General features: G+C 46.4%; 3 protein-coding genes across 23 annotated transcripts; 2 read left to right on the top strand and 1 right to left on the bottom strand.

Annotated features, from left to right (window-relative positions):
* Positions 1-14,052: 14,052 nt before the first annotated feature.
* Positions 14,053-14,796, top strand: Calml6 (calmodulin like 6). Its single transcript, XM_028891434.2, is given in 3 exon segments — positions 14,053-14,100; positions 14,307-14,481; positions 14,642-14,796. Coding segments are annotated over 3 exon segments (378 nt in total).
* Positions 14,797-15,419: 623 nt separating this feature from the next.
* On the bottom strand, positions 15,420-96,042 carry LOC114708231 (transmembrane protein 52). Of its 21 annotated transcripts, none has more exons than XM_037203262.1 (42): positions 83,885-84,815; positions 78,464-78,549; positions 76,735-76,819; positions 76,453-76,596; positions 75,189-75,287; positions 74,607-74,711; positions 71,381-71,554; positions 70,717-70,827; positions 70,060-70,162; positions 69,421-69,578; positions 67,732-67,933; positions 65,502-65,660; positions 64,881-65,054; positions 64,204-64,322; positions 60,897-60,963; positions 60,493-60,582; positions 56,543-56,707; positions 55,226-55,358; positions 51,031-51,107; positions 50,130-50,252; positions 41,894-42,015; positions 37,452-37,580; positions 34,569-34,656; positions 33,560-33,733; positions 32,990-33,123; positions 27,635-27,911; positions 26,308-26,406; positions 24,505-24,641; positions 23,681-23,815; positions 23,432-23,541; positions 23,105-23,160; positions 22,877-22,996; positions 22,458-22,613; positions 21,297-21,426; positions 20,969-21,123; positions 20,614-20,746; positions 20,173-20,321; positions 19,811-19,945; positions 16,877-16,920; positions 16,699-16,758; positions 16,096-16,274; positions 15,420-16,002 (listed from the first exon to the last, which is right to left on the bottom strand). In XM_037203262.1, the coding sequence occupies exons 2-42, from the start codon at positions 78,528-78,530 to the stop codon at positions 15,743-15,745; spliced, it is 5,337 nt and encodes a 1,778-aa protein (XP_037059157.1). In that variant the 5' UTR covers positions 78,531-78,549; positions 83,885-84,815; the 3' UTR covers positions 15,420-15,742. The 21 variants fall into 21 exon arrangements, 20 of the variants coding, with proteins under 20 accessions (XP_037059157.1, XP_037059158.1, XP_037059160.1 ...); XM_037203263.1 differs by lacking the exon at positions 83,885-84,815 and adding an exon at positions 95,813-96,042 and having other exon boundaries at positions 15,709-16,002; XM_037203265.1 differs by having other exon boundaries at positions 15,709-16,002; positions 16,699-16,740.
* Positions 96,043-96,122: 80 nt separating this feature from the next.
* Gabrd (gamma-aminobutyric acid type A receptor subunit delta) lies at positions 96,123-109,013 on the top strand. Its single transcript, XM_028891428.2, has 9 exons — positions 96,123-96,305; positions 103,628-103,740; positions 104,034-104,101; positions 104,191-104,411; positions 105,935-106,017; positions 106,576-106,713; positions 107,326-107,481; positions 107,716-107,927; positions 108,276-109,013. Exons 1-9 carry the CDS (start codon positions 96,238-96,240, stop codon positions 108,564-108,566), a joined length of 1,350 nt encoding a protein of 449 aa, XP_028747261.1. The 5' UTR covers positions 96,123-96,237; the 3' UTR covers positions 108,567-109,013.
* The last annotated feature ends 12,023 nt before the right edge of the window (positions 109,014-121,036 follow it).

The raw sequence follows: 121,036 nt of genomic DNA, 5'->3' as shown, positions 1-121,036 counted from the left end.
GCACATTAAATACTTTGATCATTTATTAGGTGACTGATCACTAACTTGCATGTCTTAATTATTTTTAATGGTTTACAACAAGTAAGTAGCTTGTTTGTTTGTTTTTTCAAGACAGGGTTTCTCTGGGTAGCCTTGGATGTCCTGGAACTCACTATGTATACCAGGCTAGTCTTGAATTCACAGAGATCGGCCTGCCTCTGCCTCCTGAGTGCTGTGACTAAAGGTGTGTACCACCACCTGGCAAGTTAGTACTCTTTCTTTCTTTCTTTCTTTCTTTTTTTTTTTTTTTTAATAGTTTTTTCGAGACAGGGTTTCTCTGTATAGTTTTGGTGCCTGTCCTGGATCTCACTCTGTAGCCCAGGCTGGCCTCGAACTCACCTCCCAAGTGCTGGGATTAAAGGCATGTGCCACCACTGCCCGGCAAGTTAGTAGCTTTTAAAGCTTAGGATTTTTAGCTTTATTCCTGTTAAGTTTGAGCCTTAAAAATTTGAATCAAAGATTTAGTTGAAGATTTTTAGCATCAAAATAAAACTTTAAACCATAAATGCAGTCTATGGAGAGACTGGGAACCTTACTCTCTTGGTCCTTTTATACTGCAGTTTCTTATACAGCTCACTTTATCAAAATAGCTAAAGCTTAATAAAGTTAGCAAAGATAAAGAGGACAGACATATAAATTCAAATCCGTTACTGTTAACCTGAGTAGACCTTGAGAATTTATAAATTTTATTTATCATATGCATGGTGTTCTTTATTTAAATTTTCTAAAAGCCTGGTGTTGAACACAGTTAGCAAAGACATAAGTGGTTAGACATACATCTCTAAGTCAGTTTCTGTTCATCTGAGCATATCTTTATAATCTTAGTAATTTATAAACCTTAATCAAACATACTTTATCAAACATATGTTGTTTCTTATCTATAAATTTTTTTTGAAGCCTGGTGTTGAACAGTTAGCAAAGATATAAGTAGTTAGATGTAAATTTCTAAGCCAGTTTTTATTAATTTGAGTAGACATTTATAATCTTAGGAATTTATCATACAAAAATTCATACTAGCCGGGCGGTGGTGGCGCACGCCTTTAATCCCAGCACTTGGGAGGCAGAGCCAGGCGGATCTCTGTGAGTTCGAGGCCAGCCTGGGCTACCAAGTGAGTCCCAGGAAAGGCGCAAAGCTACACAGAGAAACCCTGTCTCGAAAAAAAAAAACCAAAAAAAAAAAAAATTCATACTAATTCAAAATATTTTGGAGACCTGCTCTTGTTTCCTAGTCTAAAAAAGGGATAAAATGATAAGCAGGGAAATCAGTAGGACTAAGAAGTTTTTTCGCCTTTCCTGGAACTCACTTGGTAGCCCAGGCTGGCCTCGAACTCACAGAGATCCGCCTGCCTCTGCCTCCCGAGTGCTGGGATTAAAGGCGTGCGCCACCACCGCCCAGCTTGGACTAAGGAGTTTTATGATGGTTGCATTAGTTGGTTTGTACCATGTGGTCATCTTAATCGAGGTGATAGTGAAGTTACGTTGCATGTACTCTTTTAGCCTTTGTAAAAATGACTACCAGCCACATGATTGCTTCCACCCTGAAGAGGTAATCAGCCAAGATGGATGTAAGGCACATAGTTGCTACTCAAAAACATCTATTTTTCTAGTAAATCTATTTTTTTTAACCCAAGAGTTGAATCCAAGTTACATATACAGTAAGTAGGTCTATTTTCCAAAGAGTTGAATCACAAAAAGCAAATTGAGTGTAATAGGGCCTCAGACCTTAGAGGGCCCCTCAGACCTCAGCACAACTGACTTCATGATGGAAGTGCCATTCAGGCTGTAAAATTCAGCGCACAGCACCACCTGCCAGAAATGTAAACAAAGGCCTGATCCATCAAAGTCCATAGTTATGGGAGAGTCTCTAGATGTACTAACCTTGTTTTTTGGTTTCTGTAGTTCTGCTTCTGACTAACTGTTCTTGTTAACTGAAGTATGTCAGCCCACAACATGGTTTTTGTGCTTAAAAGCTCACCCTGAGGAAGGCTCAGGGCTACTACAGTGAGATCCCGGAACACTTTCTATTGGCTTAAACCATGTCCAAATAGTCTTCTCTGGTAAATACCCCACAACATTAAGATTCAACCTTTTGTTATAAGTTTTTGTTGTTGTTGTTGTTGTTGTTGTTGTTGTTGTTTTGGAGCTGAGGATCGAACCCAGGGCCTTGTGCTTGCTAGGCAAGCGCTCTTGTTACAAGTTTTAAACTAAAATTTTGTTACAGATTTTACAGATTCTTTTTTTTTTAAAAAAAAAAAAAAGATTTATTTTATTTAACATGTACACAGTGTTCTGTCCGCATGTATCCCTGCAGGCCAGAAGAGGGCGCCAAATCTCATTACAGATGGTTGTGAAGCCACCATGTGGTTGCTGGGAATTGAACTGAGGACCTCTGGAAGAACAGCCAGTGCTCTTAACCTCTGAGCCATCTCTTCAGCCCCTGATTTTACAGATTCTTTAACCACACCCATATGAATTTACAAAATCCTGAGATAAAGAGTGTTTACACAATAGTCTCAAAAGATTTCTTTTTTCTTTTTTTAATTATGTATACAGCATATATGACAGCAGGCCAAAAGAGGGCACCAGATTTCATTACAGATGTTTGTGAGCCACCATGTGGTTGCTGGGAATTGAACTGAGGACCTCTGGAAGAGCAATCAGTGCTCTTAACCGGTGAGCCATCTCTCTAGCCCCTCAAAAGATTTCTTTAAGCCGGGCAGTGGTGGTGCACACCTTTAATCTCAGCACTCAGAAGGCAGAGGCAGGCGGATCTCTGTGAGTTCAAGGCCAGCCTGGGCTACAGAGCAAGTTCCAGGAAAGGTGCAAAGCTACACAGAGAAACCCTGTCTCGGAAAAATAAAAATAAAAAAAATAAACACTTAAAAAAAAGATTTCTTTAGCGTAGAGTTCAGAGAAATCCTAGAGATAAAAGATTTGTAGAGGGGAGAGTAGGAAAAGCTTAGAGATGAGACTTTTGGGAGTGTAGAGCATGGGAAATTAAGATGTAAGAGATTTTGGAATCATTTGTGCAGTGACAGGAGTTGTTACTGTGTGAGAGAATATAGAAATTGAGTGTGCCGAGTTTTGACCATTTATTGAGCTGTATTGAGGCCAAGTCATTTATAGTAAGACACAGAGGAGTCTGAAGAGGAACTTGAGTCTCTGAGTCTGAGGAGGAAAGAAGGAAGGGTTGCAAAATGAAGGAGCGTTCCCATAGGCTCCAGGAGGGAGCTGAGCAACAGAGAACAGGGTAGCAGTGAGGAATAAGAGTTGAAAGCAAGAATTCTAGGGAGGATTGTATTATCTTAGAGGCCTTGGAGAGCATAGAGAAGAGACAGAGCAGGTAGCTTGGGGACAGCGGGGGTGGGGTGGGGAGAAGGGAGGAAATGGCAGTAAAGGCCATGAGGGTGGGCATAGAGAAGCTGAGGACATAGCATGTAGCTCCTATTCAGTTGGAGCCTCCGGCTCATCCCTGCATGGTCTGAGAAGCCCATTCCCCCTCTCTCTTCAAACTTCACCCACTCAGAGGATCTCAAAACAAAGGAAAGGCACTAAAGCCCAGTTCTGTATTCTTGGTGACTATTGCAGCTTCCTCCCCTGATGCTGCCATCCATCCAAGTACTTGTCTAAGTGGTCAGCTTTTGACCATACTTGGGCATAAACCCAGCTTGTGGTGAACACATCATCACCACTTGCCTACAATCTATAAAACCTCCCCGCCTTAGCTCAGGCACATGACTTCTCTGGCCTCCATCTCTGAGACTAGTAAACCCACCTGGGAGTTGCCTTACTCAATAAACCTGTTGCTATATTTTTTCAATTCAGCTTGATACGGCTTACTACATTGGTGGAGAAACTTATTATGTGGGGCAGAAAACATCAGCTCCTAGCAGAAGAGAGGACAGGGTTGCAACATATAGGCCCAGTAGAGCATAAGAAAAGATAGAGCAGGTAGTTCCAAGGGGGAGGAGGCAAAGGAAAGAGTCACAGATAGGAACTCTGACTGAGGAAGGATTCTGATATCATAGAGGCCCAGGAGGGTGTAGAGAAAGCTGTGGGACTGCACCTCTTAGGGGAGTCCAGGAAGCTCCAGGAAGGAGCTGAGAGAACAAATGGAGAAGACGGGGCAAGAGTTGTACAAGAATTTAAATCTGGGGCGTCCCCAAGTGGACTGAAAGACTTGTCAGAGAGAAGTCCCAAATCACAGAGAAGAGGCCTCCCTTTCCACATGACAGGGGTCCAGCAGGGTGAGAGGAGCTTTCTGGCACATTGGTGTGGCTTTTTGTCATTAAGAGTAGACAAAGCAGGCAGCTTCAGGGTGACACTTACCCAGTAGAGGAGAGACAAGTGGTTAGAGCAGGTAGAGGAGAGGACAGCTGAAGAGGTAGACTAGGAGAGTTTTTTGGGGAAGGGAGGGTTCCAATAGAGGGAGAAGAATAAGCGCCTTAGTAGAGAGACGCCCATGTGGGCACCCTGGAGGGTGTATCAGGCTTCTTAGTAGAGAGATGCCTATATGGTGGACACCCAGGAGAGTGTAGTAGACACCAGGATCCAGAGAGAGGGCACTTACTGAATGGGTGAGAAGAGACAGATGGTAATAGCAGGTGGAGGGAGGAAGTGACTGAAGGGGTGGCCTCTAGACTTTGGAGTCAAATGTGGTGGGTAGCAGAAGCCAGTAGAAACAAATGACCCATACGCACCCGATGAGAGTCAAATCAGCAGCTTGGTTTGGTTAGGCGAGGCCAAGCCTTTGGGAGGAGGCTCATATATGACTCTCCTGGGTTTTGAGCATCAGATGGATAAAAGTGAGGACACAGCCACTCTTAGGTATGGTTGGGGAGAAGGGTTGTATTGTAGATAGCCAGAGATATCCGGAAGGGTCCAGACTGAACAGGACCACGAGAGGAAGGGAGGGCATGAGAGAGGAAGAGAAGAGAGTGGGAAGAAAGAGCAAGCAAACCAAGAACAGCCTTGGACCAAGAGGAGAACCAAGACAGAGCATGGCCAAAGTTGTAGGTTTGTATAGGAAAGAGAAACGGGGGGAGGGAACTGAAGCTCAGACCCAGGCTGGAGAGGTTTAGGGTAGGAGGCAGAGGGAGAAGTGCTGGGCGAGCCTTGTCCTGGGTGTCCTGGGACTTGACACACATTACATGAACTCTAGCCATCTAATAAATAGTACTGGACTCCTTAACTTATTTTATTTATTTATTTTTTTTAGATTTATTTATTTATTTATTATGTATACAGTGTTCTGACTGCAGGCCAGAAGAGGGCACCAGATCTCATTATGGATGGTTGTGAGCCACCATGTGGTTGCTGGGAATTGAACTCAGGACCTCTGGAAGAGCAGCCAGTGCTCTTAACCTCTGAGCCATCTCTCCAGCCCCTTAACTTATTTTATATGTTTTTGGGGCTTTCCTTTTTAGCACCCTTTTTTACATGCTGAACTCTTCCAGGAAGACGTTGAGATGAAGACTCCGTTTGTCTGCGGGAATTTATGGAAGATAGGGAAGCTAGAGATCACAAAAAGGAGGGAAGGATAGGGCTGAATGGTGGTTGGGGTAGTTCCAGTTATCAGTGTGACACACCCAGAATCACCTGAGAAGTCTCAATGAGCGACTGTCTGCATTTTGTTGGGTTATAAGCACACCTGTGGGAATCTGCTTAATTAATTGATGTGGGAAGATCCAGTACACTGTGGGTAGCGCCGTTCAGTAGTTAGGAGCCCTGAGAATGGAGAATAGAGCTGAGTACAAACAAGCAAATGACTGTGTGTGTATTCATCTTCTGCTCTTGACGGTTGGTGTGATGTGACTAGCTCTCTCACGCTGGCTTTTCCACAGTGATGGAGTGTGATCTGGAATTGTGAGCTAAATAATCCCTTTTCTTCCTTAAATTGCTTTTTGTCAGGATATTTTACCTCAACAGCAGAAATGAAACCAGGGCACTGGTCTCTGTTTTTGAAAGCACTTGGGCCGGGAGTACTGGGTGTTTGGTTGGAACCTCCAGCTTGCTCCTGCATGATCTATAAAAACCCATTCCTATTTCTCTCTCTCTCTAAACCCTGTCCACTCAGAGAATCTCTGAACAAAGGGAAGGCACCAAAAAGTCCAGTTCTGCATTCTTGGCTGCTGTGGTAGCTGCTCCCCTGAAGTTGCCAGCAGCCAAAGTGGTCAGCTTTTTAACCATAATTGGGCATAAACTCAGCTTGTGGTGAATACATCACCACCCCTCACCTACAAGCTATATAAGCTCTCTGCTTTAGTTTGGACATGTGGCTTCTCTGGCTTCAATTTCAGGGACTGGAGAACCCACTTGGGAGTTGCTTTGATCAAATAAACCTGTTCTTACACTTTTTCAAATTGGCTTGATGTGGCTTACTGTGTGGATGGAGAAACAACCTATTACTGGACTCTTCATGTTGTATACATATTCTCCCAACCCTCTGGTACCCTGGCCATGTGCTTGTTCTATCCAGAGAATGCACAGCATGTTCTACAGTAGGGAATGTCTCAAAGTTCCTGGAACACAATGATCCTGAACCTTTCCGGCTCTAGGGAGCCTGGTCCTTGCCTGTGTGGCCTTCTGGATTAGAGACAGGATTTGTATAAGCACATATACATGCATACGTCTCTCTCATACACAAAAGTTGGGTAAAGACAGCAATTGAATTTAAAGAAGTGAATCATGTGATTATGGAAGCTGGAGAACCAGGGAAGATCTGATGTATTCTTGGCCTTCATCTGCAGATAGAATTGCTTTTTATTTTCCTTCAGGAACTCTGGTCTTTTTTCTCAAGGTCTTAAGCAGAATGGACCAGGCCCAACTGCATGTTGGCAGTTACCTGTTTTCCTCAAATTCTACCCATTCAACTATTAATCTTATCTAAAAAGTACCTTTGCATACCGTCATGTTCCTTAAAAAAGCAAAGAAGCAGAAACAATCAAAGGTCCACTGATGTAAGAGCCAAAATATGGTCTCTGCATACAATGAATGCTGTAATCTACAGAAGGAAATTCTGTTTTGAGGACAATATACCAGGTGAGGGTGGCAGGGTTGCCCAATGGGTAACTCTCGACATCCTAACAACTTGAGTTTGATCTCTGGAACCTACACAGTGGAAGGAGAGAACTAACCCCTAAAGTTGTTCTCTGATCTCTGCATATGCACGGCGGTACACATGTGACCACACACGGAGAAGACAGCCCAGATGCTATTCTAGGTTTTTCTCTCTTCTTTAGTGACCAGAAGATATAATGATGGAAAATGAAGATTTATTATCTGTCCCTAGATGCACAAGGCACACAGAGATCAGCCAGCATGAAAAGGAGAAAGAAGATGAGGATCTGACTATCTGTTAGGCTAGGATGAGCGTAGAGTCACAGCCGGAAGGAAAGCTGTGTTGGAGGCCAGGGGAGCAGTGGGAGTGCTGTCTTGGCTCTGACTTGGTCTCCAGGGATGGAAAGTTTGAGTGTAAATCATGAAGTCACCAAAATTTCAGGACTTCAGAGCTGTAGCCAAGCTCTGTCAGAAGAGAGCAGTCTGGGATGCCGAAAGCCGAGTCTACTCTTCACAGTTGTGAGCCATCGTCTGTTGTGGGATATTTGTACACTGTGTGAAAACGTATTGCTGTGACTGGTGTAATAAAAAGCTGAATGGCCAACAGCTAGGAGGAGGTAGTAAGTGGAACTTCCAGGCACAGAGGGAGGAAGTAGGAAGAGATAATCAAGGCACAGGGAGATGCCAATGAGACATGGAGGGAGTTGGACATACAGAACAAAAGAAAGGTAAAAGCCATGAGGCAAAATGTAGATTAATATAAATTATAAGAGCTAGTGGGACAAGTCTAAGCTAAGGGCCAAGCTTTCATAATTAAGAAGTCTCCATGTTGTTATTTGGGAACTGGCTAACAGGACAGAGAAAGAGTCTTTATCAATGGTGCCCAACATAGCGCTTGAATATCCAAACATAGGGCTTGAGAAAGTTAAGAAAAGTTCTGGACAAAGAGATGGATGTAGCTTCCTAGTCCTGCAGTCTCTCAGGTGGGCTGGTGCTTGGCAGCATACAGAGGCGTGGTTACTGGCTGCTGCCTGCAGGTTGGAGCCAGCTGCCAGCACCATTCACCAGTGTCATGCACTAAGCTGAGCCACGCCGGCACTTTGTCTCATGCTATCACAGAACACTGCAGATGCTCAGTAAAGACAGATCCAGACGGGATAAAAACCTCTGGACAGGTAGAGTATGCTTAAAAATGTGCTTAGATGCTAAAGAAAATGGATATAGACAGTTATAGAAAAAATAAATATTTTTAAAATTTTAAAAAGAGAATAAAGTAATATAAAAAAATAAGCCATGTAAGGATAGAAAATATTATAACACAGGGAGTTTGGACCTTATATGGTGCTTTGTTAATTTTGAATTTTTGAATGCTAGTGAACAGAGAACGACAGTTGCTGAGAGATTGTGGAAGGACTGCTGAATTATACAAGCCTAGCTGCTTTAGGAATGTCTTGGCTTCAGAATGGAAGTTGGGCAATGTGTTGCACTGGAGGAGCAGTTATGCCTTTGTTTCCACAGGAAACAAAAAGTTATGGTTCTCTTCAAAATTAATAAACATCAGATTTGATCAGGGGAGACCTTCTGAGGATCTTGACTGCAGACACAGGGAAAGACTACAGGACCGGTGATGTACATGCTGATCCCTCAACATGAGAACAAACAGCTCTGAGACTGGAGGAGACATGATAAATCTTGTTGGCTACAGAGTCCTCATGACTTATTATTACATGCCATCCTTTCATACGGCACGGATAGAGATTTGGTTATACATTCCAAACGGACTTATAAAGTTGACAGATGTCTTTTACCTGCTCAAACATAAAACAAAAAATCATCTTTACTGACTTGTATACACCACACATTCCATACTTGTGTTATGCAGATATATATGTTACCTTTAAAAGTTGGTATGTTTAAGGAAAAAAAAAAAAAAAAGAAAGAACCAGACGCCAATAAAAACAAGTAGCTCAGGTGATCCAGCCTCTCAAAATGCCTCTATTTCAGTTTCCCCAAAATTCTGCATCCAGAACATCTTCAAAGCTGTTAGCTAAGATGGTCTAGTCTCACAGACTACTCTCAACAGGACTTCAGATAAGCCCTGCACATTCCCATCACAGAGACTGGACAACAGGACTTGACAATTATCCCAATTTTCTCAGTGTCCTTTAAAGATGTCATTGCCCCCAGAGAGCAAGAAACAGTCTAGAGAACACAATGCCCACATTCCCAAAAGGTGGGGTGGGTGGTTTTGGTCATTTGGTTGATTATGAATGTTTGTCATCATTTAGGGAAGTTGTTATTGGTAATGGTCAGGAAAAAAAACTAAACAAAGGAGATTAGATTCAAGGATCTATTTCTGAAGGGAAAAAGGGGGATATAGCATAGAAATGATGTGATAAAAGGGTGGATTGTTGGAGCATACTTTTGACCAACCACTAGTCTCAAATATTTTACACTGTATGGATTTTTGTATATTGATACATATTTAAGGTTATTTTTGTAATATTGTATATATGTTTCTACTCTTACTTAAGGTATTGTACCTATGCAGCTCATTTAAAAATGTAATGTAAGCTGGGCAGTGGTGGTGCACACTTTTAATCCCAACACTGGGGAGACAGAGGCAAGCAGATCTCTGTGAGGCCAGCCTGGCTTACAGAGCGAGTTCCAGGATAGTCAGGGCTACACAGACAAACCTTGTCTCAAAGACCAAAGAAAAAACAAAAACAAATATATAATGTAAAGTTCTATTCCTTGAAAGCTATTTAGGATAATTAAGAAATACAGGTTAGTAATTAATCATCTAAAATAATCAACTTTATAGTCATGTTAGGTATGTTTTCAAGTTCATACAGAGATCTATTTTTAGATATGGTCTTCAAATACTTCAGAAACCTACATAATGTGGCATTTAAGGTGTTTTAATAACATAAGGCTTTTCTTTTTTTTTTTCTCTAAATGTCTTTTTATGGTGGTTTGCCTGTATGTATGACTGTGTGAGGGTGTCGGATCCTCTGGATCTGAACTGAATTTACAAACAGCTGTGAGCTGCTATGTGGGTACTGGGAATTGAATCTGGGTTCTCTGGAAGAGCAGCCAGTGCTTTTAACTGCTAAGCCATCTCTCCAGCCTCAACATAAGGCTTTTTATGAAAGTGAGATGCATCTGCTCCTAGTAACACCAATCTCTTTCAAAAAAGGATGATGGGCATTGAATAACCTCCATATGGAGTTTGCTTTTAATGTGGCAAAGTTAGCCACTGGGCAAGAAACTGTCTCTTGCCTCAACTTCTGACAGTATGCTGTCCAAATTGGACAAGCTGGACACAAAGGAAGGTGACTGCCAAACTTTGCCAAAACAAGATAGGGCAGTTCTCCAAAATTCCTACTTCACAGAAAAGTCTGTCAGATATTCTAGGCCTGTAGGCTAAAAATGGATGCCCCAACATTGCAGAGGAACCTTGGGTGACTGTCCAGGAAGCCAGCTGCTTCTGTCATTTCTATAGTTTTGGAAGTTGCTTGCTCTGCACTTCCTGTTTACTTAGGTAGTATTATATCCTTCCTGGGTCTCTGATGGGGTTGAAGATGAGATAGTTATAGTTACAGTTTTCCTTGTTACCAAATTCAGAAAAGAAACTTATATAAGAGATGTAAAATATGCAGGTTGAGAGACATAAAAGCTTAAGTTGTTTATCTAAGAAAACGTTTTGAGGTCTAAAAAGATAGTTTTGGGTTGGTATTACAAGTTAGGATAAAAAGTAAATTAGGTCCAAAACTTTGGACTTACCAAGATAGGATAGATAATGGAACATTTTCTCTTAATTTGCCAAATACAGATAGACTGGACATTGTAAATGTATTTCTTACTTGATAATTGCCCTTATTGTATATAATTTTACTGTATTAGAGTTAAAACCTTTCCTTTTTACTTTGACAAAAGGGAGAAATGTTGTGGGATATTTATACACTATGTGAAAATGTATTGCTGTGATTGGTATAATCAAAAGCTGAATGGCCAATAGCTAGGCAGGAGGTATAGGTGGGACTTCCAGGTACAGAGAGAGGAAGTAGGAGGAGATAATTGAGGCACAGGGAGATGCTAATGAGACATAGAGTTGGACATAGAACAAAAGAAAGGTAAAAGCCATGAGGCAAATATAGATTAAAATAAATGGGTTAATTTAAGTTATAAGAGCTAGTGGGACAAGCCTAAGCTAAAGCTGAACTTTCATAATTAATAAGTCTCCATGTCATTGTTTGGGAGCTGGCTGGTAGGACAGAGAAAGACTCTTTACAACCGTCAGGTAAGAGATGTGAGGCATGGCTGTCCAGGACTATGAGGACATCTTTTTGTAACCTGCTGCCTCCCCTCTGTGACTCCAGGCTCAGAATCTAGGCAGGATGGCCAGTGTCTAGATGCTGTGGTTTCCCTTACCTTGCACCCTTGGAAGAAGGCGTTCAATACACAGAGAGCCCCCGATCCTGGGGAAAACCAAAGCCAGATCACAGCCAGGATGAAGGTATAGGATGATCCTCCAACCACATCAAAACCAGAGCTGGCCTCTTTCACAGTCCCAGGAGACAGGCCTGCTGCACACTGGAGCCTTCCCATCACCATTAGCACAGACTTTTTGGCCTCAGCAGCTCTCATCCTGCAGCTCTGGGTATTCTGGCAGGCAGATGACTGGGCTGTTGGAGGACGCTGAATGCCCCACATGCTCAGAGCCATCAGACAGGCAAGGGACAGGTAGGCTGAGGTCATGACTAATCTTGGCAGCCAGCCAGCTAGGGATGAGAGGAGCCCCTTAGCCCACAGATCTGAGATCTACAAGTATAAACTTCTAAGTGCTGTGGTCTCTAACCAGTGAGTCTCCTGCTCACTGCCTGGATAGGAGCAAGGAGGACCCCAAACAAGCTCTAAGGGGTCAGCACCACTGCCTGGTGATTTGCTATACTCGGATAAGAGGGGCTGGTGCACATGTGAAACAAACAAACAAACAAAAAAAAAAAAAACCAAAAAACCCCAAGTGTATAAGTGGGCACAGAGTATTTAAGTGTTTCTGTGGTACCTTGCTACTCCCTAGGGAGTTCGCTTTGTTGTTCTGAGTGGAAGGGAGGTCAGGTTTCCCAAGAAACCCCAAAATAGCCCCCAATTGCCTGGAGGAAACCTGCCAGCCTCTTGGTGGCAGCCTGCCCCAGGTTCACCTGCCTGGCCCCAGGTTGTGCCCACGTTCCCTCTCTGAGCGGGGACCGTTAGCCCCTCCTGTGCAGGGTGTTTGGGATCCCTTAGCCAACTTGCTCATTCTGTCTTTGTAGAGTGTTTGCCAAGTGTTAGCAGTGAGATTGGAACTGAGTCCATGAGCATGGGAGACCAGCCAGACAAAGCCAAATGGGGAACTGCAGTGTGATCCTAAGGAGTCAAATATCAGTGTGAAAGCTGAAAGATCAGAGCAGCAGAGCAGAAGCCACTAGAGACTTCTTACCTCTACGAATCCTCCGACTGAAAAAGGGGCCAAGATCCTGTCTCTACCCATCTTATATTCCTGTCTCCATGTCCCGATTGTGCTAGGATTAAAGGCATGAGCCCCCCAAGTGCTGGTATCAGAGGTGTGAGTCACAACCATCTGGCCTCTATGGTTAACTAGTGGCTAGCTCCACCCTCTGATCTCTAGGCAAGCTTTATTTGTCAGAAAACAAACAAAATATCATACAACAGGAAACTAACTGGTTAGTCTGGGCCTTTTGCAAGAAGTTTCATAAGTAAGTGATGGCCACTTTCAATGAAGGTACCTGAAGTAGAACTTTGGTGCTCTTAATCCACTGAGCCATCTCCTCAGCCCTGAACTTAAAAACTTACAGAAAAAATTATTACATGTATTTATTTATTTGTTTGTTTGTGTGTGTGTGTGTGTACATTCATGTGTGTGGGCGTGTAGAGTTTGATCATGAGAAGGGAACAGCCCATGTAGCCCGTCTCTGCCCCTCTGTTCCTGGCCCTTAGCACTCATCTTCAGGGCTAGGGGATTCCCAGGCTAAGAAGGTTCAGGAAAGGGCCCCTGTAGGGAAGGACTGAGCCTATCCTGTTATAGGGCCGGCAGGATTTCCTACCCCTAAAAGGCTTTTGGAATCTGTCCTGGAGGCCCTGGGTAGTTGAGCATAGCTAAGACCTGGCTGGGCCACTGTTCTGCATGCTCTACCCAAAGCAGCTTGGAATCACTGCAGTGTCTTCTTGATCAGCCACACACATAATAAGGTGGTTTCAGCACCCAGAGGAACCTCTGGTGGACTAGCTGGGTGGGGTGGGAATTTGGGCAGGGCCTGCAGGCAGAAATGCACCCAAGGTGTGAGGACCTCTTGGAAGCCTAAAAAGGAGCTCTGGAAGCCTAGAAGAAGCCTTTAGCCATCAACACTTTTGTGGTGTGTAGCCGTTCCAGCTTTGATCTGGAAGTTCCAACCCCCATTGAGGCTTCAGTAACTGACACTGAAGACCTGAGATTTGGATGTACGGGCTCTCTTGGTTCCTGGACCTTGGATGCTGGAGGTAGACCAAGCAGAGTTCTCCAGAGAACACTGCACTACACCTTTCCGAGACCCTATAACCTATTCCTTCACTTGTAAGTTACCCCACAAAATAAACCTCCCTTTTAACTATGTGGAGTTGCCTTAATATTTTAACCAATACACTTTCCTTCTCCAGGGCCAGGGTGGAGCACCCCTTTCTTGAAGGCTTTCATAGGGCCCTGCTGCTTCAAGGATGTGCAAAGGTAAGGGTTGGATGCTGAACTGTGTCTTCCTAGTCCTATGACCTGCTGGTAGGGAAGCCTTTACCTGGGAACCTTTACCATGGCTTCATTGGGTGTCTCCCCATGCCAGTTTCCTGTGTCTTGTGTGCTGTCTCCTTTGGCCCCAGGGTCTGTCACATAGACTTCTTAGTTCCTGATGCTACCTCACAAGGATGGCCTGTGCCCTGGCTCTTGTGTGCCTGCCTGACCACCTTCATCTGGTACTCATGACTGCCCCCACCTCCTGCTTGCTTATTTTTGCCTCTGTCAGAATTTCACTCACCATGAAGCTCATTACATCTGCTTGTTCTTGAACATCTTCTCTTCATTAGGGCCTCCCTTTAAATTATGTTCCCTGAAGCCAAGTAGATACTAGGTTACTTCCTAACCTCTCCTGGACAGGAAGAACTTGTAAGTGTCCTTACAGACTGATTGCTTGTCAGCTGAGTAGATTAAGAAATACAAGGGGATCTTTGAGATGTTTGATGAGGAGGGCAATGGAGACGTGAAGATCGGAGAGTGGGAGCAGCTCATGAGCCTGCTGGGAATCAACTTCACCAAGAGTGATCTGGCCTCCTTGGGCAAGGATGTGGACAGAGGCAGTAAGTCAGGGCTGGCAGGGTGTGTGGGGTGTGTGTGAAATCTTGGGCCATGGTCACCTGTGCATACGAATGGGGAGAGGAGAAGCATCTAGAAAGGAAAGGTAGAAGTGGGCCTAGCCTAGCTCTAACTTGATTCTTGGGTCAGTAAAATTATTTGCAGACAAAGGGTTCTTTAACCATGATAGCTTCCTGGTGCTGTTGTGGATTTACTATGAGAAAGCCCACAACCAGGAGGGCAAGCTAAGGGCAGCTTACATAGACTGGAACATACTCAAGGAGGGCCTTGGGCCTTGGGGTGGGGTGGTACCTGAGTAAATGGGGAGTTCATAAAGATACCAGCAGATGGCAGCTGAGTGTGAGACCTTGGTAGACAGGTGTTCATGAATGTGTGTGAGACCCCCAGTAAAACAGAGGCTGAGACAAGGAGATTGACAAAGATGGAACCACTGACTATGAAGGTGAGCAATGGACGAGCCTGGGAACCAAGCCTCAGGCCAGGGAAGGCTGCTAGCCTGCCCGTCTACCCCCAGAGTTTATAGCCAGATGACAGGAGAGTCCTTCAAGTTGTCCAGTAATATAGCTGCTGTGACTGTGGGAGGTCTGCCCAGGAAATCTACTGCCCACTGCCACCCTCCTTGTCCACAGCTCTGCATCAAATAAATGTTCCAGCCAGACTCTACTGTTTTTCACTGTCCCAACCTGGCGGGGAAGGCAGTAAGGGGTTGGTCCTGGAGAAGGATGTGCGGGACAGTCCTGGACACACAATTTAGACCATTTCTCTCTGACCTTGGCCTTTCTCATTGTCCAGTTCTGGGTTCTGAACACCAGCAGGAAAAGTAAATGGACTCCCACTAACCCTGTCTGTCCACACTGGGGTGGCTACCTAAGGCCTCCTGGACACGCTGGGGGCACTAGAGCCCTTTCCACAAAGGCAGAGACCATGTTCACATAAACTTTATTCTCTCTTCAAAGGGCTGACATGCCAGTGGGGCCTCAGCTCTCAAGGTTCAGGCTCCTCTGGGCTGAGGGTCTGCTGGGCCCCAAATAGGTGGGAGGGGTAAGGAGGAGGGGCCAATACAGGGCAGACTGGCTGGCCGGGCATTGCATAGCAATGAGGCCAAGTCTGCAGCAATGTGCTGGATGGCTGGCCTTCCCTGGGGAGGGACGGCACAGGTGGGGTCCTTGGTTCTGAGTGCCAGATCCAGGTTACGGTTTAACGGCTCCACAAGAAAGAACTCCTGCCCTTTTCAAAGGGGCACAGTTAGGGCTGCTGGGTGCTGGGGCCTGGCTCTTGGGGCCCTGGAGTAGTCTCTAGCCCCAAGGCCTCGGGCAGAGAGTTGGGTTTCTGAGAGGGAGCCACTGCTTCCTCTCTGGCTTTTGTCATCTTCACAGCCTCATCATAGGAGGGTGGCAGCTCAGAGGCATACAGGCTGTAGGTGGGAGGGACCACTGAGTCAGGGTCTGGCTCCCCGAAGAACAGGGGCAACCGAATTCCCAGTGGGTACTGCACGGAACTGTAGGCTGCAGGAAACAAGAGTGGGTTTGTGGGGACGGCTTGGCACTCACCCCCGTGTCCACCCCCCCATGCTGGCTAGTGGGTCCCCAGACACTCACAGGTCACAGTGCTGTGTGCAGGGCTGTCACTGTCCACAGGGATGACTGTCAGGTCACAGGGCTGCCATGCGGGTCGCATGCGTGTCTGGGTGTGCAGCTGCTTCCTGAGGCAGCAGAACCGTACACAACTGGCTGTGACCCCACACAGAAGCATCAGGAGTATGGCAAGCAGGATAAGCCTGGCAGAGAAGAGTGGGGATCTGCCACGCACCTGTACCCTGGGGCCAGTCATGCCCAACCACCAAGACAGGATAACAAGACAGGGGAAAAGAAAGCAAGACAAGTCTCTCCGTGCCAGAACTTCTTGGGCTAGATGAAGGCCTGAAGAGCAGCCTGCCCTGGCTGGCTCTCTAGGGCTGGCCAGAGGTGTCCTTGGGTTTATTCCCAGGACACACTGTCCCCAGCCAACTGCACAATCCTTGTGCCTTCTGCCGACTATAATCAGGTCTTGCTTCCAAGGCTGCCTGGAGCTCAAGAGCTCGTTAAACAAACAGCGTCCAGGGAGTTGGGGGCAGTAGATGGAAAGGGTCTGGCCGGCCTAGCCGAGGTCTACCTTCAGAGGAACCGTGGGACAAGAGGCTTGGCACCTCGGCTTCCACTTACCCCACATGCCATAAGCTGCTCCAGCGGGCCTGGGGCGGGCACCTGCGGGGACAGCGGCACCTGGAGCAGGCGGGGTATCTGCTAGCTCACTCCACCGCTCCAGCCTTTCCCAGCACGCGGGCCGAACTCTGTCTCCCTCCCCTGTCCCCTCTCCTCCTCCCCGTCCCCAGCTACTTACTGGTCCGAAGGGTCACAGTTGCTGTCAGCGGAACCCAGCGTCACCTGTGGGGACAAAGGTTAGCCTGAGCGGGGCGGGGCCGAACTCAGGGCCGCCCCACTTGCCATAAACCCGCCGTATGCGCGGCCCAACCCACCTGCGACAGTGGCAGGAGAGGTAGCAGGAGCAAGAGCCCCTGTGTGACTGGCGGCCCGGGGGCCATGTTCCGCAGACACAGCGGAACTCAAGTCCAGCGTCCACTCAGCTTTATGAGGCCCCGCCCCTGGATCTTGTCAGCTGAAGGTCCAGGATCACACCCACCTTGGTAGGCTTCCCTCCTTGCTCCCTGCCCTCCATTTTTCTGTCCCTAGAGGTTACCATCCCGGTTTGAGAAAGAGCACGCGCGCTCGCGCGCTCGCGCACAAACACCCGGTTTAAGAGACCGCGCATGCATGCGCGGACCGACACACACACACACACACACACACTCTGCATCTTCAAGGACCAAGGTCCTCCGGTAGGGGATAGAGCAGGTCTTGCTCTGGGCATGGGACATGGGTTTGTCTTGTATCAGACTGACACCTCACCCAGCCACCCCATCTCCTATGTCCCCATCCCCATTCACAAACCAGGTCTCCTGAAACTTGTGGGCTGCACTGGGTTGTGGCCTCTCAGGACAAGTAGAATCCACCCTCATACTCCACAATCCTCTAGGTAAAAGGGGTGTGACTTTACACCATTAATAAGCTGGGGCTTTAGCTTTCCAAACCACTATTAGAGGACATTTGCTATGCATCCTCCATGTGGACACATCTGGGGAATGGTCGGCCCATTTGGCCTAGAGCCAGCAGCTGGCTCTGGGCTATTGAGGTGCTGCAAACAGACCACTTCCCAGCGCTCCTCCCTCAACCTGGGATTCCTGCTTCTTCTACTGCTGAAGTGGCTGCTTCTTCCTGGAGGAGCTTACCAGTCTAGGTGCTCTGCCCTCCACTGTTGGGACTGTTGGAACACTAGTGTTCAGATTGCAGGGGTGGTCGGCACAGCCAGGCTCATTAAGGACAGGAGGTGCACCTGCCCTCCTTCTGCCTTTATTCACTGTGCTCATACTTGTGTTGATCTCAGGTTTCTCCCTCACTGAAGGAGGCTTCAGGGTTCTGTCTACAGCTGCCCTATGCATTCAGGACCTGTGCTTTGCCTCTCAAGGGCCCTTTCTGTCAGGCTGGTGAACTTGTCCCCTGTCTTGCTTCCCTCCTTTGTTCTGCCTTGGCTATGCTTGGTGTTGGAGGACAAGCACCATAATAGGAGGAAAGAGTGGATGACAAAAGAGCAACCAACCTGAGGCCCAGATCAGAGTCTGGGGTCCAGAAAAGAGAGGCCCTGGGCGGGAGAACCATGTCTGGGTTCAGAAGGAAGTGGCCTGCCTGGGGCCATGCTTTCCCTAGAGCATGTTCTCATGAACCCTAGCCTGGCCTAGTGGACTTGCTGTTGCCACCCATCTGACCTGGAAACATGCCAAGGGTTTTTACTGGTCAGCTCGGGGCAGCAAAGGGCCTGGGCCTGATACCTCCAAGGTCACTGAGCAGAAATCCTATAAAATGCTGCTTTAAGGTCAATGTCACTGGCTCACTTAGGGGCAATGCCAGGCTTCAAGGTTTCAAGGGCCCCAAGTACAGGAGTTAAAGCAGTGTTCAGGAGAGCACCCAGATAGATGTCATCACCCCCACTGCCCTGCCAGGCCTAGGAAGGCTGGGAAGGCTCTCTCGGTAGCCTGTCCCCATTGGGTGGCAAAGTGGGTATGCTGCACCGGCAGGAAGGCAGGCTGGATGGATGCAGTGTTGGAGTGGGAGTATAGTTGAGTGGGTTGGGGCCCAGAAGGCAAAATCCATTCTTTTTAGACAAGTGTAAACTCAAACTCATAAGCTGGGCCCCCTTTGCCCCTGACCCACTTCTTGGTTGGGATCATCTAGGTTCCTGGGACTTGGGAGGAGCTGGGAGGCTTAAGGGACCAACTCTGGACTTTGGAAGCTCTTGTCCTCCTCTTATTCCTCCCTGCACCTTTCTAGGTCTGGACCAGGCTCAACCCTGGCTCTGCACCCCCAGCACCCTGAACTATGAATAACAGATTTGGAGGAATCTTCCAGTGTTTGAGTCAGGGTGAACTCCCTCTAGTTATCCGGCAAGATTCCACCCTCGGGGGGAGGTTCTTTCCAGGCAGGACATTGTTTTATGGGTTGGTGTCTGTGAGAGGGGGTGTGGGTCGGGCTTCCTCCAGGCTGCCCTCCCACCTTACTTTGTGCTTAGCCAGCCCCGGCACCCCCCCTCCCCCCCCCCCCCCCCCCCCCGTCACTGCACACTTGTGCGTTGGTTCTTAGAGTTTATTGATAGACCTGCACTATCTCCTAGGACCTCTAAAGCCTGAGGAGGTGCTGGTGGGTTTGGGATTTGGGGGCTGGAGGTAGTGTATCTAGGAGCAGGCTGTGTGTGGTGAGTTGGATGGATTAGTATTTCTTGGTTTGTGGCGGGGGGGGGGGGGGGGGGGCCCGGGGTTCTTGGATTGCTCTCAGGGCAGCAGGAAGTAGCCATGTCTGTAGGGCTGGGGAACTCTGGCTCTGGGAAGTTTGAACCTGCCCAGCAGGGGATGCCCAGGTCCCAGGCCTAGGGGAACGGGTTGCCTTGGCCCCACAGCCTGGGAAGGGATTCAAGGGTGGATAGGAGAGTCCAAGAGGCTCTGCAGTTTCCTGTGACCTCAGAGCCCAGCCACCACGTAGGCTACAAAGATGACTTTGTAGGTTTCCTTTATATCTCCCCGGAGCTGCAGCAGGGTTGACACCATGAGTGGATGGTCCGGCTGGAAGAAGAAGCTCCTTAGTAAGATTTCCAGACAAATCTGCTTGTTCCCAACGCCCTGCCTACCTCACCACCTCTCCCTGCCCAGCCTGGGGTCCCAGCACCTACATCAAAGTCAGCAGGCGGTACCCAGGAGATACTGATGGTCTTGGTCTGACCACGCTCCACAGAACCCCTGGAAGGCTCGATGGTGAAGCCCTTGTGCTGAAGCCATGGGATACTGTCCAGGATGAACTCCACAGTCTGTGAGATATTGGTACTACTGGAGGTTAGAGGGTCAGGTACTCTCAGGAGGCAGTAGAACTAGCGGAATAAGGGTGCCCAGCTTTACCCACCCCTCAACTCTGACCAGGACTGCCACCCAATATCTGCTGCAAAAATCCTACACAAGGCCAGGAGAAGTCAGGGAGCCCAGGTCAGGGAGGCCAATGAAGTTTCTGGGGTTTAGCTCAAGCTCGGGCTGTAATCACCTTCCTTGGTGATGGCTGGGTGGTCCGGATACAGCCCACTTGCAGCTCTCGGGTGGCAGGTGGGGTTGGCATGTCTGTGTCAAACTGGACATAGTTCAAGGTCACCAGAATAGGCTTCATCTCCTCTGCTTCTGGAGGGGGAGATCTAGCTGAAAAGTGGTTAGATGGAAGGATGTGTCTGGGCGTGAGGTGAGCTGTCCAGGGTCGGGCAGCACAATAGGAAGTGGAGGGTAGCTGGAACCCCAGAGCAATCTCCTTGGTAGAGATTGGTAGGGCATCCTGCCTGGCTCTGGGGCTGATGGGCTAGTAATCTGCTCTTCTCCAGTGGGCCTTGGTATGCCCACTTGCTGGCCTGGGGTACTAGAGGGCCCTCTCACTGCTCCCCGAGGTTACCCCTGCCTCCCCTTTCCCTGAGCCAGAAATCACATGGTAGGGGCTCACCTTCTCTATGTTCTGGGTCGAAGGCAGGGATCACTGTCAGGGACTCCACAGGCACATCCAGTGGGTCTCCTCCCTCCACAAACATCATGTGCTCACGGGCAGCACCCTTCAGGAGGATCTGGTGGGAGACTTTCTGGGGACAAGAAGCATAGCAGCCTGCCCTGAAGCTTGACAATTGGGGACTGAGGCCGGTTCAGGGTGGGGCCTGGAGAACCAGGGATGCTGATCTCTGTCTGACATCCTCCAACATGAGGTACCAGATAATAAAAGCCTCCAGGAAGGGGCAGATAAGGGACACACAGGGATCCTTCCCAAAATGGGGTGAGATCTGTGAGGGCTCAGCTATAAGCTCCACCTTTTCAAAGAGCACCACTTGGAGCAGGTCAGAGAAGTAGAGGCTCTCATGGTCTGGACTGAAGGTTATGGTGAATTCGTGAGTCTTCCCAGGGACCATGAGTCCCTCAACTGGAACAACACTGAATACGCTCTGGCCATTGTGGTTCTGTGTGCCTGCAGGCAGGACAGGGGTTATGATCAACACTACCCGTCCTGCTCCACTGAGCTCATACCCTTCTGCATCCCTTTTTGCTCAGTCTCTTCATGATCTGTCTTGCTGTACTCCATCAGCACATATCTCCTCATGGTTCCGTACCCCTGTGATTCCTGGCAATGTGTTAACTCACCAACAATTTCGGTCCTCTGCTCATGGGAGGTAAGGAACTTTGGTAGCTGCTGCCGGTTCTCAGCCCTTTTTTTGGAGAGGCTCTCCAGCCGCATCCAGAACTTAATGGGAAGTGAGGATTCATTCTGTAGCTGCAAGAGCAAGATGTCACTCAACTAGCATACCCTAAGCTGCCCTATGCCTGTGGTCAGTATCTATGACTAGGTTGTTTGCTGCTGGATCATACCTGATGGGGACCAGGTGACACTATGCTACAAGCCCTTTCTGGTGGTATTGCCAACAGTAACCACAGTCGCAGTGTTTGGGACTGTTGGTACTCAATCACTTGGTCTTTTCCAAGGCTGGCTGGCAGCCTGCTTCCCTGCCCAACTGTGTGGCCAGCTCTGTGCCTGTCAACTGTTCTCCAGAGCTCCTCTTTTTTTTTTTTTAAGATTTATTTATTTATGTATACAGTGTTCTGCTTGCATGTGTCCCTTCAGGCCAGAAGAGGGCACCAGATCTCATTACAGATGGTTGTGAGCCACCATGTGATTGCTGGGAATTGAACTCAGGACCTCTGGAAGAACAGCCAGTGCTCTTAACCTCTGAGCCATCTCTCCAGCCCAAGAGCTCCTCTTAACTGAACCATATCCTCATCTAGTCTCTTCTCCTCCCTCAGTCCTCTCTTTGGATAGCACCCTGTATGGTATTCTACTCCAGGACCCCATCAGAGCAGGTGGACAAGTAGGTTGCTTGAGTCCAAACCTAGGGTAGCTCTCAGGGTGAGACAGGACCATGTTCATGTGAACATGAGGGAGCCCAGGTAACAGCATGGATCTCCTTAGAGGTCTGTCCACTGGGGGACACCTAGTTAGAGGTCCAAAGAAGTAAATAAGTAGCAAAGAAGAAGAGCAATGAAGGCCTGATGTAGGAAGACAAGAAACATCCTTCAGGCCAGCGCTTTGTCAGGTCAGGGGGAGGGTGCTCCCAGTTTTCCTAGAAGTAAAGGCTCTGGGGTCCCTGCTAGGAAGACATTAGAAATGACAGCCTCTCGGGAACAGAATTCAGGAGAGACAATGTGTGCCTCCAGGGGTTCCCCAACCAGCTGGGTACTTCCAAATGCAGAGTTCACTGGCTCCAAAAAAATCTTTTTTAAGGAGGCTGGGACCAGGGCTTAATTCACCTTAAAATTTGTCGAGACAGATTCTCTGGCAAGCACATAGCCCATGTTGAGGATGTTGCCTTCAATGGAGCATGTAATCATGGATGCCACACCTGTGCCCGTAAGGGTGAGGGTGAGAGTGCCTCTCTTGGAGATGATGTCCAGTGTTTCCTGAGCCTAAGGAGATTATGTTCTTTAGCAAAGTGCAGACATGGGAGCTCTACCCATGAGTAGCTGGCTGATAGCACTGTGCTCCTGAGATAGTCTGGAGATCTTTCCTTCCACAGACTTGTTGGCAAGAACTGGGTCAGGACAGGCTGCTTTCAGGCTCCAGCTGATCATCTGGGCCTGAGAACACAGTGGTGTCTGCCTGTGGCCACATCATGGGCCTGCAGTGTGGGGATCTCAGGGCAGTAGCATTGCTTGGGGGCTGCACTCACCAGTATGCTCTCGTGGGGTGAGAAGGATAGCACCAGGGTTTGTGTCTCGCCAGAACATAGCTTTCTGGTAGGGTTTAGCAGAACGAAGGGACCATGGGGGTTCAGCACTGAGAACTCCAACTAAGAACTGAGTATCAAGGATGAAGATGACATTTTGCAGGTTCTGCCACACACCTCACTGCCATCTCCAACCCTGGAAGCTGACTCACTGAGTATGGATAAGGATACATCAAGGTCCTCGGGAGAAATGTTCTGGAGGGTGATCTTCTTTATGCCTCGATGCCCTGAAATGTGGCAGAGAGTCAGGTCACAGTCACAAAGGTCCAAGGAGCATCTATTTCTGCAGCAAGGTCAGGGAGCAGATGGTAACTGGAATGGTCCTGGTACCCAGGGTAGAAGATACGCTGTCGGATTGGGGATTTAACTCAGTGGTAGAGCCCTTGCCTAGCAAGCACAAGGCCCTGGGTTCAATCCTCAGCTAAAAAAAAAAAAAAAAAAAAAAAAAAAAGATACGCTGTCAGGAGTGAGGGCTGTCGGTATAGAATTAGGACTTACCCACAGCAATATCACCAAAGTTAACGACAGTCTTGCCTTCATTAGATGTCACCACAATGGATGGAGCCACTACTGGACACCATAGCTCCAGATATAGAGTGTTATAGGGGCTAGAAGCAGGACAAGGGCAAATAATGGCAGATTAGGGTGACTCTGTGTCCCCTAGGTCTCGGATATGACCAGCAGTAGAGGAGGGACAGTGATTTTATGGCCAATCACACCCCACCCTGTCTCAAGAACCCCACACACCTGAAGCTCAGAGGTTCTGATGCCTTCCTGTCTTTGATGTCACCACTGGCAACGACACAGGGGACTACAAACCTGTCAAACTTCCCCTGGAAGGTTCTGACCAAGGTGGCTTGTGCAGCTTGGTATTCATTGGAACTGGAATGAAGGCAGTAAAGAACATTCATGCATGTTCCTCATGACCTTAGGCTCTGTTCCTAGGATACTCAGAGTGGGACCAGACCTTCCTCATCTTTGATGGTCATGCCTGCTCTCTAGGGCTGTGGGCTCAGGTGGACTCTCCAGGGAAGGTGAAAGTATTAAGAGGCAGAGCTCAGAGCCACTATGGGTCCCAGGTGGTGACCACACCAGTTTTGTCTGGTAGACTAACTTTCCCCACCCTTCTCTGGCTCCTGTAGGGACCTTCTTCCCCACTGCAGACCCTGGTCATCCAGAGAGAGGGAGTAAATGTTTTGGTCACTACAGAACCATATTCCTGGGTCCACAGGGACAGGTCCTGGGCTGGCAAGTGGCCTATCAGACCCATCAGAGCTTTCTTGGGCTCATTTGTTCATTGAGGAGGCTGGAATCAGATCATGGCGTAGTCTGTTCAGAGGGATACCAGGCCCATGGGAATAGCCTCAGAAGAAGAGCCCTGAGTCCAACTATTTCTGAGGCCAGTCATGCAGCAAATACCACTACACAGTCAGTTTGGGATCTGCAGACACACAAGTTAGTGAAGTCGTGCTCCAGGCAATGTATGGGAAAACCTCTACTGAACAAGGTAGGCTTCATCACATCTGGGGAGAGCTGGTGAGATGCAGATTGGGAAGATCCCTCCGTCCTACCTGGCACTGAGCTCCTGCCTCTGCAGCTCTTGGGTATGGGGAGTAGAGGCCCGGGTTGGTCGGTCCCGGTTGTGAACCCGAACCACAGGCAGAGACTGTTTCCACTGTTCCTTCCTTTGGGTTGTTTCCTTTCGGAACTGTAAGCAGGAGCAGATGCTGAGGGGCTACCATTGGGGCTCAGTCCTCTGCACAACAGGTGTTTCACTGCTCCCCTGTCCCAGGCTCTTCTGAGGCCCACTGCTGTGGAATAATCCTCTTGTACACTGTAAAGATGTCACTTGAATTGGTTTAATAAAACACTGATTGGCCAGCAGCCAGGCAGGAAGTATAGGCAGGGCAAGTAGACTAAAGGAATGCTGGGAAGGAGAAGGGCAGAGTCAGGAGTCACCAGCCAGATGCAGAGGAAGTAGGAGATGAATGTGCCATGCTAATAAAGGTACCACCATGTGGCAGAGTGTAAATAAGGAATATGGGTTAACTTAAAATGTAAGAGCTAGTTAGTAATAAGCCTGAGCTACTGGCTGAGAATTTATAATTCATGTGAGCCTCTGTGTGTTTATTTGGGACTGAGCAGTGGGGAAATATCTGTTTATAGCCTAGCCTAGCAGGCTTGGTTTGACTGCTTGCTGAGTGACAGGAACTACCAGTTCAAGTTTGGAGTGAATGGTATCCTCAAAGCAACTGGTTCTCTAAGGGAGTTTGACAACAGGTACACCAGGGGATTAAGAAAGTAAGCAGTGCAGGCAGATAAGCATCCAGGGAAGCCCATGCACAGAGACCCTCCAAGGACAAGTTCATGGCCTGAAATGTCTGAACTTAGAGAGACCAAGCCACAGAGAAGTAAGAAGTTTGCCGAATTGGGGTCATCAGTCTCCTCCAGTCTATGCCTTCCACCTCACTGCCTCATCAGAAGGTGGAAGGAAGGTCAGAGCTCTTCGCTCATGCGTGTAGTATGAGAGGCATGAGGCCATGAGAAGGGTAAGCCTGTAGCCAGTGGCTTCACAACTCCCTAAGTTGGTACAGCATGGAAAGCCTGTACATACTGTTGGGTGAGGCTTGCCTACTGTTTCAAGGCTGCCTTCCAAAGGTGGTTTCTGTGTTATCTCTCATGAGAAGCTATTCTGGGTTTTTATCCCAACCCTGCTTTGGTCAAAACTCCAGCCACCCTTAGGGTCACCCTTGCCTCCTGCTGCCTGGTGGTGCTTCCAGGAAAGGGAGAGGTCTTGCAAGACAACCTTTTACCAGCTTGGAGCACAGTCCCAGAAAAGTCTGCCTTGTACCTCTGTCATATGTAGGACACAGACTGCAGTCCCAGGCGCCAAGGACCATGTGAAAAGAGGCTTTCCTGTCCTGCCTGATTCTGTAGCCACTTTTAAAATAATCACTCAGAGGTTTAATATTAATTACAAACCATTTGGCCTATTGCTTAGGCTTATTACTAACTAGCTCCCACAACTTAAATTAACCCATTTCTATTTATCTGTATTTTGCCACGTGGCTTGTGGCATTGCCTGTTCTCTAGTATGTCTTGCTGCTCTGGCGGCTCCCTGGCAACTGTCTGACTCCCCCGTCTTCTCCCTGTATTTCTGCTTGGATTTCCCACATGGCTCTATCCTGCCTTGCTGTAGGCCAAAGCAGCTTCTTTATTAACCAATGGTAATGAAACATATTCACAGCCTACAGGGTCATCCCACAGCAAGCCCACACATCTGCACCCTCCCTCCGTTTGGTGGCATGCCATTTGCTCCCCTCATGCCGCTACCCTCTGGTCACTATGCACCTCCCCTAAAATACTTCACTTACCAGTTTGGTCTCTGTTTCCTTGTTCAGGATATGAATGGCTTCCTCAAGGATTGTCTCATGTGGCAGTACAGGCTGGAAGGCCACTTGGACCAAACACCTCTGCAGAGAGACACTAGGACTGCCAACCCTCTCCCAGAAGCTCAGAGGGCACAGGTGGCCCTGCTGGTGCACCTCCCTCCTCCCATGGTGGCCTTCATTCTCTCTCTCTCTCAACCTCCCTCCCCTCTTCTTCCCTTCCTTCTCTCTCTCCCCCCGCCACTGTTTTTTTTTTTTTTTTCCCAAGATAGTCTCTCTGTGTAGCCCTGGTTGTCCTGGAACTCTCTCTGTAGACCAGGCTAGCCTTGAACTCACAGAGATCTGCCTACCTTTGTCTCTCAAAAGGCATGTGCCAACAAGCTTGACTGCATTTCTCTAAGGTTGCTTTTTTGATATTTTAACCTAGATGTTCCCTTCCAGGAAGGTTCTCCCTGATCACTGCCCTAGGAAGATGGGGTGGACTTCAGGCCATGTATGTTGGAGGTCTGTTAACTAGAGGTGCTGAGAGCAGGGTCCTGAATAGGTCAGAACCTCACCAGACTAGAGTAAGAAATGAACCTGGGAACATGGAGCCCTTTCCCATCTGCAGCAAATTCCCATGGGACATGTCTCAGGAAAGATTCCACGGTGACTTGCTGACCACATCTCCTTGATGCTCAGGATGTGGGGGTGGGGTTTGTAGGGGTGAAATGATGGGTAAGAGGGGAAGAAAAGTTAGGAGGAGAAGAGTGAACAGGGGAGGGAGAGATGAGAAAAAAGGAGAGAAGACAGAAAAGGAAGAGGAAGGAGAAGGGAAAAAGCAGAGTAGAAGGAAAAATAGAGCTAGACACTGTCATAACTCAGTGGGAGACGACAACCAATATGGAGGGAGTAATTTCTAAATTCAACAGAACATGTTTTAAATAACTTATCCTTTGAATCCTGCTGGTGACCAGACAAAAGGACACTGAACGGAAGTGGGCCACACAGGTGTGCTCCTTAAGGCAGGTATTGTGTGGCTTTCTTTAGCTATCTACTATGAGCCAACACTTGGCTGTTCTGACAGTCTGCACATCTTCCTTCCAGCCCCAGGCAGGCATGTGCTGGATCAGCTTCCTCTCAGAGCTCTCTGCCTCTCAGCTCAGGTGAGGCCAAGGGCACCGTGTCTTCTTTCCCATGCTCCTGAGCCCCTGGCTCATACCCTTGGCCTTGCTGTGGTTCAATACCTGTGGTTAAGATGTACCAAGCCAGGCACCCTAGAGAGTGGCCTGGACGCCTTGCCTCCTAGCCTGTCAGTGGGGCCCGTGCTTACCTTTCCTGGTAACACAGTTCCCACGGATGGTGAGATGGTGATGGGTGAATTAGGGGGCACCAAGAACTCAAAGGATGTTGGTCCCACTGGGGTAGCTTCCTCTGACCCAATTCGAGGCAAGGAGTGGATCAGTTTGTTCATGCTCAGGTGAGAATTGATGACATACAGTGTGGACACAGTGGTGCCATACAAGGCAGTGGCTGAAAACTTGATCTGGTAGTGGGACAGCTCCAGGGGTGGGTGGACACCTACTGCTTGGCAAGACACCTTGAAGCACCTGAAAGCAACCATGTGGGTTATGTTCATTTTGTGCTGTGGCATCTGTGCAGGGCTCCACTCTGCAGCCCTGAGTGGAGGAGACACACAGCTCTCCACATGCCAATTGTGACGGACAGGCCTGTTGAGCTGATGATGCCCCAGGTACCCAATACTTACTCCTGCAGTCCTCACAGTTGTTTATGACCTCATTAACCAATGTGGGGAAAATGTGCAAGCAAAATTATATAAGTGAAATAAAAATCTGTAAGTTACTTTAAAAAGAAGAGTTTCAGGGCTAAGAGATAGCTTAAAGCAGTGGTTCCCAATCTTCCTAATGCAGCGACCCTTTAATACAGTTAGTTCCTCATGTTGTGGTAACCCCCAGCCATAAAATTATTTTTGTTGCTACTTTATAACTGTAATTTTGCTACAGTTATGAATCCTAATATAAATATTTGAAATGAAACCCCTCCCCAAAGGAGTCTCTACCCACAAGTTGAGAACCACTAGCTTAGAGGTTAAGAGCACTGTCTTGGCTGTTCTTGCTGATGACCCAGGTTCGGTTCTCAGTACCCACATGGGGGCTGAAACCACCTGTAACTCCAGTTCAAGGGGAGCAAAGTCCTCTTCTGACCTCTGTAGGCACCTGTGTGGTGATATTTTATTTGTGCTGAAATGTGATTTTATTTGTATGTTAATAAATAAAGTTGCCTGGGGGTCAGAGCTAATAGCAAGCCATTTAGCAGAAGTCTGGCAGTGGGAGCACACGCCCTTAATCCACTCACATGGCAGGCAGAGTCTGTGTGTTCAAGGACATAGACAGCTTGGTGACACACACCTTTAATCCAAGTACCAACCATAGAGACTTGGAGGTCTGTATAGATAGGCAGTGACGAAGAAGTCACGTGGTTGGGTTTAGAACCAATGAGAAGGCAGAACAGAAAGTCAATAAAAAATACAGACACGGCAGGGTGGTGGTGGCACACACCTTTCATCCCAGCACTCCGGAGGCAGAGACAGGTGGATCTCTGTGAGTTCGAGGCCAGCCTAGGCTACCAAGTAAGTTCCAGGACAGGCTTCAAAGCTACACAGAGAAAGCCTATCTCAAAAAACCAAAACAACAAAACAAGAAAACAAAAAAACAAAACAAAAAACCAAAAAAACAGACACACAGGAAGTAGGTCTCTTTCTCAGGGGAAGGACGGCAGCGGCTGGTAAGCTAAAGGCTATTCGCTAGTGCTCTGACCTCTTGGGCTTTTAACTCTGCATTTGGCTCTGTGTTTCTTATTTAATAGGACTGTTTAGAGTTACATCTACACACCTGTATGTATATAGTACATATTCAGACAAGCAAGCAACCCATATATATGTAAATAAATTGTTTTTGTTTTTGTTTTTGTTTTTTGAGACAGGGTTTCTCTATGTAACAGCCCTGTCTATCCTGGAACTTGATTTGTAAACCAGGCTGGCCTTGAACCTGGAGAATCACATGCCTCTGCCTCCCAAGTGCTGGGATTAAAGCCATATGCCACCGCTGCTTGGCTAAAAGTAAAAATTTTAAGAAAAGAAAAATGTAGTAAAAGGAGTTGATTTCAGGCTTATTACATTAAATATTTATTGGCAGTTAAAATCCTCCTTTCTCCATCTCCTGAGTGCTGGAATAACAGGTGTGTTTCACCATGTCTTATTTATGAAGTGAAGGGTATTGAACTTAGGGTTTTGTGCATGCCAGGCAAGCACTCTACCAATTGAGCTATAATTCTAGCTCTAGGTATCTGGTCATTTTAACCACAGGAAGTTTACATTCTGTATTTTCCCAGAACTCTTATGTTCACTCATCAACTTTTATCATTTGTTTTCTGTGCTGAGGATTGAATCTAAGTCCTTGTGCCTGCTAAGAAAGAGCTCAGTTGTTCAGTTTCACCCTGCACTCATTACATATCTTGTTTTAAAAGTTTATTTGCTGTGGAATAATCCTTTTGTACACTGTAAAAATTTGTCACTTGAATTGGTTTAATAAAAAGCTGACTGGCTGATAGTCAGGTAGGAAGTATAGGCAGAATAGCCAAACTAAGGAGGCTGGGATGAAGACGGGCAGAGTCAGTGGTATCACCAGGAGACACAGAGGGAGCAAGACATGCTAGAGGATAGGTAAAGCCATGAGCCACGTAGCAATACATAGATTAACAGAAATAGGTTAATTTAAGTTGTAAGAGCTAGTTAGTTAGTAATAAGCCTGAGCTATTGGCCGAGAGCATTTATAATTAATATTAAGACTCAATGTGTTTATTTGGGAACTGGCGGGTAGGAAAGAAACATCCGCCTACATTTATTTATTTGTTTGTTTGTTTTTTGAGACAGGGTTTCTCTGTGTAGCCCTGGCTGTCCTCGAACTCACTATGTAGACCAGGCTGACCTTGAACCCACAGATCTACCTGCCTCTGCCTCCCAAGTGCTGGGATTAAAGGCATGCATGACAACTGCCCAGCTTTAAAGGTTTATGTTAAATTTATGTGAGTGGACATTTTGCCTGCATGTCTGCCCACCACATGATTACAGTGCATGCAGAGGCCAAAGAGAGCATAAGATGCCCTGGGATTGGAGTTACAGACCATTGTGTGCCGCCATATGGGTGTTGGAAATTGAACCCTGGTCTTCTGGAAAAGCAACTAGTGCTCTTAACTGCTGAGCCATCTCTCCAGCCCCATTACATGTATTTTTAATGCTTTAAGCAAGTACATGGATTATCCTATCAAACTCTCATCTACCACAAAATGTGTTCAGGGGCTGGGGAGATGGCTCAGTTGTCAAGCACTTGTCTTATAAACACATGGACTCAAGTTTGATCCTTAGCACCCTTCTAACAATCTGGGCACAATGACATATATTTATAATCCCAGCATTTGTGAGATGGGAGTGAGAAACAGACAATTCTTTGGAAGTTTGCTAGCTAGCTAGCCTGGCCTACTTGGCAAAGTCCCAAGCCAGCAAGAGGCCTTGTCACAAAGAGATAGTGGAAGGTGCAACGCTAGAGAGAGTGAGGAACAACACCCAAAGACCTTTGACATCCACAGGCACACACATGTATGTCCACACAGACACCCAACTGTGCACACAGATCTACCTACACATATATAAAATATGTTCAAATATTCAAATATGTAAGTTAGAGAGATTATTGTTAATGTTTAATTGAATAAATGCATAAAGAATGATTATGACTAAATACAAAATTTACTGGAATCTTTTATTTTTTATGTAGCCTAGGCTGGCCTATAGCTCACTCACTATATAGCTCAGGATGGCCTCAAACTTGGTCCTTCTGCTTCCGCTTCCTGAATGCTGGAATTACAGGCCTGTGCCACTACCCAAGTTAAAAATTCTAAATATTTTTCTTCAGTTTGTGTATGTACAACGCACGTATATATGTGTCTATAGATATATGTGTCTATATTGTGTGAGTGTGTGCTTGCATGTGCTATAGTACAAGGGTGGAGGTCAGAGGATAACTTTGGAAGTTGGTTCTTACCTTCTACCTTGTTTTGAGATAAGATCTCTCTTTTTTATTTAAAATTTTTCTTTATATTTATTTAGCATGTTTGTGAATGCCAATACTCTCCTACCAGGTTGCCAGGCTTGGTGACAAGTGCCTTACCCACTGATCCATTTTACAAAAAGGTCTCTCTTTTTGTTGCTGTTCACGGCTACATATCAGGCCAGCTGGCCCTTGAGTTTTCCAAGGATTTTACCTTCTCTACCTTGCAGTTTGTCACAGGTGCAGGGCTGTGCTTTGTGTGGGTTCTAGGGACTCACACTCGGATCCTCAGGCTTCCACAGCAGGCACGCTGCCCACTGAGCTGTCCCCACAGCTCTCAAGCCCGGTTTGTTTTGTTTTTGAAACAGGGTCTCACTGTGTAGTCCTGGCTGGCCAGGGATTCACTCTATAGACAGGGCAGCCTCAAACTCACAGAGATCTGCTTGCTGGGGCTGGGATTAAAGGCATGCTCCACTGTACCTGGCTCAAATCTTTAAATTAAAAATTTGCCGGGCAGTGGTGGCGCACGCCTTTAATCCCAGCACTTGGGAGGCAGAGGCAGGCAGATCTCTGTGAGTTCGAGGCCAGCCTGGGCTACAAAGCGAGTTCCAGGACAGGCACAAAGCTACACAGAGAAAGCCTGTCTCGAAAAACCAAAAAAAAAGAAAGAAAGAAAGTGTGTGTGTGTGTGTGTGTGTGTGTGTGTGTGTGTGTGTGTGTATACACTTGTATGCATGCACACATGCTCAATTGTATAATTTTATGTGTACTGTGTGTGTGCAGGAGACCAAGAAGGCCAGAGAAGACATGATTGCCTGGAACTGAAGTTACAGGTGGTTGTGAGCCACCATGTGGATGCTGAGAACTGAACTGATGTCCTCTGAAAGAACAGTAAGTGCCTTTAATTGCTAAGCCATCTCTCTAACTCCTTTTAAATATTAAAATAAGAGGTTTTGTTTTGTTTTGTTTTGAGTTTCTGGGACAGGTTTTATATAGCCCAAGTTGGCCTCAACCACATTACTTGGCCAAAGATAACCTCCACTCTGACTCTCTTGCCTCTGATGTCCACGTGCTGGTATTATAAGTGCTCACAGCACTGCTTCATGTGGTGCTGAGGATCAAATTCAGTGCTTCAAGCATGTGCAGCAAGCATTCTACCAACTGAGTATGCCCAAGATACCAACTTGGAAAGGTAAATACATTGGAATAGCACTAGACCTCCCAACAGAAACCCAGGAAAGCAAGGAATGACATATTTCAAGCCTTGAGAGTGAATAATGTATGAATACTTATACCAAGATACTTTTCACAATGTACTGACATGCACACAGATGCTCATGTTTATAATACTCATATTCACCGACTCATTATTTCCTTATCTCTTCACATACAAGGGTAAACTAGTCCAAAGTAAAAGGTCATATGGACCTAAAATCTATCTATCCCTGGGTCTTGGGCTCCTATTGATCAGCAGTGCTGTCTACCCCATGCCCGAGGTCAGCCTGGTGGGATTTGAGGAAAGGACACCATGGTCACACGTCTCCTCTGCCTAGCAGGCTTACCGGTTTATTTCGGATTTGCAGACCAGCTCAAATCTGTATTCCTTGGCCTTAATGGGTTGGAAGATCACATCAAGTTGCAGAGTTTCCAGTGGCAAGATTGTCCCAAACCCATCATTGGGCTGGATGTCCACATACTGAGGAATGGGAACAGAGTCAAAGTGAAAACCATGCTCTGTAGAGAAGCTGGTAGAAAACTGTGTACCCTGTATGGGGAAGTGATATGTGATCATGCCACTTTAGGAGGACACACAGAGGGTGTGAGAGTATGAAAGATGTGTATGTGTGTGGGTGCTCAACCTTACCAAGTGTGTGGGTGGATAGGGACAGCCTAGAAAGGGCTTATGGCAGTCAGGCCTGGGCATCCTCTTGGCCAGAGAAAGTCTTAGAAGGTGGGGAGGGAGAGTCTGGAGCTTTTTGGGTACCTTACAGTCAGAAACATGAGAGGTCCAGGAGCCCCCAGGAAAGGTTCAACTGGGAGGTTTTACAGGGAAGCAGAGTTGCTGACACCTGGGCCTGGAGAGCAGCTGTTATGTCCTGCTCCACATCCCCAGGGATGACCACAGCAGGTACCTTTGGAAGTCCAACGAACCCAAACTCCTGGGGCAACAGTGAGAGGTTGCTGAGGCTGATTTCTGTCCTGATAGCCTCATAGATGGTACAGTAGCCAAAGTTTATCTCTAAGGGGCTGATTTCCAAGTCTGAGGTGGTGACGATGGCTTGGACAGTGAAGCCCACTGGTTTGATCTAAGGTGCAAACAGCAGAGAACATTCCCAGGCACTGGAAGATTTATGCAAAAGCCCCAAATAATAAAGGCAGTTCTGCTGCCATGTGGCCAACAGTATACTATTTCCAGAACATGAGTTTCTCAGCCAGACCATTCCTCAGTATTTCCTAGTGGACAACTGAGTGTCTGAGCCAGAATTCCATGGTGAATAGAGAAGGAGTGCAAGCAGTAGTCTAAAGCACCAGCCAGGTGTGACAATGTGGCATGTGACTATGTGTGGATATATTGTTTGTAAGCACATACATATGTGGACCCATGTTGATGAGATCATAACATGTCTATCTATGTGTGTATGTGGTGCATTCATCAGTGTATCTGTGTTCAATTGTCTAGGCATATTTCTTTTTTAAAAATAATTTATTTGTATTTTATGTACTTTGGTGTTTTGCCTACATGTATGTCTGTGTGATGGTGTCAAATCCCCCTGGAACAGGAGTTACATACAGACAGTGGGTACAGTGAATTGAACCTGGGTCCTCTGGAAGAGCAACAGTGCTCTTAACACCTGAGCCATCTCTCCAGCCCCATAGGCATATGTGGGTGAGGTATCTAAGCCAGCCTACTCAGATAAGAAGGCTTTTTTTGTTCTTTCATACTATGCAGGGGTTATATAGTTAGGAGGCAAAGCTGCCTGTCAGGCTCCTGGATATCACTGGCTGGGAAGTGAGGATGGGTTTTGAAATCAAGGTTCTACCTCTTTAGGCATTGTCATTGGAGACACAGGGTTTACCTCCCACAGCAGCCACCTGTTCCCAAGCAGTACTTAACATTCCCAGAAAGTGTCCTGTACAGACCTGGTCAGCCACCCAGATTGTCATCGGAGCCTCCAGAACACGACTGTCCTGGTCAAAATACTTTCCTGCATCTTCTGGGAGGGAGTGTCTGTAAGAGGAAGGATCCACTTGAATATATTTTTCTTCTTTATACTTTGTACAATAAAACTGTTCTAAAATTGAAGGGTAAGGTGAATAAGAACATAATATAATGACATATGTATGAATACAACATAAGGAACCACATCATTTTGTATACTAACTTTAAAAAGTAAATGTCTTGCAATTCAATGGTCCTCTCAATCAACTAAGCAGGGCTCACAGAGACTGAAGCCAGCAAGCACAGGACCTGCATGGGTTGCCAGATCCTGTGTATATGTTGTGGTGTGATAGTTTGGTGTTTTTGTGGGACTCCCAACAGTGGGAGCTGGTGTATCTCTGACTCTTTTGCCTCCTCTTGGGACTCTTTTCCTCCTATTGGGTTGCCTTACCCAGTCTCCATATGAGGGCTTTTGCCTTGTCTTATTATATCTTGTTTTGTCTTGTTTGGCTGTTGTTTTTTATAGGCTTGGCCTTTTGTAAAAGCAAAGATTTTAAGCAAAGGGTGGGAAGTGGATCTGGGGGAGGGGAAAGGTGGAGGAAACTGGGGGGGGGGCAGTGGAGGGAGGGGAAACTGTGGTTGGGATGTATTGTATGAGAGAAGAGTATATTTTCTTTCTTTTTTTCTGTCTTTTTGTTTTGTTTTTGTTTTTCGTTGTTGTTGTTGTTTTTGAGACAGGGTTTCTCTGTGTAGTTTTGGTGCCTGTCCTGGATCTCACTCTGTAGACCAGGCTGGCCTTGAACTCACAGAGATCCGCCTTGCTCTGCCTCCTGAGTGCTGGGATTAAAGGTGTGTGCCACTGCTGCCTGGTAGGAAAGAGTATATTTTCAATAAAAAAATTAAAAAGAGAATGTTAATAAGCTTGGCTTAGTCAAATGTGGTGGTGCACACTTTCACTCACAGCACTTTAGCTCAAAAAACTAAAAACCAAAAGCAAAAACCTTGGTTTACTTATTATATATATATATATATATATATATATATATATGTATGTATGTATTTTGGGGTGTGTGTGTGTGTGTGTGTGTGTGTGTGTGTGTGTAAAGACATTTTATCTCATGAATGTATGCAATCATAATTCTACAATAAAATTAAAAATGTGTTTGTTTTGAGGAATACACATACCACTGTTCTCACATGAGGGTTGGAGGATAACTTGCAGGAATTTGTTCTCTCCTACCATGTGGGTTCTGGTAAGTGAGCTCAGGTTATCAGGCTTGGTGGCAAATGCCTTTACCTGCTGAGCCATTTCTTTGGTCCAGTGCTGTGGGCTAATGCTTTTGTGCACTGGTTTAATTAAACGCTGATTGGCCAGTAGCCAGGCAGGAAGTATAGGCAGGATAAGCAGACAAGGAGAATTCTGGGAAGAGGAAGGTTGAGTCAGGAGATGGCATCTCACCATCCAGGGAGCAGCATGGAATGGCACACAGGTAAAGCCACGGAACGACGTGGAACACATGGCGACATATAGATTAACAGAAATGGGCTGTGTTTAAGTGTAAGAGCTAGTCAGTGGTAGGCCTGAGCTAATGGCTGAGCGGTTTTTAATTAATATAAGCCTCTGTGTGTTTACTTGGGTCTGGGCAGCTGCAGATCAGGCTGGACACAGAAAAACTTTCAGTAACAGTCCAAAATAATAATTTTAAAGACAAAAATCAATAAAATGATAAGGAGTCTATCACTTGAAGGAATCCTAAAAATTTTTGAAACATCAGTCTAAAGGCAGGTTGCTCAGTGGTAGAGTGATTTCCCAGTACTGAAAAAGAAAAAAAGTTTACTTTTGTTGGGTTGGGTGCTATACACCTGTAATAGGCCAGGAAATCATAAGGTAGGCCAGGCTAGGCTACATGGCATGACTCTGATCACGAAAGAATTAGTCTTATTATAGAAATATATTTTAAAAAGTACAAAAGAAGCTGAGTGGTGGTGGCAGACACCTTTAACTCCAGCACTTGGGAGGCAAAGCCAGCTGGATCTCTGTGAGTTCAAGGCCAGCCTGGACTACAGAGTGAGTTCTGGGAAAGGTGCAAAGCTACACAGAGAAACCCTGTCTCGAAAATAATAATAATAATTTTTAAAAAGTACAAAGAAAAGAGTTTCCCTTTACCATGAAGCAGGTCAGATCTTAAAAACCAGCTTCAGCTCCTCTTCGATACCCTGAGTGCCAAGGCCTGGAGGCAGATCCATAGCCACCTCACTCCCCAGCCTGCTACACCTACTTCTGTGGTCCAAACTCTGTTGACAGCCCAGGGTCTAGATCTTAGCTTTGGAAAATAGGTTCAGTAGCAGGAACCAAGGGCCACTAAGGGAAACAGAGCTGCTGAAGTGAAAATCAGTACTTTTGGTTGCCAAAGCACCAGAAAAGCTGAAGTGAATTATTCAAAGTCTATCCTAGGAAAGGCAGAAGCCAAAGGACATACCACATACCAAAACAGTCTGCAACACCTGCAGTGCAGGTACCCCAGGGGCAAGAACAGAAGGGCTTTGGAACAGGGAGGATGCAGGGAGAACTGAGTGACAGGCACACCTTACAGAGCTTTGGGATGAAGGTAAAGAAACAAGCTTCAAGTGTATGCTACAAGCTGACACCAAACCGCAGGGAGTGACAGGAAGAGGTCTCACAAGAGCAAGGTGCTCACTGTGTCTGAGCAGAAGTGATGGCGGGGTCCGCGCTGGGAGATCAGTGTGTTCTTACCTTGGCAGATGGTACATCCTGGATGTGTGTGTCAAGCAGAGTGATCGGCACAAGGCACCCATGGATCCCACCCCCTCCCATCATGCTCCAGGCCTTTCCCAGTTCTCACCGAGGCAGGAACTTGAGCTGTACTGAATAGGAGGACTGGGCCTGGATGTAGCCAGTTTCTGGCAGAAGCTCTATGTGGCCTCTCAGCTCCTTGCAGACTTCAAACTTCAGGCGCAGGGCTGCTTTTGATCTGCAAGAGGTCACAGGTGGCTTTGCATGCTTAATCCTTTGACTGATTAAGGTATTTCTAATGATAGAGCCAGTGTGCAATATGCAGCAGACATGTTACTATGAGCCAAGCATAGCACACTGATGGTTAGAAAGTAGCTTCAATGCTGTTTTTTAAGGGATGTTTTGTTCTGAAATGAAATTGATTAAATTTTTTAAAAAATTATTATTGGGGGCTGGAAAGATGGCTGTGGTTAAGAGCACTTGTTGCTTTTGCAGAGGATCCAGCGCTCAACAGTGTCTTACCACCATCCGTAACTCTAGTTCCAGGTGATCTGATACCCTCTTTTGACCTCTGTGGGCACCAAGCATGCATGTGGTACACATACATATAACCAGGCAAAGAAGTCACACATAAAATAAAATGAAATATAATGTATATTTATTGAGACAGTCTCTCTACATAGTCCTGGCTGTCCTGGAACTTGGTTTATAGACCAGGCTGGCCTCAAACTCACAGAGATCCTCCTACCTCTGACTCCAAGGTGCTGGGATTTTAAAGGCACTTGCCACTATACCTGGCTGAAATAAAAAATTTTTAAAATAAAAATTATTATTGTTGTGTATTTATGCATGGTGTGTGTCCTCGCACACATGTGTGTGCATGCATGAGTGAGCACCCAAGTGCATGTGCACACTCAAACATGCACAGGAGCATTTTGTATGTGTGGAGACTAGAGGAGAACTTTGCAGAATTGTTTCTTGCCTGTGTTTTTGTGGGTTCTGGGGATTGAACTCAGGTTTCAGGCTTTAACAGTGAGTGCCTTTCTGATGAGTCATTTTGCTGACCCTGATTTTTTTTTTTAAGACAGGGTCTCACTATATAGCCCAGGCTGAACTATATAACTCAGCTGTCCTGCCTCAGCCTCCTGAGTGCTGAGTTTATAGCCATATGCCAATACACCCAGCTTTTGAAAAAAAAGTTTAAATTAAATAAAAATTTGTGTTGAAACATGCCCAAACCAGTTCTCAGAGACTAGAGTGCTTAATGGGAAGAAGTATTGCAGGCTGATACTTAGTGCAGGGCCTGGAAGGCTTGTGAAGGACGCCTTCTCCCTAGGGGTTCCTGCTTCTTCCTACCCAGGATTCTTTTTTTTTTTTTTTTTTTTTTTTTTTTTTTTTTGTGATATATATTTTTTATTTTACAATACCATTCAGTTCTACATATCAGCCATGGGTTCCCCTATTCTCCCCCCTCCCACGCCCTCCCCTTACCCCCAGCCCACCCTCCATTCCCACCTCCTCCAGGACAAGTCCTCCCCCGAGGACTGTGATCAACTTGGTAGACTCAGTCCAGGGAGGTCCAGTCCCTTCCTCCCAGACTAAGCCAAGTGTCCCTGCATAAGTTCCTGGTTTCAAACAGCCAATTCATGCATTGAGCACAGGACTTGGTCCCACTGCCTAGATGCCTCCCAAACTGATCAAGCCAATCAACTGTCTCACCTATTCAGAGGGCCTGGTCCATCTGGGAGCCCCTCAGCCTTTGGTTCATAGTTCATGTATTTCTATTCATTTGGCTATTTTTTTTCAATAATTGAGTAAAACTGAAATTTATTATATGCCACAGTCGTCCTAGGGACCTCCATGCTATATATATATACATATATATATATATAGCCTTTATGGTTCTATGGGTTGTGGTCTGATTGTTCATTTTATATCTAGAATCCACCAATGAGTGAGTACATACCATAACTGTCTTTCTGGGTTTGGGTTACCTCACTCAGGATGATTTTTTCTAGTTCCATCCATTTACCTGCAAATTTCATGCTTTCATTGTTTTTCTCTGCTGAGTAGTACTCCATTGTGTATATGTACCACATTTTTTTCATCCATTCTTCCGTTGATGGGCATCTAGGCTGTTTCCAGGTTCTGGCTATTACAAATAGTGCTGCTATGAACATAGATGAGCATGTATCTTTATGGTATGTATCAGCATTCTTTGGGTATATGCCCAAGAGTGGTATGGCTGGGTCTTGAGGTAGTTCGATTCCTAATTTTCGGAGAAACCGCCATACTGATTTCCACAGTGGTTGTACAAGTTTACATTCCCACCAACAGTGGAGGAGTGTTCCCTTTGCTCCACATCCTCTCCAACATTCCTACCCAGGATTCTTTACAGGAAGTTTGAGAGGCCCTGGATGGTTAGGTGTTAGCTACTGACACACGTTTATAACTCAGAACCAGAGAGAGGAAGAACAGACATGACTATATCCAGTTACTAGAGCCTACCTATGTCTTCCTATGTCCAAAAGAAGTTTTCCTCTCCCTTGCCTGAAATGAGGTATCTGTCAAAGGCAGTGGCAGTGGCCAAATCTCCTTCTAAGGCAGCTCTGGAGGACAGCCTTGGCTTGCTCCCTATGGGAGTCTCCTTTTGTTCCCATAGGAAGAATTATGTCTTAACCAAAGGAAAAGGTAACCTGGAGAGGGAGGCCCAGGGAACTCTTCCCTGGTTTGCTTGGGGATGATTGGCAATAGTCCTAGAACCTTCTGGAGCCTTCTGGAATGATCCTTGTATGTCCTGTGGCTGACTATGCTTTGCAGCCCATGGTCTTCTAGACCTCTGCTCAAATATGGTCCTAAGAGCTGAGTCCATATCGATCCAGAGATGGAAAAATAAAGTCATACCATGGACCCTGATGTTATGAGGGACACTGAGGGAAGTAGCCAGATCTTCAGGGAGGGCCCACAAGTGCATAGATACCTCTGGGAGCATCCATAAGGAAGAGCCAAGTGGACACAGAGGGAAAAGCCTCTGTCCTTTCTCCTGCTCTGTGGATGATTACCAGAGCCCAGACGGTTACCAGAGTTGTGGTGACCTCTGGCCTGCCTCTGAGCCCCTACAGTGTGTATCCAACACTACAGCTGACCAGGGCCCTGAGCTTCTGCTGCTGGAGACCTAAAATACTATGGAAAGCAGTCACTTGGGGTGTTAGTCAGCTCCACTGTTTGTAAACAGTGACCAACATTGGTTCTTGGGCACACATAACAAATGGTCTTCATGAATCACCACCTTTATACACTCGTGCAGGTAAACCCACACAAAGTTACACATGACACTAGGTTTAAAGATTACTGAACACATTTATACTGACAGCTGGGTACTTTCCCTACATGGCCAGGAAGCACTTAATACCTACCCAAAACTCTGGTTCAACCCATTCTCCCAAATAAGTACAACAAACCCTTCTTCTAAGCCCCACATTCCTTCATTCACCAGGTTTCCCCCTGACTTTTTATTTTTTGTTTTTTTTAAACAATTTTTTTTAAGATTTTATTTATTTATTATGTATACAGCATGTATGACTGCAGGCTGGAAGAGGGCACCAGATCTTGGTACAGATTATTGTGAGCCACCATGTGGTTGCTGGGAATTGAACTCAGGACCTCTGGAAGAGCAGTCAATGCTCCTAACCTCTGAGCCATCTCTCCAGCCCTCCCCCTGACTTTTGACAGTGCTCTTATAGCTCTCTGGTTCCCAGGGAGGGTTTGGGGACATCTACTAACTGCACCTTCATGGAGCAAGACAAAGCCTGGTGGAAACCATGCCATGGGAGTACTGTTCTTCCAGGTCATGTGTGACGAGGTAGGGACAGGGGTTTGATACAAACAGCACCTGCTTTTCTGGTCTGGGGACTAGTGGTTCAAAGCTGGTGAAGTCATGAAACTTGGATGCTCCTATATCAGGTTGTACTTCAAGGAAAATACTTTTAATCAAAAATCTGATGTCTTTTTAAAAAAATACAAATAAATACACTTCTTTTGTTTGACTTTGTCTGTTCTCCACGTTGCTGCTATGTTCTATATTCTTGAGGGCACTTAGACCCTTGCTTAGTAACCCAGGCATATAGCAAGTGTGTTATGGCTGCTGAAATACTTTCCACAAACTCAGACCTAACACATTATAAAGTAACTCTCTGAGCATCATGGAGGACATAAGGCCAAAGTGGGACTAACTAGACTGAAGGTTAAGTTGTAGGCAGGGCTGGTTCCTTGTGAAGACTGCAGGGGAAAATCCATTTCTTGCACTTTTAGGTGTCTGGCTTTCCATAGTTGTGGTCCCTTCCTGTCTTCAGTTCTGTCTCTGTCCTTGACTCTCCCGGATTCCTCTACAATGCCTCCACAACACTGGGACATCCTGGATATTCAGGATCACTTTCTTCAAGGTCCATAGCCTAATTAACTGCCCACTCCTCTGTTACCTAAGGTGACAATTCAGAGCCAGTGCATATCCAGCTCCAGGCATGACACTCTTGCTGCCCACCATAGGCTCACCTGGTGTGGACAATGATAGAGTCCTGGTAGAGTCGGTCATACATGCAGATCTTCAGGTCCACAGTGGCCCTTGGTACCCAAACTGGCACATCTACGGCAATACCAGTGGCTCTGAAATATAACTGAAGTGGAACATGTAAACTCAACATGTGTTTACTTTGCAACATAGGAGATATCAGTGAGTGTTAACACAATACTTAGCAAAAGGTTTCATGGTTTGATTTTTTTTTAACTTACTGCATTACAAGTATGAGGTTAATAATCAAGACATGTGTTGAAGAATCTTGTGATATTTTTCATGTGATTATCCTATTCTGATCCAGAGAATGAATTATAATAGTCATACTTTGGGTTTTGAATGAGTTTATTAAGTGTATAGTAAGCTGAGGTAAAAAGCAGATTGATCTATAGATTGGTAGTAAGACATTACCAAATTTGGTGCTCAAAATATCCAGCAGATTTAGAGTGTGGTGGTGCACATCTTTAATCTCATCACTTGGGAGGCAGAGGCAGAGGCAAGCAGATCTCTGTGAATTTGAGGGCATTCTGGTTGAGATCCAAAACAACCAGGGCTATAGAGACCCCGTCTCAAAAAAAAAAAAAAAAACAAAAACAAAACAAAAAAAAACCATTATCCAGCAGAAATCAACTGGGGAGATCTGTTGAATCAGTCATCAGGAGTTTCCACAGAGAGAGTCTTGGGGGTGGGGAGGAGCAGAGTGTCACTTTGGTGAGGCTCCAAGTAAAAGAACAAATAACAGCAGAAAGATAACATCAAGTCCAAGCTGATCAGTAAAAATAGACTGAGAAGATGGCTCTGGATGTGGGTTGGCCTCTCAATCACTTCAGATCCAAGCATGTTTGTCTTACAGTCTCCTGTAAGACCCCTTCTTCACAGGTGGGCTCTCCCCACCCCATCCCCACAAGAAGGAGAATGGAGAACGGAAAAAGCAGTCCAGTGGAGAAAATGCCATTGACAACAGGAGGAGACCACAGCATCTGAGTGCAAACATCCGGGAGGCAAATTATTCCCACTCATCTTCCCAAAGTTAAAGACTCAGATACCCTGTGGTACAAAAATGTCTGTGGTGGGAAAATGACTAATTAAAAGTGTCGCCCAGGAGAAGACATTCTTCCTGGGACAATCTTTGTTTATCAGTGACTCCAGATGGCACTTTTGGTTCCCAGTGTTCCCCGTCAGTTTCTGCTGGACAGTCTAAGTGTCTGATTTGATGCTCTACTGTCTTTCTGTTGCTTGCTGTTTTATTCTTTTACTTCTGCTTGCTACACACTTAGCTATGGTGATATTTCATTTGTACTGAAATGTGATTTTATTTGTATGTTAATAAATAAAGTTACCCGGGGGTCAGAGCTAATAGCAAGCCATAGCAGAAGCCCGGCGGGGGATGGCATACACCTTTAATCCTGATCACATGACAGACAGATCTCTGTGTGTTCATGGATACAGCCAGCATGGAGACACATGCCTTTAATCTCAATACCAACCATAGAAGACCTGGAGGTCTGTATAGACAGGCAGTGATGAGGAGGTCACGTGGTTGTGTTTACAACCAATGAGAAGGCAGAATAGAAAGTCAATAAAAAGACAGACACACAGGAAAGAGGCCTTTCTTTCAGAGGGGAAGGACAGCAGTGGCAGGAAGGGTAAGAAAGGTTTTTTAGTATCAGCTCTTAGCTACTGCTCTGACCTCTTGGGCTTTTAACTCTGCATTTGGCTCTGTGTTTCTTATTTAATAAGACCCTTACACCTACACTTAACAAACTCACTCATTCCAAAATGAAATTACAGCTGTCTCCTTTTGAGACAGGGTTTCTCTGTGTAGTCCTGGCTGTCCTAGAACTCACTCTGTAGACCAGGCTGGCCTTGAACTCCGAGATCTGCCTGCCTCTGCCTTCAGAGTGCTGGGATTAAAGGCATGCGCCACCACTGTCCAGCTTAAAGTGTCTTTTATTATCAACAATTATAAACATAAAATATGTAACTCAATACTAAATGGCCATGTATTTCTCATCCAATTTTAAAGTTATCAAGATTTTTAATTGCTTGAAGACTTGGATCAGTGATACAGCTCACCAGTGTTTGCCTAGCATGTTCAAAGCCCTGGGTTTGATTTCTAGCACAACCAAAACAACTAAAAATTCTTGACTGCACAATAATGCATTATACAGAAAAGTTTTATGTATTATGTGTAAAACTGCCACAGAGAACACAAACTGGAAGCTACAGAATTCAGTAGTTTTGCAGGAATCTGGGAAAGGGGTGGTAAACTTATATCTTTGTCCCCATCTGCTGGTTCTCCTCACTCTGACTCCTCAGGTCTGATTGGTTGGGTAAGGTGAGTAGGTGGGGGCCTGGAGGGATGTCAGGACTTGGAACTAAAGGAAGCCTGGTATAAGGGTGAAGCCTACTGGGTGGTAGGTACTGTTCTGGTGCTATGGGTTGAGTGGAGACCTCTGAAAATCTACATGGACTAAAGAACTCAGCCTGGGATAGAGGACTATGCCCTCTAGACAGTCAATAGGGTGAGTTGGCCTGGTAGGAGGTTTCCTTTTCCATAGGCTAATGGACTTGTACCATTTAAAATGTTCCAATTATCAAGTCTGAGGCCACAGTATTGTCAAAAATACAATCTACTTCTGAATCAGAGATAAAATTAGAAAATATTCCAGCAACATTCTTCTGTGGAGGAGGCAGGAGGACAGTGACAATGCTTAGAATGTGAGGAGCCATTCAGGTTAGCACAACATTGGTCTCAGCCTGCACAGGCTGGCTGAGTGGCTAAGGTGGCAGTGCACCTATTATTAGCAGCTATTAAAGCAGGGACTAGGACCTGATGGAGAGCTTAGATCTGGAGGACAGACACAGATGACAAAGAAGGCAAGTTCTAGGAGTCTCAAAAACCAAAGGGAAGTCCCAGTCCTAAAGTGGTCCAGCTAGGATGGAGCCTTCTCTCTCTCTCTCCTCCTCTTCTTGGAGGTTATCTAATTTATTTCTGTTATTTTGTTATTTTACATTTTTAAATCTTCAGGTCAGTCTTTTTATTGTTGTTAGTGGCATTGTTGAGGCACATCCAACGAATGCTGCATTTTCATTAGCACATCAAGAGTTCTCCAAAAAGCCTGTTATCTACTTTGTCATTGGGAGGGATCAGACTCAACCCCTGAGGGCAGGGAGTACAGGACTGGCTGGTCCCCCGGTTTTTCAGAGCCAGGAGCGGTTCAGTGTATAACCATGGGACAGTAGGTAGGATGGGAGTCTGGCAGAGCGGACTCTGTCAAGGGAAAGTTAAAGGAATGAAGGAAGCTAGGGATAGGAGTTGATACCTGGGTCCACTTCCCTTTAAACAGGTCACCAACCTGTGAAACAGATACATTGAACCTAATGATTTCACAGTCTGGCCTGGCTTCTTCCATCATGTATTAAGGAAAATGTGGTCAGTGTAGTCTGTGGAAATGGGTTATCATGGAAACTGTGAGTATTGTGAGAACTTGGGGTCTGTGGGCAGAGTGAGTTTGTGGAAAACGTGGTATAATAGTCATTCTTCATTGTCAACATGACTGGACTCAGAATCACTTAAAGAACATGTCTCTGGGTGTGTCTTTGATGTTGTTCCCAGAGATGTTTAGCTGAGGAGGGAGGACCCACCTGACTAGAGATGGACCAACCCATGGACTGCGGTCCCAGACTGAGTGAAAGAAAAATGGAGAAGCCAGGGATCGACCCATGGACTGCAGTCCCAGACTGAGTAAAAGAGAGATGGAGAAGCCAGCTGAATACCAGCATTCATCCTGTTTTCTGACTACAATGTGACCAGGAACTTCACATTTCTGCCACCACACCTTCTCCAGCACAGCGGAGTGTACCCTCAAACTAGGAACAAAAATAACCCCCTCCCTGAAGTTGCTTCTTGTCAGGCAGGTATTTGGCTACAGTGATAATAAAAGTAATTCCTGTGGATACTGTGGGAGCTGTGGGTACTGTGGGAACTACAGGAATTATGAGTACTGTGGGCACTGTGAAACTGTAGGCTCTTGAGTACTGTGCTGGATAGTTTTATGTCAACTTAATACAAGCTGAAGTCATCTGAGAGGAAGGAGTCTTGATTAAGAAAATTCCTCCAGAAGATCCGGCTGTAGGCAGGCCTGTAAAGAATTTTGTTAATTAGTGATTGATGGGGGAGGGCCCAGCCCATGGTGGGTGGTGCTGTCCCTGGGCTGGTGGTCCTGGGTTCTATAAGAAAGCAGGCTGAGCTGGGCAGTGGAGGTGCACGCCTTTAATCCCAGCACTCGGGAGGCAAAGGCAGGCAGATCTCTGTGAGTTCAAGGCTAGCCTGGTCTTCAAAGAGAGTTCCAGGAAAGGCACAAAGCTACACAGAGAAACCCTGTCTTGAAAAACCCAAAAAAAAAAAAAAAGAAAAAAGAAAAAAGAAAAAAAGAAAGAAAGCAGGCTGAGCAAGCCATGGAGAGCAAGCCAGTAAGCAGCGCTCCATCCATGGTCTCTGCATCAGCTCCTCTAGGTTCCTGCTCTGTTTGATTTCCTGTCCTGCTTTGGATGAAGAACAGTGATATGGAAGTGTAAGCCAAATAAACCCTTTCCTCCCCAACTGGCCTTTTGGTGAAGGTGTTTTATTGCAGCAATAGAATCCCCAACTAAGACAAACACCATTCATATTGTGGATGCTGTTGGCACTATGGGTTCTTATGAGACTTGTATAGCCATGTATCTGGGCCTTACATAAATTCTTGTGGGCTATGCTATAAGTAATTATTCCTATCTTGAATTACCCACAGTTTATATACTACCTGTTTCTGTTCATTCCAAAATGATTCAAGGAAACATGTCAGAGCAGAGTTCCCGGTAGAGTGGAGACAGGTGGTGCTCAGCACAAAACACCCAATGATCCAATCTAGACCAGCGGTGATTGCATTTTGGCCTTAAACTGTGAGTAATGAATAAAAATAATCATAGCAGGTGGAAAGTTCTCATAATTCTGATGATAGCTGAGTAAATATAGGTGCCAAGGATGATGCAGGGAAGACACAAGAGAGATACAGAAATTGCGTTCTACTTGGGTTGTCAAGAGCTGTTGGAGTGTGTTCCTGGGAAATGGGAGTCTTGAAGGACCTTTCTCTTTCTACATGAAAAAGAAATGGGGTGGAATTGTGAGGCCAGGATGGAGGAAGATATGTCAAAAAAATGAGTTTTTCAAGTACCATGGGGAAAAATAAGGTAGTAATTAACTTGAGAAGATTAATGAGAACAAGAAAACTAAAAACAGGTAATTTCATTGTAAAATAAATGAACACAACCTATGATGAAAGGAATAATACAAAATGCAACAATTTTTTTGCTTTGTGAGTATCCAGAGTTCTCCCAGGAAAGAAAATATTTCTGGGTTGACAGACAAAGCCTAGCTCCTGAAAAGAGATGAAGCACCATGGGACAAGCCTATAATCAACTCTTCAGAAAGAAACGGCTGTAAAGTCTCCAGTTCAAGGTCAGCCTGGACTAGATATATGGGGAAACCTATTTCTCAAAACAACAACAAAAACCAACAACCTCCCCTCCAACAAACAAAAAGCCAAAGAAGGAGACAGAACAAAAAGTGACTACAGAATGGAGGATGAAGGATGCTGGGTTTTGGTGAAAGGCGCAACTTAAACTGAAGAAGCATGTTGTCCCTCACACACCAACTAGCAAAGCTGCTCTGTGACGCTTGACATCTAGAAATGTAAAACATAATCAGAAAGGAAGATAGATGTCACAGAAGGAACAGGAGGGAAGAAACCCTGTTACTAAATTTGTTTACAGCTTCAAAGCAAAGATACCTTTCTCACAGCTACTCATCATTTCAAAATAAACCTTGATGCTGGTCGTGGTGGTGCACGCCTTTAATCCAAGCACTCAGGAGGCAGAGCCAGACAGATCTCTGTGAGTTTGAGGCCAGCCTGGTCTACAGAGTGAGTTCCAGGATAGGTTCCAAAGCTACACAGAGAAACCCTGTCTTGAAAAACCATTAAAAAAAAAAAAGATAAACCTTGCCTCTGGTCACAAAGAAAACTTTAAACAATTTTAATGTTTTAATATAAAAAAGACAGGCTAGGCATGGTGGCACATGCTTTTAATCCCAGCACTCTAGAGGCAGAGGCAGGCAGATCTCTGGGTTGGAGACCAGCCTGGTCTACAAAACAAGTTCCAGGACAGCTAGGGCTGTTACACAGAGAAACCCTGTCTCGAAAAACAAAACAAAACAAAAAACAGATCACTGGTTTTCTGGCCTGACACTCTGACACTACTGTCCTTATTTCGGACAGAAGACCCTGGCCAGCAGTTGAGGTAAGAATATATACAAATTATATATCAAACTGCTGGGATGATGGACATTGATACTCTTGGCATTTCTTCCGGCTTAGCGGCAGGTTCATTCAAAACTACTAATGTTCAGGTGATTTAATTAACATCTCCAATGGCCTGCTGCATATAGATAAAAGACAAACATGATTCAGAGGTAGTAGGACTTGGGTAGAGTAACTGCTTTGAGTTACCACCACTCTGTAGGTAACCCTTAATAAAAATCATCCACACTTCACAAGCTGGATTGTTCAAATCACTTTGGGCTGTCTTGTTTTTCCACTTCAAAGGAGAATGGTTCTGTTTGTTTTAATAATTTATTTAATTTTACTTTAAGTACATTGGTGTCTTACCTGTATGTGTGTCTATGTGAGTGTGTTGGATACCTTTGAACTGGAGTTACAGACATTGAGGGGGAACAGGAGGAGAGGAAGGAGGGGAAACTGTGGTTGGTATGTGAAATAAATGAAAAAAATGTTAATTAAATAAAATTAAAATTAAAAAAGAAAAGCACTTCCTATTCTTCCAGAGGTTTCGAGTTGAATTCCCAGCAACCACATGGTGGCTTACAACCATCTATAATGAGATCTGATGCCGTCTTCGGGTATGCAGGCATACATGCAGACAGAACTCTGTATACATAGTAAATAAATATTAAAAAACAAAACAGGGTTTCTCTGTGTATCGTTGGCTATCCTGGAACTCACTCTGTAGACCAGGCTGTCCTTGAATTCACAGAGATCCACCTGCCTCTGTCTTCCTTGTGTCACCACTGCCCAGCTTAATTACTGATTTTTATTTTATGTGCATGAATGTTTTGCCTGCATGCATATATGTCTGTACACCATGTGCAGCATTGCCTATGGAGGCCAGAAGAGGGAGTCAGATACTCTGGAACTGGAGTTACAGATAGTTGTGAACCATGTGGGTAGCTGGGAATCAAACATGGGTCCTCTGCAAGAATTGCCAGTGTTTTAAACTACCAAGCCATGTCTCCAGCCCCTGAGAATGCTTCTTTACCTATCCTTGGGAAATTCACATTCACCAAGTGATCATATTATCTGGTCATAATTTAATAAATTTATAAATTTATAAACTAAGAAAGATATTTCTAATAATTAAGAGTTGGGGTTGGGGAGCTGGGCAGACAGCTTAACAGGAAAAAGTACCAGAATTTGGGTTCCCGGAACTCACATAAAGTCCAGTGGGCCAGCTTAGTCTAAAGAGTAAGTTCTCAGACAGCCAAGACTACACAGAGAAACCCTATCTGGGGGGGGGGGAGCCCAGTGGGCCCTCCAGTAATCCTAGGACACAGGAAGAGACAAAAGATTTCTTGAGCAAACTGACCAGCTATTCTAGCTGAATCAGTGAGCTCTGGTTCAAATGAGGGTCCTTGCCTCAATGTATAAAGTACACAGTGATCAAGGAAGATGCCCAGTGTCAACCTCTGGCCTATATATGCAAGCACACATGCACATTTGTACACATATGTATGTCCACACACATGAATACTTATACATAGGCATGTACACCAAACAAATCCAAAACTTACAAAAAAAAAGAGCATGAACTAGAGCTTAAAGTGAGGCTCATTGGTAGACTGCTTGCTCAAGGTTCTAAGTTTTATCACCAACACTATAAAAAAAGGCTGGGGGTGGGGAGAGAGAAGAAAAAAACAGCAGTTTGTCCAGGAGCATCTGAAGACTCTTGTGCACGTGTGTTTATTAGCTAAGGTGTCAACCATTTGTGCTACCCACTAATGGTTTAAGCATGAGCAAATGGAAACCTCCTGGCACCTAGGGCAGCTGTCTGATGTGGCTGTGGTGGGAATTGGTCACACCAAGTGGCAGCTGGGATACTCACCGTTGGACACTGTGAATTTTTAAACATAACCTTGAACTTAGTCTGGACTTCTCCTGGGATAACTGGGTTGAAGAGAATAGGTACTTTGATGGAACTGAAGGGGCCAATTTCTCCCTCTGTTACCTGTGCAAGAAGAAGAGGGCCATGGGATAAGAACACAGGCATCATGGTTTTTCTTAGGGAATTTCCCACTAGCCCTTATTCTTGCTACCACTGCAAGGATAGGTGGGTAGTAGGACCGTGTCCTTGGGATGTCCATTTGGTCACATACAGGTATCAGTTCTAAGGCTGACATGCTCTTGAATGCTTACTGCTACGGAGTCCCAACAGAGTGAGACTTAGAGGGCTCATTCAAGCAGTGAGCCACCTGTGTGCATTCCACAGACTCTTACCCCACCACAGAGGCCAGGCTCTTTTTACCAGCTTTAGATGCCAGAAGAGCTTGGTAGGAGCTGGCTGCGTTTTCTATCTTGTGTCTAGGATACACAAGTCCCCACTACCCTACTCTACCTCTAAGCCCCTGGAGTTTCAAAGATCCCATTCCTGATTCCAAGGCCACAGTCCATTTGGACTGGGGCAAGAAAGGTAGCCTAAACCTTTCTCTTCATCTTCCTCCTCCAGTTTGTGTGAACACACACATTTCAGCTAGGGAGGTTGTTGGTGTCCTCTCTAAGCTGGACCACACATAGGAATTTGATCCTGCTACTCTGGTCCTACCTACTCTCAACATGGGGAAGGGATACCTTGGTACTAGTTGAGACCACAGGTGCCTGGAGACTGTGGGTTTAGTCTGGCTCTGGACAGATGAAAGAGCCCCCCGAGAGTATTGGCAAGGGCCAGAGAAGGATGAGCTGCCTCCTGGCTAGAAGAAGCCAAGGTTTAGCAGGGTAGGTGAACTGACCTCCCCCAGGGTTATCTCTGCCTGCTCCTCGCTAGGAACCATGGTCATGGCACTGGCCACAGCTGAAACCTCTGCTTCTAGAAGACAAATAAGACTATATCAATAATTAGTCTTGGAAAAAAGTCTAAGATTTTCAGATTGAACCAACTAAAAATGTATAATAAGTACTTACTGCAAATTCTGAGGTACTGCCAAGGAAAAATAAAGATGACTCAACTCATTGGGTCATCATCCTCATGGGTTGAAGACTCAATATGTCAAGATATTATTTTTAAACTTATGACATATTCAAAGCTATACCAATCACATTCATGAAAGGCTTTCCCCCTTGCCTTTTTTTTTTTTTTTTTTTTTTTTTTTTTTTTTTTTTTTTTTTAAAGACAAGGTCTGGCCGGGCGGTAGTGGTACATACTTTTAATCCCAGCACTCAGGGGAGCCAGGCGGATCTCTGTGAGTTTGAGGCCAGCCTGGTCTACAGAGTGAGATCTAGGACAGGCACCAAAGCTACACAGAGAAACTCTGTCTTGAAAAACCAAAAAAAAAAAAAAAAAAAAAAAACAAACCAAAAAAAAAAAAAAAAAAAACCAACCCCCCCCCCCCAAAAAAAAGACAAGGTCTGGCATAACTCAGGCTGGCCTTCAACTCAATGGTTTTGAATTCCTGATCCTTTGCCTTTACCTTCCAGGTGCTGGGATTATAGATATGTATCAATACACTAACAAGTATGACTTTGAGTGTGTGTGTGTGTGTGTGTGTGTGTGTGTAGAAACCAATAAACTAATTCTAAAATGCATCCAGAAATGCAAAGAACCAACACAATGCAAGCAATTACTTTGAAAAAAAGAAAGTTGGGTAACACACAATTCATGACTTCAAGACTTAATCTAAGTTCATGATAAACAAGAAAGTATATTTGATAGGATAAATTGTTCAACTGGTTAAAAAAGAGAGCCTAAAGTACGTTCCTCTCAGATAGTCAATAGATTCCTGGCACAAGTAACCCATTTATCCAAACATTTATTTTTTGTTTTGTTTTTAAGACAGGGTTTCTCTGTATAACCCTGGCTGTCCTGGAACTCACTCTGTAGACCAGGCTGGCCTCAAACTTAGAGATCCACCTGCCTCTGCCTCCTGAGTAATGGGATTAAAGGCGTGCGCCACCTCTGCCCAGGTCAAAAATACAGTAGTGAAAGTTTCAAGAACAAGAGGCTATCTTCACAGAGACTGAAACTCAATTCCTGCTTTGTGCTAATTTGTATGAGCCACTGCTGAGGATTCAGCTGCTTCTCCCTTGATGCCACATGCTCTGTTTCCCGACGCCCACTTGCCTGCAGACAGTTTCTATAAAGAAAGTACATTTACTATCCAGTTCTCCACTCTTTGAGCCTTTACTGATCTGGGTAAGGGTGATGACCTGCTTCTTACAGGGAATGAGAATTCTACCCACATAAGGATTCAACAGAGAGGTGGCAGGAAGACCCTCACATACCATCTAAAGGACTGTTGATGAAAATGATAAGAAGAAACTAGTGACGGCATTTCAGAAGAAGTTGGTCTGCAATGGTAGTGTCATTGCACACACAGAACATGGAGAAATAATTCAGCTACAGGTTGGCCAGTGAAAGAACACATGCCAGTTCCTGATAGATTGGATAAGCTAAGGATGGTCTGTGGGAGACTCATGGGTTTTAAGTGCTTGTGGCTTTTTCAAGCTTAAGTAAGAATTTCTTGCAATGAGTAGAATTTGGAAGGAACTTCTCAACAAAACTCTTTAAAATTTGAAATGAACTACTGATTTTTAAATGTGAGATGTATGTCCCACATTTTTATGACCTTGGCACAGGGGAAAAGGGCACACACACACACTACACACTACACAACCAAAATAAATGGTAAATTTGGAAATCTTAAAATAAAAACTACAGCTGGGCAGCAGTGGTGTAACCCTTTAATGCCAGCACTCAGGAGGCAGAGGTAGGCAGATCTCTGAGTTCAAGGTCAGCCTGATCTACAATGTGAGTTCCAGGACAGCCAGGGCCATACAAAGAAACTCTGTTTTGCTATTTGTCCCTGTGCTATTTCCAATCTTGGTCTCAACAATTCTTGCTTATACAATCCCTCTTCTATCTCACCAACTGGACTCCTGGAGCTCCAACCCGGGGCCTGCCCATGGATCTTTGCATCTGCTTCCCTCAGTCATTGGATGAGATTCCTAGCATGACAGTTAGGGTGTTTGGCCATTCTATCACCAGAGTAGGTCAGATCGGGCTTTCTCTCGACCATTGCCAGTAATCTATTGTAGATGAACAGTCTTGTTAAATAAGAAACACAGAGCCAATGCAGAGATGAAAGCCCAAGAGGTCAGAGCTAAAAACCTTACCCTTCACTGCTGCTGTTGTCCTCTTCAGCAAGAGACCTACTTCCTGTCTGTTTGTCTTTTTTATAGACTTTCTATTCTGCCTTCTCATTGATCGTCACTGCCTGTCTGTACAGACCTCCAGTTTTCTATGGTTGGTATTGAGATTAAAGGCGTGTGTCTCCATGCTGGCTGTATCCTTGAACACACAGAGATCCGCCTAGCTCTGCCTCCCAAGAGGTGGGATTAAAGGCGTGTACTACCACTGCCCAGTTTCTGCTTTGGCTTGCTGTGACCCAGGCAACTTTATTTATTAACATACAAATAAAATCATATTTTAATACAATTAAAATATCACCATAGTCTATTGTGGAGGTATATTTGTGGATTTCTGGGGAGGAGGGGACTGGACCTGCCTGGACTGAATCTATCAGGTTGAGCTGAATCCCCAGGGGAGTCTTTGCCCTGGAGGAGATGGGAATGGGGAGTGAGCTGGGGGGAAGGGGGGCGGGAGTGGGGAGGACAGGGGAATCCGTGGCTGATATGTAAAATTAAATTAAAAAATTTTAAAAAAAGAAAGAGTATGGGCAATGTACATGACATGTGTACATGAAAATGTCATAATGATACCTTTAATATTATATTAGTACAAATGAATATATGCTAATAAATCAAATTTTAAAAGCCAAAAAAAAAAAAAAAAGAAACTCTGTTTTGAAGAAAACGAAGCAAACAAACCAACAAAAAGAAAGAAAAGAAAACAAGGAAATGGTGAAAACAACTGAAGGCAGTGCACAGGGTGGAGAGTATTGCATTACAGTAAGGGTCGTGCCTTGACAGGTACCTGTTTTTCCAATTCAACACAGGGATTTTTCAGGTTTTGAACTGTCCGTGTGTATCATCTGCACTTCTATGCAGCTGGTTTAAAACAAACTCCCTCCTCAGCCTCAGAGCCTGGTGGTACTGATAAAGACCAGCACCAGCAGAGACCAGTTCATAGGCAGAGCCTTCAAAGCCCTCACCCCTGTACACCGTGTGGCCAGCCTGGCTGTCCACATCTGGGGATTCTATGCTGTGGGATGTTCTGTAAGTTAAATGTGTTGCTCTGATTGGTTAATAAATAAAACACTGATTGGCCATCAGCCAGGCAGGAAGTATAGGTGGGACAAGGAGAAAAGAGAATTCTGGGAAGTGGAAGGCTGAGGCAAGAGACACTGCCAGCCGCTGCCATGAGAAGATGTTAAGATACCGGTAAGCCACGAGCCACGTGGCAACTTATAGATTAATAGAAATGGGTTAATTTAAGATATAAGAACAGCTAGCTAGAAGCCTGCCACAGCCATACAGTTTATAAATAATATAAGAGTCTGTGTGTTTATTTTATAAGCGGCTGAGGGACTGCCAGGGCTTGGTGGGAGCCTGGAGGAAAAAACTCTAGTTGCAATTCTATTTGTTTCAACACAAATAGAATTTCAATGCACACCATAACCAGTGTATATTTGTATGTATGAGTATTTTCTATATTTTCTATCATACAACTGAAGGCCTGAGAAAACTCTGTACCTTGACCCTCCTCCACATCACCTAGGTCACAGGCCTGTCAGTCTCTGGCTGAGATTCTAGCTCTCTGGCCCTCTGGTTGGCCTGAGATCCTGAGGTGGCCATGCTGAGAGTGGCTCTTGGACGGCTGCCTTTGGGAGGCCCCTGTGTCCACGCCAGCCCTCTTCTGGGCCTAGTCAGCATTCAGCTGAGGCCAAGGGTCCTGGCTGGCTCAGGAATCAACGCAGGAAGTTTGAAGTAGGTACCTGCTACCCACTCACAAGTCTCCCCAACTCTTACCATCCAGTTTCTCAGATTCTTTTCGGCTTGGGATGTCCAGTGGGGAGGACCCATCACCATCAAGCTGTTGCTCAGAGAGACTGTTCATGATCTTCTCATAAAAACTTTTGTCCTCATAGGTGAAGACGCTGCTCTGAAAGGGAACTCAGTGTCTTCATTGCCCATAAAACTCCACAGATACCCTTCTCACCAGATGAGTCCAACAGAAGACACAATGCATCTGTGCCCAGGGCTGCTGCCATTCCTCCACTCCCTGGTCTATGCTCTCATTCTGTCTATCCTGGGTCTTCAGACCACAGCATCAGCTTACCTAGGGTAGGGATGACTATCTATTTTACCTTGGCCAAGCTGGCTCCTCTCTGTCATTAGCTTAGATGCCCTATCATAGACCCCACCTATGAGCAGCTGAGTCTACCCTCTTTACACTGTACTTGGTCACTAGCCCAGAGGCTGACTCTGCTCTAGCCTTGGTTGAGCTGACTTTCCTTTCTCCACAGCTGGTTGCAGACAGAACTCCTAGATATCCTGGGACCCCCAGGCAACCCATCCACCTACCCAAAGCAAGCCTGGCTCCTAGTCCCCTCATTCCACCTGCCCTGCTCTCTGGTTCTGACTACAGCCCCACCTTCCCCCACAGCAGCTTGCTCTCCATACTGCCTTGGTCGTGGCTGCCCTGTTGGTCCTGCCATCTCCTGGGTGAGATGTTTTCTGGGGTCTTTGTTGGGGCACCTGAACAGAGCCAACACAATTGCTTCATGCTTCTCATAAGAATGTTCAAATAGTTTAGAAGCATGTAAGAAATGGTATACCTTTTGTTCATCTTCCCCAAATGATCCCATGATCCATGAGCATGGTGAGTTCATTTCCTGAGTAGGACCCCTGAGGCTGTTGCCATTCACTGTGACCCATGCACAGTCTTCTTGGGAAAAACAAGACCCTTTTCATACTCTGAAAAGAGATCCATGGTGTCTCATGGAGCTGTCTGATTGGACTCTGGTCTCCTAATGCTCCTACTCAATATGTACCACATGCCTTAAGGGGAATCCCATTCTGCTGCCATTGCTCCTGAGGCCAGACTGCATGTGTCCTCATTGGAGCCAGACATTTTTATTCTCACTAATATGAGCCTGTTCTGACATTTTCCTTTCCCCGCCCCCCTCTCAATTTGATGGCAGTCTTATTTGCTCACTTATTTCTATACACATGAGATAGTATGCATGGCTGGGAGGGTGCATGCAACACCCCATCCTTGACTGAGCAGAACCACGGACAGGCAAGACAGCATGGCTGCTGGTCAGAAGCTGGTAGTGCACTCACCATTTTCATGACGGGTTGGGGTTCTTCCATCTCAAAGAACTCAGAATCCAGGAGAAACTTGAATCTGGTGCCCAGGCCCCCAACATTGGTCAATGTGATGATCCGGGATGTGGTCTCACCCACCACATAGCTGCCAAAGTCAATGAGCTCCTTGTCAAGGGAGAGCTGCCAAAGAACACAAGTGCACAAAGGGAGTAGGTCCTTGCCGGAATCATGGCCCAGAGAATTCAATGTCTCACAAGAGAAGGTTTACTCTCTCAAATATCAAATGCAGTCCTAAGAAGCTAGGGGAAACCTGACTCTTCTGCCTCACAGGGAGGCTTGCATTTGACTCCAGGCAAGGCAGGCAGGGATACCATGAGCATCTGTGCACTGCACATCAGGGACATAACCTACTTAAGAAGTCACTGATGGGGGGTCGGAAAGATGGCTCAACAGTTAAGAGCACTGGCTGCTCTTCCAAAGGACCCAGGGTCAGTTCCCAGTACCCCCATGGTGTCTCACAACTGTCTATAATTCTAGTTACAGGGGATCTGACACCTTTACACAGACATATATGTGGGCAGAACACCAATTTACATAAAAATAAATATTTTTTTTTTAAAGTCACAGATTCATGTAGTGACAAGGACAGCTTGGGGATCTTGCGTCTGATCTTAAGAGGATCCAACCAGGACCTCCCTGATTGAGAGATGATGATGACTGAAAGAGAAGAGGCATAATGGTCTGGGAGTGGTGGATAAGCTATAACAGCTGCCATTCCTGGCTGAGGTAAATTGTCCTGCAGATACCAGGCCTGGAAAGTACTGCTTTTCAGAGTGGGATCATATCATGTCATTCATGCCCTTCATGGGCTACAGGCCACAGACTCTGTGCTCAAGCTACGAGTGCCATGCCTGGGCATCACTGTGGTTCCTCAAATGGCCATCTCTCACACCGCTGTTTTGGGACACTGAATCTAAACCCAGGGCTCCCCCTGCAGTGCCTTTCTCCAGAGGCATGACAATGAGCCACTAAAGCAAGCAGACCAAAGTATAAAACAGAGTAGTTCAGATTCAGGCCAGAAAGGCCACCTGTGCCTGCTACAGACAACCAGCATAGGGCTGCTTTTCCCCTGCTGAGACAGAGTTTTTGCTAGTTTCATAGCCCATCCTAGACCTGCCCTGAGAAAAACTCTTGCATAGGTGTGTCTCAGTGTCTGTGACAGTAACTTGTCACAACAGTAGGAGTGAGTGTGGGACACATAAGGCACATAGTACCAGCTTCCTAAAAATGGTTCCCAACTTGTAGGGAGGTGAGAGTATTAAAGATGGGAGGGAAAGTGGAGAGGGTAGGGAGTTATAATAATCATAATGTACTTTATACATTCATGAAAGTATCAAAGATCAAACTCAATAAAAGCTATCTTTTATAACTACTTTTTAATTATTTCATTTTATGCTTGAGTGCTTTATCTTTGCATGTGTACCACATGCATGCCTGAGGAGGTCAGAAGACATAGGATCCCCTGGAACTGGAGTTACAGATGGCTGTTAACAGCCATATAGGTACTGGGATTAAACCTGGGTCCTCTACAAGAGCAACAAGTACTTTCTTTTCTTTTTTCTTTCTTTCTTTTTCTTTTTTTTGGTTTTTCGAGACAGGGTTTCTCTGTGTAGTTTTGCCTTTCCTGGATCTTGCTCTGTAGACCAGGCTGGCCTCAAACTCACAAAGATCTGGCTGCCTCTGCCTCCCGAGTGCTGGGATTAAAGGCGTGCGCCACCACCGCCCAGCTTTTTTTTTTTTTTTTTTAAGATTTATTTATTTATTATGTATACAGTGAGTGTTCTGCCTGTAGGCCAGAAGAGGGCACCAGATCTCATTACAGATGGTTGTGAGCTACCATGTGGTTGCTGGGAAATGAATTCAGGACCACTGGAAGAAGAGCCAGTGCTCTTAACCTCTGAGCCATCTCTCCAACAAGTACTCCTAAGCAATGCTATCTTCTTGCAAAGAACAAAGGGACCTTAGCTAATATCATCACTCTCTGCTTCCTGCCTGACTAAGGATACAATGTGATCAACTGCCTCAGTTTCCTGCAGCCATGACGGCCCCAACCTGAGGGACCAGATCCCCAGACAAGAGCCAGAGTAAATTCTTCTTTCCTCAAAATGAAAATCATTCCTAAGTCTAATTTAAGCTACATCTAATTTAAAAGAACACAGGGACAGGGAGACATAGTATGCAACATTAGGGAGCAGTCATACAAATCCAGGATGTTCTTTTATAAAAGAATTGGTTTAGTAAGTTTCATGACCCAAAAGTGGAAAGGGAGCTGCTATTCTACGTCAAAATATACTCACCAATATAATAATCACATGCAATCTCCATGACATAAAAACAATAGCAGCTGTATGAAAAGGTAGTTTGGAGACAGTGGGACACATTTGATATGAATTGAGCATTAGGTGATAACCAGGAATTCTGCTAGTTTGTTGGTGTAACGTATATACTATTATCTCAATTCTCCATTCTCTCTTTGTCCTACCTATCACACTGGAAAAGGTCTCTCTCTGCCCCACTGATTTTGAACTTGTACGTGGGCCTTGGTTTGGGCAATAAATCAATGAGAAATGTGAAATAAGTGAAGGAAGAAATTTTCTGGTAATGCTGGCTTGGATGTCTGCATTTCTAGTCATTTTCCATGAGAAGTTCATGCTAGATGGACACTGCTATAGAGGCTACAAGGTTTAGAAGGCCATGGTGAGACGTCCAGAGCAGAGCTGCCTGGCCGGGCCCCCCGTCAGTCAGCTCACAGTGGACCTGCAGCCTTAGAAGCATATGTAGGACTAAGACACACTGCAGTCTGTCACAGAACTGAGTTTGTGGACTGTGAGTGTCACTGTGGAAAGAAACAATGATATAGTGGGTGTTTATTAGAAATGCCAACTTTTTTTTTTTTTTTTTTGATTTTTCGAGACAGGGTTTCTCTGTGTAGCTTTGCGCCTTTCCTGGGACTCACTTGGTAGCCCAGGCTGGCCTCGAACTCACAGAGATCCGCCTGGCTCTGCCTCCCGAGTGCTGGGATTAAAGGCGTGCGCCACCACCGCCCGGCAACCAACATTTTTTAAGTTGAGTCTGATATTGGTAATTTGCTCTGAAGTGGTAGATAGTGGGTATATGGAAATTCACTACATGATTCTGTGTTTCATTATGTTTGTAAATTTACTCACAATAAAAATATCTGGGGCTTGAGGGATGGCTCAGTGGTTAAGAGCACTGGCTGCTCTTCTAGAGGTCCTGAGTTCTACTCCCAGCAACTATATGGTGGCTTATAACCATCTATAGTGGGATTTGATGTCCTCTTCTGACATAAAGTTGTTCATGCAGATAGAGCACTCATATACATACATACAATAAATAAATCTTTAAAATATTATCTGAAAGCTGGGTGTAGTGATGTATATCTTTAATTCCAGCACTCAGGAGGCAGAGGCAGGTGCATTTCTCTGAGTTTGAGGCTAACAAACTCTGGTCTATAGAGTTAGTTCAATGACAGCCAGAGCTACATAATGAGACCCTGTCTTGAAACACACACACACACACACACACACACACACACACACACACACACTCACACACACACACACACACACATTTATTTATTTATTTATTTATTTAAGGACACAACTAAGAGCTGAAGAATGGACTGGCATCTCAGACAGATCTCCTTCCCTCTGAACTCTGGGCCTCTCAGTCAGGGACTCCATACAGAGCAGGGTTTATCTAGAAATTTCTAGTTCTGGTCTGATGACTCACTTTTTCAGGATATCTCATGTCACCCAGACTTGGCCCATGTTGGAGTCTGACTAGGACCAAGGTCTATCTATGGTGGAGCTCTAGCCCATGCCCTTGGTACTCCAAGGGTGCAGCCCGTACCATGGAGAGAGTTTCCAGGGACTTAAACTTACAGAACATTTTTTTGTTGAACATTTCAGTGGAACAGAAAAGCCGCCCGTCTGAGCCAAAAATGAAACATTTCCTTCCAGATCTTTATTTATCTAAAAAACAAAACAATCCCAGTCACCGTAAATTTCTATGATGACACAGTTAGAGGCTGCATCTGTATAACTATGGCCTGGACCTGCTTACTACTTGCTTAGTGGGCTTCCAGCGGAAGAATCCCAAAGTGTCCCACATAAACAGGTCCTGAAGAAACACACTTCACAGCCCACGGACAGTTAGTCATATAAGAGAATAAAACCAAACCTTCTGGCAAGCTTCATTATGCTAGCATTATAGAATGATGCTGGATTTTATTGTTGTTGTTGTTAAGCCAGAAAAAACAGCACCACTATGTGATCCTTTGACGTACCATAGGCTTGAAGGTGACGAGCACTTCACAGGACATCCCGGCTGACATGGGACCAGGGGGGTCAAAGCTGCAGAACAGCACATGGGTAGTTAAGTCGCTGTGCAAAGTGGGTGCTCACTACATACTCAGCTGGGCCTTTTAGATCCCCTTATCTCTTCCTGTTCCACACCTGTGCTGGCGTTTGTGTCCACTTAACACAGGCTAGAGTCATCTCAGAGACAGGAACCTCAGTTGAGAAAATGCCTGCATAAGATGTGTCTATAGGCAAGCCTGTACAGTATTTTATTAATTAGTGATGATGTGGGAGTGTGCCAGTAAAGCAGTACCCCTCCATGGCCTCTGCATTAGCTTGTGCCTTCAGGTTCCTGTCCTGTTTGAGTCCCTGTCCTGACTTCCTTCAGTGATGGACTATGATGTGGAAGTGTGAGCCAAATTAACCCCCCTTTCCTCCTCAAGTTGCTTTTGGTCACTGTGTTTTCCACTAGCAATAGTGGCCCTAGCTAAGACAATACCTCTACTTAGATGTGTTGGCACATGAGCAGCTCCAGGCTGCTGTGCTCCTTACTGACTCCATTTCCTGATGAAGAGGAGACACTTGGATAATCTTCAAATGTCTGTCCAGTGAGTGAGCCAGCACACTGAGTGAGGTACATCCCCAAAAGCCAACTCCAAAAAGATGGGTGCTGTGGGACGTCATTACCCTGGGGATGATTGCTAGGTCTTGGATCAAGGATGCTGAGTTCTAATAGCAACATAAGGGGAAGGGCTGTAAGTCAAGCCATCCTGTGAAACAGCCCAGCTGCAGGAAAATGAGATGGGAGCTAGTCTGTCTCGATCGGAATCCTGGGTGAGTGAAAGGGTCTTCCTACAGAATTCCTAGTATCAGGCCTAGGTTTACAATGTTGGATTTTACATAATTTTCTTGGTTTGGAAGTACACAAAAACTTAATATGAAGATGTGTCTCTGGGTGCTGGGTGCGGTTTATTTCAGTCAATAAACTGCTTGTAATGTAGGCATGAGGACCAGGGTTCAATCCCCAGAACTCAAGAAAAGAGTCAGGTGTGGTAACATGTGCTTGTAATTACAGCACTGGGGTGGCACAGACAGGAATATTCTGGGGGTCTCTCTCCCTAGAGACTAAGTGGTAAGAGGATCAGAATCTAAGGCTATGCACATGTCGGGTGTTCATGAACCAACTCAGTGAGAAGCAGGCCCTAACTCTAGGAACTTCACACAACAAACTATTGAAACTCGCATGATGGAGTGGAGCCTCTAAAAGGCATGTGGTAAAATAGTAAAGTCATAAAGATACAGAGTTATGGGCAGGAAGAAAGAAAAAGACACTGTTAAGAAAAAGGACACACACACACACAACCAAAAGAAACAACAAGTTTAGAAATCTTAAAAACTACAACTGGGCAGTGGTGGTGCATGCATTTAATCCCAGCATTTGGGAGGCAGAGGCAGGCAGATCTGTGAGTTCAAGGCCAGCTTGGTCTACAGGGTGAGTTCTAGGACAGCCAGGGCTACACAAAGAAACAAGAAACCCTGGAGAGAGAGAGAGAGAGAGAGAGAGAGAGAGAGAGAGAGAGAGAGAGAGAGAGAGAGAGAGAGAGAAATGCTACCTCATCTGAAAAAGAACTAGGAATTTTTAGAAATGAGAAACATAGTACTGAAACAAGACACATAGTCAGCAGCTTTTGCAGCCAGCTAGATACAGCTGAAGAGACCAGAAGCCGGGGCACCTCACACACTGCCTGAATAGGCAGAGAATGTGAAGCAGGTGCCATAAGGACAGGGAGGCTTGGATGGTTCCACACAGGAGGAACAGGGCAAAGACAAAGCCATGAGGAGGGCTGAATAGGAGAGCTGATATTTGCAGGCTAGGGATGAGACATTTCTAGAACTGCTCAAAGATACAAACCTCAGCTCTAAGAACTACAATGAGTCTAAAGAAGACCAAGCATCTCAGGTATGCTGCAGTAGGGCTGAGGGACACCGGAGGCCAGGGATCTCAGTGCAGCCAGAGGAAACTGAGGAACATGCTAGAGAGTCACAACTACCACAGCAAAAGAAACCAGAAGACAGAAGTGGATGCTAGCCTTCAAGTGTGGGGAGAATCTTTAATCCATGCCTAGGAAGGAGGGCTTTGTGATAGCTGAGGTAATGGTGATCACCAGCTGACCTGGGTCCTCCATATACTCTGCAAAAACCCTGCAGGTCTACAGAAGCAAGTGACTCAGCATGGTTAAAAGACAGAGAAGCTCTCAGATCTCAAACTAATACAGTGGGTAAATAAACAATTGTTAGCAATACTCCCTCCATGAAAGACTTTGCAGACAGCTAGGAGATTCTGCAAATTGCCAGGAAGAAGGAGCAGAGGACCAAAGCTCCTGCTGTCCACTTGCAGTCAGTTCCCAAGAGGACAGCACCTCTTAGGTGGAAAGTACTGATCAGGGCTCTGTCAGCCAGTGCTGTTCATGGAGAAACTGTGCAGGAACACAGTCCCACAGGAACAGTCTCATGAAGACACCCTTCAGGGGAAAAGAAAGGGACCGCTAGAGCCTGGGCAGAGGAATCAGGGATCAATTTATATTAAGCCCCCGTTTTAGAAATTGCATATCACACACTAACAGATGTAGGTGATTTGAGCTATGAACAGCCCTGCCTATAAAGCTGGATACAGTGAAACATACCTGTAGTGTCAGCTATTTGGGAACAGAGGCAAGAAGATTGAAGGTTTGAGACCAGCCTGGACTACATGATGAGTTCAAGGTCAGCCTAGGATGCAGAGCAAGACTTTGTTTCAAAAACAACAAAAAGGGAAAAAAATGGAAAAGAAGGTCAGATGCTAAGAAACAAAACCAAGTGCTGCTGAAACATTGCAAAGTGAAAAATGGAGGGTGTAGGATGGGAAAGAAAAAGCAGCAAGCATCAAAGGTAACCACAGAAAAATACTTAAAACGCCGGTACAGAAGTGACAATATATACACAAGAAGATTCCTAGAAAAAGAAGAAAAAATGAAACACTAGCACAAAGAGAGAAATAAATTATAGTTCAGAAAAGCAGTCTTTAAATCTTCACAGTGAGAAAGCATGCCAGCTGCCAAAGGGACCACGACATGCCACAACCAACACACAGGGAATGCGAGGAGACTCAGGCAGCCTGTCCAAAAGCTTGGTCATGTGTTCAGAGGGACTGGATGGGTCTTTGTGACTTCAGTATTAAGAGATGGAGCAGTAACCTCTCCAACTCTTCAAGGCAAGTTGGCCCATGGCCTCATGCCTAGACTCTGCGAGACTCACTCAATGTGGATGAAGTCCTTCAGGCTCTCCTCCACACCCACCAGCTTACAGTAGTTGATTGTGTAGGTAGCATTTATCAACGTGATCTTCTTCTTGTACACTTTGCCAATATCAAAGTCCTGCAGAGATAGAGGAGACATAATGACCCCAAGCCCTCCAGGTCAGGGGAAGAGGGGTTTCCCTGGTACTGACTCATGAGAGGTTAAGGATCCTGGGGTAGAAAAGAATTCCCCAGGTTTCCCTTGAGTTGTGATGCCTCCTTGAGGTATGTGAAAGGTAGTGAAAAACTTCCTCCTCAGCAGGAAATGAGATTTGTGGGGGATTGGTTGGGTGGAAGAAAGGACAGAAGCACAGGATAGATATCTTAGCCTGTCCTTCTGTAAATGCTGACACCCCAGCTGGTGGTAGATGCTGGGGTCCTTTGGGGCCCCATCATGAGAAGGGGGAATCTGCCAAGGAGAAGGGGCCTAACAAGTGATTATCCTGTTATATTCCTTCACAGGAGTCCAGGCCCCTTTAAAGGAGTGCCCAGGTGCTTCCTGCTCCGTAGGCTGTCAGTTCAGCGCTTGCACACCAGCCTCAAAGCTGAAGACATCTCTGGGTTTCCCAAGGTCAAAACAGAATGCATCAGAGACAAGAGAGTAGATGAAAGGCTTCTTTGCTTGATCATGGCTCACCTTGAAGTGAATGACCTCTGGCTTGCTGTTGAAAGGGCGACCTTTGAACTCCCTCCCAGACACCACCTGCCTGTGGACCACTCCACTGCGCAGCTGCTCCATAGTGCGGGCCAGGATGTCCTTATCCATCTTAGTTCCACCCACAGGTTTCCGTTCCATGTCCTCCTTGGGCACCTTGGGTTAAAAAAGACAGGTCCAAGCCGGGCGTTGGTGGCGCACGCCTTTAATCCCAGCACTCGGGAGGCAGAGCCAGGCGGATCTCTGTGAGTTCGAGGCCAGCCTGGGCTACCAAGTGAGCTCCAGGAAAGGCGCAAAGCTACACAGAGAAACCCTGTCTCAAAAAAAAAAAAAACCAAAAAAAAAAACCAAAAAAAAAAAAAACAAAAAAAAAGACAGGTCCATGCTTGTTCAAAGCCTAATAATGAACAAAGTGCAGGGCCAAACCTGGCAGAGCAAGGAAAGGCTGGCTACAGGCCAGTTCTTTTTAAGATAATGGAAAGGAGAGGAGGACCTAGAGTTTGAAGGAAGCAGTGGCAGGCACAGAATGGAGCAGAAGGTGGGCAACTGCACCCGGAAACCTGGAACCTCAGTGTGAAGGACCTGACAGAGGAAAGCTGTTACCTGGTATGACTTGTAGTCCTTGCTCCAAAGCCCGGGGATATCTGGTTCAGCCAGTATCTCCTCCTCAGTACTAATGCTTCCCAGGTCCATCTGCATGGACTCACTGGATATGACTTTCAATAGACAGGAAGGCTTGGGGTGTAATGCCATCTCATTTTCCTGCCAGCAGAAGAGTGACACAGTAGGATATGCTCATTACAGAATGGAGAATATACAGGTGAGTAGGAAGAAAACAAAACCCCTTGGAACCCTACTGGTACTTGGCCTGACAACCCACCGTGACGCCGTTTCCGCCATCGGTGTCGTCGTCGTCGTCGTCGTCCTCCTCCTCCTCCTCCCTCTTCCCCCTCCTTCTTTCTCTTCTCCTTTTTGAGACATGGTCTTTCTATGTAGCCCTGGCTGTCCTGGAACTTACTCTGCAGACCAGGCTGGACTTGAACTCACAGAGATCTGTTGCAGGAATCTTAAAAGTACTTATTAATAAAATCAAACCTGAGGCGAGTTATTGGGGTCCATGCTGGTAGATCAGAGAGACAGAACAAACCACAGCTATCTCACCTCGCCGGATCCTCAGCTGGTCTTGTCTCCTCAGACTGGAGGCCTCTGAGTCCTTATCCGGAATGGGTCTCAGCTGAATTACTGCTCAAAAGCCTGAAGGCTTAACCAGCCACATGCTTAACCAGCCAAATGCTTAACCAGGCCAAAATCTTAACCAGCCAAATGCCTAACCAGCCAAATGCTTCTAGTTTCTCGTCCTCACGCCTTATATATCTTCCTGCTTTCTACCACCACTCCCTGGGATTAAAGGCTGGCTTTCTGGGATTAAAGGCGTGTCACCATGCTTGGCTATTTCCAATGTGGCCTTGAACTCACAGAGATCCAGAGGGATTTCTATCTCTGGGATGCCAGGATTAAAGGTGTGAGTGCCACCATTTTCTAGCCTTTGTATCTAGTGGCTGTCTGTTCTCTGACCCCAGATATTTTTATTAGAGTACACAATATTTTGGTGAACACAATACCACCACAGAGATCTGCCTACCTCTGCCTCTCCAGTGCTGGGTTTAAAGGAATTATTTTGTTCTTTACAGAGACAACTGTATACACATAAATCCTTGTAACTCTAAAACACACCATACACATGTCTATGGATTACTGAATGCCTTCCTGTAAGTGTTCAGCAGAGTTCACAAGAAGGTCTTGTTCATAGGAAAATGTTCTGATTAGTGGACATGTTATAATTTTCTCTACCATTCCATCAGTGATATTCATTGTGTTGAATTTTCATGATGGATGGCACACTAGCCCTGGAGAAGTCTTGCAAAAACTCAGAAAATATAGCTGTACTGGTTCTGTCGGAAGTGTTTTGGGGTTCAGGACTCATCTGGTTGTGCTGTACAATGTTTGTAGTGTACACCATGGGAAACCAGGGCCCTTCCTTCCTTCTGGAGGAGAGAGGATGATCATGTAAACCCTAGGATTTGTTCCCAGTAGAGCAAATTAAGGCTGTGGTACAGGAGCATTAGGAAAGTGACTCAGGGTGGCAGGGAAGGCCTCTCAGAGGGAGAATGCAGGAGTATGTAGAATGTGCCCCCAGGGGAGGACAGGTGCACCAAGGTGAGAAGCGGCTGAAAGGTAGAGGTCCTACCTAGTACACGGAGGTGAGAAACAGGAAAAAGCCTATGGTGCACTAAAAGGCACAGGTAAATGCTCCAGAGGCCAAAGCCCAGGTAGCCCAAGAAAGCAGCTGATGTAGGATGCAGGGTGTTGGGTTAAGGAACATCCAATGTTCTTACACCTTTAAGGAGGGGTAAGTTGGAAACAAATCTCTCCAGCTTAGGGTGTTGTCTATACAGGCCACTGGCTTAGACCAAGACCTTGGTGTGAGTGAGAGGAATACTCAGCCTTCAGGGAGACATTGGGAATGCTTGGCAGTGAGTGATAACATGTACGGACTCTAGCTATACAAGTCTCTTCACATGAGGCTCACTCCACTTTGTAGGAAGGGACAGATGAGGAACTTCCTCCTATCTCATAGATAGCTTTGTAGGCTCTAATAGCACCATTGGCTAATATGAGGAGCTTGGATGAGGGAGAAAAGGACCCTAGTGGGCATCACAGGGCCATGGCCTTGGGGATCTTAGCCAGCTTCTTCACACTTGAGTCCTTGGCCCTTCCCACCTGCACTTTCAAGTGCCTGACCTAAACTTGAAAACAGCAACCTTCTACTCACCAGCAGGTGATTTGTGGTTATGGCAGTCTTCCCTTCACAAAAGTCAGAGATATACTTCCAGGTCTTGTCTCTCAGAGTCCACTGGTCTGTGATTTTAGAGGGTGGGTGCTGTCTCTTTTTCCTATGTTCTTCCTCAGCTTCCTCTTTCAAGATTCGACTTACAATCTCCTGCTTCCGGAGTTTCTGCTCCTCTTCAAAAGCCCTATGGGATGTGCTTCTCAGTAAGGGCCAGGTGCCCTTCCCCAGCACCTGCAAGCAGGGCACCTAGTGGGGGTTAGGTATGGTGTTCCTTTTAGCTCTCTGGTTCCTTCCCAAGTGCTCAGGTCTGGCCTAGGAGGGCTGTTGTGTTAGGACATCCTGTCTTGGATGGAGTATAGCAGATAAAGTTCATAAGGGCTACTAATGGAGATGTGACTCAGATCCTCACCTTACCATACCTTGCCTTGCCCTGTCCAGCTCTACATTTAACCTGTTTAATTTTGAATTGTCTCATTCAGCCCAGTCTAGAAGTCCCCACAACAAACCCTGGCCCTCATGAGCTTCCCCACCCTAGTTTCTAGGCTTGTGGCTGAGAAGACCCAATTGAGACAAAAAGCAAGGGCAATATTAGGGCTTGGTGACATCTCACTCACTCATTCTCAGAATCATTATAGCCATCCCTTGCTAGGCACCACCCAGGCAACAGATCTATAACCACATCACATGTGGGCAGACTGACAGGAAACACCAAAATTCTGTTGGCAATTGTAGCTCTCTCTCTCTCTCTCTCTCTCTCTCTCTCTCTCTCTCTCTCTCTCTCTCTGTGTGTGTGTGTGTGTGTGTGTGTGTGTTGCACATTAGTGAGACAATTTGAAGAGGAGGATGTCCCATAGCAAGAGAGCCAGCCAACAGATAATACCCAAGCAGATCCAGTGACCAGCAGGGATCAGGGATTTGGGAGAAGGGGCTTGGCCCTTTGGAATGAGGACAGCTTTAGGCAGAGACACCTAGCAGCTAGGTTAAGTAGAAATTAGCTAAGTAGGCCGGGCGGTGGTGGCGCACGCCTTTAATCCCAGCACTCGGGAGGCAGAGCCAGGTGGATCTCTGTGGATTCGAGGCCAGCCTGGTCTACCGAGTGAGCTCCAGGAAAGGTGCAAAGCTACACAGAGAAACCCTGTCTCGAAAAAACCAAAAAAAAAAAAAAAAAAAAAAAAAAAAAAAAAAAAAAAAGAAGAAAAAGAAAAAAGAAATTAGCTAAGTAATGTGTGTGAGCTGGAAAAGGCCGATATGAAGTGGCTTCTTTGAAAACTCTGTGGGAGAAAGCCCTGACTAATGGCCTGGAAGAGGCCAGAGAGTGAAGCTGAAGGGTCATATGTGAATGAGCCCCAGGCATCCCCCAAGGAGGAGGGAGCCACAGAAGCTCAGGAACCTCACAGCTGAAGAACCAGGAAGTCAAGAGAGGAAATGAGGAAAGAGGTGTCCTCACCCACTAAGAACCTCTATAAAAAGCCCCCAAATGCCAGAGCCCCCCTGGAGACTTCTGCAGCCCACGCTGGAGAGGGGAGTGCTGCAGTCCTCATCCCACAACCCACAACTGCTTTCGGTGAAAAGTCTGGGCAGAAATTAGCTTTGTTACTTTTAGGGGATGAAGGTTAAGCCTTTTGGTTCTCTCTGTGCCCACTTCCCAGGTAAATGTCTCCCAGCTCTCACCGCCTCTGGGCTTCCAGTTCCTGGTGCCTACGCTGATGAAAAAGGTGCTTGAATGCATCTCCACCTTGGGCCAGGATCGCTTCCTTCTCTGTAAGGGCCTTCTGCTTAGCCACCTCTGCCCTGCTTTGGCCCCATGCTTGGAACTTCTTTAGTGTTTCCTGGAAATATGGAACTCTAAAGTCACAACACCAGCATATGCCCATGTACACACACACACACACACACACACACACACACACACACACACACACACGTTCATATTCAGACCTTTTCCTTGAATGGATCTATTTAAATCAATGCTGAAACTGTGGGTCCAAGGTAGGCAATTTGCAAACATTCATAATTTTCCCATGCATCTTTCAGCCAGCACAGCTCTGGGTCCCTTGAGTATGGCATTCTGTGCATCTGTGTGCATGCTGGCCACCCACTGTTGGTTCCCTTGCCTCTGAGTCTTCCGATGTTGAGGCCTACTCTTCCCTACCACATTCCTACCTACCCAGACCTGAGCCCTCCACACTGCCCTGGGTCCCTCACTATTCTTCCACTGAGATGAGACCCTCTCACAACAGTGTTAAGTTATTGTGAGAGGGCTGGGTGGTCAGTTGGTTAGCTGTGTCAGAGAGGCAGAGCCACACCTACCCGACTGGCAGTGATGTTGTTCTTCAGTGCCAGCACAGCATCCATGCGCCGTTTCATGTGCCTGCGGGACTCCATCTCCTCCTTCTGCTCTCGCTCCCGAACTCTGGAGTAATGTGCACTTTGTTCATTTATTTATTTTGCTTTTGTTTGTTTGTTTTGAGACAGGGTCTCTCTATGTAGCCCTGGCTGTCCTGGAACTCACTATGTAGACCAGGCTGGCCTCAGACATCAGCCTGCCTCTGCCTTCCGAGTGCTGGGATTAAAGGTGTGCGCCACTGTGCCTGGTGTAATGTGAATTTTTAGGAATGTATGCAGGTAATGCTGACAATTATAGAGTTATAGGAGTCTTAGGTGCTGGTTACTTTTACTGGAGAAACAATGAACGCTGACAACACAAAGGTCAAATGGATAAGCCTTGCTGTCCAGGGCCTATTCCTGTGGGACGGGTGGTTGGGGGTGTTCTCTAGACCCTAGGGCCTCATTGTGTCTCATGCTCCTCTCGAAAATAAAAATAGTAGCTTAAAATAAAAACTCCAGATCTATTTCTGATGATTAGGTAATGACTTACTGAGGGAATTTCAAAGTGAAGGCCAGGAACCCACATTTCTAGATTCCTCAAGAGCATTGACAGAAGAAAGAGTTAAAATGAGGACCCACCTTCCCAGAGAGGCCTTCAGGAACTTCACAGCCACCCTGTGGTTTCTCTGGGCATCTTCCACCAGTTTCTGATGTCTCAGCCCCAGCTCCTTCTGCACATGCAAGGACTTCCTGCAGCGACACAGGGGAGACTGTGACAAGTGTGCCACGACACACCTGTGGGCCACAACTATAGACAAAGTGCTGCTGGGGCTCTGCTATGAAGAAGTCACCAAACACAGGGTCTGACCCAGGCTGGGTAGGAGTCTAGCAGGAGAAGAGACCAGCAAAGTTGATGATATAAAGAGATAAGAGGGACTTGCTCCATCTTGGGAGAGCAGAGTCCAGTAGCCCCCTAGCTTCTGGGGACCGGTGGTTGAACAGATAGGAACTGCCTCAGAGAATGTATGGGAACTGAGCTTGAGCACTCCAAGGCTTGTGTGGACAAAGAAGTATCCAGATGTGTGACAGGACCAGAGAACAGCACAGCTGGGAAGGGATGAAGGAATATGCAGAAGGAAGGGTCTGATGGTCTCATTGGTGCAGGTCAGTGGTTGCTGTAGGCACTTAATATAGAGTAGGGAGCTAGGCAGGACCCATGGCACAGATGCAAAGAGCTGGATCTAGAAAGACTTGATGTAGAACATGAAGGACCTGGCAAAGGCCAGGTCTGAGTGGCACTTACCGGGCCCTCAGCAGACGGTTCCTCTCCACCTTCTCCAAGGTTTCTTTCTCCTTTTGAAGCTGTTGGGCTGCGTGTATCTCAAGGGACCTCTGCCTAGCTTCTGCTTCTTCTTCATTACGCTTCCGGACATCCTCAAATAGGCCCTTCTGGATCTCAATGTGCCACATGGCATTCCTTGCAAAAATAAACCATTTGTTGTTTGTGGTCGCTAAGGGTTTGAAGACCTGGTGTCACTCCTCTGTGAAGCATCTATCTGGGGATCTGGGGCAATCCTGGTACTTTATTTTGACAAAGGCTTCCCCTTGGTCCGGAGACTAAGGTCCCACTCCTGGTCTCCAAACTTAGGAAAATTGCCATCACATCAAATCTAGCCTGAGTTAGCATCTGGCCACAGGCACTTACCTGAGTGAGTGGGTCAGCTCACTGTAGTGACTCCCTTGCCTGGCCTGAAGAAAACATCTAGAAAATGTCTTCTGAGGGGGTCATTGGAACTACCAAGAACCACCCCGAGTCTTCAAACACGCTTGGGAAGAGGATCAGAGAATGGTAGCAGCCACCCTTGCCCAGGGTATATCTGGATAATGAAGGATCTGTCTGACTCTGTCATCAACTGTCAGTATTACATCTGTGTTGGCTACAATGTACACAGCACTCCTCAGGTTTCCAGTGCAAGTCTAGGAGGTTTGCAGCTCATCTTTGTTTGGGACGAGTAGCAGGAAGGCAAATGCAGAACTGTCTTTCCCAGGGTGTGGGAACCCATGCGTCCATGCACCTCTGCCGTGAGTCAAGTATGGTTTCTGGCCATCATGGCTGACACATCTAGACATATGCTACAGAATTCTGAGCATAGCTACATAAGAGCATCTCCTGGGGCCTTGCTCTGCCTGAAGGATGGCTTTGCTAGAAGTTCTGCCCAGAGGACCCTGCCAGACCAGAACTAATGACAGGAGGTGCATGACTCACCATACAACATCGGGAAGAAGTATTTCAGCTGAAACTTGGCATATTGGACACCAAGGCAAATATCTCAAATCTGTCCTCTATAGCTCTAGGTTTTTAATAAATGTGCTAACTTGCATTAAGAAAATTTCCTTCCATTCTTATTTTGTTAGAATATTTTTTAACAAATCATGACTATAGAGTTGAGTCCAATCTTTCTCCTCAATCAATTCCATGGCAGTTACAGGAAATCTGGACTAAGAGTTGAAATACTAGAAGTCCCTCAATGTTGGGTGGAAGAAAGGGACCACATATCTGGAGAGATCATGCTATAGAAATTTTGTCTTGAGTAGGGAACACTCCTTTCATTATAGCTCCAATAACATTCAAAGCCATTATTGCTGTGGATATCACTCTGTATAAACAAACACTGATTGGCCAGTAGCCAGACAGGAAGTATAGGCGGGACTAATAGAGAGGAGAATTGAGAGAACAGGAAGGCAGAGGAGGAGACTGCTGGAGTCGCCACCAGGACAAGGAAGATGTAAGGTACCAGTAAGCCACGAGCCACGTGGCAAAGTATAGATTAATAAATATAAGAGAAAGAGCTAGACAATGATAGGCCTGAGCTAATGGCCAAGCAGTTTAAATAATATGAGCGTCTGTATGTTTATTTTATAAGTGGGCTAAGGGACTGCCTGGGCTTGGCGGAACCTGGAGAGAAAACTCCAGCTACACATTATGGTCCTGTGACATGTGTTAGGGAGACAGGTGAGAAACATTGCCTTTAGAAATGGGCTCTCTATTGATGGAGTCCTGAGAGGCAGAGGCCAGGTAGCCAAGCTTGTCAGGGAGCAAAGGTGGGCTCAGTTGGGTTGGGGATTTAGCTCAGTGGTAGAGCTCTTGCCTTGCAAGTGCAAGGCCCTGGGTTTGGGCCTCAGCTCCAAAAAAAAAAAAAAAAAAAAAAAAAAAAAAAAAAAAAAAAGGTGGGCTCAGTATATCTCAATGTGGATAGGGACACAAGACTTTGGGGCAGTGGTCCCAGATCTCAGATACCACATAAATAGATAGGAATGCCACCAGAGACCTTCATTTGAATCACCACTGTGGTTTAAAGAAAAGGGACGTTACTAGCATTGGAGACAGGAGAAGATGCCATAGCCATTTTTGAATTACCTCTATAAGTTTGACATTGTTTTAAAGTGAAAAACAATTTAAGAAGTAAACAGATGCTTATAGCAGCTCAGTACAGGTGGAGCCTCCAAGGGTCTTGTCTGGAGTGGTTTTGGAACCACAGACACTAGCTAGCCAAGTGTCCATCAAGAACAGTATAAATATTGACTTTCTCAGCCATAGATGGACTGACTTGTCCCCAGCTGCACATCTCTCCACATCTTATGTGTGTGTTCAGTCTTGTGTGTGTGGCTTGAATTGTAGCAATTATAGTAGGTGCAAGTCAGGGCCTGGCTTAAGGCTCAGGAGTCCACTGTGGGAGGGGGAAGAAGTTTGGTCTGACTGTGGTTTGTAGCCAAGAGTCAGCAGCTGTTACACTTACAGTCAGGGTTTCTGACAATGTTCTAGTCCTCTGTGTGTCTTCAGTCTGGAAAGCTTTCCAACTTCATTTGCTGTCATATAACAGCAGAGCCTTGCTCTGGACCCAGAGTTGGGCAGTAGCCCAGTGGTTCACTGAACTGTATATGTTGGGAGCTCTTGCTGGTGTTAACAGTGAGTTGTTATATCCCAAAAGAAACCCTTTCTTTGTGGACTTGCTAGAGGCAGTTTTAGTTTGCACCCCCGTGGATGTTTCTAGAAAAGAAGAGAATACTTTTTCCCCCAATGTTAGGGATCAAATTAGGGCTTTATGCATGCCATTCAAATGATCTACCACTGAGCCCCAGCCCAAGAGGTATAGGAAATAAGAAAAAGAGGGGAAGAAACTGATTATACAGTTACTAAGATTATAAATAAAACTGAGGAAACTGAAAAAAAAAAAAAACTTCACGTGAAGAGCTTTCAGCTGTGTTAACATGCCACCTTTTATTTCCTAAGCCTCTAGAAAGTGAAAAGCAAATTATTCTTCATACTCAAATCAGGAATTGTCCCACAAGCTGCTCTGAGATCTGTGTCCTGTGAACTAGCCAGATGCTAACTTACCAAACCCACCTTCCAGGCTCTTGCAAAAACTTTTTTTTTTTTTGAGCTGAGGATCAAACCCAGGGCCTTGCACTTGCTAGGCAAGCGCTCTACCACTGAGCTAAATCCCCAAGCCCCTCTTGCAAAAACTTACTCGCTGTCCTTCAGCATGGCTGTGATTTTGGACTGCAGATCTTTCTCATTCTCCAGCTCTGTGTGAAGGCGTCTGGATGCAGCCTGGAGACGACCCATAGCAGCCCTGGAGCATATCAATAGAATACAGAAAGGGCCATTCATGCAGTCAGATGCCAACCTTAAGTATCTTCCTCAATCATTCTCTGTCTTATGCTTTTGAGACAGGCTTTGTCACTGAATCTAGAACTCAGATTCTGCTGAACTGGCTAGCTAACAAGAGCTCCAGATCCTTCAGTGTTGGGATTTATAGGTGTGTGCTCACTGCTATGGGGGCTGGGGATCAAATTCAGGTCCTCATTCTTGTGTAGTAAGTATTTCACCAACTGAGCCAGCTCCTAGACTGACATTTCTTCTTTGTGTTATGATGTCTGTTTGCCACCCTGGAGAGATGCTGTCTGCCTCTTAACTATGTGAACATAGCAGGTACTTAAGACTTATCTTTGTTGAATGAATGAATGAATAAACCTCTATGTATGATACCATCTTGGCCATCATGGTAACACTTGGCTGTCTGACCTCCTTGCCCACAAGGATGACCTACATGTTGTTGGCTTCTCTCTCTGTGGCGATCTCAGCTGCCAAGCTCTCCTGCTGTTTGGTGAGGAGGTCCATCCTCTGATGACAGACACGCAGCTCCCCTCTAGAACGTTAAAATAAGAATTGCCATAATGTTTTCCTAAAGTTCTAGCCTCAGAAGGGGCCAGTGGGGTAAAGAAGGGGGAAGGTCTAAGGTGCAGGCCAAGGACTAGGAATACTTTGTCTTTCTAGGCGTCTCTCTGGTGCTATCATGTCATGTGAGTAGGGTGTTCCCTGAAAACCCTGCCCAAGGAGCCAGCTCTGTAAACTCCTCCAAAGGTGATATGCCTGGGGAGCCGAGGGAATGCAGTTAACGGAGTGTGTGTACGCGCAGCCCCGAAGAGCACAGAGGTGATATGCCTGGGAGCCAAGGGAATGCGGTTAATGGAGTGTGTGTACACGCAGCCCTGAAGAGCACACAGCTGCTAATGGCTGCAGCTCCTCGTCGGCACGCTGTGACACAGACCAAGGCAGTTCCCTGTGTAAGCCTGGGTAAGATGCTCACTCCTCTTACGTGACTTTCACTTCAGCTAGAAATAACAGAATAAAATCTAAAGCATGAGTTCTAACGACTTCCAGAGGATGTCAGGACAGCTGCAGCATGAAGAGCATGACATTGGAATTGGGTAAGACCTATACCCACAGGTGGTGTTACATGCTAAGGTCATGCAGAATGATGCTTTTGTTTTTCAGAGACTCTAAAATAGGAGTAGTATCATGATCCTGAAATTTACTTTCAAATGATTCAGCTAAAGAATCATAGCTATGACACACATACATATTAAGCAGGAAAAGCTAAACATGGTAATCTGTAGTGGAATACAGGAAACAGCTGCCTACTACTAGTTTCCAATTTTTCTGTATATTGGAGAAACACACTCAGTATTTCCGCTGAATATGCTGGCAGACCAAATGCCAGTGAGACCAAGTCCAGAAGGACCCTGAGAAGTAGGAGGCTATTCACTAAGGTCTCAGTCATACCTGAAACATGCAGAAACGAGATGGTCATGGAGAACCTGGCAGGACCTAAGACCACCCTCAATTCCCTGGGATCTTGTCTAGATTGAGGGAGGGGGAAAGGAGGTGCAGCCCTGGGCACCACATCTCTTCAGGGTTGTGAGGTTGCTCCTTGTAAAGACTGCAGCAGGAAGCTAAAGGCAGGACCTGCCACATGGACACTACAACCAGAAGGAGTGGCTAGGCCGTGGGTCCTCGGCACGTGAGCTCACCGAGTCTTCTGAATAAAAAGGTCCTTCTCCTCATGCAGCTTGTCCAGGAGGTTCAAGCTTTTCCGAAGGTGAAACGCCTGGACTCTGTCTTTGGTGGTCGCCTTCTTCGTTTTCTCGGCAGTCACCTCCTCTTCTTTTGCTGGACTTGGAAAAAAAAAGATAACACTTGCTTCACACACAAACCATAGCACTCAGCATTACCTGAGGATGCTCTCCACCCAGCATCTCCACAGCCACTGAACTACACTCCAAAAGAAGGAAGGCTGCCACTCAAGGAATTACCAGCAGCATCCTAGGCGAACAGTGTCCTCAAATCCCAGAAGAAATGGTTCCATCTCAAACTCTGGATCCTCCAACTGGATTCTTTCTAGAAATCAAGGAAACAGTCAAAACAAAACAACACAAAGCCAAACTGTAGTCAGAGTGTGGTGGCTCATTCCTATAATCCTAGCACAGGAAAAGAAAAAGGAAGAAAAGCAGGAATTCCAGGTCAGGTCTAGGAAGTTGGAGGCCATCCTTGTCTCAAAATATAAAACAAAAATATTTTCAGAGGATAAAGAAAAATATTTTTAAAAAAGAAAAATAAAAAGTCCGGCAGAGGTGGCACACGCCTTTAATCCCAGCCCTTGGCAGAGGCAGGCGGATCTCTGTGAGTTCAAGGCCAGCCTGGTCTACAGAGTGAGTTCCAGGACAGGTTCCAAAGCTACAGAGAGAAACCCTGTCTCGAAACCACTAACCCCATCTCCCCTCACAAAATGTAGAAGGATTCTCAAAAAATCTGAAGGCCAACTAAATGGCTCAGTGGGTAAGGTACCTACTTGCCAAGCCTGATGTGGCCTGAGTTCACTCTCCAGGGCCCACATGGTTGAAGGAGAGAACTTCTGACAAGCTGTCTTCTGACCTCCACACACACAGAACATGCACACACAGAAGCAAATAAATGTAATTTTTTTTATTTTTTGTTTGTTTGCTTGCATGTATGCATGTGCCTGCAGAGGCCAGAAGATGGCGCTAGGTTCTCAGGAATTGGCGTTACAGACACACGTGAGCGGCTAGAATCTAGGTACTGAGAACTGAACCTGGGTCCTCTGCAACATCAGTAAATACTCTTAACCATTCAGACATCTTTACAATCCCTATTTTAAAAAAATCATTATTATTATTTTAGAATTATGATTCTGAGAACATCCCTGGAGACTTTCAAAAAAACAGAAGCCAGGTGGTGGTGGTGGCGGCGGCGGCGGCGGCGGCGGCGGCGCACGTCTTTAATCCCAGCACTTGGGAGGCAGAGGCAGGCGGATCTCTGTGAGTTCAAGGCCAGCCTGGTCTACAGAGCGAGATCCAGGACAGGCACCAAAATAACACAGAGAAACCCTGTCTCGAAAAACAAAAACAAAAAAGAAAGAAAGAAAGAAAAAGAAAAAAACCATAGAGAACTATGGGTTTATCTCCGTATCATCAAAATACGTCTGTAAAAATTACTGAAAAGAATGTGTAAAAGGCTGGAGCCTACCACCACAAGGAGGATGGAAGAGGGAAGACCAGTGAGAGGCCCACACAAATCCAAGAGGAAGAAAGATCAGGGACAGGGTGGAGCAGGGACAGGGTCCACACAGACCCAGAAAACAGGGCCATGGGATCAAGTTTGTAGGCTAGGAGGGACACAAAATCAAGGATAGCTCAGAAAAGTTTGGATCATCAGAAATTTTTAAAAGAAATTCTAAAATATTCCAGAAAAACAAAAAATAGGTCACATTCAAAGGATTAAAATTAAAAATGGCATCAATTTATTAATGGTGACTTGGAAAATAGAACAAAATGGATTACCACATTCAGATTCTCAGCCATTATTTATTATTTGTCAACTAAAGACAAGAGCAGAACTCCCTGTTTGAGAAATAAATGATTTAGTAGATGCACTTTCTGTACTTTCCCTGGAATAAAGGGCAATTAAGAAACACATTGTCTTCTATGCTGAAACTTGTCTGATTTTGGAAAAGGCCTTTGTTACCATCGTCTATGGGAGGGAGGCTGTCCACCAGGTCCTCATCGGAAAACAGGGTAGTAGGTTCTTCCATACTGGGAGTCAGAAATTAACTGCAAAAAATATTATAAAATATGTATCAACAATATTATAGATTTTAAAATCCTTAACATTTATGAGAACTAAGAGTGCAGTGATATACACCTGTGGTTTCACTATTTAAGAAGAGAGGAAAGAAGACGTTTGAGACCAGCAGTTGCTACATAACAAGAATCAAAAATACAAAAGGTAATAATTTTTCTTATACAAACACATTAAGAAAATATATAAGCTACAGACTAAAAAAATATTTATAGCAGAGATATTTGACAAAAGCTTATATCTAGAATATAGAGGTCCTAAATATCAAGACAAAACTGCAATTTTAAAAGGTCAAAAGAGTTATAATTCATGTTGCAAAACAGATAAGGCAGTGGTGAGTAGACCTGTCTGTCCACACATGCACTTCGCACGCATGACTTGGTATGACAGGATGGCTCAGCAGGCAAGGGCTTGCGGCCAAGCCCGACCACCTTAGTTTAATCCCTAGCACCCTCTTGGTAGGAGACAACTGACCTCACATACACACATACAACATTTCCAAAATGTACTAAATATTTAAAAATGGAACAAATGACCCAATTTCTTTAACAAATAAACATCAGAATAAGAAGAAATGTCAAAAGACCTTGAGGGACAAGTCAGCCACCTGTCCTATGAATACTGTGTGGCTCCTGACTCAAGCAGACAACCCTAAATGAAATTCTTGAGATAATTCCTGAAAATTAACAACAGGTATTGGATTTTATTTTTAAAATGACTGTTTTGTTGGAGTTGATTTGATTTTTTGGATTGGCTAAATGTACAGAGGTACACACTAAGGCTTTCCAAGAGGGATGGGAGTATGCCTGGTTGTCTTTACAATGTGTTAGCCCAAATAGGAACAGGATACACAACACTAATATGCTGTGCTTGGAATCTAAGGTTCATATTATCCTTCCCCCTATTTGTTTTAATTTTTCCAAGATTTATTATTTGTTATTATTAGTGGTGGTGGTGGTGGTGGTGGTGGTGGTGGTGGTGGTGTGTGAACTCGAAGATGCCTGCAAAGGCCAGAAGAAGGTTTCAGATCTCCTGGAACTAGAGTTACAGGTGGTTGTAAATGACCCAATTTTAGCACCGGGAATTAAACTTTAGTTCTCTGCAAGAGCCACAAATGCCCTTAACAGTTCAGCCATCTCCCCAGCCTCCTTCTCTTTATTTTTATGATTATGGAATTTTTCTATAAGAAAAAAATTGCAAAAAGAATAAAATATAAACAGACTCAGGTTTAGCCACTGGAGACTTCCTATAGTCGATAAGTCAATTTTAGAGTCACTGAACTGCATCCAAGTCTCAGGAGGGCTGTGCACATGTGTAGGTACATACACATGTGTATGTACATACACCTGAGAAAAACAAATCAGAAACTTGCCCAGTGCATTTTAAAATATAAGTCAAAGAACAAAGGACAATAGTGTTGAAGGAGCATAAGGGAGGTGTGTCCTACCAATATTAAGACTTATTATAAAGTTATAAAATTAGAACAGTGCCATGGCAAACAGAAACAGACCTGTAGAATAGGATAAGGAGTCTAGAAATTGGTTGCTAAAGGTTGATACCACTTAGTACAAAATCTGATTGCTCACCAGCAAGCAGGACTGGGTGTTTTTCAGTGGGCATGTTGAGAAGCTGGACCCTTTCCTGGAAAATCATCTCCATGTGGATTAAAAGCTCCTATGTGAAAAGTGAAACCACTGCAGTGGCAGTGGCCAAGAGGGAGTCATGACCTCAAGGTTTCTAAATAAGGCACCAAAGACATTAGCCATGAGAGAAAATGCTGACAGAGTCACCTGTATTTGAATTTAACACTTCTGAGCAGATGGCATCCTAAGGAGACTCAGAGAAAAGCTATGGGGTAGAAGATATAACAATCCACAACTTAAAAGGTTTACCATCAAGACCATGAAAAGGACCTACTGAGTTTATGCAGAATACACTCCCCAGAAGAAACACAGGCAAAAGCTTTATTATCAGGAGCTTTATAATAGAGACATTCAGCCAATACATGCTGCAGCCACATATCCAGTTCACCAGCGTACCCGGCTGTACATCTGTTCTTCTAGTGTTATCAACAGAGTCCTCTTTTGGATGATAAACTACCTCATGATCATAACTTAAGAAAAGTAGTTCAACATCATCTGTAATAAGGGAACTGCAAAGTTACAGTGAGCTATCATTACGTAGTCATCAGACTTGGGAGCATAAAGATCTAGTAGGTGCTGGGAAGGACATGAAACAGTGAAAAGGCTGATATGTCAACAGAGAAATGGGAGGTGGAGCTTTGGCATTAGACATTAGGAGCTAGGCATCATACAGGAAAAAAAAAGAACAAACCCTTTGCTTTCCCCATTTTTTTAAAAAATAAATTACTATATATACTTGTTAGCTAAAAAACAGCACAAATTCATCTCATTATTCTAGAGCAGCAGTTCTCAACCTGTGGGCCTCAACCCCCTTAGGGGATGCATATCAGATATCTACATTAAAATTTATTAACAGTAGCAAAGTTATAGTTATGAATTAGTAATGAAATAATTTTATGGTTGGGGGTGTCTTAGGGTTTCTATTGCTGTGAAAAGACACCTTGACCACAGTAACTCTTATAAAGGAAACATTTTAATTGTGGTGGCTTGCTTACAGTTTGGAGGTTCAGTCAGTCCATTATCATCATCATGGTGGAACAAGGAGGCATGCAGGCAGACATGGTGCTGGAGCTGAATACGCTACATCTTTCAGGCACAGGAAGTGAACTGTCTCACTGAGCATATATGAGACCTCAAAGCCTGCTTCCACAGTGATACACTTCCTCTATGGTGGTATTTTATTTGTACTGAAATGTGATTTTAATTGTATGTTAATAAATAAAGTTGTCCGGGGGTCAGAGCTATTAGAGCCATAGCAAAAGCTGGGCATTGGTGGTGCACATCTTTAATCCCAGCACTTGGTAGAAAAGCTAGGTAGATCTCTGTGTGTTCAAGGATACAGAAAACATTGGAGACACACGCCTTTAATCTCAATACCATAGAAGACCTGGAGGGCTGCACATACAGGCAGTGACAAGGCAGTCATGTGTTTGGGTTTATAACCAATGAGAAGGCAGAACAGAAAGACTATATAAAGACAAACACACAGGAAGTAGGTCTCTTTCGGAGAGGTCTCTTGGCTGAAGAGGCTAGCTGCAGGGTAAGGCTCTTAGCTCTGATCTCTTGGCTTTCTTCTTTGCATTGGTTCTGTGTTTCTTATTTAATAAGACAGTGTCCTCCAACAAGGCCACACTTCCTCCAACAAGCCCACGCCTCCCATTAGTGCCACTCACTTAGGGGGCCGTTTTCTTTCAAATCATTACAGGGGGTCACCACAAAGTGAAGAATTGTATTGAAGGGTTGAGACCCATGCTCTAGGGGCCAGGCATCTGAGGCTCAGTGATCTAAGGCCACGGTGTCAACAGGTGTGTGGAGTCAGCTTGATACAAGCATGGCCATCTTTTTTTTTTTTTTAATTTATTTATTATGTATACAATATTCTGCCTGCATGTATGCCTGCTCGCCAGAAGAGGGCACCAGATCTCATTATAGATGGCTTTAAGCCACCATGTGGTTGCTGGGAATTGAAGTCAGGACCTCTGGAAGAGCAGCCACTGCATCTTAAGTCAAAATTATCATGATGTCCTCCAATTAACCCTAGCTGTTTTTTCTCAGCAAATCATAAATAGATAAAATCATTAGAGTATTATGTGGGACTTTACAGCAGGTCAGCAGAGTCACCCATGCTAGAGCCTTTGATGTTCTCTCTCCTGCCTCCCTCTTCCACTTACCTGACCTTTTAGTGTAGCTGCATTCATTGGGCTCACTGAGATGACCCAGGATGACTCTTTCATCTCAAAGGCAGCTTGATGAACTACCTCAGTTCCTCTGATTCATAGGACATCATATTTTTACTGGTTCCGAGGACTGGGACATCGGTTGTCTCTGAAGCAATAGGCTTTCTTCTGAGAGGGACACCCTCTCCTTAGAGAAGACTGTAGAAACTCTCACTTCTCACATTAGTTTTCCAGGGTTGCCATAGCAAAACACCCCGATCTGTATGCTTTACATCACAGAAATGTATTCTGTCAGTCTCCAAGCCAGAAGTTCATGTTTTTTTTTTGTTTTTTTTTTTTTTTTTTTTTTTTTTTTTAAGATTTATTTATTTATTATGTATACAGTGTTCTGCCTGCATATATGTCTGCAGGCCAGAAGAGGGCACCAGATCTCATTACAGGTGGTTGTGAGCCACCATGTGGTTGCTGGGAATTGAACTCAGGACCTCTGAAGGAGTGGTCAGTGCTCTTAACCTCTGAGCCATCTCTCCAGCCCTTCATGTTTGTTTTTAAGACAGGGCTCCAGGCTAGTGGTGGTGGCCCATGCCTTTGATTCCTGCACTTGAGAGGCAGAGGCAGGTGGATCTGAGTTCAAGGCCTACAGAGCGAGTTCCAGGACGGCCAGGGCTACACAGAGAAACCCTGCCTTGAAAAGCCAACCAACCAATCAACAGAAACTACTGTTCAAGAGTAAATTTCTAATCTAAATATAAGCAAAGATGAAATGAGGATCGCAGGTCTGTGCATAGTTAACCAGGAGAGGCACTGTGCTGTGGGTGAAGGTGAGATTCTATTAATTGGCTTGGCCGGGCTTTTGATATTTGCTTGACAGTTCTCACATTGCACACAAGAAATTAGGCATCATTTGTCTGAAGAGGATATCCACGAGTGAGTACCTGAGCAGTCCAACTCATTACCTAGTTCAGTACCAGTACCTGGCCTACAGTAGATATTCAGGGAGTATTTTGCTAAACATCTTCACTCGCATAAAGAAATTATTTTATGGGAAACCAAGCTAAGGAGGCCTATCCACTTCCAACGAAGGCTTCTTTATGGATGTGAATTTATTTATTTATTTATTTATTTATTTATTTATTTATTTATTTATTTATTTATTTTGGTTTTTTCGAGACAAGGTTTCTTTGTGTAGCCCTGGCTGTTCTGGAAATCTCTTTGTAGACCAGGCTGGCCTCGAACTTACAGATATCCTCCTGTCTCTGTCTCCCGAGTGTTGTGATTAAAGGCGTGTGCCACCACCACCGCCCAGCTTGGATGTGAATCTTACTCGCATCTCTCAAAGACTGGTGCCTGGTCCTCTCCAGCAAGGTTTGACTCTGCCTCTTCATAAACTGTGGTTACCACGTGGCTCCCAACCATGCGGCCACACAGAGAAGCCAGCCACCCATGTCCAGCACATCCTCAGGGCAGAACGCTTCATCAGTACCCACCTCTCTGGCCAGTCCAGGAACGTCCCTCAGCGATGAGACTTCAGCAAAGGTCCCCCAGGAACGGACTGTTGCCCAGACCCCTCAGGAACCGCTCCTCCGTAGTGGCTCCTCAGCAACAGCCCCTAAAAATGGTCCCTGGAGACGGCCCCTTAGCAACAGCCCCTCCCAAATGACCCCTAGGCAGTGGTCCCGCAGAAGGGTCCCCCCACCCGGAAACAGATCCTCGCTGACTTCCTCAGCAGTGGCCCCGGAGAAACAGTTTCTTGGCACCAGGCCCTCAGAAATGTCCCCTTAACGATGTCCCCTTAACGGCCCGCTGCCTCTCGCCCACCGTGGATCTGAGGCTGCGTAGTTTGGGCCCGCAGCTCCATGGCAACGGAAGGCTGCGTTGTTGGCAGACAGGGCGGTGCTTGCTCCAGGAGAGCCGGCGCAGGCGTAGTGCAGCTGTGCTGGCCGACCTGAGGGCTGAGTCGCAACTGAGGGTTGCCCACACAATTAATTCTCCTGGAGACTGGGGCAAGTACTGGATGACTTGGCTAAAGCCAGGTGCAGCTTGGGTCAGCTCCTACCTTAAAAATAAAGGAACGTTTACATGAAAGTTGGAATCTCCTGCGTCTCTTTTAAAAAGACTGGCACCGCATGCTTGGCTGCTTTGGATCTGAATTCCGACTCTCCTAGGTCCTGCCCTTTAGGTGGTGACATCTGATTCCTCTGTGTGACCCACAGGGCCCTTCGGGGTTGTGTTTGGACGTTTAGGTTGGCGTTGTCGCTAATCTGGGCCCAAGGCGGACTCAACGGTGGACAGGACAGGACGGGACAAGACATCGGGGTTACAAGGATGACTGGTAATCCCTTAGTTTTATCTTGGAGATGGAGAACCTTCAGCTTCAAGAAATCCTCAAAAGTACAGAGGCCTTTGCACTCTCTGTAGCCAGATACTTTCCCTCTGGAATTGTGAGCTTGAGGAATACCACTGCAATACTGTATCGGTCCCTTATAGGTGTGTGTGGGGTGTGTGTGTGTGTGTGTGTGTGTGTGTGTGTGTGTGTGTGTGTGTGTGCTGGAGATTGAACCCGGGTGTTCTATAGGTCTGGAGCGTCGTCTATGGAAACTTGTGTCCTAGTTTGTTTCTTTATTGCTATGCTGAAACACCCAAAGAACTTGGAAAAGATAGCCCATAGGCACCCTCTAGCTGTGAGAGTGTGTGATCGGAGCCGCAGTTTCCTGCATTGCCCTTGATAAATGGATGAGCAGGGTTGCAAGACAACCATATCCACTGCTATAGTTTGAGTATGAAGTGTGCTCCCCCAACCACAAAGGCTCACCCGTCAAAGGCTTGGTCCTCAGCTGATGGATCCAATCATTGAGAGGTTCTTGGATCATGAGGCTTCTGACTTAATCAATGAATTAATCCCTCCAATTTGATGGCATTGGGAGGTGGTAGAAAAACGAGCAGGTGGCAGTTGGCTGAAGGAAGCAAGTCATTGGAAGAGGTACCCTGGAAGATATAAATGCCTCGGCCCCTTTCTGCTTTCTGGCAACCATGTGGTAAGCAACTTTGTTCTGCTACACCCTTGTCATGATGCTCTGTCTCACCACAGCCAAGAAACAAAGGAACCAGCTGACTATGCACTGAAACTTTTGAAATGTTGAATCAATAAAATTTTCCAGCTGGGTTTGGTGATGCAGGCTTCTAATATCAGGAGGCTGAAGCAGGAGGATAGCAAGTTCAAGGTTTACTGGGCTAGATAAAAATTTAGGGATAGTTTTGGCCGCTCAACAAGATCTGGCGTCAAAATTAAAAGGGCTGGTGATGCAGCCCAGCCAGAGAAAGCTTGCCTTCCATGCACACTGTCCTAAATTCAATCCCCATTACAGTAAAATAAATGAATACATAAGTAAGTCTTCTCATTTAAGTTGCCTCAAGTGTTTTGTTTTGTTTTTTTTGTTGTTGTTTTGTTTTTGTTTTTTTTTTTTTTTTGGAGCTGAGGATCGAACCCAGGACCTTGAGCTAAATCCCCAACCCCATGGGTTGAGGTGTTTTTGTTGTTGTTGTTGGTTTTTTTTTTTTGTTTGTTTGTTTGTTTGTTTGTTTTGTTTTTTCAAGACAGAGTTTCTCTGTGTAGTTTTGGTGCCTGTCCTGGATCTCGCTCTGTAGATCAGGCTGACCTTGAACTCACAGAGATCTGCCTGGCTCTGCCTCTCAAGTGCTGAGATTAAAGGTGTGCACCACCACCACCACCACCACCACCACCACCACCACCACCACCACCTGCCTCAAGTGTTTATTACAGGGACAAAACCCTGATAACCCTGTTGGGCTGGCCAAACCTGTGAGGTATACACCTCTCCCTTCTATTTAAATATGTCAGTTGAGGATCAAGGATTGGAGACTTCCACAGCCCAATTCTTTTTCCTCATCTTCCCAAGATGTGAGCACCTACTAAATTGTTTGTATCCCTCATTGTATCCCATGGCCGCTACTTGGAGGACACTTGTTGACAAAATTGGTGCCAATAACGGTCTGAGAAAGCTGACTGTAGGGGAAATAAGTTAGTGACTCACTGTCCCCTGGGCAACAAGGCGCCCTGCTGGGTAGCATATGAATGTCTTGTATACAGAGGCAGCTCCTCAGTCAGACTTTTACTGTCAACAAACTGAGCGGAGATGGCTGGTGCAATGATGTGAGCTTTAGGGAAAAGAGTGTTTGTGGGTGTGGAGAACACCCCACCTGCTGTTCAGCTGCACTAGCACCCCACTAAAGGATCATGAAAAGTCGTCAATAAAATGTCAATATTGGTGTGAAATCTGGTGCCGCTTTGGTAGTTGGTAGGCACCTGGTCTCTCACAATAAGAGCAAAGGAAAAGCAGTGCCAGAGTAAGGACTGAGTAGTTTGGTCACTGACCTCTAGCAATGAATGAATCTCGGTTGAACAGGCTTACCACAACTAGGCCTAACTTGTAGACTAATGCCTGGGACTGTGGGGTGGGCAACCAATGGATGTCCTTGAGTATTTGGTTGTCCTGACTCTTCTGAAATGATTTCAGAGCATTCAAAGGAAGCTTCTGCCTCACTAAGAAGAGGCAGCATCCCCAAATGTTCATGAAGACTCTGTAGTCTTCATGACTACAAGGAGTAACAAGGTTCCCTTTGCTGTGTGTTTTTATTCTTTCTCCTGGTTGCCATAAGGGGCAAGATACTCTCTAGCCTACTAATAAATAAATTTTACAGTGGACTGCTGACTTGGACTGACCTCCCAGGCCCCAACAGACCAGATCAAACCAAAGTCAGTCACACTGAGGTTCCATATCACCAGCAAAAAGCAGGGTATTTATTTGACCTGAGAAACTGGGAGACAAGTGTGATAGCCATGGAATTTCACAAGGATCAAGGCAAATAAATCAGGAAATGAGCAGGGCAACAGTGGCACACACCTTTAATCCCAGCACTTGGGAGGCAGAGGCAGGCGGATCTCTGTGAGTTTGAGGCCAGCCTGGTCTCCAAAGCAAGTTCCAGGAAAGGCGCAAAGCTACACAGAAAAACCTTGTCTCGGGGGAAAAAAAAAGCCAGGAAATGTTTGACTGTTGCTCAAATTTCTAAACAGTCTTTTAATAAAAATCCCAGAGCCAGATACTGGGGTAAATGCTGAAAGATCAGAGAGAGACAAAGGAACAAGCCACTGCCACGTCTTACCCCTTGGACTCCTCAGCCTGAAAAGCTCCCCAGTCGGAAGGCCTTTAATTCTTGTCTCCTTACGCCTTATATACCTTTCTCTGCCCATCCATCACTTCCTTTCTAGTGCTGGGATTAATGGCGTGTGTGCTTCCCAAGCAAAGGCATGAGATTTCAAGTGCTGGGATTAAAGGCGTGTGCCACCATTGCCTGGCTCTGTTTCTCTCCTAGACTGAGTCAATCTCATGTAGTGGCTTTGAACTCACAGAGATCCAGACCGATCTCTGCCTCCCGAGTGCTAGGATTAAAGGTGTGTGCCATCACTGCCTGGCTTCTATGTTTAATCTAGTGGCTTGTTCTGTTCTCCGATCTTCAGGCAAATTTTATTAGGGTACACAATATATCACCACATCTCACCAAGACATATAATAATCAAACAGATAGAGATAAGAGATAAATAAAAACTCCTTAATACACCCAGAGGAAAGACTCAATTTTACACAGTGTACCAATGAGAGAAACCTAGCTACAAACCAAGGGAGAGAAATCCTGAAAACACTGAAGAAAAAAAAGACAGACTGACAGGAGAACTAGTGACCTAATTATCTATGCTTGGGGAAGCTGGCTGTTGAAAACAAAGGCAATGTTATGGTATGTAAATTATTGGCAATAAAATCGTTTTCATTTAAGAAATACTGGTTAGGTAGAATCTCTGGCCTAGTTAATAGACTGTTTGCCTAGCACTCACAAGACCCCATATTTGATTTCCAGCATAAACCAGGTGTGCGGGCACAATATCTTTAATCCCAGCAGTTGGGAGATAGATGGAAGGATCAGAAGTTCTGCATCACCCTTAGTTACATAGTGAGTTTAAGGACAGCCTGGGCTACATGAGACCCTGTCTCAAAAAGCACACATTTAAAAAGGGTGTGTGTGTGTGTGTGTGTGTGTGTGTGTGTGTGTGTGTGTGTATGTGCGTGTTAGAGAGATGGCTCAGAGGTTACAAGTGCTTTTTCAGAAGGCCTAAGTTTGGTCCTCAGTACCCACACTGGACAGTTTACAACTGCCTGTAACTTTAGCACCAGACAACTGGAAGCACTCTTCTGGTCCCTGAGGGCATCTGCACATACATGGCATACATATACACAGACGTCACATATATATGAATAAAAATAAAAGGTAAATAAATAAATAATAAATTAGGGGCTATAGAGATGGCTCAGAGGTTAAGGGCGCTTGCTGCTCTACTAGAGGATCACAGTTAGGTTCCCAACACCAAGTCAGTCACTCAAAAACCTCTGTAATTCCAGCTCCAGATCTGAGGCCTTCTTTTGTACTCTGAAGCCACCTGTACTCACAGATGTGTACACACACACACACACACACACACACACACACACTTTTTAAAATAAAACAAATCTTCAAGAAAAATGAAAATTTTTATTTTTATATTTATTAATTTTATTTTATGTGTATGGGTATTTTGACTGTGTATATGTATGTGTACTACATGCATGCCTGGTGCCTTTGGGGTTCAGAAGATGGTGTTAGATTCCCTAGAACTGGAATTACAGATGTTTGTAAGCCACCATGTGGGCACTGGTAACTGAATCCAGGTTGTCTGTAAGAGCAGCAAATGCTCTTGAGTGCTGAACCATCGCTATAGGCCCTAAAACAATTTTTTTTTAAATGGAGATGAATTGGCAGTGTAACTCAGTGGTACAGCAGTCATGTGACATGTGTGGAGTCCTGGTTTCAACCCCCTGTGCTGCAAAACACACAAATAAATACATATGTGAAAAAATAAAGGGGCCGAGTGGTGGTGGCACATGTCTTTAATCCCAGCATTCAGGAGGCAGAGCAGTCAGATCTTTGTGGTCCTGATCCCTGAGGCTAACCTGGTCTACAGAGCAGGTTCCAGGACAGGCTGCAAAGCTACTCAGAGAAACCCTGTTTCAAAAAAACAAAACAAAACAAAACAAATGGAAATTTCTGTTTCTTTCCTCATAACTAGAACAACTTTTAAAAACTGAACCAAATATATAATACAATAGCAATTCTCAAGTTATTGGGCAACAGAGAACCAAGAACCTTGGAGATGGACCGTGCATAAGGGAGCCCACCTTATTTTTATGTCACCGTGACGAAACGCCATGGAGAAGGAACTTTATAAAAGAAAGCTTTTAATTTGTGGCTCACAGTTCCAAAGGGCTAAAGTTCATGACTGTCATGGTGGCGAGCATGGCAGCAGCGAGACAGCCTTGGGGCTAGAGAAGTAGTTCCAAGTTTATATCTAATCCACAACCATGAGGTTGAGAAAAAGAGCACTGGGAATAACCTGAGTTTTTGAAACCCCAAATCCAGTCCTCAGTGACACTCCTCAAAAAGGCCACATCTCTTAATCCTACCCAAACAATTCCACCAGATGGGGACCAAGCATTCAAATATATGAGCCTACGGGGGCATTCTTGTTCAAACCATCACAGAGCCCTCAGATGACGCCAACTTCTACCGAGGAAAGTTTCTAGGCCATGTCAAGGCAAGAGAGCAGCAATGAAGGAAAATAGATAATGTGGATTATGTAATAAAGATTAAAAACTCTGGGCCTTCAAAAGTTTGGTTGAAGTGAAAAATAAATAGAGAAACCCCAGACTGGGTGAATATATTTATAAAATGTCTTTCTAAAACAAATATAACTACTCAGTTCAACAAATGGAAGGCAAATAACCTCATATTTTAATTAGTAAGAAATTAAAAGAAAACACCTAAAAAGGCACTCAGCACCTTAGTCATTGAAAAAAAATTCACATTATATCTGCAATGAGATACCTCTTCCTAGCTGTAGATTGGTCCAAATTAGAGATTTGGAATGTTAAGTGTTGGTGAGGAGGTGAGGCAACATGAAATCTCACACATCTCTAAATGGTACAGCCACTTTGGAGAGCAGATTGGCAGTCTTTTATAAACTAAGCATTTGTTCCCCTAAAATCCAACAATCCTACACCTACATATTTATTCAAAAGAAATGAAAACATATGTCCACTCAAAGACTTGTACTTGAATGTTCAAAGCATTTTTACTTATAATAGCCTAAACTGGGTACTCAAATGACCATCAACAGGTGGGAAGTTAAATTATACTCAAGGCAATACAACTCAGCAAAAAGATAACACTGATGGCTAGGCATGCTGGTGCACACCTTAAACCTCAGCACTCAGAAGGCAAAGGCAAGTAGCTGTCTGTGAGCTCAATACCAGTCTGATCCACATAGCAAGTTCCAGGCTCCCCAGGACTACATGGTAAGACTCTGTCATCCATCCCCATGCCCCAAAATGCTGATGCATGCAGTAACAAATGTGTAGTTGTTCTCAGCTCTGCAGTCAGATGTCACCTGAGGATTCAGGGGGCTCAAGGCTCACTAGGCATTACCCACTTCCAGGCTTACTGAGAGAGGGGGACAGGATTTAGGTCCTCCATCTGGGGACTGGGGCCTATGTTCCACCTGGCTATGAATATGTCCAAGCTGACCTCATTTCCTGCTCTGCCATCAGCTCACATTGAGCAAGGGGCTCCATCAAAGAACAGAAGCACCAGATATGCTCGTAAGACTTAAGCCGATGGCTTTTATGACCAAGTCTGGTGATTCCTTATCACCCCAGGGATATCATTACAATTTGTTGGCTCCAGATCATACAACAGGAAATGAGTTCTAAAAACCAGAAGCAGGATCATTGGAAGCAACTTTGGATGGCTATCTATACCAGTTTCGTACTGTGTGACTCTATTTATAAAGTATGAAAAGAAATGACAGAAATTCTACTTTAAATGTTTTTTTAGACAGGGTCTTGCTATGTAAACTAGATGTCCTTGGACATGCTATTGTAGACTAAGTTGGTCTTGAACTCTACTGTCTAAGCCTCCTGAGTACTAGGATTGAAGGAATTCACCACCAAGCCTAGCTAGTAAACCTTCCTTGACTTCTCCGACATCAGCATGCATAGTCAAAGAATCCAGGTCCAGAAGACAGACCAATGGTAACCCTTCCTCACAAGTTGCTCCAGTGTAGCCACAGAAGTTCCAGTCTGATACCCTGTATATTAAGTCTAGTGTTGGATCTCTCTAGCAGCCATTTTTAGGAGTTTTTGTGATATAGACTCAATCATGCTCATATCTAGTGTAGAGTTTTTCTCGCTTGATTGACAGCTCTTTTGTTAGAAATGTTAATTTGTGTCTAACATTTTCTATCATGCGAAAGACTTCAAAATGTCACTTTCCTCGCCTTCTTCTCCTTCTTTTCCTTCTCCTTCTCCTTCTTCTCCTTTTTTTTTTTTTTTTTTTTTTTTTTTTCCAAAATAAGGTTTCTCTATATAACAGTCCCAGCTCCCCTGGAACCTGCTCTGTAGCCCAGGCTGGCCTCAAACTCACAGAGATCTGCCTGCCTCTGACTCCTGATTGCTGGGATTAAAGGTGTGTGCCACCACCACTCAGTAAAATGACACTTTCAAAACAAAATTTGAGAATAGAATTCAAACTTCTCTACATTAAATTCAAGTAATGGTACTTTGATGCCTGTTTTGCTCTAGGCAGAAACAAATGTTCTAAGTGTCCCAAAAAACTCTTCAGTGGTGCTTGAGATTGAGATTACTAAGGAAATGACAGCTAAGGCCTCTTCTGAGTGGACCGCATGCCTTCTTTGAATAGACTATAGAGTTTAGTCTGCTCCAAGTATTTTGTACGTGATCCTTTCTGCCAAGTTTCTCCTGCTTATCCACATGAACAATCTAACTGAAAATCACAGGATTAATAATTACACTCTAGGCTCAATGAAACCCTATTTGTATCACTGTCATTTTTCTCTATTTAGTACATTTTCCCAGGAAAATAATAAAGCAAATTCACAATTGCATCAGACAAGGACTTTAAATTTAGAGAATGTAGTTTCCTCTTGCAGGCTGTGTGACTCACCTCTACCTCCTGGGGCCAACCTGCTGCTGTGGTACTGCAGTAATGGGCTTAGGCCAACTCCCCTGTCCAAGCCTCACACTTGTTCCCTCCCTTCCCATGTGCTGGATGCACCAACAAAACCATCATCCAAACTTACGGCAAGGAAGACTGCAGGCCAGTCATGATTGTTGAGCTCCCCAGGAGACCATTCCTCTGTGGCTTTATCAGTGCCACAAGGACCTTGCTATTCACAGATAAACTGAACTCGTGAGTCCTGTGGCTGCCTAAAGAGGCAGGATTTTTCAACCTTCCAGGTTTCCTGCTCAGTCCCATTTTGGGAGAGCAACATGCCTCCTTGCCCAGAACCAAGAGACACAGCAGCCATTGCCTTGATTATCCAAGCAAGGGTTCTCAATAGATTCTACCTGATTCATGTCAAATACATAGTAATGGAGGTGTATTAGTAGGTCTCATTTATCTGACAAAATATCTGACAAGGGCAATTTAGAGAAGGAAGGGTTTATTTTAGTTTACAATTTAGAGGCACAGTCCATCATGGTTGGGGAAGCTTGTCAGGAAGAGCAGCTCTAGCTCTGGTGTCAGCAGTGAGGTAGCTGGTCATGGTGCATCTGCAGTCAGAAAGCCAAGAGAGATGCTTGTGCTCAGCACCTTGCTCTCTCTTCTGTTCCCTTCTATTATTCAGCTTGGGACCCCAGCCTATGGAACGGCACCTGACATTCAGGGCGAGTCTTACATTTGCAGTTGAACTGTTCTGAAAAATACCTGCCTAGAAACTCCCAAAGGGCCTCTCCTAGGTGATTCCTAACCTATCACATTGACAATGAAGATGCATCATTGATGCAGATGCCAGAAGAATGAATAGTGAAGGGATCACACGAGTAGGCTTGAACTCCCAGTTTCTTTTTCACTACTGTTCTTTTTTTAAAGATTTATTTGTTTTCATTTTATGTATATGAATGTTTGCATGCACATATGTTTGTGCACTACATGCATGCCTGGTTGGGCTATGGACCCCCTGGAACTAGATGGTTGTGAGCTGTTATGTGGATGCTGGGAATCAAACCCAGCTCCTCTGCGAGAGTAGCAACTGCTTTTAACCACTGAGCCACCTCTCCAGTCCCACTTCACTACTATTCTGTCAGGGTAGCAGGTCTCCTAATACATACTCTAAGTGCACCAAGACTAGAAGAGGAGCTTCTTGAGGTACTTGGAAGAAAGCACACACTTCTGAGATGGGCGGCCGTTCTGTGATAGACGCCTCGTGGGGGCAGACAGTGAGTGGGGCTCTCCTCAGAGCAATGATGGGAGAGGAAAGCCTGTGAAAACAATCTGTAGTGTCTTCGGGCATGTTAGAAACAGCCTGAGATTCTAACAGACACACAGGGCCAACTCTGTTTCCTCTCGGGTGAGTATGCTCCATGGTTGTCTTTCCCAATTCCCTTAGCAGAGCCCACAGGGAGAGGAAGATGGGGAGATAATGAGTTGCACATATTGGCGGGGAGGAACCAAACCTCCAAAACTACTTTTCAGAAATCTTAGTAGGAACAAAGTTTTGAAAGTTTGTAATCCCAGGACGTGAGGGGAAGCAGGATGATCAGGGGTTCAGAGTCATCCTTGGCTATATAGCAAGTGGCCAACCTAGACTACATCAAGCAAAACAATAAAAAATGTCTAAGGAATGCCTTGTGCTGAAGCTCCATAACTCATCTTTTTCTATACATCTCTGTCTGGCCAGTCATCCCCAGGGAACTTAGACCACTTGAGTTTAAGACATTCTTGCTCCATTCATTAGGCTGGATCTAAACAACTCATCTTCTGCTTCAGTCTCCCAAGTAGCTGGAACTACAGGTGCAGTGTACACCATTGGTAGGCTGAATCTGCCCATTAAAAAGTGTTTACTATTTTTTTTTTTTTTTTTTTTTTTTTTTTTTTTTTTTTTTTTTTTTTTTTTTTTTGGTTTTTTGAGACAGGGTTTCTCTGTGTAGCTTTGCGCCATTCCTGGGACTCACTTGGTAGCCCAGGCTGGCCTCGAACTCACAGAGATCCACCTGGCTCTGCCTCCCAAGTGCTGGGATTAAAGGCGTGCGCCACCACTGCCCGGCCGTGTTTACTATTTTTATGTGCATTGCCTCTGTAAGGGTGTCCAGTCCCCTGGAACTGTTGTTACAGACAGCTATGAGCCGCCATGTGGTTGCTGGGAATTGAACCTGGGTCCTCTGGAAGGACAGTCAGTGTTCATAACTGCTGAGCCATCTCTCCAGCCCTGACCATTATAAAGTGTTTTGTGTGATCCCAGGCACCCAGTGATGTCAATAAATGAGGCTGAACAATGACTGAAGTTTGTGATTAGCCTTTAAAGGGAATCCTCCAGGGCTGGAGAGAAGGCTCAGCAGCTGAAAGCACTGGACCCAGAGGACCCAGGTTCAATTCCCAACACTCACAAGGCCTCTCACACCTGTCTGTAACTCCAGTTCCAGGACTTCTGACACCTTCACACAGACATGCAGGCAGGCAAAACACCAATGAACACAAAATAAAAACAAATTATGTATCTTCTTTAAAAGGGTTAGGGTTAGTCAATAGAGTTAAAATGAAAGTTATGTCCAGGGAAGAGTACACTAATTGGTTATCCAATAGCTAAATGATCGTCTCTGAAAACAAAACACAAGTAACATTATACAGACTGAGCAGGTTATATTTAGGAATATATATGTATACACATATACATATTTGCATGTAACAACAATTAATGAAATAGAGACCATAAATTTGAAAGAGAGGAAAGAGGAATATATGTGAGAGGTTGGAGGGAGAAAAGGAAAGGGGAAAACGATAGAATTATATTATAATTTCAAAAGTAAAAGGTAATTTTTTAAAATGGAAGATGTGTGAGTCTTCTGCTTTGAGGGTCGATGTCAGTGTCAGGTAGGACGTGTCCTAATTGTTGTGGACGGGTGAGATGGGGCCTGACCATCCAGACTCCGTTATCAGAAGCCTCTCCTGTTCAGAGAGACAGTCAATAGTACCAACAGCTTTCTCTCTCATGGGGGAGGTCATCGGATGGAGGGTGTCCAGGGAATAGGATGCTTTCCAAGTGCACAACAAGCAGCTGATGCTACTAAGTGTGTGTGTGGTGGTGGTGGTGGCAGGGGGTGGAGGCGTGGGGGGGGCAGGGGGGAGCTGTTCCCTGATAGAGAAGATGACTGCTTCAGGGACGCCCCCCGCCTAGGCAGACCAGGCCTGAGACCCCTCACGAACTGCCCAAGCAAGCGCCGCCTCAGGAACACTACCTGTCCGACGAAGTCCACGCAGGTCTTGCGCCCTAGTCGCTTGTGCTCCTGACAGACACGTGGAGGAACCTGTTTGTTGACAGCAAGGGCAGCAGTTGGAGGGTCTGGCGCGCCACACTCCTGGCGGACAATGGAGAGGACAGGGAGCGCACGCGAGGCTTAGGGAGCGCAGCGGAGCGACCACAGGGTGTTTTGGGGCGCGCAGGAGCCTCCCGGGTGCGGCGGGGCGCGCAAGCGGGGGTGGGACTGGAGCGCGGGGCGGGGCGGGGCGGGGCGGGGCGGGCTCGGTGATCCGTCCTCCCCTCGCGCCCGCGCCACTCTCCTTCGCGCTCCCGCCCTTCTGGTGCCGCCGCGCGGCCACAGGCGAAGCAACTTTGCTCGTGCCGGGGCTGGCCGGACCTGTCCCGCGCAGAGCCCGCAAGGCCATGGACGTGTTGGGTTGGCTGCTGCCATCGCTTCTGCTGCTGGGCGCGCAGCCGCACCATGGCGCCAGGTGAGCGCCTCCCGGGCCGGGGACGATGTGGGGCGGGAGGGACTCGTCCTTTGGCGGGCGTCCTCCGCGGGGCAGAGTTCGGAGTTGCCAGGACCCTGAGTCTTCACCCCCAGGTCCACCCAGGTGCGCTTTGCAAGGGCTGTTCTTCCAATTCTGAGGACCCCGCCGACCTCTTTCTGATGCCTGGGTGCTGTCCGTCGTCCCCGGTGCTGAACGCTGTGCTGCGGGGCGGGTTTGGAGCCTCCAGACTAGGTTAATATGGACAGCTCTCTTCATCCTTGGCCTTGGCTACTTCTCACTGAGCTGCTTCTTGCCCCCTGGTGCCCTTCCAGGTGCTGAGCTGAATGAAGCATGGCAGGATGAGCTGAGGGCAAAAAGAAGGGAAAGACTTGAGAACTGGGGGAAGGGGGGTTTGGGGTCTGCCCTTGAGAGAGTCGGGAGTAATGACCATCCTTTGCCTCTTGCTTGGATGGACGCCTCAGGAACGTTTGTCCCACCCCTGTCAGTAGGGCAGAGGCGACTGTGTGTCTCCTTTCAGGAGTCGCTTCAGAGTTTACGAACTGAATCCTGACTGCAGGTGAATGACATCCAAGTAGTATACCCACCATGGAAGGAGACTATATTCTTGGGGAAGAAGGAGGACTGTTTCCCCCAGAGCAAGAAGAGTCTGAGAAGGAAAGCCTTTGGCTGGAGCTCCCTCCCAGTAGCCTCCAACACCCCACAGTCCCTGTCTTCTTTCTCTGCTCTCTGACCCAAAACCCACTCTTGGTCACCTTGGTCACTTTGGGCAGAGTCAGCTTCCATGAAAGTCATGAGTGGTGGTGGGGATTGTGAAAATCATTTGGATGAAGAGGCAGCAAATGGCCCAAACAGGTCCCTTGTGCTCTGGACTTGATGGCTAACTAACTGACTGATGGACAAGAGATATGGCCGCATGCCAGCTGTATTTTGGCCATAGATATCCAGGAAGCAGGTGATGCAGGTGTCTGAGTTTCTCTGTTGGCAGGTGGGGGACAGGTCCAGAAGGCCTAGATCTGGCTACAAATGTTATAACTAGGTTGGAGACCAGAGAATGGGCACTGACCGTGAGCCTCTGATCAGCCGGTGCCCTGGAAAGGGCTTTGTTCCTTCTTAGTCTCTGTGGGCTTTATTTCCCTTCTCTTCAGAAAGGAGGGTTAAGCAAAGTAGCACAGCAGCAGCTCTGCTGTCAGAGGCTCAGGGGTCAGATGATGGCCCCATCCATGGCCACATGGCCAAGAATCTGAAACTCTAGAGGCTCTGACACCCCAACGTTTTAGTCTTAGCATGATTCCAAAACTCGTATGGTGACAAATCCTGTCCTGTGCTGAGATGAAGCTCATTTTGTGTCTATTTATTCTATTTACAGGACCTATTTATAGGTTGCTTGCTGGGAAATTCTCCAGACCCCTCCCTCAAATCTGCATGTGTAGCCTATCCCCTTCCCCAAATTTAAAAAACAAAAAAGAAATTATAAACCCTGGCTTGTGTGAAGCTTCTGAGGTGTTGGGTAGGGGGTTGTGTACCTGTTTTCTTGAGCAGAAAAGCTGAGAGACTCAAGCCTGAGACTTGTCATTATCCTGATTTTCTATGGAACAGCACCATGCATGAAGTGGAGGATGCCACTGCTCTGCCGAGCTTCCATTTCATCCTCTAATTGAAAATAGGTACTGTCTTGTCATATTTTAAAAGTTTATCCTTAGAAGGCTCTGCCCAGACTTCTTCTTGGCTTGGCCTGACAATAACACAACATGGAGCAGTGTGACAGGGCTAAAGGATGTCTCCAGGGTGGGAAGGAGCCAAAGACACAGCTGCCGGCTCAGTCCTTGTGGTGACCTTCATGTTTAGCAAGGTGCTGACCATGCAGGGCTTCTCCTCTCATCTCTTCTGGCCTTTCTACTTTAGACAACTTCCCCTCTTCTCTTAGTCTCCAGATTCTCTCCTCAGTCTCAACCTCAGTGGTTCGTTGTGTGATAGGGAAAAAGTGTATATGTCATATTTGTGGGCTGGGCACAGAGTGTGAAGACCTGCATACATAGTGGGCACTGAGCTTGTCAACTGCACACCCGTGTGGGAGTCCCTCCCAGGCTGCTGGCACCTCCATCTCCCTGGTGCTCACAGAGCGATGGTCGCGATACTCTTTTTTGCCTTGGTAACTGGGGTGCTAGCAAGGAGCATGCTGCTCTAAAAGTGGAGCTGTGGGATCCGTGGGCTTGTGTGTGCGCAGTGGATGCATGCTGCAGTGAGGAGCATCCGCTGCCTGGCTCAGCTGCACCCACCTTCCCTTTCTGTCTCCAGAGGCATAGGGTGGGTTCGTTTCTCAGTGTGGGAGGAGGGAAGGAGTTCCCATAACACACCAGAAGTAGTTCAAGGGGGCAGCTAATATGTTTTCACTGCATCTGCTCTGCCTCAAGACTTTGAATCTCTAAATCAAAGCCTGATATGTGTCTGAGTCTCTCTGTCCATCTATTAAAATAATATCCCAATCTCAGGCTGTCAGTGGTCTCCAAGGGAGCTTGGGAGAACCAGCAGCTCTCTGCCATGATACCTGTAACTTAATAGTAAGAATGGAGACCTTTCCACCCCATGTTATGTTCATTGAGTGCAGAATGTGTGTACTCCCTGCCCATTAGCACACCTGCTCTATAAAACCTGTCGTGAGCCAGCGCTGTAGGGACAGTGGGCTTCAGATCCCAGAACCTGGCAGGTAGCTGAGCCTTCCTCACACCCCAGTCCTCTGTACTTATTCACAGCTGGAAAATGGAAGCCATTTTCCCAGCAGGGAAGAGACACAGGAGTGAGTGAAGTCTCCTCCTTTCTTGCTCCTAGAACATAGTTAAGTGCTTACTTTCATGTTCCAAGCAGGCCTAGGATAAGGAGAGAAGAGAAATATGCACACGTGTGCCACTGCCCTGAGACAGGCCAGGAAGGACAGTGTCTTCTGATGTCCTCATTCCACACTGCCTAGATGACAGCTGGGTAGTCCAAAAATAAAGCCCATTTCAAGTCCCCTCACATCTGGCCTTCAGGATGACTTCCATTTGCAGTCTTAATTGTACTTTGTTAGAGGCTAGGGCTTAATTTAACTGTTTCATACCTTGTAATCACATTGTCTCATCTCCAGCTCCATCTCTCACTCTGGGAGATGGCTAGGGAGCAATCTCTTTCCCTCTGTTTGGAATAAACAATAGACCCATATATCTTGTCTTGTCCATCGTGATGGGCTAAAGTAGTAGTACTTGGTAGGCCAGAGATTTGGAAAATTTTGTTAGCTAGAAAATTTGATACCAAACAACTTCTTCAAAGTCTGATATATGAAGCAGATAAATGAAATATGAGATGGAAAGTGAAGCCTTGGACCATCTGCTACTGGTGCCTCCCCAACTGGGGAAGACTTTAGGGCTCCTAAGACACACCTAAGAGTAAATAGAGTCATGGTCTGACTTGTGCAGAGAAAGGCAAAGCTCTGTCTGGCTCCCCAGCCACTTTAGCTCTAGCAGAACTGTGTAGGGTTTTGTTGTTGCTATTGTTTATTTCCCCCCCCCATTTTGGTTCATGTAGCCCAGTCCAGCTTTGAACTCACTATATATCTGAGGCTGGCCTTAAATTCCTGGTCCTCCTACCCCCATCTCTGAGATCATAGGCATACGTGTGCTACCACACCCGAAAGAAGTGTGTGTTTAAACTGTGAATTTAACTATGAGACCTGCTGTTCAGAATCCCTGCCCTGACTCCAGATTGAGGCTTTCCCTGTCTCCAGGGCCCTTCATATCTACCTCTGCTTTGCCATGGCCACTGATCATGTCCTGTTCACAATCCAGAGCCTCCCACTGTCACTTTCTCCAAGAGGCTGCCCTCTATATAGCCTCCAGCCTAGGCAGAAGAGACCCTGAGACCCACCTGTAGAATTAGTCTGTGTTTGTTTGTTTCGTTGTCTTTTGAGACAGGGTTTCTCTGTGTAGCCCTGGCTGTCCTGGATCTCGCTCTGTAGCCCAGGCTGGCCTCGAACTCACAGAGATCCACCTGCCTCTGCCTCCCAAGTGCTGGGATTAAAGGCGTGTGCCACCGTTGCCTGGCTAGCATTATTCTTAACACCACTTGCATTGTCTCTTCCCATGAGACCGGGCCCTCTGCCTAACCTAGGCTATGACTACCTCTCTGTGGCTCACCTTAGAGAGGAGTTGCCTGATGGTCTGTGGCTCAGTTGGTAGAGTGCTTGGCACATAAGCATAAGGTCCTGAATTTGAACCCTAGCACATAAAAGTACTGGGGGTTGGGGGTTATCCCAGCAATCTGAAGGTACAGGCAGGATCTCTGGAGCAACCAGCCCCTAGGTCACCAGTGTACCTTACTAGGTGTGTTCCAGGTACTGAGAGACATCCACATAGAGAAGCAAGCAGTGTACAGGGGAGAGCCAGGCATTCAGTACCCAGGAGGGCTGAGGGACTGCTGCAGTGGCCTGATGGGGCCACCCAGCAAGAGGCCTCATTTCTGGTAGTGCCAGGTAGAGCTGGCTCAGACTCCCTCCACCATCCCAGACCAAGGCCCTGGAGGCCATATCCAAAGTTACTCCCCTGTCCCTGGTCAGGTGGTCAGAGTAACAAGAGGTTCACTGCGTGACTGGTCTCTACTGTTAAGGAGATCTGTTGGTTCTTGTCTTCTTGAAGGAAGGAATTCTGTCAAGAGACAGACAATTTAAGTAGAAGTTTATTTAGCAAAGCAAGTACTGTAAAACAGACTAGAGCTGGCTGCACACAGGCAGAGAGCGGTCCAGTGGCTCAGGATTGTGGATTTTAGAGATGTTTTTATGAACATTTGTGGTGGGTGGTATATTCATGGGAGGTAAGTAACACTTTTCCCCTCCCAAATCATAGCGGGCAGGATCTTCCTTTTAGGATATTTCTTCTCATGACTTGCACAAAAATCGAATGTGTGAGCATCATAATGCACAAGATATTATAAAGACACAGGGTCTCCTGAGGATGCAGACCCTTTGTTTGTGCACACGTGTGAGAACGGCCTGGTGCTTTTGTTTCTGATCTACAGCGATCAGCCTCACTGAGCCTTCAAGGGCATTTAACTACAAAGGGACGTTCTGACCAATAGCAGACATGGTCAGCAAGATGGCAGCTGCGTTTTCCTCAGTCACCTCATGTCTCACTCCTTGCCTACCTGGTATCATTCCCACTCCTTCATGGCGGACTGTCCCCTGGGGCAGGAGCGTAGCACGCATTAGTGTTTTAGGCTGCCACAACACATTACACAAACTGGGTGGCTTCGAACAACTGAAGTTTTTTTCTTTTGTACATCTGAAGGCCTGAAACCCCCAACCCTCGGAATGTCTGTGAGGACAGTCGCCCTCAGCTTCCCTCCTGCCTCTAGTGGCAGCCAGCAGGACTCAGTACCCTTCATCTTGTGGAGGCCCCGCCCGGCCTCGCCCTTGTCTTCACCTGCCTTCCCATCTCTGCCATCGTTTGCTCTCATTCTCTGCCTGCCCTGCTCTGATGTTATCCTAATTACACTCACAAAGACGTTCCACTCAGGCAAGGTCCCAGACTGAGGTTTCAGGTGGAAACAACGGCTGGGAAGGCAAGGAAGGGTGGAGGACTCGGTTCCAGCAAGCAGAAGAAAGTATGGAGAGGCTGCTTAAGGCTGCATGCTCTGGCAAAGTCTGGGTTGGTGGCAGGATGGGTCCGTCTGCTTCACAGTTTTGGATCTGTTGGAGGGAAGTCTTCACTGGCGCCTCAGCAGCTGAGGAGTTCCCCTACACTTTTAGGGCCCTCAACAACTCAGGCCAAGCTGGTGTTTGTTGCTTCAGCACAGAAAAATTTCAGCACTAGCCAGTTTGTTAGGTAAAGATGGAGATGGTAGGCACTTATTTACTTACAGACAGGGTCTCATTATATAGCTCTGGCTGGCTTGGGGTTCACTGTATAAACAGGTTAGACTTTCTGAGCTCATAGGTATCTGCCTGCCTCTGCCTCCAGAGTGTTGGAATTACAAGGCCAGATTTTATTACTGATATTTTGTTTTTGTTTTGTTTTTTGAGACAAGGTTTCTCTGTGTAGCTTTGTGCCTTTCCTGGAACTCACTCTGTAGCCCAGGCTGGCCTCAAACTCACAGAGATCTGCCTGCCTCTGCCTCCCAAGTGCTGGAATTAAAGGCGTGTGCCACCACTGCCCAGCCTTATTACCGATATTTTAATATAAGTTTAAACACGAGGATTGAAAACTCACTCAGAAAGAAGGCCATGACTAGCGTGTGCATGCATTCCAAAGTCAAGCAAGGAGGAGAAATGTACAGGTGTCTCAAGGGAAAGTCTCAACTCATTGTCTTGACATTAGCCATAAATGCCTTTTTTAGTTTTTGTGGCTTTCAAGTTGCATCTCAAAAGGTTGCTAAGAAGCCTTTTTTCCTTTTCCTTTTTCTCTCTTGGCAAGTGAGATTATAGGGTGGCTCAGGCAATACCCTGGATTATAACCTGGTAAGGTAAAACCAGAAGCCACGAGAATTACACAAAGGGTTTAGGACATGTTCTTTTCCTGTAAATGGAGTTTCTGAATGAGATTTCTAAAAAATTGCCAATTTACTGCTGGGAAGAAAAAAGACCTCACACCATTGTTAGTTGTATAGAATTCTCACTTCTCCGCTGGCTGAGAAGCTTCAACTGCATTCCAGAGTGAGTGGGCTCCTCTCTCTTCTCATGTCCCCAAGATTTTCCCTGCCTTTCTGTCCTACCTAGTAGTTCTGCTGGAAACAGCAAGGCCAGCACAGGCTGTTGTAATCACCTGCTTCAGTGTCAGGCTGAATTCTAGGTGTACATGACCACCTGGAGGGTGGGGGGTCCTCCTGAGAGGATAACGGCCCACCCAAGTTTCTGGGTACCTCTCACGCTTCTCTCTCTCAAGCCACATCCAGGGAAACTTTGCTTACAGGAAGGCCATGTGCTCTTGTGGGTTGGAGTCCTCTGCTCTGGGGACAAGCCCTGGGGATTGGGACACAGGTGATTGATGGCTAAGCCTTTGGTTTTCCTCCATGAACATGTGGAGGAGGGAGACTAGGGAGATCCTCAAGGAGCCTGAGATCTCTGCCTATATCCTGAGATGGCACAGGGAACAGAAAGGTCCCTAACACTGGAAGGTAGCAGAAGTGTGGAGGACCTCTGTGCTGTCCTGTGTCTTGCCTAAAGGGCAGGGGGGGGGGCGATGGCACCTGCTCTTCCTTGGCATGTGTGCTGAGGACAGTGCTCCACCCCCAGGCCCTGGTGCTCTGCCTGCTGTGACCAGTTGACTTTGTGTTTCCAGAGCAATGAATGACATCGGGGACTACGTGGGCTCCAACCTGGAGATATCCTGGCTCCCTAACCTGGATGGCCTAATGGAGGGCTATGCCCGAAACTTCAGACCAGGCATTGGAGGTATGGGCAGCTGATGGGGGCAGGGGCACAGGCAGGAGGGTTTGCTATGGGTGTGGGTTCTGCTGGGATCTGGTTTGGTAACTCCAGGGGTTCATTGGATTTCAAGCCCCAGCCATCTCAGATGGAAGAGGAATTTCCCCAGGCACGGTGGGAAATGTGTACCGACTCCAAGTTCCCAGAAAAGGCTTTGACTGTTCCTCTGTCCTGTCTGTCTGGGCTAGCCTCGAAGGACAACTGGGGTGCCAGGCTGCAGTTCCTACTACAATAACCTTAGCAGGCCCTGCTTCTTCCAGGTCCCCCTGTGAACGTGGCGCTTGCCCTAGAGGTAGCCAGCATTGACCACATCTCCGAGGCAAACATGGTAGGTACCAGTCAATACTGCCCCTGGGCTGTGGCCACCAGGAGGGCAGCAAGGGGCAACAGCGTCAGCGCCGGCCTCCTCCTCTGCAGGAGTACACCATGACGGTGTTCCTGCACCAGAGCTGGCGGGACAGCAGGCTGTCCTATAACCACACCAATGAGACCCTCGGTCTGGACAGCCGCTTTGTGGACAAGCTGTGGCTTCCCGACACCTTCATCGTGAATGCCAAGTCCGCCTGGTTCCATGATGTGACTGTGGAAAACAAGCTTATCCGCCTACAGCCTGACGGTGTGATCTTATACAGCATCCGGTGAGCTGGGCCTGCCTTACCCTGCTGCTCAGGGACATACCCTCATTCTTCCAGGACACAGAGACATGAGTAGTAGAGAGTGTGATGCCCATTGTACCCTCTAGCTTTCAGAGCCTGCTTAGTTGGCATTAGCTCCAGACGCTACAGGAGGCAGACAGGTGTTTTTGTTTTTCAAATGAGGCTAAATCCATATACTGCACATTCACCATTTTACAGGGAACATTTTAGCACAGCCAACCTCTGTGATCTTACCCCAAACTGCCTTTGTGACATTCAATTGCTCCAAAGGAAGGACCACTTTCTGGGGTGCCAAGATGCCTCCAACAAGCGGCCACACTTCGGCTTTGTGTACGCATGCTTGCACACGCATGTGCTGTGACACATGTGAGGAGGTCAAAGGTCAGCTTGTGGGAGTCAGTTCTCTCCTTCCACCAGTAGTGGAAGCAAAAGCCTTCACCTGCCCAGCCATCTCATCAGTCACGTGGTTTTTGAGACTCGGCCTCATGTCGCTCAGGCTGACTTTGAACGACTTACTATGTAACCAAGGCTGACCTTGAACTCTTGGTTCTCTTGCTCCTTAACTCCCCTGTGCTGAGATTGCAGCTGTGCACCACCACACCTGGATAGCCCGAAGACCTTGGCCACCACCCACCCTGCTTCTATCCTCACCAATTTGTGGGTATTTCACAGAAGTGGATTCATATGTGTGTGGCCTTCTATGTCTGGCTTCGTTCAGTACTGTGTCTTCAAGGTTCATCTGTGCTGTAGCTTGTTAGTGCTTCACCGCCTGCAGGGCTGAATGGTCCTCGTTGCATAGATGGACCCCATTGTCCATTCCCTTATCTGGTAATGGATATGCTGCTCCTACCAGGTGCCTTTAAAAATTGAAGTTACCATTACTTAAAAAAAAAAATCAAGAGATTTGTCAAGTGTGGTGCACGTCTTTAATCCATGCACTCGGGAGGCAGAGGCAGGTGGGATCTCTGTGAGTTCAGGGCCAGTGAGTTTCAGGACTGCCAGGGCTCAAAAAAAAAAAAAAAAAAAAAAAAAAAAGCAAGCAAACAAACAAACCAAAAAAGGATCTAGAGATTTACACAATAATCTAAATGTTGGTCTGTCCTGGAAAAGCAGATCGTTTGGCAGCATTGAACCCACCCTGCTGTAATTACCAGCTCTCCCTTAGGCTAGTACCGAGGGAGCTGAGGATGGTTCTTGCCTCATAAACCTGTAACTTGGACAAATAGTCAAGCATTTTAAGGAGAATAGAATAAATGAAATCCATTTCTTGGTAGTTCTAAAGGCAGTTACAAATATCTATTAAGACTACCCTAGTTTTCAGTTTTTGCCCAGATGCCGGAATTACGCTAAAGAAACCCAAGAGGCAGCTGGAGCTGCATGTGGCTCGTGACAAGCAGGTGGCTCCTCTGTGTTGATGCAGGGGGGAATATCTGCTGTCTAGGGGCAGGGGACTGGCCAGCTTCCAAAGGGCACCATGACCTCACCAACCCACTTTGTCTATACAGCATCACCTCCACAGTGGCCTGCGACATGGACCTCGCCAAGTACCCCATGGATGAGCAGGAGTGTATGCTGGACCTGGAGAGCTGTGAGTGCCCTCTCCAAGGTGGGGTTGGCCCTCCCCAAGGTGGGGTGGGCTCCTTTCTGTCTGGGGATGTGCTGGCTCCTCCAGTGGAGCAGGACCCAGGGCTGAGGCTGCACAGCTCAGGGCCAGGGCCAGGCTGACCTGGATCAGAGCACAGGGAAGCTTCCAGGATAGGGCTTCCCTATGAGCCAGTAGCTTGTATAGGAGAAGCACAGGCTGAAAGGCCTAAGGGAATTTAGCCAGCACAGGTGGAGAAGAGCCTAGAAAATCTGACTGTGGCAACCAGGCTATCCTAACACAACAGACCTGGGGCCCTTTGCATCCTCCATCAATGATGGTTCCGATTTTGTCAGCACCTCTGGACCTATCAACCTTCTCAGAGATGCAGAATACTGTGCCAGAGCCAAGGACGCATCCCCAGCTGAATCTGAGTGGGTGAGGTCTCTGTGACTGTCACCTGGCCAGCCCTACTCCTCAGGCTCTTATGTCGATGGGGCATGCCCTCTGAGACTGCCAAGGGTTAAGCTAGACTCTGCTGCCCGCTGGTGGGCTCTCTTACAGATGGCTACTCTTCTGAGGACATTGTCTATTATTGGTCAGAAAACCAGGAGCAGATCCACGGACTGGACCGGCTGCAGCTGGCCCAGTTCACCATCACCAGTTACCGCTTCACCACGGAGTTGATGAACTTCAAATCGGGTAACTTAGGGGCATGCCTGTGAGCTGCCTGCAGGTTTCTTGTGCTTTATAACAGAGCTGCCAGCCAGTTCTGAGGGCTGATGATGCAGCTGGAAAACTGCTGAGTTAGCCATTAACTGAGTGTTGCTGGCTGTGCTCAAATGGAATGGGAACACACTGCTATGCCCATAGCCAGGTCTCTGCCTTCTTATTCCGGAGATATTTCTTCCCAGTACTCTAGGCTTAGAGAGAACATGGAAGTGGGTATTATAGGCCCTTAACCTTAGGACTAAGCCCCTTCCTTGGCCACCTTTCCTTTCCGAGAGTACATATGCACAGAGTGGGGCAGAAGGCACTGAGATGGGGGCAGTTACCCTGCCATTAGGTTAGTTACCCTGCTGGACAGGTTGCTCAGAACCAATTCAATGAACTTGAACCATTCTCTTCTTTGTCTGAGTGACCCAACATCTTTGTGGCCAGACCTATGGCAAGGTATGGAAGGGTGGGTTTTCTAGGATCTTCCATCTGAGCCTCATAGTGGGCCAAACACACAACCAAGTCTGCTCCCTGACACCTGTGGGGCAAATGGAGTGGTGGGGGAGGAGCTGATCTGACAGTGGGTTGTCCCCACAGCTGGCCAGTTCCCGAGGCTCAGTTTGCACTTCCAGCTTCGGAGGAACCGGGGTGTCTACATCATCCAGTCTTACATGCCCTCTGTCCTGCTGGTTGCCATGTCCTGGGTCTCCTTCTGGATTAGCCAGGCAGCGGTGCCTGCCAGGGTATCTCTAGGTATGAGGCTTCTCTCTCTCTCCCATGAGCTGATAGAAGGAAGGGCTATACAAGGACCGCATCACCCTGATAGCTGTGAACTAATCCCTTGGCCTCTAGACCTCATTCTGCCTGCCCTGTGCAGTGGAGCCTAAGGTGGGAGTAGAGGGCTGAAGAACTCCTCTCCTCCTGGGACCCAGGGATAGGGTAGGAAAGAGACGGGCGGGCTCCAGCCGCGGCTTCCCTTCCCACCAGGCATCACCACTGTGTTGACGATGACCACACTCATGGTCAGTGCCCGATCCTCCCTGCCACGGGCTTCTGCTATCAAGGCCTTGGATGTGTATTTCTGGATCTGTTATGTCTTTGTGTTTGCTGCCCTGGTGGAGTATGCATTTGCTCACTTCAACGCTGACTACAGGAAGAAACGAAAGGCCAAGGTCAAGGTCACAAAGCCAAGGCCGGAGGTGAGAGGTTGGGTGGGTTAGTCTCACGATTCAGAAGCAAGGATGAAAACAAAAAAACAAAAACAAATGAACAAACAAACAAACAAACAAAAAAGGATGGATTTCTCCCTGGAACAAGGGAGCAGAAAGAGCTGTTCTGTTGGCTGGCACTGAGAAGGTCACTTTTGACCCCTGAGTCCCTGCCCTGGGACTGGCTCCTGAGCACAGACTACTGTAGGGCTGCAGTGCTGATTGCTAAGCATAGACAGGAACACTTCCATTGGCTTGAACAGGGTACTGTACAGGAGCCCTGGGCAGTCAGGGTATCCTCAGCACCATCCTCCTGTCTCCCCACCCCACTCTCTGCAGATGGATGTGAGGAATGCCATTGTCCTCTTCTCCCTCTCGGCTGCTGGGGTCAGCCAGGAGTTGGCCATCTCCCGTCGCCAGGGCCGTGTCCCTGGGAACCTCATGGGCTCCTATAGGTCTGTGGAAGTGGAGGCAAAGAAAGAGGGGGCGTCCCGCCCAGGGGGCCCAGGAGGCATCCGCTCCAGACTCAAACCCATCGACGCAGACACCATCGACATCTATGCCCGAGCCGTGTTCCCTGCAGCTTTCGCAGCTGTCAACATCATCTACTGGGCAGCATATACCATGTGACAGCAGTGCAGCGGCCACTTCACTCGCCCGCTGCTGGGGGGGTGGGTGGCCAGATGCTCCTGGAGGAATGGCCCTCTCTGTGGGTCTCAGAGTGGGACAGAGAGGAAGCTGCAGCTTCCTGAGCTTTACCTCAGCTTTGCCCTAAAGACCAACCAGCATTTCTTGCAGATGGAGCAGGATTGGTTTTGCATAGCAGACCATAGCTGACCTGACCCTGAAGCTGAGCCTGGCACTGCTGGGCCCACGGGAGCTGTGAATTTTTAGACTCAGAATGATCCTGATTTCTAGGCTTTTGCTCTGTGGGATCAGGATCAGAGAGAAGGAGAGTGGAAGTGGATGACCACTCTGCTGGTGAACTGGGGGAGAAGGGCATTACAAGGCCTCTTTGGTCCCAGCATGAAATAAAGCCTTGACCTGGCAGCTGGTTGCTGTCTTTGTTGTTGCACATGCCAGTTGCACTGTGGTCTTCTCTGCCTATGCTTCTCGGCCATAGGGCTAGATAAGAAGGAGGAGGGTAGGGACAGCCTAGGGAAACCTGTAAAATCTAGGGTAAACATGCTCTGTGTGCAGGGAAAGCAATGGGGTTGGGTCCCCAAAAGGAGGCTGACTAGCCGAGGATGACAGTGGGGGAGGGGTTGGAAAGGAGAAGAATCAGTACTGATGACACCAGCCTGATGCGTTGGTATCTATCCTGTTCCTGTCACCGGGCTACGTTGGATCCATTTCCACCAAGGCAGACGCAGATCTGGGAGCATGAGCTGAGAGCCCCAGATTCCAGAGCCACACACTTTTGAAATGCCTTCCTAAAAATCTCAGAACTGGGAACACATCTGGAGCCAGGGAAGCTCGGGGAAGCATTCCAGAAGATGAATGATGTGGCTGTGTCTGAGACATCAGTAAAGGAACCTGGGGATGGTTTAAGAAGTCATTACTCCCTTGATAACCTGGTGGAGGCTCAGACCCAAGGTGCCACTATGGTGCCTTCTTGGATGAGGTAATAGAAACTCAGAGGCCACCTCAGGCCCTACAGACACCCCTTAGCTATATCCCACAGCAGCCTGAAGACCCCGAAGCCATCAGAGCATGTGATAGGCTAATAAAGGGGTCCAACTTTCCCATACACTGAGTCTTCCATGTAGAAGGAACAAAGGGTACAATTAGCAGAACAGCTTTTCATCCTGGGTCTGCTCCAGGGTCCTTCACAGTCAGCAGTTAGTAACTCAAGAGGTGACAGAGTCAGCCAGGCCCACCTCCCTGCTTAATCAGGGTGGTGCCCAGACCATGCCCCATTGGTCCTGTGGCTCCCTTCTGGTGGGCCCCCACTCTATACCATTAAGGAGCTTGGAAAGTGACTGTGTGAACCAGTTAGTGCCCATAGCAGGACCTGGCCAGTGGCCCTCCACAGCCCCAAACCATTGTAGGTGTCAGTGTCATGAAGTCACTCCCAGGTTCACGAGGGACACGGGGCTGCGTTGTTCTCAAAGTGCAGAGGAAGGCATTGGCTCCCTCGGCTCATTCTTTGTCTCCATCTCAAAGACCCCTGACCTAAGGACTCCTCCTCCTGGGTCCTTGGCTGCTTGGTGCTAAAGGATGAGGTTGTGTGGCTTAGCAGGACATCCAGGGGTGGGAGCGCTGAGCTCTAGTGTGGCCAGGAACTACAAAGATACAAAGATAGAATGGGCCTAGGAGCCAACAGAGAGCTGGTGGCCAAGCAAAGCCAGATCTGGGCCAGCTGGCATCCCAGCTCTTGACAGCAGGAGAGGTAGTCCAAACCCAGCCATCTTGGGACATCCACAGGGAGGAATATCCTTACTCAGGCCCAGGGGCAGACTTTTTCCCCATCTCTACACCTCTGCTCTAGAAGCTTCCTACATGGTTACTGTTTCCACCTCCACAGGTTCAGAGTTGCCTGAGGATGGGGACCCAAATCCTAGATGATGCACACTGTAAACAACCCAAGACTACTTACTGTCACCTCTCACCTTTGTGCAACCTAGGTTGCACCCCCAGGAAAGCAGGCAGGACCAGCTCCAGCTCTCTATGCCTCAGGGGAGGGGCGGGTGGGTTCAAGTTTTTAGAGCTGCTGAGGTCACCTGGACCCAGAGGCCAGAGCCTAACTCTTCTCGAATTGCACAAACTGCCAGCTTCAGCACCCGCCTCTGCCCTGCCTCCTGCCGCCTGCAGTCTGCCCTCTTTCTGCTGCATGTACCCACGGGGAGCTATTTAAAGCGGCCTTTGCGATTGCCTTGGGCTCCCACGCAGCCAGGCCCACCCGGGCAGCAGCCTTCGCCTGATTCTGCAACCAGCAATCACTCCCTCCAGCCTGCAGGCTGCTATTTCTGCCCACATGTTTACAGGGCAGGCGGAAGGACGGGAAGGACTGATGCTTTTCAAACACCAGCCTCTGTTCCGGTGGTGAGGGCAGGAGCTGACTGAAGGCTAGGGGTGGATCAAGGGCTACAGCTGAGAAGAGCCAGCTTGGAAAGAGGATGTCAGTGCCTCCTGCCTGCAATGGCACCAGGGACAAAGGGTGAGAGGCAGGAGCCTTTTCATCCTGGCAGGGATAGCTTCTTCCTCTGCCCCAGGCTGGAGTACATGCTTTGAATGTGGGCTACTCCTCCCCAAGGCTGGAGGCTGATGGAGCTGAGGGGGCCTGGATGTCAGGAGACAGAGCCCTCTGGCAGCAAGGACTGGACAAAAGCCCAGGTTCAGGGACCAACCTTGCCCTTCTCCTAGTGTGTGTGTGGGGGCAGACATGCAGGGTAAAAGGAGTCCACATGGAGGGCTGATTTTTGGTATGTTCCTCTCAAGCAGAGCTAAGACAAGTCTGGGGCTGGGGTATCTACTTTTTAGAGCTACACACCTGCTCTATCAGAGCTACGGAGGGCAGAAATCCTAAATCTAGGAGTAGGTAGGCTTGACTCCTGGGAAGAATTTACCCTGACCTCCCTCTGCTCCCCATGCTGCCTGCACTTCTTGGCTTTAAGATTTATCACCCTGACCTCTGCGTCCATCATCACGTGGTTTATTTCTGTCTCCCTTCTTTCTTACACAAACACCTGGCACTGGACTTAAGAGCTTCCATACTTGAGTATGGTTCATCTTAATCATAATTGTATATCTACAAAAATCCAAAGAAGCCACATTCCGAGGATCTGGGTTTGAAGCATTCTAAGGGGAAGTTTGTTCAGCTCAGTACAGATGGCAACCCCAGAAGCAGGAGACATGGAATGTAATGTAGAAGGAGAAAGGGGAAGAGGGAAAGCTGGAGTGTGCTCTATGGCCCAGGGCAGTGAGCAGCAATCACACAGGGCATCTGTCCATCATCTCCAGCTACCACCTGTGAATGACTGTCCCAGCACCCCAGTGTTTACAAGCTGAGTGAGTGTCCCCAGTGTGGCACTACCAGAAAGCAAGAACTGGCCCCCTCAGCTGCTGCTTAAACTAGGTGCAGCCTCAGGATCCCCTGCAACCTCCTCAACAATGCTCACGTATGCATAGGTACCACCTTAAGCCCGTCTGTGACTGGCTGCAAGGTGTAACAACATCCACCAAGAAAGACAATGGGAGGCTGATGAGATGAGCTCAGCTATTCCTTCAGTTACAGTAGCCCCGTGGAGTGACCCCACCTACTCCTGGGGAGCTCTTTTCAGGGCTTAGGTGCCTCTGATGCAGTGACACATGCCCTTCCAGGTGCTGGCCTTGGTCACCTTGACCACACATCAGTCACTAGGCAACTATTCCTATGGGAGTTAGTATGTCCTCTAACTTCCAGACCTTCTCTTCCCAGCTTCTGTAAGTCTCTCATGTTAACCCCCAAATATTGAGAGCCACTGGTAGCAAAAGTCCATGAGAGTATACAGCAGTGACAACACAGAAGGTCAACCTGTCAGAACTAAGGGTTCTGTTAGAGGAAACCATCACACAAGGCGTTATGGAATTCCTGCCTTTTGAATGAACTGTCTGTCTCTGGTTGTAAACTTCTTGCGCAATAACAACTGTGATTCTCCCCATTTACCGTGCATCTCCATGTTATGTGTACGTGTGATCTCACGATTGCATCTCAATCTTGGGCACGACTTTCCCTATACATTTGGGGTGATTGGACAACTGCCCCAGCTGTGTTTGTTTCCATTAACATCTGGCCAGGGCCATTCTCCAGACAAAAGTATTTCAGCAAAGATACCTTTTTCCAAGGACAAAACTGCACATAGATAAACATTAGCTCTTCTCACTCACAGATAGAGAAAAGAACCATTAACAATTAAATCCTTAACCCCTTACCTTTACCCCTGGTTATTTACCCAAGACCCTAACTTAAGAGATTTACTGCTCACATTCCTGGGATGATGTTTTAGCCATTTGCTAGTTACTGAGGTAAGGCAGTTACTTCCCACTGACCCAAGGAGATTGCCTACAAGGCCAGCTTCTTTCTTGTGCAAATTAAGTTTTTATTCCTCCTCAGCCAGTGCTATTCCTAGATTTTCTTCTCAGCAATTACTCTGAGTGAAAGTGCTTTTACTAACCAAATACTACATGTGCTGACATAGGTTGCTTACCCACCTAACATATGTCCCCCTCCCTATCAGAAAGCAGCTGCTGCTGGGATGAGCGGGAAAAGTGGCTCCAAAGACAGTTTACTTTCTCGTGACTTACTGACCCCTAACATTTTACCTAGCCGTTTCTAGATTATAGTTTGAGGACATAAATTCTCTAATGATCTTAGCCTTTAGTTGACCCTACCAGAGAACTCCCCTTTAGCCACTCCCCTTTTGGGTTGTAATTGGAAGCTGGCAATTAATTGCTTTATGTGTGGGTCCTTATCACCTCTCTCTGAGACCCTGAAAACTTCAAGCCTTGCATTACTTTACCAAAGAATTACTGTGTGGGCCGGGTGGTGGTGGCACACGCCTTTAATCCCAGCACTCGGGAGGCAGAGGCAGGCGGATCTCTGTGAGTTCGAGGCCAGCCTGGGCTACCAAGTGAGTTCCAGGAAAGGCGCAAAGCTACACAAGAGAAACCCTGTCTCGAAAAAAAAAAAAAAAAAAGAATTACTGTGTGGGTATATATACTGGTTCTCAGAGAGCTATAGGAGAAGAGGATGGATGGAGAAGAACAAAGATGAGGACGGAGATGGAAAGAACTAGGTAGAATGATAAGAGAACAACAGAAGGAACTGAGAGCAGGAGGGACTGAGAGGAACTAAGTAAGTAAGCAGAAAAGAAACTGTGCAGATAGAATCGCCATAGAAGAATAAAGTGTGTGGACTAAAGAACTCAGTGTGCTTAGATTCATTGAACATCCCTCGGATTAGAATCCCCAGCTGGTTGGTAGACTCTTCCACGGACCCTGGGAGCAAACAATATAGACTGGACCTAATATTGTATGTGTTACCCAAACCACAGAGACTCTGCTTGACTTCTTCTATCATAGATTTTTATTCTACAGTTGGAGAAAATGTGGGAGTCTACAGAGGTTTCCTAGTAAGATCTGAGCTTGCTTTACCCAGCAGGGTTGCATTAGGAGATGACTGGACCATGTGCATGGTCACCAGGTGTTTGGGATGGTCTGCACTTGGCTGTGCTGGGGGAGGTCTTTTGCTCCATCCCTTGGCATTCCTTTAAAAGCCCTTTAGTAGAGACAGAAGGGGCTAGTGGGTTGAGACCCAGGCCCTCCTGAGGCTATCCTGTGTTTTCTGTCTCTCTCTATATATACTTCTAAATACAACTTCCTCATTTCTCCCTGCTCGAGTACCCTGGGGGGATAAGAGGAAGCCAGCCTCCCTCAGGGAAATAACAACAGGGCTCTGCTATTTGAAGTATACTGGGAACCGGGATTCACCCTACAGTGGGCCCACAACCTCTTAGGTTGACAATGAGACAGAGGTGGGAGAGGACCCCATCTCTCACTTGGCATTCATCAACCACCATCACACAGAGACAGCAAAACATGTTGGGTCAGCTCAGAGCCTGTATCTGAAAGCCCTTTGGATTTCAGGTGACCTCTCCACAGGACACATTCTGACAAAAAGCAGCATGGAAAGGCTTTGGGAGATCCCCATCACTTATGTGGGGGAGGTATTGTGGGGTCCTTCTCTAAGATGGTCAAGCCTTCTCTTGAACTAAGGGCTCTGGCTTAGTTACTGTTCTGTTGCTGTGATAAAAGATTCTGGCAAAACCCAGCTTAAGTGTATGTGTGGGGGTGTATTTTGGTTCACAGTTCTAGAGGGATCTAGCCCATTATCATGTCAGGAAAATGTAGCTAAAGGGAGGAAAGGCATGATATCAGGAGGGAAGCTGGATTATACTATATTCACACTCAGGAAGCAGAGAGCAATTGACTCATGTGCTCAGTCACTTTCTACTTTTTATTCAACTTAGGACCAGGACTACAAGGAATAGTCCTACCCACAATTGAGATAGACCTTCCTGCATCAGCTAATCTCATCAAGATAATCAAGGTCCTCCAGCTCTTTCTTTCATCCCCATAACTACATCCACCTTATCCTAGATGGTTGATGCAGCTATGGCATATGGCAGAAAGAGGAAAATGACCTCTCTGGCCTCTTAGAAACCTTACTCCAACTATTCAGGAGGCTGAGGCAGGAGGATTGAAAGTTCAAGCCTTATCTGGGCAGTGGTGGTGCATGCCTTTAATCCCAGCACTTGGAAGAAAGAGGCAGGTGGATCTCTGAGTTTGAGGCCAGCCTAGTCCAGGGACACACAGAGAAACCCTATCTTGAAGCACCACACACACACACACACACACACACACACACACACACACACACACACAAAGTTCAAGGCCCACTTAGGCTACAGAATGAGTTCAATACCAGTCTGAAAAGTGAAAAGAGGACTGGAGATAAAACTCAGTGAAAGAGCACTTGCCTAGTAGCATCAGTGAAGCTCTAAGGTTCACCCTCAAGTATTACAGAAAAGAACAGAACAGGAAAGGAAGGAAGGACGCTCTAAGGAGGGCTTCATCCTCATGATTGACACATCATGAAGCCCCACTTGCAAATTCTATCCTACTAGGCATTGATTTCAACCTATAAATTTGGGGGGCATATAGATATTCAATCTATCGGCCCATCACAGACCCTTTCCTTACATTTTTCCAGGTGCTCCAGTGTCTTTATTTCCTGTCTGCTTCTCCTAGCTTCAAAGGCCCACTAAGGTGTATTTGGACTGATTCCACCTCTATGGGAAGTTTAATCCTGAGTCATACCTGAAGGACACCTTATTGATAAGCCCTTCCCCACCCATCATCCTCTGAACCACTTGCACAGCTGACGCCTGGACTCTGCCGGATCAGATGGCTCAGGACTACAGTAATAATAGGCTGTTAGCCCGAGCAGAAAGTGCTAAACCTCTGTGTTCAGGCTGTGCTGAGGATGGGTACCAACACCACCTACTATCTGGGATGCAGTGAGAGACATTCAGACTTCTCTCCTCCAGAACTTTGAGAGGATACATTTGTGTTGCTTTAGATCAACTGGTCTGCAGCTATTTATTAAGCAGCTGTGGACAATCAAGGCAAAAAACATTGTTAAGCAGGGCATTTGTGGGAACTTCTCACTGGAGAACCTCTCTCCTCTACCAGTGAGGTAAAATCAGGTGGATTCTTTGGGAACTATTCCATCTGGAGACATATCAATCAAACTCACAAGACTCCTCTGGGATCAACAGTCCTCACGATTAGTTCTTGGAACTGATTTTCAGCACTGTCTGCTCTCTGGTTGCCAGAGACAAGAGTCTCTTTAAATACGTCCTGGAGAACATTCTGGCCTTCATGCATCCCTGAGGCCATAGCTGGCTACAGCCCCAGCCTCAGGGAAGGCTCTGTAGGCTGTCTGGCATCAATCACCTCATGTTCTACTAGTACAGATTCTTGTTGTCCTTGCAATAGTGAGCATACCAACTCCCTACTGGCTTGGGGCTACTTTGAGGACCACCCATCTTAGCTCAAGAGTCTCCAGAAACAGAGGTCTTTGAGACCTGTAGAAGTGAGGGAGGGGGAGGCAGAGAAGCAAATGGCAGTGGGTGCCACAAGTGTTCCAGCCAAATGCCATTCCTGTCTGTGACAGTTTGCTCCTGGGATGGCGAGAAACAGGCAGAAGAAGGGCTTCTGGATAAGACACTGCCCACACATTGCTTAGGGACTGTCCTCCAGCCACTCTGAACTGTAAGGATAAGGGATGAGACACCAGAACACCTATAGCTGAGAAGTCATCATTTCAGTAAAACAAGTACAACTCACGAGAGTTGAGCCTGCCTTCTCTTGTGGAATACATGCCTTCTCACTAGTTGAGAAGTTCTAATACCTAGCGGCCTGGAGTACTGGCTCTGGAATAGGCCTTGTGTCTTTGATTTTTAATTTAATTTTATTTTTATATACATTTATTTTTCCCACAGTATTAGGTTTCCTGGAACTGGAGTTACAGACAGTTGTGAGCTGCCATGTGGGTGCTGGGAATTGAACCCGGGTCCTCTGGAAGAGTAGTCAGTTCTCCTAACCGCTGAGCCATCTCTCCAGCCCCTAGGCCTTGTGTCTTACTCTACCACTGTCTCTACAACCTTGAGCAAGTCTCCCAGGACCTCAACATCTTCATTTATTTAATGTTTGGATTTTAATCCTCCAGAGACCCCTGAGTTGAAGGCTTCACCACCAGTCTGTGGCTCTACCAGAAAATAGTAAAAAAAAAAATTTAGGAGAGAGGCTTACCAGGAGGAAATGAGGTTCCTGGGGGTGTGCTCTACCCTGTCTCTCTCAGTGTCCTGGTTGCTATGAATGGAGAGCTTTGTTGTACCATGCTCCCTGCTGTGATGTCCTGTCCTGCTGTAGGCCCAAAGCAACAGGATCAGGCAACCATGAACTGAAACCTCTGATGCTGTGAGCTAAAATAAATCTATCTCCTTTGCTTTTGTTTGTTTTTGCTTTCCTGCCAGGCATTGTTTGTAATGCCAGCATTCAGGAGACAGAGGCAGAAGGATTGAGGGTTGAAGCTAAGAGCTCCATTTCTTCAGCTTTTCTGCTGAGATCAGGCCATTACACCATGTTGTTATAAAACATTGTTTTGTTTTGTTTTTCCAAGCTGTGCCTTACCCTGAGAGACTTGTTTTACAAGCAGCATTTGATTCCAGTGTGAGTGTAGCTTCTGAGGCAGGAGGACACTGAATCTTGTTATGCATGTAAGTACCACTTGTCTATCACCACCTATGAGGTAAAAATTGATAAGTAACTTATTCCCAAGAGTAAACATGGTATCACACTAAACATTCACCCAAGCAAACTTAGACCATGAGCATAGGGGCATATTAAAATTGTGTCAGGAAAGCCAATCTGATAACTTATCAAATATACCACATTGAGAGAAGGTGCGGCATCCTCACTGGGGTCCTGTAAAGAGGAGGACGTCTCATACTGCAGTGGCAATGCCCCACCACCACATACCTGTCACCTGATTGTCATCTGATCGTCTAGTGGATGCTTCAAGAGACCATCAACCAGAGAACTCCCAACTGTCCCAGGGGCTTCAGCTTGGCTATGCTCTTGCTGCCAACACAACCTTCTCAAATTGCCATCTGTCCAACTATGCAGTCATCTGTCTGAACCCAGTTCTGTTCTTTTGTTTGTTTTCTAACCTCTGTGTCTTCCATGGTCCTATCCCTCAGTTTTGCAGATCTATTCAGCCTTAAGGCTGGAATCAAGCCTGTGGCCCTGAGGTTTGTCGCTGTGGCAGGGCCTCTAGCAGCAGAGTTCATTATCTAACTCGTAGAGATGCTACGTGTCTCTGAGTCTTATGCCTTTGCCACCAGTAAGGCCTTTTGGAAACCCTTGAGCTCTGTCATAGCCTCTTTAACCCTTTTATAGTGTGTGTGTGTGTGTGTGTGTGTGTGTGTGTGTGTGTGTGTGTGGTTGCACATGTGTGCACGGGTATGTGTGAAAAGACTTACTATGTGATGTGTATTTTGTATCTGGGAGTTAATATTAGTAATTAAGTTGTATAAAGAATCTGTTTGCTAATAGTCAGCTATCAAGGGAAATCAGGACTACTTAGCAAATTATAGGCAACAAAATCAACATAACATAAATTGTAAATTTATTAATTATTAAATAAATTCAGACATTGGGGAAAGATACCAATGTATCTGTCCATCTATGTTTCTAATATAGTGTGCTCATGATTGCTCCATAGTGAGTTCCAGGGTACCCTGGACTACATAATGAGATCCTGTGTGAAAAACCCAAGCTGACTTTTTTTCAGGCATTTTGTCACAACAACAGGAAGACAGCATTTCCCATAAAACCAGACAATATTGCTTCTTCCTCACAGCATCTAGAACATTGTCTGTCTCTTGCTGCCACTCAGTGGATACCATTTATTTTTATTAGTTGACTCAAGTCTCCTTTTTAAGTACCAATAGCCTTTGGGAAGAAATGCAGGAAGATGGGCTTCTGGCATGGATCTGGCAGGGCACTGTGCCCGGCAGGCTTACCTACTCTGGATGAGACAGAATAGCCCCCACGCCTTGTTCTGGGACTTTCTCAGTATCCTTACTCTCAACAGCCCAAAGACGAAAGTTCCGTGCAGCTTCCTTGGCTGGGCTTTGGGGTGTGGAGACCCTGAATTCATATGCCTAGGCTTGCCCCACAGCTGTGATATCTAAAGGGTACAAAGGAATCTACATTCCTAGGAAGTGTTCACAAAGCCACCCTGTCAGGGGAGAGGTAAAGGGGCCAGGAGGCCCTGCCCTTGGGAGGCTCCTGACCTTTGGTGATATGAGATTTTGATGACCTGCTCTCTGCAAGAGAAAGCTCAGATGCTTCCAAAGAGACACCTGGACACAGCCAAGTTGCAAGGCCTCAGTCTGGAGCCTCCCTGCAGAGCAGCAACTTCTCCTCCATCTGCTGGTTTGCTGGAGCCAGTGCCACCCAGCAGGGGCATGCCTCCTCATGTCCTGGCAGGGTAGTTCTTGCCTGGCCCAGGGCCACGTGTGGGGGCGGGTTTAGTGTTCAAATGTGCAACCTTCCATCTCAAAGGCCATAGGCTACTGGTCAAGTGAAGTCCATGGTAGCTTTGGGCTCCCCTTCATTGCTTGCCACAACCACCTCCCACCTGGCCATCACAGAAACTTGCTGACAACACATGGTACAAGAGCTGTCTGTGCTTCCAGGTCTTTCCTTGGGTCCAGCCCTCAAGGTGGAACTATCAAAAAGATGATATGGGTGCTGCTTAGGTTCTGCTGCCTCTGTCAGCCTGCTTTATAAAACTAGTACCTAGCAGGGAGCTGGGAAGTTGGGGCTTCTCCCATCCCACAGCCTGGCCAGACCAGAGGACCTCCTAGACAATGTCTGGCTGTCTGTGCATCTACAGCCTGCCAGCCTGACCCAGGAATGGTTCATACATATTCTGGGCCTGAGCTCGGCTTGGTTGACGCCACCCCACTGGCCCCAGGCAGCTTGATACCCAAGCCCCCAGAGCTCGGGTTGCATAAAGCCATTAAGGGGCTCAGGCTGGGGGCTGGGAAACCTTTTAGCATTCTTCTGTGATTGTTTGAGTTAATGTGACTCTATTTTCATGGGGCTAAAATAGTGCATGTAGTCCTGGAGCTGTTGCCGTCATTGCCATGGTGACACGGTTCTGGCAGAGCCCCCTCATCCTCCACTGGGTCTTAAATAACCCCAGTCCTCAGGAAGGTGCAGCGGGAGGGACCCAGTCTGTTTTCAGAGGCCTCCAGACTGGTGTAGCACAGTAGTCCTTTGTGTTCTTATGCTCGGACAATGCCCCTAGCCTCTAACTTGGATCCTGGTCCCAAGCATGCCTCAAGGCAGGAGAAGCCCCACTCTGTGCTCAGCCAAGGTAGAGAAAAAGAAATGAATATATGTGTGTTGCACTGTTGTGCCCTGGAATACCTGCAGGGACCTTGAGCCTCAGCTCTGCCTTCTATAGCCATGTGACCCTGGAACAGGTCCAGTGCCTCTCAAGCCTTAGACCTGTACCCTGGGAGCGCGTGACCAAGAAACAAGTACAGAGCCTCCCAGACCTACAGAACAAAGTCATGACTCCACATCCGAGGGAGATGCTAAGGCCCCAGTGCAAAGGGAGACAATTGTGCCCTGTGCAGGATATGGGCCTCTCTTTCCAGTTTGCCTGGTAAGTGGGAAGGCTCTTTCTTTCACAGCCATTCTTTCCCTTTATCTAGCTTTTCTTCTCTCTAGCTCCTTGACCCAGCAACCCACAACTTTTCTTAGCTCTTCTGCCTTTGCTGACCTAGCGTCACCCACACTCAAAATATCCAGATACAGTATGCACGCACGCACGCGCGCGCGCACACACACACACAGAAGAGGAATTACACATACACATTACACATGGGACGTGTGTACACTCAGTGTCATAGGGTCTAGAGCCCACAGGTTTTTATTTTCTGAAAAAATGTTTCACTTAAAGAATTACATGAAAA

Source organism: Peromyscus leucopus, chromosome 2 (genome assembly GCF_004664715.2).
Source record: "Peromyscus leucopus breed LL Stock chromosome 2, UCI_PerLeu_2.1, whole genome shotgun sequence".
Classification (NCBI taxonomy): domain Eukaryota; kingdom Metazoa; phylum Chordata; class Mammalia; order Rodentia; family Cricetidae; genus Peromyscus; species Peromyscus leucopus.
Note: the sequence above shows the minus strand (reverse complement) of the source record. Positions and strands in the feature narration are given on the sequence as shown.

Coding starts and splice junctions, on each gene's coding strand:
- LOC114708231 (XM_037203263.1), bottom strand. CDS start 78,530: ATGGAAGAACCTACTACCCTGTTTTCCGATGAGGACCTGGTGGACAGC. Junction 27,912..32,989: donor TGCAAATCCGAAATAAACCG/GTAAGCCTGCTA, acceptor GGTTGCTTTCAG/GTGCTTCAAGGTGTCTTGCC. Junction 21,427..22,457: donor CTGTCTCGACAAATTTTAAG/GTGAATTAAGCC, acceptor TTGCTCTTGCAG/CTACAGAATGAATCCTCACT.
- Gabrd (XM_028891428.2), top strand. CDS start 96,238: ATGGACGTGTTGGGTTGGCTGCTGCCATCGCTTCTGCTGCTGGGCGCG. Junction 96,306..103,627: donor CAGCCGCACCATGGCGCCAG/GTGAGCGCCTCC, acceptor TTGTGTTTCCAG/AGCAATGAATGACATCGGGG. Junction 107,928..108,275: donor TCACAAAGCCAAGGCCGGAG/GTGAGAGGTTGG, acceptor CACTCTCTGCAG/ATGGATGTGAGGAATGCCAT.